The 144,179-nt window shown below is 41.6% G+C and overlaps 1 protein-coding gene and 1 long non-coding RNA gene across 2 annotated transcripts; one reads left to right on the top strand and one right to left on the bottom strand.

Moving 5' to 3' along the window:
* The first annotated feature begins 41,884 nt into the window (after positions 1-41,884).
* Positions 41,885-137,038, top strand: EXPH5 (exophilin 5). Its single transcript, XM_025356449.1, has 7 exons — positions 41,885-42,108; positions 95,456-95,616; positions 98,079-98,241; positions 109,461-109,509; positions 119,321-119,459; positions 129,155-131,118; positions 131,179-137,038. Exons 1-7 carry the CDS (start codon positions 41,921-41,923, stop codon positions 134,554-134,556), a joined length of 6,042 nt encoding a protein of 2,013 aa, XP_025212234.1. The 5' UTR covers positions 41,885-41,920; the 3' UTR covers positions 134,557-137,038.
* LOC112606249 lies at positions 119,982-128,730 on the bottom strand. Its single transcript, XR_003115620.1, has 2 exons — positions 128,672-128,730; positions 119,982-120,345 (listed from the first exon to the last, which is right to left on the bottom strand). It is a non-coding gene; the product is annotated as an uncharacterized LOC112606249 (long non-coding RNA).
* Positions 137,039-144,179: the final 7,141 nt, after the last annotated feature.

The following is a 144,179-nucleotide window of genomic DNA, read 5'->3' as shown; positions in this document are numbered from 1 at the left end:
TCCACAAGGAGCTTGGTCTATAGGTTGAAAACTACATTAAATAATTTAAAAACTACATATTAAGGAATAAGCACAAGGGAACATAGAGGAGGAAAATCTAAATTATACTTGGAGGTTGATTATCAGAATGGGTCGTGATAGAGCGGAATCTTAAAGTAGGAGTTATCCTCCAAACTAACTAACGAAAAGAAGAAAAGACTAAGGAAATGGCAAGTTCAAAACCATGGTAACAGGAAAGAAGGTGGTGAAAGAATTCTACTTCTTGCTATAATGAAGTTGCCTGAACATTCCAACCACTTCGACTTGAAAACAACCAGGGAAGTTGGGAGAGGGAGGATGAATATAGATAGATATAAATATAGGACAGCCTCCAACATAGTGAGATCTATATGAGGGGCTAAGACAAAAGCGAGAAGAGAAGCTCATTGATGTGAGCTCATTATTATATGTGCCATTATTTCCCTTGGGGCATCTGCTGATTTTTCAGCTTTTCAGGAGAGAGACTGAGAAGCTGGGCAGAAGGCTGCTACTAAGAGACAGAGAAACTAGCAGAGCTTCAACAATTTCATAAGGCTGAAGAGACAAAAACTGGAGTTCAGGCTTGCCAAAGCAGTCAGGACTTTAAGGGACCAACATCTCAGACAAAAGGAGAAGTGTGGAGAAGTGATGTTGACACTCAGCAAGAGGATCCCTTATGAATATCTTGCAATACTCCAAGAAACTAAGCAAAAACACAGCTAAAAACTTTCAGCTGTCTGGGGGTAACTCTGAAGATTTCTGAAAGTACCAGCATGCGGAGTTTGAGTGCTACACAGCCAGGAACCATCCAGATGGGGACAAAAGTAGCAAAGGAAAATGACCAACCATAACACAGAACTATTCTAATGGAAAAATACTGCCACCAATGCCTGGCATTTTGATACTCATGATACGAAGACCACATGCCAGAAAATACACCACAGCTGTTACCAGAAGAACCAGATGCTTTTGACACATTGTTTCAATAAGAACCAAACTCCTTGCCCAAGGTCACTTACCTCCTATTTCATGGGGGTGCATCTGGGAAAGGGAATGCATCCACATGTGGATATATGGGTGGATAGGGTATCATATGTGGATCCCTTACTTCAGGGAAATCTGAGAAATGTTATTTTAGCTTTCTAACCTCTATAACATCCAAATGCAAACCAGAAGGGGATTGGCATGGATGTTGAGTGAGCTAAATTCCAGTACATCTCCAAAGCTCCAAACCATTAGAAGGCATAAAAGGGGTTCAAGAAAATCCAATAAAAAAATAGAATGCAGGAAATAAGGGAGGAAAGGTTTATAAGAAGAAGAAAGGTAGGTTTCATTTTCCAGCATCATGGTCAAATACATGCCTAGAATAACCCTCCCACTGAAAACCAATAAAAAATAAGATATATGAAATATTTTTTTCAAAATGTATTTCAAAAGAAAATGAGGGAAATCTCCAAAAGCCAAAAATATATTGAAAGCAGGTATCTAGAAAGATAAGTTAGTACTGATTTCTTTGAAAAAAGAACGCCCTGAGAACATCTATACATACCTGATAACCATCAACTTGCATTTTTATGACAATTTCAGTGGCTAACTCATTTTTAAAAAGTGATAATTACAAACTTTTAGTACTTAACTCCATAGTCTCAAATATATACAGCAAATATTGGGAAGGAAAATTTAATGAATCCATGAACAAAATGGGAATTTTTATTTAACACTACACCCTTTCTAATTTATGGATCACATAGGAAGAATAATAAGTACATACAAGATTTGAACAACACAATTAAGTACCTAAGACATAAATGTATAACATATTCCGTATAACAATTGGACAATACTCATTATTTTCAAGCACAGAGAGAACACATATAGATGCTAAATATATGTCAAGTAAAAAAGTGAATTACAACAAATTCCAAATTATTTAGCATCATATATAACCTCTCCACAATGCAGCTGAATGAGAAATCAATGACGAACTAGAAAAGCTCCACAGGATTGAAAATTTTTAATGCACATTTTTAAAACAATCATGGGCTAAAAAGAAACCAAAATGGAATTACTTAAAAGATGATAAAGAAAACACTTGTATGACTCAGTTATAGAAATATTTAGAGGGACATTTATAGCCTTAAAATGCCTATATTTTAAATAGATAAAGGTAGGAAAATTCATGACCAAAATATCCAACTTAAGTTAAAAAAAAAAAAAGCTAGAAAATGAACAAAATAATAAATCCAAAGACGGTGAAAAGAAGCAAGTAATAAGATGAAATTCAGTTAAACATAAATCAATGCTACATTATATAGAAGGTCAAAATAAAAGTCAATAGTTGGTTAAGCCTTGTATCACAATGTAATATTCTTTATTTCTGAGAATGATTATTGCTTTTGTTGTTGTTGTTGTTGTTTGTTTAGGGTTTATTTTTCCATCCTATTATTTCTAAACTTTCTGTGCCCTTATATTTTTGGTGTGTTTATTAGAAACTACACATAGCTAGAATTTGTTTATCAGTGGGACAATCTCTGTCTTATAACTGGAGAGTTTGGTTCATTTATGTTTACTTAATTATTAATTCACTTATTCCTTGTCTTCTTTTGGAGTTTTATTTTCTTTTGGCCATTTTATTTTTCCCTTCAATAGTTTATGAGCTATACTTTCTATAATTATTCTCTTTCTAGTTAACACTATCCTTACCCTCCTTTTTAAAAATATAAGGATCTTAAAATACCTGAGCCCTAATCATTCACCCCCCGACTTACATGCTATTATTGCCCAGGATGTTCATTTACATATAAAGTTATACATATATAATTATATCAATATATAAAGTTTTTTATATATAGTTATATATGTAAAGTTATATATATATAATTAATTAGACATTAAGTTTTTGTGTGATTAATGTTGGGTTACATTTCTTCATATATTTATCAGTATCTATTCACCACTTCTTCTTACTTCTCAGGCTTATTTCTGGCATCATTTTCTTTGACTTAAAAGACATCTTGCCAGGCGCAGTGGCTCACGCCTATAATCCCAGCACTTTAGGAGGCCAAGGTGGGCAGATCACCTGGTCAGGAGTTCGAGAACAGCCTGGCCAACATGGTGAAACCCCGTCTCTACTAAAACTACAAAAATTAGCCGGGTGTGGGGTGGGCGCCTGTACTCGCAGCTACTCGGGAGGCTGAGGCAGGAGAATGGCTTGAACCTGGGAGGTGGAGGTTGCAGTGACCAGAGATTGTGCCACTGCACTCCAGCCTGGGCGATAAAGCAAGACTCAGTCTCAAAAAAAAAAAAAAAAAGACATCCTTTAGAATTTCTTCTGATTTCTAAACTCTGAGTGGTAAGCTCTCTATTTTGTTTGCCTGAAATAATTTAATTTGTTCTTGAAAAATAGTTTGGTGGATATAGAATTCTAGGTTGAAGGTAATTTTCTCTTATCACATTGAGGATATTATGCCATTGTTTTCTAGCTTTTATTGTTGCTGACATTTTAACAGTCTTCTTTTGTAAGTCATCTGGCTTTTTTCCAGCTGCTTTTAGGATTTTCTAATTTTTTTTCTGTTATTTCACTATCCGGTGTACAGTTGTGGGGAATTTTGGTATGCCCTGCTTTGGGTTAGCCAGCTTTCCTGGATCTGAGGTTTAGTATCTTTAAATAATTCTGGAAAATTGGCTGGGCACAGTGGCTTATGACTGTAGTCCCAGCACTTTGGGAGGTAGAATGATTGCTCAATCCCAGGAGTTCGAGACCAGTCTGAGCAATGTGGAAAGACTCCGCTCCTACAAAAAACATTTTAAAGTAGCTGGGTGTGGTGGTGATGGTAGGATCGGCCCATCTGAAGCATATGCTGTGAAGATGCCGGCTGCAGCGTGGGGTTGCATGGAGCCGGTGGGAACCCTGCCCGCCTGCAGTTGGTTGGGTGGGAACCTCACCCTTCCAGTGCAGTTGCAGCCTGCCAGTCATAGCTGCCCACCTGGGCATCCCTGCTCTCTCAGGGGCCTAGGAAGCTTCCCCTGCCCCCACAGGCTTGGAAGTGCCTGCTCCAGCTGCCTGGCCTCTCCCTGCTCCCGCCACCCACTCCAATTTCAGAACAAAGTTGAGGCCAAGCCCAGGTGCTGTCACGACCCAGCTGGGCATGCACACGCTCTGGGAGTGCTCACATGCCAGCCCCCTGCTGCCTCAGCCCCCTCCGGAATTTGGGCACTGAGGAGCATGGAAGGGAGCCCTAGGCAGTGCCAAGGGAGGCTTGGTGTGGCCCTGTAGGCGCCCCTCCACACAAACAGCCTGGGTGCCATGGAAGACATGATTGATGGTGGCAGGAGGCAGGCAGGCTCCTGGGCAGAAAGGGGTGGGTCCTGGTGAAGCACCACCTTCAAGTCAGGGACAGCCTGAGGCATGGGGGCCAGGCTGTCAGTTCTGGGTGGAGTCTGCAGCCTGGAGTGAGAACTTATAGTGGTTTTTCTAGGCCCGCCCATGGCCACCCGTGGACCAATCAGCATGCACTTCCTCCCTTCTGAAGCCAATTAAAAACCCTACTCAGCCAGACTCACAGAGATGCTGGGCTGACCAGCTGTGAGAAGGAGCTACCCAATTCGTGTCTCCTCGACGGGTGGGACAACCTGCCTGCAGAAGGAAGCTACCCACTCTGGGTCTCCTTCCCACTGAGAGCTGGACACTGGTCAGGACAGCTTGCCAGAGCTGTTGTGTTGCTCAACGAAGTCCCTCTCTGCCTTGCTCACCCTCTAGTTGTCCACCCACCTCATTCTTCCTGGACACAGGACAAGAACTTGGGATGTGCCAAATGGCAGGATGGAAAGAGCTGTATGTAACACAAACGGGGCTGAACACGCCACTGCAACTCACCACTTTGTGGGTGATGAGAAGGAGAGAAGAGCTGTGATCCTTCAGGGAGGCCAGACTTATGGGCTACCCAAGCCAGGGCTGTGACACTCTCTTTGGGGCTCTGTGCTTCCTGGTGTCTCGAAGCTTCCATGTACCACCACGTTCCCCTCATCCGAATGCAGGTTCCCATAGTGGAAGTTATGTGCGGTACCTCTGGTCCAACCACAGCCTTGCATGGAGCCAGCATCTGTGCCAGCTCCTGAACCTGCCTGCCCTACTGCAGCAGCCCGTGTGCCTGGCGGTGCACAGTGGTTGGACTCCATGCTTGCTTGCCCTGGGCAGGAGTGAGACCTCGGCCAGTAGCATGAGCCAAACGCAGCCAGACCAAGTGGGCACAACGAGCCCAGAAGGCGTCAGCAATACTCAGGCAGACGGTGTCGCCCACCACAGAGGTTTCTGGCTGGCTAAGTGAAACCCTCAGGGTCCCATGGCAGCGGTGTACACCTGTGGTCCCAGTTACTCAGGAGGTTGAGGCAGGAGACTCACTTGAGCCTGGGAGATCGAGGCTGCAGTGAGTCGTGTTTGTACCACTGCACTCCAGCCTGGGCCACAGAGCGAGACTCTGTCTCAAAAACATAATGATAACAATTCTAGAAAATTATCAGCCATTATCTTGGAATATTTGTGTTTTTTAAATTTATTATTATATCCTTCGAGAACTCTGGTTACATAGATGCCAGACCTGGCTGTTCTGAAATGTCTTCATCACAATCTCATGCTTCTTTGGTTTTCTGGCTAGGCACAGAATTCTAGGTTGAAAATCACTTTCCTCAGAGATTTGAACGTATTGCTCAAATACATTCAACTCCATAGCATTTTACTTTCTAGTGTTGCCCTTAAGAAATATGATGTCATTTTATTCCCAATCCATTGTACATGATGTATTTCTCTTTATCTCTGTTTATTTACTTACTTATTTTATCCTAATCACCAAATTGGAAACATTCACAACAATGTGCCTTCATATGAATCTTCTGCATCAGTTGTGGTCACCCCCTTTAGTCAAGAAACTGTTGTCTTTCAGTTGCAGAAAATTTTCTTATTTTGTTCCTTTGATCATTTCTTCACCTTCATTTGTATCTGTTCTGTTGTTCTGAAACTTTCATCGTTGAGTTTTGGATTGCAACATATCCTATGTATTTTTTTTTAATCTCTCCAGTTTTCCATCTGTTTGCCCTTTTGTTCTAGCTTGTGAACAATTACTTCAACTTGACATTTCAAACCCCCTCCCTCAACACACACACACACACACCAACCCTCTTCATGAACCCAGATTTCACTCAGTCACCCAGGCTGGAGTGCAGTGGTGTGATCATAGCTCACTGCAACCTCGAACTCCTAGGCTCAAGCAGATCCTCCTGCTTCAGTCTTTCAAGTAGCTAGGACTACAGACATGTACCACCAAGCTCGGCTAATATATACATTTTTGTAGAGATGGGAGTCTTGCATATTGCCCAGGCTGGTCTCCAACTCCTAGTCTCAAGCAATCCTTCTGCCTCAGCCTCCCTAGTCTCTGGGATTATAGGAATGAGTCACCACACCTGGCTTCAACGCTTTATAGAATTGATTTTACATATCATTTTCCTAGGATTCTGTTTCTTCTGTTCTATACATATTTCTTTTTGTAGCCTCTTATTCCTGCTTCTTGGATGTACTTTGAAGATTTTTAAAGAGGATTTAATGTATACATCTATGCATATGTATATTTACATATATAAAACACATGTATATTTTATCCTTCTTCATTACATTTCCCTTTTTTGTCTATGATTGTTAAGATTTCTGTCTTTCTGGGCTGGGCACGAGGGCTCATGCCTGTCATCCCAGCACTTTGGGAGACTGAGGCAGGCAGATCACTTGAGGTCAGGAGTTTGAGACCAGCCTGGTCCCAACATGGTGAAACCCCATCTCTACTAAAAATACAGAAATTAGCACCTGTAACCCAAGCTACTCGAAAGGCTGAGGCAGGAGAAATTGCTTGAGCCCGGGAGACAGAGGTTGCAGTCAGCTGAGATCACGCCACTGCACTCCAGCCTGAGCAACAGAGCAAGACTCTGTCTCAAAAAAAAAAAAAAAAAAAAAAAAAAAAGCTTTGGTTACAAGGTTTTCTCAAATTCAAAGTGTTTAGTGTTCTTTGGCTGTTTCTTCATTTTTAAGAATAAGGCATCGAAAAGCTGATGTGATCCTGTGAGTCTTGGCTGTGATTTTCAACCAGTGGATTTTGCTATAGAGCAGAGTTGCTCAATAGAGGCGCTGTTGATGTTATGAACTAGATAACTCTTCGTTGTGGGAGGCTATCCAGTGCACTGTAAGATGTTTAGCAGTATCCCTGACCCCCACCCCTTAGATGATAGTAGCATCCCTCCTTTATTTGTAACTAAAAAATGTCACTAGGCATTGTCAGATGCCTAGTGGGAAGGAAGACCAAGTCGTCCCTATTGAGAACCACCATTCTAGTGTGATCTGGCTAAGATTTTGTTGGTGCTCCAAACAAGCATTTCAAATTGATCTTTTTTTCTCATGGGGTCAATTTTCACTGCAAAAAATTATCCAGTGGCCTGCCTGGAGGTTATCATCTGGCCACCAGCATTCCCAGAGCAAGCTGGGAGTCTCGCCATTAGGTGTGAGGCTTTACACTTAGTTCCACCATCACCTTGCTCATTTTCTTTTTGTTCTTCTTTTTTGTTTTGAGAGACAGGGTCTTGCTCTGTCATCCAGGCTGGAGTGGAGTGGTATGATCATAACTCACCGCAGCCCGGAACTCCTGGGCTCAAGCAATCCTCCTGCCTTGGTCTCTCTCAAAGTGCTGGGATTACTGGGATGAGCCACTGCATGGGGCCTCCTTGCTCATTTTCATTGCAGCTCATAACCCCACCCTCAGTCATGCCTGGTGCCATTCAGCCCAAAGTCTGGTTCTATACCTGGAGAGCAATACAATTCCAGTCTTATGTCAGGATGGAAAAAAACATCTGATTCTAGCTCTGAAGAGTCAGAGAGTTGACCTAGTGATCTAATTGCTTCTTACATAGGCTTTCAACTAATCTTGTATGAACCTTATTTACATCATGATCTTAGTGATGCCCAGCACCTCCAATGCTAGGCTTTCTGAGGGTGGGGTTAGAAGATTACAGTAAGATGAACTTAGCAGAACTCAGAGAAAAGTAAGTAAGTAAAACTTACTTTTCTCTGGGTTCTGCTAAGTTCATCTACACTAGCTCATTTGCTTTCCAGCTTCCAAAGGTTTTTCTCCCCCCATTTATGTTTTCTGTTTAATTTGTCCTTGTGGATTTTTGCCATGTTAAAGTCCTTACTGTAATCTTAGTGGTGTTTTAGAAGCGAGTAAAGGTAAAAGCATGTATTCAACCCACTCTTCAATAAGAACTCCTTTGCTGCGTGTTTTTGTTTGTTTGTTTGTTTGTTTTTGAGACGGAGTCTCACTCTGTCGCCCAGGCTGGAGTGCAGTGGTGCGATCTCAGCTCACTGCAAGCTCCGCTTCAGGGGTTCACGCCATTCTCTTGCCTCAGCCTCCCGAGTAGCTGGGACTACAGGCGCCTGTCACCACGCCCAGCTAATTTTTTGTATTTTTGGTAGAGACAGGGTTTCACCGTGTTAGCCAGGATGGTCTCGATCTCCTGACCTCGTGATCTGCCCACCTCGGCCTCCCAAAGTGCTGGGATTACAGGCGTGAGCCACCAAGCCCAGCCTGCTGCATGTTTTAATAAGACCCCTTGTAAGTTACTTTCTCTTGACTTTACCCCATTTACCCCCTAAGCAGGGCCATTGGAGAAGAAATTGTGGGCCTGGGATCTTTCTGATTACCTATAATACAGATGATGATGACTTATCAGCTCAATGCTATTGCTGCCGCTAATTTCTCCTACTTGTCTTCCTTTTTGTAAGAGAGAAACCATGCGGCCGGGCGCGGTGGCTCAAGCCTGTAATCCCAGCACTTTGGGAGGCCGAGACGGGCGGATCACCAGGTCAGGAGATCGAGACCATCCTGGCTGACACGGTGAAACCCCGTCTCTACTAAAAAATACAAAAAACTAGCCGGGCGAGGTGGCGGGTGCCTGTAGTCCCAGCTACTCGGGAGGCTGAGGCAGGAGAATGGCATGAACCCGGGAGGCGGAGCTTGCAGTGAGCTGAGATCCGGCCACTGTACTCCAGCTTGGGCGGCAGAGCGAGACTCCGTCTCAAAAAAAAAAAAAAAAAAAAAAAAAGAAACCATGACATTTATCTCACTGAATGTGTTTTATCAGATCAGGCCAGGAAGTCTCTGCTACGTCATAAACAGTGGCCTTTTTAGGAAAAAAGCCCCTATAGAAAAACTAAAGTATGCTCAATTGAGTAACCTACCTTTGAAAGCTTATCTAGATTCGGAGTGTTTCCAGTTCTACATACCGACAGAAGCATCCCATTACTCACTCTGAGTTAAAGTGGATCGCCAATTCCCCACCCAGTGTATCAAAACAAAAGTGACTTAACAAGAGAAGACAAGGAAAGGACAGAGAATAGACTGAAACCACAGAATCCACAGAATCTTACATGTAATTTAAATTGAAGTCTATGTCCTCTCTTGTTTAATGGAGGCAGAGATCTGGAAGTTGAGGTCCTTCCTTCCCAAACTGCTCAAATGAATCTAAAAGAATCAATCATTAAAAAGTGAGAGTTTCTGTTTAGCCAGGCAATAACTTCCCTACTGCTTAAGCACTGGTGTTTACAACATGATTGAACAGGGAGGACCTGGCAAATGAGCTCTCTGTGGGTGTGCATGCCAATATCAATGCTGCACCCAGAAAGCATGCTAGACGGAGTTATGTTGATTCTTGGAGAAGTTTGCCTTTAATAATAATGCCAATTGCACCACAGACACATCATCAACACACAAGCCCCACCTCAAATGAAAAAACTTTTTTTACAAAACAATGAACACATGTTGGCCTGTTTGATTGGGAAAAGCCTACACCCATGATGAAAAATGAGCCTGGTGCTAAGAAGAAATTAGAACAACCATGAGAGAAGAGGCCAAATGTTATTGAGCAGGTCTTTCAAATTGGTGGCCTTGAACCACTGGACACAGGACTTTAAAATTTTATATTTTTATTGCAGTGATAATCTAATGATATAATCATTACATCAAAAATATTTTGAAAATATTCATCAGGCTATTTCTTATTCCCTTCATTTATCATGTTTCACAGTACTCTACTATAATTCATGCTGAGCCCAATGATGCACAGGGAAGAAGATACAAACCAGAAAGAAATTCCACAGAATGAAGAAGAGATGATAGAGGGCAAGTAACCGTAAGAATAGAAAGGGACAGGCCAGGTGCAATGGCTCACGCCTGTCATCTCAGCACTTTGGGAGGTGGGAGAATTGCTTGAGCCCAGGAGTTTGAGACCAGCCTGGGCCACATCGTAAGATCCTGTCTCTACAAAAAAAAATTAAAAATAGAAAAAAAAATAAGAATAAAAAGGAGCATAGAAGCCCTTCTGGAATGGGGAAGAAATGAGGCAAGAAGTCAAAACCAGTGTCTTCCTTCTCCTTGATCACTTAACCCCTCTTTGCCTTCATCCTTCCCTTTCTGTTCAAATTGTTTTTGCCTAAAGCAAATCCTTCTGGAGCTCTTTTAGCAAGGAAATGTGAGTCGTAAATCTTCTCTGTTTTGTCTTAAAATATTTTTATTTTGCCTTATTTTATTTCAACAATTGAATAATTTAGTTGGGGATAGAATTCTAAGTTGACAGTTTTGCAACTTTTACTCCATTGACTCTGAATTTGATAATTTCTGTTGAAAAGTCTATTGTCATTTTAACTAATGTTCTATTTTAGTTTAAATTTTAAAAATCTTTGGGTGTCTTAATATTTTCCTTTCATTTGAGGTGTTCCATCATTAGTTATCCTGACGATTCATGTCTTTCATTAATTTAAGAAAATTCTCAGACATTATCTTTTGAAATACTGCCTCTCCCACTCTTCATTCTCTCCTTTGGAAATTCCTATTAGATAGGCACTGGACATTTTTCTTCTTTCTTCCATATCTCTTAAACTATCTTTCATATTTTCCATTTCTCATGCTTTTGAGAGTCACATTTGTGTATATTTTCTTAGATCTATATTTCAGGTCATGAATTGTCTATTTAAGGATTAGTGTAGCTATATTTTTTAATTTTTAGAAATTTCTTTTTTAAAAAAATAGGACTTTGATCTTATTTTCCTGTAATTCCTATTCTGTCTTATCTCTTGTTTTAAACATACTTATTTTATAGTGCTATAAGCTGAAGTGCTTGGGAGGGAGTATATAACTGCTGTTTGTTGAATCTGATAACTTTAACACATGGTAGATTATTTCCTCCTGTATTTTGTCATTTCACTGGGGATCATTTTTTCTATGTAGCCTTCGGTTTTGAAGTACCCTATAAAGTAGCTTATTTGTTTGTTTATTTATTTATGTATATGGTTTGGCTGTGTCCCCACCCAAATCTCATCTTGAATTACAATACCCATTATCCCCACATGTTGTGGGAGGGACCCAGTGGGAAGTGATTGGATCGTGGGGGCAGTTTCCCCCTTGCTGTTCTCATGATAGTGAGTTCTCACAAGATCTGATGGTTTTATAAGTGCCTGGCATTTTCCCCTGCTAGCACTTCTCCCTCTTGCTGCCCTGTGAAGAAGATTCTTTCCTTTCCCTTTGCCTTGAGCCATGATTGTAAGTTTCCTGAGGCCTCCCAGGCAATGCAGAACTGGAAGTCAATTAAACCTCTTTCCTTTATAAATTACCCGGTCTTGGGCAGTTCTTTATAGCAGCATGAGAACAGAGTAATACATTTATTTTTTAATTTTTTACTTATTTATTGAGACAGAGTCTCACTCTGTCACCCAGGCTGGAGTGCAGTAGTGCAATCTTGGCTCACTGCAACCTCTGCCTCCCAGGTTCAAGTGATTCTCATGCCTCAGCCTCCTGAGTAGCTGGGACTACAGACACACACCACCATGCCTGGCTAATTTTTTTTTTATTTTAGTGCAGACAGGGTTTTGTCATGTTGGCCAGGTTGGTCTCAAACTCTTGGCTTCAAGCAATCCACCTGCCTTAGCCTCCATAGGTGCTGGGATTACAGGCATGAGCCACCATGCCTGGCTTATTTGTTTATTTAATTTTTGCTTCTGGCAGACTGTCAGGTTGAGGTTTACATTAACTTTGTGACTTGGGGAGTTTCTGGACAATACAGGAAACTCCAAATCTGTCCATGGAGTACCTGGGGTTTTAATTTCTTGAAAGAGCTTATGTTGTTTTCTGCCCAAAGACCTAGGCATTGACGTGTTTCCTTTGAGTCTCCCTGGGACAATGGAGAAGAGTTCTAGTTGTTCTTTTACACAGGCACATCTCTCTCAGTGTCCCTGCATAGGCTTAAGACCTATGGTCTTAAACAGCATTGTTAATTTCTAAGTCTAAAATCGCAGGGTCAGCCTGTGTGCTTACCACAAGGCTTTCACATCTTTTTTTCCGTTTCTGGTATGAGGAGTTTCCTTTCTCTATGTAGTTACATATAATTATATTGTATCTCTAAATAGTTACATTGCAGCCAGCATTTTGAGGTTTACAGGAGAAGATTCTGTGTTATCTTAGTCCTCTCTGTTGTTAGAACTACATGTTTAGCATTGAATCTTTAATTTCTTGGCAAGCATCTGTGGTTGCTTTTATGTCTTAATTTTAAAATGACAGTTACCTGTGTTCAAAGTAGTACTGGTGTTTAATTATTTTACCAAAGTCAAACTTATTTCATTGACGTGAAAATTCAAAATTAAAGGCAATTTCACAGGAAAAAAACTTTAGTTTTATAGAAAAGTTAACCCATTGAGACTTCCATTTGCTTGTATGAAAATGATATGATACAGTGGAGTCATGAACTACTTTGATTGTTATAAATCAATGAGAAAAAAATACAAGAAGAAAACGTAATATATGAACGATGGGTTCAATCCAAGTGGAGGCATTAAGTGAGTGAAAGTTTTACAAGTAGGCAAATAGAGATAACTGGTAGAAGAACTGAGTCATCACACAGCAAATACTATAAAAGGCATATTGTCATAAATGAGTAGATGGGTTACATAAATTTCACTTCTGTACACAGAAGTTCAACAGTTCATGACCATTACGTATAGTAGTAAGTATGCAATTTTAAAAATTCTGAAAACAATGTGTTTTATTCATTAGTGTTGCGTCAGGAGGATACAGTATTAAATTAAATATTTCATTAAAGTAAGCGATTGCTGATTTTTAAAAAAAACTAGTTCATTGTTTTCTTTCAACAACACTATACCCTCTATTTCATGACATACTATTGGTAAATAGATTTTTAGGTTATTTAGTTTTTTTTAATTTTTAAGTTTAAAGAAATTGTTGCTCATATAGTTTAATAAAGCTACATGAATCAGAAGTCTGTACCTAATTTTTTGCTTGCACATATTAAGCAACATTTAAATTAAAACAATTCAAGTCATCATTAAAGATCCAAGTAAGAAACAGTAGTATATAAGTATTAAAAGGAAACTTCAGACAAGTTAAATTTGATGGAGTTTAATTGAGAAAAAAAAAAAAAGGAAACAATTTGTGAATAGGGTAGCCTTCAGAATTACAGGAGGTTCAGAGAGACTCCAGGGGTACATCGTAGTCAGAATAAATTTATAGATTAAAAAAAGTAAAGTGATGCACAAAGATTGGAAGTGAGCTACAGAAACAGTGAGATTGGTTACAGTTCGGTATTTGCCATATTTGAACACAGTTTGAACACTCAGCAGTCTATGAATGGTTGAAGTATGGCTGCTGGGATTGACTAACACTCAGCTATTGTTACAGGTGCATACTCCTAAGTTTAATTTTCAATTTTTGTTTGCCTGTTAAGCTAGGTTATGGTTCTCCACAAGGACTCAAATATAGAAGGACGGAGTCCTTCTCAGGCCATATTTAGTTCGCTTCAACATAAGATAAGACTCTAGGGTGGGAGACAGAATCCATGCACTGCAGCCCTGGATTTTCTATTAGGTTGAATGACATGAAATTGTCATATAACCTTTTTCAATTTTACCTACAAAAATTGCAATAATACATAATAGCTATGTAACCTTGAGTAAGAAATTTAACTTCTTTGAGTTTACCCTTTCTCATCTGTAAAATAGAGAAAAATAGTTCTGACCTATTAGAAAATGGTTGTTTATATATTAGAACAGGATTTATTTTACTTATCTAATAGATACAGTTATTTTTTTTCCCCATGAAGATATGTTCCACAGAATCTGGTCTTTTATAAGAAAAAAAATTGCTCCATTTCCCCTGGAGGAGAAGAGGTGTCCTGCTTCCCCCAACCACTGGCAAGAGGCGAGAGGAGAACTAGCTGAAATAATTTTCCCAAGAAGAGTAGAAACTCCACGTCCTCCCCATCCTACCAGAAATCTCAAAGATGACCTTGCCGTGTTTGGAAATTTCCAATTTCCATTCCTATTCTTGACCCAATGTTAGACTAAGAGCTTCCAGCAAGGCCATAAATAACATAAATGAAGCCAAGATGGTTTCATGTTACAACGTGCAAGAAGAGCAAGACATATTTCTACACAGAAAGGCTGTAAAGATCCGGGACACTTTTGTCAAAATCCACATACAGTTGCCCCTTCAACAACAGGGGTTTAAACTGCACTGATCCATTTATATGAGATTATTTTCAACCAAGAACAGACTGAAAATACGGTATTCCTGGGATGGGAAATCCTGATATACGCAGGGTAAACTTTTCATCTACGAGGGTTCTACAGGCTGGACTGCTGAACTTGAGTATGTGGGGATTAGGGATTTGCAGGGGTCCTGGGGCCAGTCCTCTGTGTATACAGAGGGATGGCAGTATTATTTTGGGTTGAAGAGAGTGAAGCTCATGATTGCAGTCACTATCAACAAGGCCAAATTAATTTGCAATAACAATGACTGTTAAACAATTCATCTATTTGTAGGATATTAATTTGGTGGACAAAAGGAAGACAACCAGTCTATACTCAATGAAAAACAAATATGTACAGATAAACAATAAGCCATCAGATTTGATTCCTAAAGAATGGATATAAAATGCAAGAATTTGAGGCAAAAAAAAATCATAGATCTGCATAGATATGTAGACACAGAAGAGCTATACATAAATACATGGACATATATGTATAAAATGTATATAGCCTTTGGCTTAGCAGACAGAGACAAAGAAAACGTTCGCAGACACACAATGATAGGAACAATAAGGATTATCTTACAGCTCATAAAAGCCATGTGAGGTTGACCAGTCATTTTCGGACAGCATCAGTATACATTTATATTAGTGGCCAGAGTGATACCAGATTTAATCTAACATTCCATGTATGAGGATAATCATCTCTCAACCACCAGCCTCAGGCAGCCATAAGAATTAGATAGTACGACATGACATTTCACAAGGGGCTGCTATAGACATGACTCATATTTACCAAAAGAATGACTACTGTTTGGGATGTTACCAATTTTATTTATATGGAGGGAGGGGGAAGGGAATGGGGAAATAATGCAATATAGTTAGTTTTTTAAATTCATGTTTCTTTGTAAGGTTTTTGTATTTGATTCTGGGTAAAACTTGAGTTGTAGAAGCGAGATTTTCAGCTTTTCCAGAAACTCCAGTGAAAACTGGATGTGATTATTTTTTAGGCAGGGACTATGCAATGTGAATCTTTTCTGTTCAGGATTTGTGTGTTTCAAGTGCTAAGTGGAAGCAGACCAAAATATTCTCAGAATATTCTCCTAAGAACACTCTAGGAAAACAAATGTGTCTGGCAGAAATATTTCTTAATGGTTACCAGGACTCTTCCTCCTCAAAAATGCATCACAAATTCCACAAATGAGTATATGGGGGCATACACACCCCCATCCACCTAACTCTAATTCCTAAACAAATGCCTCATTTTTTGTCTATTCAAACGTATCTGAATTTTTTAAAAAATGTTCTCTTGTGATTATTTTATTAGTAACTCTAACAAATATATACACTAAAATAAAAATGAAGTCTCATTATGCCACAGAAACTTACAAGAGGTAAGGAAAGGGATAGAGTGGTGTATACCTTGTGTACACCTAACGGTTTAGACTGTCCTTAAGCATCCCACGTAAGTGGCTTAGGAAGCTTATGCTGCAGCTGACTTTCTTTTTTAATTCACTCAGAATTTTGCCACAAATTCATTCACTTTTTACTAATCAGATATAATTGCAAGCCAGTTTTAACCTGCCTAGAACATCACTGGTGTGCATCTGGCGTTAACAGAAAATACAGAAAGGACATAGCAAGAAAAAAGTCTTGCCTCATGGGCACCTTTGCAAAAGATGACTAAGCTTTTCATGCCCACAAACAGCATCTGCATCTAGTAGGCTAACAAGACAGTAGCCAACAGGTAAATCTTCCACCTCTTTCTGAACCGCTGAAGTACCCTTAGTCATCCTCCTTCCCTTCCCCTTCCTTCCCTCTTCCCTTCACCTCCCGTTGTACCCAGACATGATGTTCCATTAACAAATAATGCTCTTAGAGCATTGAGGGGAAGGCACTGGACAAGGAGAACAAGACTTTGCCTTCTTTCTGATTCACGGTTTTAGTGGAATCTGTTTGTTACCACACTAAGCCCTGTTTATAAAGGAAAACATTGTGCATCATGAAAAATTTGAGGGGTGTAGACTGGATCTTGGGTCTCAGCTCTGTTGCCCAGGCTGGGGTGCAGGGGCTCCCAGTCATAGTTCACAGCAGCCTCGAACTCCTGGGCTCAAACAGTTCCACCCTCCCTCCTTATCCTCTCACTCTCCACAACACACACTGTTAGCTGAGACTACAGGCTCTGGCAGCCACCACACTTGGCTAATTACACCAGATCTTAGCGTTCAGAAACTCCAAAGTAGCTCTTGGTGATAGCCTCAAGCCCTGGGAACTGTCTTAGGATTTCCTATCTCAAAAAGAGAAAATAATTGGGTTTAGTTCAGTTCTTGTCTCTATTTAAGAGGGGCTTGATTAACACTAAAAACCTGAAGATTAAACCTTTTATCCTGGCCCATTTTTTCAGCTGTTCCCTTACATTTTCTACTCCTCTGCCAGGTTGCAAAGTTTTAAAAGACCATGGACTACTATACTGAGCATTACACTGAGTAGCTGCTCATCTAATATTTAAGGAATAGGATGGAATTACGCTGTCCCTAATTCAGGCTCCTGGCTCAGTACACCATCCACTGCTCCGGAATGTGATCACCCTATTGCAGTGTCATGGTGATGTTGACCACAACAAAAAGGAAGCAATCTCTCAGGAGAAACCAGGAGGCTCTTTCTAGTTAGTCAACGCACGGAAGACAAGGTGATTCATGTAATTCCAATGAGGTAATCATGAGACAATAGGATTTGAAATCAAGCAGGAATTATGAGTCATAACAGTCACGTTTTCAATTGGAATATCCAGTTTATTTTACTTCTCAGGTAAATAATGGGCAGCATACCTACGTGTAGACAAAAGCAAAGGGCCCAAATTATTTGCTTTTTGTTTATTTGTTTGTTTTGAGACGGAATCTCACTCCATCGCCCGGGCTGGAATGCGATGGCTCCATCTCAGCTCACTGCAACCTCTGCCACCCTGGTTCAAGGGATTCTCCTGCCTCAGCCTCCCCAGTAGCTGGGATTACAGGCTCCTGCCACCGTGCTTGGCTAATTTTTGTATTTTTAGTAAGGACAGCGTTTCACTATCTTGGCCAGGCTAGTCTTGAACTCCTGACCTTATGATCCACCCGCCTTGGACTCCCAAAGTGCTGGGATTACAAGCGTGAGCCACCACGCCTGGCCTGTTTGTTTGTTTTTTGGGTTTTGTTTTTTGAGACAGGGTCTCACTCTGTCACCCAAGCTGGAGTGCAGCGGCCTGATTTTGGCTCACTGCAACCTCTGCCTCCCAGGTTCAAGCTGTCCTCCCACCTTATCCTCCCAAGTAGCTGGGACCACAGGTGTGCACCACCACGCCTGGTTAATTTTCATATTTTTAGTAGAGATGGGGTTTCGCCATATTGCCCAGACTGGTCTTGAACTCCTGGGCTCAAGGGATCCAACCGTCTTGGTCTCCAAAAGTGCTGGGATTACCGGTGTAAACCGCCAAGCCCGGCTATTTGCTTTTTAAAATTTATGTACTCTTGGGCCGGGAGCGGTTGCTCACGCCTGTAATCCCAGTACTTTGGGAGGCCGAGGCAGGTGGATCATGAGGGCAGGAGATCAAGACCATCCTGGCTAACATGGTGAAACCCCATCTCTACTAAAAAATACAAAAATCTAGCCGGGCGAGGTGGCGGGGACCTGTAGTCCCAGCTACTCGGGAGGCTGAGGCCGGAGAATGGCGTGAACCTGGGAGGCGGAGCTTGCAGTGAGCTGAGATCCGGCCACTGCACTCCAGCCTGGGCGACTGAGCGAGACTCTGTCTCAGAAAACAAAAAACAAAATAAAAACAAAAAACAAAAAAATTAGCCAGGCGTGGTGGCGGGCACCTGTAGTCCCAGCTACTCGGGAGGCTGAGGCAGGAGAATGGCGTGAATCCAGGAGGCGGAGCTTGCAGTGAGCCGAGATCCCGCCACTGCACTCCAGCCTGGGTGACAGAGCGAGACTCTGTCTCAAAAAAAAAAAAAAAAAAAAATTAAATACTCTTTATGCACAAATATATTTTAGTTTTATGACCATGGAAGAAATGTCATTAAGTATTTTCTCTCACTTCATACATATTTTGTATACATTACTAGGAGTTATATTTATTCCCAAATTAAATATTCTCTCAAATAACTTGTCCTAAATTATTGTGAATAGCTATTGGAAGTGAGGATGAGAGAAAAAAGTTTTCCCTTGGGAAAGCCTCTCCTAACACAATCAGCATGACAGTTGCTCTTGAGATAACGTAAATTCTGTTATCTCGTAAGCAATATAATTGACTAGATAGTAGCAACAAGGAAAAACCCGTTTAAATTTTTTAAAAAAGATAAAAAGAAAAAAAAAGAGCTTCAAATCACGGGGAAAAAAACCAAAAAACTTCAGTGTTTTGTTTTTTGTTTTTTGTTTTTGAGGCAGAGTCTCACTCTGTCACCCAGGCTGGAGTGCAGTGGAGTGATCTCGGCTCACTGCAACCTCTGCCTCCTGGGTTCTCTGCCTCAGCTTCCTGAGTAGCAGGGATTACAGATGACCGCCACCACACCTGGCTGATTTTTTGTATTTTTATTAGAGACGGGGTTTCACTATCTTGTCCAGGATGGTCTTGAACTCCTGACCTTGTGATCCACCCGCCTTGACCTCCCAAAATGCTGGGATTATAGATGTGAATCACCGCACCTGGGCTTAGTTTTTTTTTTTTTTTAAAAGAAAAGCTTAAAACCTTATTAATATGGCACTGTGATTGATAAGCAAAGCATTTTGCCTGGACTTTGGTAAGAAAGAAATAGGGCACTTGTCCATTTCAGTCCTTTTCAACCTTTTTATGTAGAGAGTAGCACAACTAAGTTTTCTCTACTAGCTAATATCTTTAGCAATTTTGGCTTCCCACAAGGTGTCTTCCACACAAGGGATGTCCAGGATATAGTTGACGCATGAATAAGTGAATGAAGTAATGCATTTCTCAACTTCGACATGCTGGGCTAAGGGGAGGCCCTTCACATAAACTTCTTGAACTGCCTTGACACTATCCTTAATACTTCTTTCAGGAGCACCTTCTTCTCATGCCACTTGTTGACCTGGAGAGTTACCAAATAACCAATACTTGTATATACATCTCTATAAGTGTGGCCCAGACTAGACTACTGGGTGGTACTCTGGCCATTTTTTTCAGAGCTTCCTGCTCTGTAATGATCTGAGTAGAGTAAGAATAGAGCATAAAACATAATTTCTTCCCCCATTATTAACGGCTATAATGTCTTTTACCAATTTTAATTTAGTCATCACATAGTGACTGATTGATACGCATTATAAGCGGAAACTTAAAAATCATGACTCATCAGTACAAGTAGGCTCTACATGTTCTGCCTGTTCAGTACAATAATAATTCATTTGGCGTGTCTCACTGAGCATTAACACAATAATGAAATCTGACTGTATAACAGCTTCTTAAATTTTACTACTTATATAAGTAAACTGTGTATGATCATCTTAATCTTCTTGTTATTTGTGTCCTTTTTTTAAAAGTTTGTTTTGCTTTGTTTTGAGACAGGATCTCGCTGTGTCACCTAGCCTTGACCTCCCAAACTTAAGCGATCCTCCTGTCACAGCCTCATGAGTAGCTGGGACTACAGGCACACACCATCATGCCCAGCTAATTTTTAAAAATTTCTTGTAGAGACAGGGTCTCCCTGTGTTGCCTAGGCTGGTCTTAAACTCTCAGGCTCAACGGATCCTCCTGCCTCAGACTTCCAAAGTGCTGGGATTACAGGCGTGAGCCACCACGTCCAACCTAAAAGTACTTCTCAATCTAGAAGTATAAAGGTTTTTGAAGTTTAATCTGATAATAACTTATACAAGAATGAATAGCTTGACTTCTCTGAAATAGAAACTCACAAACACTTCTGACTTCTCTAAAATATGAACTCACCTGCTGCTATGTGACCCTGGGGTTGGGAACACCTGCTTTAAAGGTTCATTGGACATCTCCAATGCTTCTAATCAGGGCACAGCGTGAAACTGCTTCTTTGTCAATGGATGCAGGGATACTGAGAAACCTAATGCAGCATTAATACTCACATAAGGCCAGGCACAGTGGCTCATGCCTGTAATCCTAGCACTCTGGGAGGCTGAAGTGGGCAGATTGCCTGAGCCCAGTAGTTCGAGACCAGCCTGGGCAACATGGCGAAACCCCGTCTCTACTAAAAATACAAAAAATTAGCCAAGCGTGGTGGCGTGCACCTGTAATCCCAGCTACTCAGGAGGGCACTAGAATCACCTGAACCCGAGAGGCGGAGGTTGCAGTGAGCCGAGATCGCGCTACTGCACTTCAGCCTGGGTGACAGAGCGAGACTGTCTCCAAAAAATAAAAGTTAAAAAAAAAAACAAAAAAAAAACAAAAACAACTCACATGAGTATCACTGAGGAGTTAGTAACAGGATAGTTTTATGTCTGGCTGTGGTTGCCTGAGAAGAACCTGCCATGCTATTTAACACCAAACACTACAACATAAAATATTTAAAGGAAAAAAATTTGCATTTAATTCTTCCTTGCCAGACACATGTAACTTTGGTTCAGTAGCATTTAATAATGATAAGTTAATACATTTTATTGCTTTTGCATATTGGGGAGGTAAATCCACACTGACAGTCAAAAGAACTGTGTCCCAGTTTTGCCACTTACTGGCAGTTGTCCTTAGATGAATTATCTAAACACTGTGACTCTGTTTCCTCATCTGTTTGTGTGTGTGTGTGTCTGTGTGTGTGTGTGTGTGTGTGTGTGTGTGTGTTTTGAGACAGAGTCTTGCTCTGTCACCCAGGCTGGAGTACAATGGCGCCATCTTGGCTCACTGCAACCTCTGCCTCCCATGTTCAAGAGGTTCTCCTGCCTCAGCCTCCCTAGTAACTGGGATTACAGGCGCACACCACCACGCCCAGCTAATTTTTGCATTTTTAGTAGAGACGGGATTTCACCATATTGGCCAGACTGGTCTCGAACTCCTGACCTCAAGTGATCCATCCGCCTCGGCCTCCCAAAGTGCTGAGATTCCAGGCATGAGCCACCATGCCTGGCCTAACTGAAGCTTAGTAAATGTTGATTCCTTCTTTTAAATTTCAAAATGTTTGGACAAGCTCCCGTAAAATAGAAACAAAGAGTTAAATTTTGCTTCCACAAAGTCAAAAGTCTTATTAATAAATTTATTGAGTTTATGTATCACATTGTAAAAGAACTTAGGAAGATTAAAACAACATTGGTTAGTTCTCATTCTAGATCCACAAAATGTTAGTGAAAATAAACAGAGTAGTCTGTGATTTTTAACAAAAATTCAGTAGAGGCTCAATACAATGCAGTGAAAAATAAGCACAGGTTTTGGAGTTTGGGAGACCTAGGGTCACATCCTAATTCTGCCACTTCATAGTTTTGTGACCTTGCACAAGATTATATCGTTAAAGCTCATTTTCTTTATGGACAGGAAGGGGAGAATACCAGATTTCAATGAATCTAATAATCCATATATTTTAAGACTCATTGTTCTTTCATGTACAAGTAAAAAAACACTGCCATTAAGACACAATGCTTTCTTGTAATGTAGAATTTTCATTTCATACTTATTGAAAGAGCTCTTTCAATACATTTAGACAGGTTTTAATCATATGTCACCCTAATGCAGAGATAAAAATAAAAATCTCAGCAAAATAAATTACTTAATGTATTCCTCAAATACAACATAGTAAGACTCTTTTCTTTTATTTTAAAACAGAGTCTCGCTCTGTCGCCCAAGCTGGAGTGCAGTGGCGCCATCTCAGTTCACTGCAACCTCTGCCTCCTGGGTTCAAGCGGTTCTCCTGTCTCAGCCTCCCCAGGTAGCTGGGACTACAGGCGCATGCCCCCATGCCTGGCTAATTTTTGTATTTTTAGTAGAAACGGAGTTTCACCATGTTGGCCAGGCTGGTCTCGAACTCCTGACCTCAGGTGATCTGCCTGGTAAGACTTTTCTGAATTGCTGTTGACTCACGGTCACCGATGTACCCACTTTTCTATATAATATTGGCTTCTATGCCATCAATAACATTTATGATGCTTAGTTCCTACAAGACAACCCTACAATTGCCTCCAAGATTTTCCTCCAAGCCATACTTCGATGCTGCTACTTTCATGCCACAAAAAGTGACAACCAAATTTGCTGATGAGCGGGCAGTGACAATCAGCGTATAGCTGCTGTCTTGTGGACAGTGACTATGGGACATTATATGATCAGTCTTAGTTTCAGAGACATTCAGTGGTGGGAAAATGTGCTTCTTAGAGCTGTGAAATGTGGGTAATAATCTTCACAGAATATCTGCGGAGATTAATAAGAAAATACATTAAAAGGATTAATAATATAATAAATAAATTGTAGCTATTATATTACAGGAAAGTGGGAGAATGCAGCACTTTTGATCTGTGACTCCTCACCATGTTCCTGGGATGGGCATAAATACTGAATTAAATTATTCAAAATCCTGGGTAGTCTGCTGTCCTGTTTGAGGCTTGGCATTTTGCACATGATGGATTTTTCAAGTCCGAAGCAAACATTGTCAAATAGAATATTCATTTTAGTTTCTTATCCCCTCCCTCCAAAGAAAAAAAAAAAAATGAAACAAAATGTTGTGGCTATTGTGGTAATCCATGTCTTATAAAAGCATGGCGTGATCACCAGAGTATGACACTCTTTTCCTTTCTTCCCCTCCAATTCTGCGTTCTCCTGGGTACTTCCTGTCCACCACCACCATAGGGTCTGCAGATCCATTCCAAATAGCTACATTTAGAAAGGCAGGTCAGGCAAATGTTTGGCAGAGAAGTGTATCAATAAAAATATCAAAATCACTTTCAAGGGTAAATAAAAAATAGCTATAAGAATTACCTGGAATTTTATTATTTTACTCAGTTCTTCAATGAGGTCTGAAAATCAGCTTATCTAAAAAAGGGGCCGTGGCGGCTCACCTCCCTAATCCTAGCACTTTGTGAGGCCAAGGGCGGATTGCTTGAGTCCAGGAGTTCAAGACCAGTCTAGACAACATGGCAAAGCACCTTCTCTAAAAATAAAAATAATAATAATAATTCGCTGGGCATGGTGGCACATGCCTGCCTGTAGTTCCAGCTTCTTGGGGGGCCAAGGTGGGAGAATCACTTGAGCCCCGGAGATTGAGGCTGTGGTGAGCCTTGACTGTGCCACTGCACTCCAGCCTGGGTGACAGAGCAAGACCTTATCTAAAAAATCAATTAATTAATCAACTTAAAAAATTAAAAAGGAAGAAAATGGAGAGAAATAACCTTTTCTGCAGGGGAGCTTTTCTGCAGGGGAGTCTGCAGAAAAAAAACAGGCTGAGCCTCTTTTTTACCCTAGCTGCTCATGAGCCCACAGGCAATAGGTCCCCTTTATCTAAGAAAGCACTTTCTGCAACTGCGGTCCGAAAATATAAAATGGAAACTTCGAGAAATAAACAATTCCTAAGTGTTAAATTGCACACTTTTCTGAGTAGCGTGATGAAATCTCACACCATCCTGCTCCATCCCACGCAGGATATGGATCCTCCCTTTGTCCAGTATATCCATCCTGTCTATATTCCCTGCACCTTAGTCACTTACCAGCTATCTTGATTATCAGAATGACGGTTGAGGTCTCACAGTGCTCGTGTTCAAGTCACCCTTGTTTTATTTCATAATGGCCCCAAAGTGCAACAGTAGTTATGCTGGAAATTCAGACATGCCAAAGAGAAGTTGTAAAGTGCTTCCTTTAAGTGAAAGGGTGAGAGTTCTCAACTTAATAAGGAAAGAAAAAAATTCATCCAATGAGAGGGGTTGCTAAGATCAATGATAAAAACGAATCTTCTATCAGTGAAATTTTGAGGGAGAAAATAGAAATGTGTGCTAGTCTTGCTCTTACACCTCAGACGGCAAAAGTTATGGCCACAGTGCATAATAAATGCTGAATTAAGATGGAAAGGGCATTACATCTGTGGGTGGAAGACATAAACAGAAACATGTTCCAGTTGATAGCAAAGGGAATGGGATGGGAGGTAGGGAATGACCAGGGTCACATATCAGGCTGATCAGGCAGAACAATATCAAATAGAACAAAGTTGCTCAACCTTACACTATTGACCTTTTGGACTGAATGATTCCTTATCTTCAGGGGCCATCCTGAGCATTGAAGGAGGTTTAGCAGGATCTCTGTTTTCTAAGAACTAGATGCCTGTAGTTACCCACCCCCTCTACCACCAATCCCTCCCCACCCCACCCCTGGAGTTGTGACAATCAAAAATGTCTAGGTCATGACCGAATGTCCCTACTGGGGTGGGTGTGAAGAGAAACTGCCCCTGCTTAAGAGCCACATACATAAGATAGTATCAGCAAAGTTCATGTATCGTTGTGAGATACCAAGATCTCAAAAGGAGTTTGAGTATAGAGGACTAATTCAGGCAGGAATAATTCTCAAGGACGGTGGTTGCTGGAATCAGCCTTCAGCCCTGGGCTTGCTCCCTCTTCTTTCTTTCTCTTCTTTTTCCCTTCCTCTTTCTCCTCCTTTCTCTCTCTTCTTCCTCCCTCTCCTCCTCTTTCCTCTCTTTCTCCTCCCTCTCCTTTTCCTCCTTTTCTCCTCCCCCTTCTCCGTTCCCCCCACCCCCTCACAGGGAGAATTTGACTTTGTCTTTTGTTTTGTTTTGTTTTTTGAGACAGGATCTTGCTCTGTCACCCAGACATGATCATGGCTCACTGTAACCTCCAATTCCTAGGCTCATGTGATCCTCCTGCCTCAGCCTCCCAACTAGCTGGGTTTACAGGTGCAAGGCACCGCACTGGGCCCGAGGATGTGACTTTGTCTTGTGGAGAGCAGCTCTCTAAGAGAGAAGTCTTTGCAATCTCTGCTTGAGCAATTTTCTTTTTTTTTTTTTTTTTTTTTTTTTTTTGAGACGGAGTTTCGCTCTGTGGCCCAGGCTGGAGTGCAGTGGCGCGGTCTCGGCTCACTGCAAGCTCCGCCTCCCGGGTTCACGCCATTCTCCTGCCTCAGCCTCCTGAGTAGCTGGGATTACAGGCGCCCGCCACCGCGCGCCCGGCTAATTTTTTGTATTTTTAGTAGAGACGGGGTTTCACCGTGGTCTCCATCTCCTGACCTTGTGATCTGCCCTCCTCGGCCTCCCAAAGTGCTGGGATTACAGGCATGAGCCACCACGCCCGGCCTTGCTTGAGTAATTTTCTACACCACCAAATAGGTATTAGCCCAATTCCCTTAGCTTCTGGGAAGGAGCTGCAGAGAGGCATGGAAAACTTCCTTCCTATACTCAGCAAATACACATTCAACAACACATGGAGGAACATTTAGGGAGAGCTAAGTTTAATAGTTGTGGGTGGCTATTTAAAAATAGAGACAGGTTCTCACTCTGTTGCTCAGGCTGGAGCACAGTGGTGCGATCATAGCTCACTGTTACCTCGAACTCCTGGTTTCAAGCGATCCTCCCTCCTAAGCTTCCCAAAGCACTGGAACTGCAGTTCCAGTGGTGGAACTGGAATGGTGGCTCATGCCTGTAATCCCAGCACTTTGGAAGGGCAAGGCAGGCAGATCGCTAGAGCCCAGGAGTTCGAGACCAGCCTGGGTAACATGGTGAAATCCTGTCTCTACTAAAAATACAAAACTTAGCCTGGTGTGGTGGCACATGCCTGTAATCCCAGCACTAGGGAGGCTGAGGCAGGAGAATTGCTTGAACCGGGGAGGCAGAGGTTGCAGTGAGCTGAGATCACACCACTGCACTCCAGCCTGGGCGACAGAGCGAGGCTCCAACAAAAAAAAAAAAAAAAAAAAAATCAGTTGTATATTTAAAGCTTCTTCTATTTCCAGAATATTCACTTGTCCTGAATGTCCATTTTGAGAATTTGGTAATCACAAAAACACCTTTATTTTGTACTATACTATTGTGAGGTAATGAGCCTCAAATCTTTAGGAAAGTAAAATTTGAAAACCAAAAAACTTGTGTCTACAAACCTTCTCATGCATATGCATTGTCAGACAGTACTTGTTGAAAATGCAGATTCCTGGTACTACTAATGAGTTTGATTCAGTAGGTCTGGGTGGACCCAGGAATTTGCATTTTTAACAAGCAACCCAGGTGATTCTGATCCTCAGATAATCTTTTGAGAAATACTAGTGTTCAAAGGATATACAATGTAAGGATATACTGAGATTAGTTAGAAATGTATGATTTAGTCTAAGAGAAGGCATTTGGCAGGTACTTGGGCCCTTGTTTGATGCAACTCCGGGTGGAGGTTTGAAAGATTAGTGAAGGGGAGGGATTCCTGCATGTATAAATCACTGTGTGAGGAAAGTGGATAATTGCTTGGCGTTTAGGCAATTATACATGCAGATTAGAAGAGCACATATATATAAGCCAGACAAAACAAAGACAATGGTTAGTACGTCGTAGAGCCACCATGCCAGTCACATCATCATTTCCAACCACCCAGATGTAAGTACCAGCAATGACATGGTTTCTAATTGTTTGATGCTCTGATAGTTATGTATTGATGCAAGAATGTTTTGTTTGGAGGATATTTTTACCTTGAATGAGGAAAAATTATGATGAATTCTTTTCTAGTTGACTCCATATGCATCACACACTAAAAATAATAAGACGTTTAATAAACATAGGCCTAAGTCAGTTTGAAAAATAATTCTTATTCTCGATGTTAATATTGCGTACTCCCAGTATTGTATTCTAGAATTATTTCTGTCTTTCAGCTACTTCAGCTTTTCAAGGCATGAGTGAAAAGCAGAAAGAGAAACGAAGCTCTTCTTCTCTTTTTCTAACAGATACTAGCTAGTGATATTTTTCATTCGTGATTTTTATGTGTATGTTGTATCAGTCTATTGCCTGGAACAGCTGATGTACTTCTGTTTGTTCTCGGATTCATATTTCAAAAGATTTCCTGAGATAGAGGTTCTTAGACCTCCTACTTCTCTTGAGTCTTGGTTTGAGGACTCAGGTGGTCACAATGAAAAGTCCATCGTTTAAGATCTTTGTAGTCTGAGAAGGTAAATGGAAATGTTTTCAATGGTTTACAAATTTTAAAAAATCTGTAAGTGGTATGACAAAATGGAACCTGGACCAGAGTGTAATTAAGATACGGTTCCTTGGTTCCTGCTTTAGAGTTTTTGCTTAGCTAGTGGGAAAAGGTATGTAAACAAAAAGTGCCATAAAGAGTTCTAGGTGCTATGAAAAAAGCCTGTATGAGGAGAGGAGGCTTGAGGGAAGGTGTCGTCAGGCAGGGGTGAATCATAAGGGGAAGGGTTGGGAAAAGCTTCTTGCACAAAGTGAGACTTGAGCCGAGTCCTCAGTATGAACCTGTCTTTAAAGGGCTTATTATAAAATCAAGGAGTTTGCAAGCTCATTAGAGAACCCAAATTTAAAATCCATTTTTTTAAAAAAGGTGAGTAAGTTGATATTAAATTGTGTAGGGCTGGTTACTAGGTGAAAAACTTTCGGAAAAGTAAGGCAGGGGGGTTGGAGCAGGTACAGAGGGCTTTGTAAGGGAAGTAAAGCTGAGTCAAGCCTTAGAATGGGTGAGAAAGAGACAAGTGGAGTGGAGATTGGGGAGCAGAAGGTGGGGAAAGAGTCTGAGCCAAGACAGGGCCCATGAGGAGGAAACCAGCTGTCTGAGCAAGCATGCCTGACAGGGACTGGTGTGGGAGGTTTAACAGGGTCATACCATGACTGGCTTTAGAGCCAGGCAGTTTGGAGATGTGATGTAGAAAGGTGTTGGTGAGGCTGGGCGCAGTGGCTCACACCTGCAGTTCCAGTGCTTTGGGAAGCTTAGGAGGGAGGATCGCTTGAAACCAGGAGTTCGAGGTAACAGTGAGCTATGATCGCACGACTGTGCTCCAGCCTGAGCAACAGAGTGAGAACCTGTCTCTATTTTTTAAAAAAGAAGAAGATGATGATGGTGAGATCTCACAAATTCCTGATTAGGGAAGTCATATAGCAGAACATAGGCTGAAAGAAATATTTCCGAAAAACAAGTCTGCTTTCCATTTCAAACAATGGACTAAAAAGGGCTGAGACTGGAGGCTGGAGGCCAGCACAGAGGCTGCTGCAATCCTGCCTCACAGAATTGGCAGGGAGGTTCTGCAGTCCTGCCTCTGCTGCTGAATTATTACATTTGTATTTCTCATCATCCTTTTCAGAATGATTCCTCATATATGCCCACTATACAGTAGGCATGGCAAGCACATTAAGCATCAGAGTAGCTTTTCAAAGGATGCAGAGTTAGCAATGAGTTGAGTACATCCCACAACCTAGGTTCTCTGAATCCAAATTGCTCTAACGCAAAGTTTCTTGGCCTCAGCACTGTTGACATTTTGGACCACATAATTCTTTGCTGGGCATAGGAGGGGGGCTGTCCTGTACAACGTAGGATGTTTAGCAGCATCTCTGCCCTCTACCCTATAGATGCTGGTACCACTTCTCTTCCCACAGGTAACAGTGAAAAATGTCTCCAGACATTGGCAAATGACCCCAAGGGACAAAATCAGCCTCAGTTGAGAACAACTACTCTATTATATCAAAAGTATAATTTTTATAAGAATCACATCTCCTATGTTGGACCTAGGCAGCTATTTTCCATGGCTTTCACTTGTAACCCCAAGCCAGCACTGCTCAGACACTCAGTCTTTGGAGGATGAGAAGAGCCCCAGCAGCAGGGTCACTGCTTTTGTGATCAATTCTTTCTGGAAATGATGGCTAAAATCCAATAGCAGAGAAAGGGTCTGCACCTTGAGGCACCCTTTCAAGGTGCTGCACCATCACACCCCGTTTCTACCTAGAACTTTGGGGATCATTGGTTTGATACTCTTGTCCCAGAATTTTTTTTCTATTGGCTAAGAACGCATCCCAATCCCAGTGATCTTGTTCTTAGAGAATCACTCCTGTCCACTCATCTCTTTTTTTTTTTTTGAGGCGGAGTCTCACTCTGTCACCCAGGCTGGAGTGCAGTGGCCGGATCTCAGCTCACTGCAAGCTCCGCCTCCCGGGTTTACGCCATTCTCCTGCCTCAGCCTCCCGAGTAGCTGGGACTACAGGCGCCTGCCACCTTGCCCAGCTAGTTTTTTTGTATTTTTTAGTAGAGATGGGGGTTTCACCGTGTTAGCCAGGATGGTCTCGATCTGCTGACCTCGTGATCCACCCACCTTGGCCTCCCAAAGTGCTGGGATTAGAGGCTTGAGCCACCGCGCCCAGCCTTCCACTCACCTCTTACTTCTCTTTCTTACTCTCAGTCCCTTCTAAGTTAATCCCATCCGATTCATCTCCACCCAACCAAGCCTATTTCTCTATTTACCTATTTTATGGTGACTGAAACACTTATTAATTTTACTAAAATTTCCTGTACACTTACAGACCTTAATGTGAGTGTTTCTTTCCCGTTTAACCTAAAACTGATTTCATCCTCATAACCTGAATTTCCTTCTTGACCACAGGTAGTAGCCACTTCTTGTGTTGCCTTCTTCCCTTTGACCCTGGGGTCTCAGGACCCTCAGGCATTGGCATTCTCCTTGGCCTTAACACCCACTTCCATACCACTTTTCTGCCCGTCTTAGTGTCATATTCATTAAACGTCATCTCCACATTCCCCTTGACATCCCGTCCTGTCATCTATAAACCAGAACACTTACTTACAGAAAAGGAGTAAGGCTCAGGCCTCCTAACTGTGAACATCTTCTCTCTGAGTTCTAATTTGCAATAATAATACACATAAAACAAATGCAGACATTACCAAGAGGCTGAGTAGGGTAATGAGGGTAGGATGAAATAAAAGGAAATAAAGTTTTCTTTTAATTGGTAAAAATACTCAGCCTTCCTCCCCCGCCCCAGCCCCCGCCGCCGCCTTTCTTTTGAGACAGGGTCTTGCTGTGTAACCCAGGCTGGAATGCAGTGGCACAATCTTGGCTCACTGCAGCCTTTGACTGCCTGGGCTCCAGTGATCCTCCCACCTCAGCCACCTGAGTAGCTGGGACTACAGGCACACACTGCCACGCCCAGCTAATTTTTTTTTTTTTTTTTTCTGTAGAGATGGGGTTTCACCATGGTGCCCAGGCTGGTCTCAAACTCCTGGGCTCAAGTAATTCTCCCACCTCGGCCTCTCAAAGATTACAGGCGTGAACCACTGCACCCGGCCTATTCAGCCCTTCCTTCAATTAAATGTAGCAAAACCAACTGCCTGCCCTTAAAAAATATGAAGCAGGTCTACTACCATCAGATCTTCTTTTCTGACCTGACCACTAGATCCATTTCTAACAAATATCAACTCGTGAGTAACAGCCTGTTCTACTTCCTCATCATTCCAGAATCCCAGCCATCTTTTCCTGGAGATCTCTGAAATCTGTTTGCTCCTCCTGGAAACACCTTTCTCTCCTCCAGGTCAATCCATAAGGAAGTCTTGCACCTTAGCATTGTTAGGTAGTTATTAGGAGCTGCTCTCTGCCTACAGGTGGAGGCCATATGCATTCCAGCATTCAGAGTCACGTGGAGCAAATGGGCTGTCCCGTACAGAACAGAGTCATGTGGAGCAAATGGGCTCTCCCACACAGAACAGAGGGGTTGTATCTTGCCAGTGTTTACAGCCTCTTTGGCTTAATGCTGTCCTACTAAATTTAACTTCACATTTTGAGAAGCTTGAGTTAATAACAGCATTACCCTTAATGCACTGAGTTTATATTTGGACTATCCCCTAGCTTACTGCAGCGAGGATGGGGAGGTTCACAATGTTATCAACATGGATAAAAGTAGTGAAATATGATTTAAAAAAAATTTTTTTAAGAAACAGATTCTCACTATGTTGCTCAGGCTGGCCTCCAACTCCTGGCCTCAAGCAATTCTCCTGCCTCAGTCTCCTGAGTCGCTAGGATTACAGATATAAGCCACCATGCCTGCTGTGAAATATGATTTAAAAATTGTTTTTATTAAAGTGACGTTCACGTAACATAAAATTAATCATTTTACAATGAACAAACCAATGGCATTTAGCACATTCACAGTGTTGTACAACTAGCACCTCTATCTAGTTCCAAAATATTTTCAGCAATCCAAAAGGCAACCCTATTGTAGTAGTCTGTTCTCACACTGCTATAAAGAACTACCCGAGACTGGGTAATTTATAAAGGAAAGAGGTTTAACTGACTCACCGTTCCACATGGCTGGGGAGGCCTCAGGAAACTCACAGTCATGGCAGAAGACAAAGCGAAAAGAGAGGTGTTTTTCACATGGTGGCAGGAGAGAGAAGAGCAAGCAGGGGAAATGCCAGGCGCTTTTAAAACCATCACATCTTGCGAGAATTCACTCACTATCACGAGAACAGTATGGAGGAAATCTCCCCCGTGATCCAATCACCTCCCACCGGGTCTTGCCCTTAATACGTGGGGATTATGGGGATTACGATTCGCGACAAGATTTGGGTTGGGACACAGAGCCACACTATATCACCTGTATCTATTGAAATATGATTTTTAAACCAACCTGATAAAGTATTATGATTTGCATAGTATTTGCAGTAAGGATTGGGTTTCTATTTTCCTTTCTCATCCTACTGACCCCTTATAATCTGCTTTATGTTAAAGACAGTTTTAGATGGGTGCAATGATGGCTCATGCCAGTAGTCCCAGTCACTTGGGGGCTAGCATGGCAGACTCGCTTGAGCCCCTGGAGTCAAGGCTGCAGTGAGCTGCGATCTGGCCACTGTACTGCAGCCTGGAAAGCAGAATGAGACCTCATCTCCAAAAAAAAAGGCAGTTTTAGTGGGAGTCCCAGGCGGACAGTGAGTTACATGGGAGAAACCCCTCTGGCCCAAGTTATTTGCCTTTCTGGAAAATTGCTGGATAACATAAATCTACATTGGATACACCCCTCAAAAAGAGAGGTGTAGGAGATGGGGGCAAATAACCACTGAAAGCTATCAAGGAAGGAATTTGGAGGAAATTAAACTGAAAAGAGAAATTAGAATAGAGAGGTAAAGAACAGCTGTAGAACAGTCTCTGGCACACAGCAGGTGCCTAATAAATATCTGTTGAATGATGGAATGAACAAAAATAACCCTAAATGAAGTAGTGAAAATAACCCAGAATAAATGAATGGATGGCTGCATTGGAAATGGATGCAGGATACAGTAGTGTTTCAAGGGAACAATTTGATAAGCCATGAGGGGAAGCACATTAAATTGTTCCCATGTCATTGCAGTTGGACCAGTCTTAAAAGCAAATAGGAGGCCGGGCGCGGTGGCTCAAGCCTGTAATCCCAGCACTTTGGGAGGCCGAGACGGGCGGATCACGAGGTCAGGAGATCGAGACCATCCTGGCTAACACGGTGAAACCCCATCTCTACTAAAAAATACAAAAAACTAGCCGGGCGAAGTGGCGGGCGCCTGTGGTCCCAGCTACTCGGGAGTCTGAGGCAGGAGAATGGCGTAAACCCGGGAGGCGGAGCTTGCAGTGAGCTGAGATCTGGCCACTGCACTCCAGCCTGGGCGACAGAGCCAGACTCAGTCTCAAAAAAAAAAAAAAAAAAAAAAAAAAAAAAGCAAAAAGGAAAGAGATGTAAAGAGTCTATCATTTCAGGGCAGGCACGGTGGCTCTTGCCTATTATCATAGTATTTTGGGAGGCTGAGGTGGGTGGATTGCTTCACCCAGGAGTTCGAGACCAGCCTGGCCAACATGGTGAAACCCATTCTCTACAAAAAATATGAAAATTAGCCGAGCCTGGTGGCTCACACCTGTAGACCCAGTTACTCAGGAGTCTGAGGTGGGAGGATAGCTTGAGCCCAAGAAGTGGAGGTTGCAGTGAGCTGAAATTGCACCACTGCACTCCAGCCTGGATGACAGAGTCAGACCCTGTAGAAAAAAATAGAAATGAAAAAAGAAAGAAAGGAAAGGAAAGAAGGAAGGAAGGAAGGAGGGAGAGAGAGAGAAGGAAAGAAGGAAAGAAGGAAAGAAGAAAGAAAGAAAGAAAGAAAGAAAGAAAGAAAGAAAGAAAGAAAGAAAGAAAGAAAGAAAGAAAGAAAGAAAGAAAGAAAGAAAGAAAGAAAGAAAGAAAGGAAGGAAGGAAGGAAGGAAGGAAGGAAGGAAGGAAGGAAAAGAAAAGAGAGAGAAAAGAAAGAAAGAAAAGGAGTCTATCATTTCATATTCAAATATTTACAATATAGGGGAAATGATCAAAGTTTTCATAGATTTTACTATTTGTCATATTTAAATACTTAACTTTGAAACTACACCTTGAAAGGAAAAATATTGATTGGATTCCAGTACTTAAGGTTTTAACAAAAAGGCCAGAAGTAGAAGGGCATCTATTATTACATAAATTGTTGTTTACAAGCTTGGATTGTACCTAGTGTGGTTGTAAATTTATGTGACCATTTCTTAGTCAGTCTTGGAAATACTATTTCTATTTGTATTTCTTTATATGTTAAGTGCATTTTCTCTCCTCTGACTATTAACTGAAGTATGCTATTAATTTGAAAGTTTATCTAGTCAGCTCCTTAATCAGGAGAATGTCTAATATGATACATACCATCATGTGACTATGGGTATTAAAACATAGAGTTAATTAAAGTGCTGGCATATTTTGATCTACACAATAATTAGTTTAATAGGATTTAGCAAGACCCAGATATTACTCTATTCCAAGAGGGTTGACATTTCTGCTCAATTAGTACTCAAGTTAGACATTCTAACTCAGGACCACAAGCATATATGGCAAATTTCACTCCAGTGGGAATATTCTATTACCCGCAGGAAGTCCCTGTATGGTGAACAATTCTTGTTGATCCATGGGCTCTGCTGCAGGACTTAGCCTGCTTCTTAAGGCATGGCAACAACTTCTTTGTGTTCTTTCAACAGCTTGTATTTAGAAACTTATGTGTCATTATCCTGTTTGAAGGCATTGAATAACATTGTACTTGTCATTGAACTTGTCACTTGACAATAAACACCTGACCATGTGAGACAACAAAGATAACCAGGAAAACAATTGTGTGTGGTGGAAAAAGGGATGGCTAGAATCCTAAAATCTGTGTGGTTAATGTATTGTTTGAAATGTGCCCCATATATGAGAACAAATGACAAGTACAGGAAATGAAGAACCAAAAAGTACTTAAAATACATCTAAATTAAAATTAAGGTTAATTTCTGAAGGCCTTCATTAGTTAGTTAACTCAGTTAGCTCTGCTTAAAGTCTTCCACCCAGACACTAGTAGGTCCTGATAATGAATTTAAAAACAAGAAATGAAATTATCAAATTCTATTTAGTGGAAATTTGCCTTTTTAAATCACAATACAAGTTTTGAAGAACTATCATCCCCATACTGTGCCAGTCACATTAAACTGTTAACAATTTTGTTTCTAGTTTAAAACCCAGGTACTTGAATCAAAATGAGAACAAAATCCAAATATATTAATAAACATTTCAAAATGCACGGAGAGAAAAAGAAACTTCAGATTTAGTTGGAGCCACCATTTGATTAGATGTGAGTGGTATATTAAGTAATTGCAATGATCCATCTAATAAAAGGTTGCAAAGAGACTGCAGCATACCAGTATTTAGGCTGTTGATGGAGAAAGGAAAACTTAACTTTCAATCTCACTCCTTTCATTCCAAGTGGACATTTCTTTGAAGTTTAGAAGATGCTGAGTTCAGTCTCCCATATTTGAATTTTCTTCCACTCTCTGTCCCCTTTTCTCCCATCTCCATGCAATATAGAAGGGAAAGTATAGGAAAGGGCCCTCTCTTCTCACCTTCCTTGTAGATCCCAAGTTACCCGGATTGCAATCTCCTGGACTTAAAGAGTAAAATCAAGTTCAATGGATTAGTATTACGGAAGCAAACAAATGTAGGTCTTTGCTTATGAAGAAGTGAGTTACTGAAAACTTTTTAAAATCTACTGAGAGCAGGCATGGCGTTCCTTCTCTCGAGTCACAGTAGTTATTCAAGGCTGCACGCCATCAGCATTGTCAGTGCTCTCACTTACCCTGCTTTCTTTACTGAAGAGAAGCCTCCCCAACAACCAAAAAAACAGGTTTCTTTCCCAGGTGTCACTTGATGTCTGCACAAGGATTGTTATTGAAAGGGCACTTCTTCTAAACAGAAAGGCAACCACATGGAAGTACGTAGAATTGCTATAAGGAAAAATCTTCAAACAGTGAATACCATAAAATGCCGGAACTGGTTATTGAGGTAACATAAAAACAGTCAACAATCTTATTTCTGTAAAGCAAAAGTTCTCAAAGAACCTTCAGAACTGAAGGTTCTTTTTTTAAATCCAGTTAGGTTGTGAAATCTACAGAGGTCTTTCATAATAATATTAAAAGCCTTCATCAAAATATGCACACTGTGATAACAACTGTGCTATGAGTAAGCATTTGTATATATGTGTATACACAATTGTGATTTATAACTATAGCTTTATACACACACACACACGAGAAAGAACTTTAGAATGATATTCAAATATGGAAGCAGTCCTTGAATTAGGATGGTTGGATTACAAAATATCTTTTGTTTTTCTTTTAGCACGTTGGTGTCATCATGCTACATTTTCAATTTAAAACAATTTAATCCTTATGTCATATGCAATGTGAGGTGAGTTCTGCCCAGAGAAAAGAGTTCCTCTAGTTTGGAGGCAGGGAGAGAAGAGATGACATCTGGAAATTTATTTTATTATCCCAGAAGTCAGCCAGGTGTGAGGAAGAAACTGGGCAGAATCCCACTGATCACCTAGCTGGGAAGATCTCTCTTTTTCTCTCTCCATCTCTCTTTTTCCAGAGGGCTTACCATATGCTACACACTTCCCAGACACTAGCACATTTAATTGCACAACGTTATGAGGTGGAAGGAGGTGAGATGGCTACCCAAGGTCACACATCTAATAAATAGTGTAGCCAGAACTTGAACCAAGGACTACCGACTCCAAGCCCACGTCCTTTGGATGGAATCTAACCTCCCTTGCTTGGCCTAGCTCCCTTATGTTATCAGGCCCACACTTACTTCTCCAACCTCGTTTTTTATGTCCCTCTTCCAGGCCTTTACCATGGTCCAGAGACATTAGCCTAGAGCCTGCAAATCTCTCTCCTGCCTCAGTATCTTGGCACTTGCCTCTGCTTGGAAAGCCCTTCTCCTGTGTCTTAGCAAAGCTGGATCCTTGACACGCTTCAGGTCACCGCTTATGTGTCACCTCAGGGTAGCCTTCCCAACCACCCCATGTAAGAGTATCCCCTCCTCTTCAAACTTACTCGCCACCGTATCACTCTGTTAATTTCCTTCATAGCATTTATCACACTTGGTAAATCTTTTTATTTGTTTACTAATGTATTATCTGTCTCTTTCCAAGGGAGTGCAAACTCCCTGAAGACAGAGACCTGTTTACCTTGATGCCTCTGTGTTTCCAGCACCCGGCACAGGGCCTGAGATATAGCAGGTTAAACAAACACTGCATGCCCATAACCACTAAGCCCATTATCTGGGGCAAGGAGCCCTGTGGAGTATTTCTTAGATGAAGATGAAATAAGTTCAAAAGAACTTAGAAATAGCACGCACATCTACTTTCTACCCACATTTTATTCAACCAATTTGAGGACATTTGTACCCGTAAGTTCTTCACATGTCTGGCTTCTTACCCTTCAGGTTTTAGCTCATATGAGATCTCATCATGCGGGTCAGTCTCCAGACTGACCACTCTGGCTGGAGCCCTCCCTGCATCCCTCCCATCCTCCACCCTGTTTACTTGGTTCACAGCACTTATCACACTCTAAATTTATGTTTATTTATTTATTTATTTATTTATTTATTTACTTCTATCCATTAGAAGGTAATGTTTTGAGCGCATGAACATCTTGTCTACACAGTTCCTAGAACATGTCCCAACAGATAGTAGACATTCCATAAATATTTGTTGAATGAAGCCACACATGGCCACTAATTTGTACTCCCTTTTTAGTTCTAATAATTTTTTTTTTTAACAGATTTCTTTGGTCTTTTTCCTAAGTAGATAATTATCACCTATGATCAATTTTCTCTTTTCTAAGAGTTACATCACATTGTTTTTTTTTCTTCCCTATTGTATCAACTAGAACTACCAGAACAATGTTAGACAATATAGGGAATAGCAGGTGTCTTTGATTATTGTTACTTCATAGACTCACCATTAATTGTAATACTGGTGTTGTCTGGGACAGATATTCCTTGCCACATCAAGGAAAAATCCTTTCTAAAGAATTACCAAGTAATTTTAAATTTAGCTCAATTTAGTTTAGTCCTAACGAAAAGCAACCTTGAATTTTATCAGAGAACTTTTGATAATAATGTGTTATTACTTTGATCTAATAATAAAGCAAACTATGTTAATATTTAAATCACCTGAGGTCAGGAGTTCAAGATCAGGCTGTAAAACACATGGTAAAACACATTCTTTAATAAAAATACAAAAATTAGCTGGGTGTGGTGGTGTGCGCCTGTAATCCCAACTAATTGGGAGGCTGAGGAAGGAGAATCGTTTGAACCCCAGAGGCAGAGGTTGCAGTGAGCTGAGATTGAGCCACAGCACTCCAGCCTGGCCAACAGAGTGAGACTCCATCTCAAGAAAAATAAAAATAAAAATAAAAAATCAGACATTCAAGCAAGTGATGTGATCAGCGTATCTCTTGGCTTGGTGATTGTTAAGGAAGGAAAAAACTAAGCCCTCTGGTGGGGATTTGGCCAACAGACTAGAGAGGGTAGGAGACTATGGGAGATTTCTAAAGATTATTGCTTTCTATCCAGCTGTGACTATTAAAAACCAAACTGATGAGTATCTTTTTAGCTGAGAGCCTGGGCAAAAGGTTGCCAGGATTACAGATACTAAGATTGAAAATGGCTGCTTGCCACTGGCTAAATAAGCCCATAAAACAAACCTTTGGAGAATTCTTTTAATTGTAAGAGCATTGTGTTTAAAACTCCACAAAAACAATTCTGTATGGTTTCCAGGCCAGTCCCCAATGCCTTGTAAATTTCTCCATATAAAAGTTTCTCAATGGTATGCCCCATTGTGCCACAACCCAGGGCTGAAGCATGTTTCGGTGCTGATGTCTGATGAGGTTGGACATTCAAAGTTCTCAACTCAGCTTCTGCTCCTCATCCTTCCTTTGCTATCTCAGGGTTTTGGCAACCATTTTTAAGCAGATAACTTCCCAATCTACTTCTCCATCCCTGTTTCAAGAATTCGAGTCCCACATTTCTCATTTTAAATTGCCATGTGGATGAATTGTAGATACCTCAAACTGCTTGTGTCAAAAACTGAAAAACTGATTTCTGGACAAACCTTGTGTTTCTCATACTATCAAATAGACTAGTCTCCTTTTAGACACCTCTCTTGAGATCTTGCGTCATCTTTGTGTCTCTTTCTTAATCCTCTTGTTTAATGAGTTACCAAATCCAGCCAATATTTTTGGAATTCCACCCTTTTTCTACTCTCACTTATATTGCCTTTGATTGGGTCCTCTTTCCCTTTCTCCTGCATCAGCATTCCAACACAATGGTTTCCTTGATGCCATCTTCACTCTACTCTTCTTATCTATTGCTATCAGAGTAATATGCCCAAAGTTCTTTTTTTTTTTCTTTTTTTTGAGACAGAGTCTTACTCTGTTGCCCAGGCTGGAGTGCATTGGTGCAATCTCAGCTCACTGCAACCTCTTCCTCCCGAGTTCAAGCGATTCTCCTGCCTCAGCATCCCGAGTAGCTGGGACTACAGGCGTGCATGCCGGGCTAATTTTTTGTATTTTCAGTAGAGGCGGGGTTTCACTATGTTAGCCAGGATGGTCTCGATCTCCTGACCTTGTGATCTGCCTGCCTCTGCCTCCCAAAGTGCTGGGACTACAGATGTGAGCCACCGCGCCCGGCCCTGAGTTCAATTTTAACTGCATCATTGTCACCCTCAAAACCTGTATTAGCTCCTCAGTGCTTACACAATGAAGTCTAGAATTGCATGGCATTCATAGTCAGAGCTCAGCCTGACTACATTTCAGCTCACTGTGCTCTGAGCACTAGCACAGTGTTTCTAAACCGCCTTCTCATTACTGTCCCCACAATGAACCTTTTTAGAACTTTTTTCACAATCACCTCCCTTGTGCAACGTTAATACTACAGATACACTGTATATCTGTGTATTATGTGTAGATTTGTGCTTTCTACATAAAAAGAGGAAGATTTTACCCCTGTGGAGACTACGTGCTCTGCCAAAACAGATCATGTACCAATCCCAGAACATGCTCCAGTATTTTCTAGCTTCCAAGCTTTTGTTCAGTCTGGTCATTAGAGAGGTTGAGGGAATATGCGAAAATTCCTAGACTGTACTTCTGCTATTCAGCATGCTAATCCCCTTGCCTAGAATAGACTCACACATCTCCTCCCACCACCCCCTATTTCTTCCTCTTGAAATCTGACTCTTCATGCAGCAACCTAAATACTGTATCCTCTCTCCATCCACTCAGTTGCCACTTACTTTTCTGTGTGCTCATGGAATTTTCTTTATTCCTCTGTTATGTTCTTTGTTACATAGTCATCTTTCTATTTGTGTTTCTCTCCCACTGGATTACAAACTTTCTAAAGACAAGAACTGTGTTGTTCACAGTGTATGATGCCCTCATGTAATAGGCACCAGGATATGTTGGTTGAAATCAGTTCACTGATATACTGGAAACAGTGTAAAATCCCACCAGTGACCATATGGAGAAGTCCCACGTGTATGCTAAATAAATGAACACACTAGAAAAATTGGACGCCATATACAAGACATACTCCCAAAACATGATCACTAATACAGACACTGTTTATAAAGGAGTTCTGTGTTGTGTACACCATAGGTGAACAAAATTGGTTCCTGGTTCACACAAATAACAGACACCCACAGAAAGTTGTCTGAATGGCTAGCTGCCTAGGCATGTTTTAAATAATGATGATCAAGTGGGGTTAACCCAGAGACCAAAACACAAGTGGCAATTTTCGATATCATGTTCTTGTAAAGATACAGAATTTTAATTGGGTTTATGTGCCATGAAAAGAAATGATACATGCAGATGTACATTTTATATGTTAGTAATCATCACCGTCTTCAAAATGACCAAATTAAGGCTATGGGACAGAAAAGTCAATCTGACAGAGTTATTTTTGTGTAGGAAGTGAAGCCAAGATAAAAACATGTTTTCTGTAAAAGCCTTGATAATTTTAAAAAATGTATATATGTGAATATCTTTATAAATTTCCATTATTCTTCATCGTATTGTGGAACAACTGACTTTCTAGGAAAGCTATTTCCGTGGCTTCACAGGATTACCATTTGCTTTCACCAGAGGATTAGGTATTTTTAAATGGCATGTGTATTACTTCTCTGAGTTTATTAAGATGGTAATAAAACCTTACAGAAAACTTCTAACAGGTGTTTTCTACCGTCCTTTGCTTCTGGGCTGTCTTCTCCTAAAATACCATAAACTGTTTTGTTTGTTTGTTTCTAAAGTCTGAGAATGACTTTTGTGGGACAGTGGAGGTGGGGGGTGTCTACGGGATGAGAAGCTTAGCAAATAACTCGTTTCCAAGGATACATAATTTCCGCCCTTCAGCCAGGTTCATCCACAGTCAGTAGTGTAATTGAGTTTAGTTCTTCCTGGTCTTTCAAACGAAGTAACCCTTTTGCCAGTTACAAACCCTACTTGCAATTCTATTTTCTATGGGCTTTAAATTATTGAAGGGGAGGATTAGTCATGAATCTCCTTCTTTTTCACTCCTTTGCTAGTCAAGCTCAAGTTCTGCGAGCAAACAGCAACGGCAAAAGCAAACACTTTGGCGCCAACACTTAGCCTTGCCTCACTTTAGAGGCAGAATTATATAGGCTTGTTTGCTTAACAACTCAGATAGGGGGCGGGGAGGGTGACGGGAGGGAACGAGGGAGGGGGCGGGGAGGGTGACGGGAGGGAACGAGGGAGGGATCGAAGGAGGGGACGAGGGAGGGGACGAGGGAGGGGACGAGGGAGGGCCCGCCCCCCTTGGAACAGGATTGGTTCCCTCACTCCCTTTAGACGTTCACTTTGCATCTCGGTTGGACAGGTTGAGAGAAACATGTCATTAAGGTGTTGTCAATATGAGCCCTTTAGGTGTGGGCGTTCCCTAGGTTTGTGGTTTTAGACTTTCAAAGGGACGGACTTATTATTGGCTGTGGGATCAAGTTAGTGAAACTGGTCTTGTATATGTTGAAAAATGCCTTCCTAACAGGAGGCGCCAAGGAGCTTAAGTGTAACTCACACACAGTAAAGAAAATGACGAAAGTTCCTCCGGGGTTTGATTTCAGTTTCTTAAATGACGAAGAGGCCAGGAAGATCCTTCAGGTGCTGGAAAGAAATGAGGAGCTACGGAGGGCCGAGAAGGACAGGATCAGGTACAGAGCAAATTCATTTCTCTTGTGCTGGGCCTTGGGATCCGCGGGGAAGGCGCGGAGCTCGCGCGTGGCACCTGCCCGGGGGTGCTCTGGGCGGCTGCTGCGGAGGCTGCGGAGGCTGCGGGTCGGGAAGAGAAAACCGCGCCGAGTTGCCCTCTAAAGGACTTTGGGATGACTAGTTGGTACCCTCTCCATCCATCGCATACCAGACGGGCTCGGCTGCGGGTCTGGGGTCGCGCAGGGTGGGGGGTCCGTGCGCTGCGGGGGCCGCGCAGCCACACTGTGGTGTGCCGGGTGTCTGCTGGGCCATCGCGGGGCGTGGGCCGTTCCAGGCAATGAAATGTGGCGGGGGCGCGATCTGGAGCGGAATCCTGGCTGCTGCTCACTCCGCGGCCCGCGCGCACCCACGTGCTCCCACGGGTCCGACAGAACTTCTACCCTCGCCTAACACAGTTTTCCCTCGGCACCAGAGGCGAATCTCCCCACCCCACGGGGGCAGTCAGCGAAGCCTGGGAGAGCCGGCACCTCACGGGAGGCGAAAGGTCCCCACCCCAAGGGTAGGAACTCGAGGAATTTGTCAAATAGAGACTTATGTGGGCGAATGGGACTTGGACACACGGGGTTGGCTGGAATGGTTGGGTCTCCTTGTGCGTGGTGCCGTGGGGAGGGAGATTCTGCGAAATTTCATCCTTGACCTTACTATGCACTGTTGTAGGTGAGGGATTGATTGGTTACTAAAGAATGAAATCCAGAGACACAGATAATGACCTGGGATGTAAATTAACCAGTTTTTCTGCTGGGGAGTGTAAAGGGACTCTCGCCAATGTTGGAATATACCCATCTAAGTCCTTCTCTAAATAACTGTGGAAGGGAATTCAGGACATCACTCTCAGGTCACACTGTGTGCCATTGATTGGAATTTAGCAAGTCGTTTTGTTTTATGATCAACTGCTTGCTAATGTGAGTTCCAGGTTCCCAATTATTTCTAGATATCCCCACCTGCCTGTCCCCCACAGCTGACAAAAGAAACCCTCCAAGGACCCTCTTCAAATTGGAAAATCTAGTTAGTCTTTGTAGAAATAACTAGAATATACTAAGCCCCATGCCCTAACTTCACCCTTCTCCCCTAAACATGACTCTTTGGGGGATGAAGGAATATTTGAAGTTGGTGAATGTGGATTTCATACCATCAATCTCTGCCTTGAGAAAAAGTGGCTTTATCATTCCCCTCCCCTGAACAGTGTAGAAAGTGTGCCTTCATGAGAACAGTATGCCGCACCACACACACCCACGTGCATGTACCTACTCATGTGCACATGCACCGCACACAGGCACACCCAACTCTCGGAAGAAGAACTTCTGAACTGCACGGAATTTCAATGCATACTCCAAAGGCACTAAGAAACTGCGGTTATTCTCAGTGTGTCTTATTGGAAGTGTTTCTTGTCTCTGAAGAGGATGGGGCTTCTTAAGTGATCCATTGTGTATTGGGGGAAATTGAGGGGAGAATTAGAAAATAAGGAGAGAAGCTTTCATTTAAGATGTTATCTTGGCTTTTTATTTTTGACCTGATGCTTGCCTTTGTTGTGTTTTCTCTATTGCAACTCATGACGCCCACTTCGGTTGACTTTAGAGGGAACTGGATCTCCACATAGATCTATTCAAAGCACATGTATCTACACAAAGCCATTGGGCTGGGCATTAGAAGGAAGGTCAAAACACACTTTCTAATTTCATGGCACTCGTATCCTAATGGAAGCATCAACAGAAAAAGCCATAATGCTAAGACAAAATCAATACTGTATTATACTAATTATTAAAAATATTTAATTGCCCAAACAATTTGAAAAATGTCACCATTAAAATACAAAAATCATTTAAGGAAAGTAGATGTGTGGAGCAAATACCCAAGGCAATGATTTCTAGTACTGTCTTTTCCTTTGATTAATTCCCCCCTTCCACTATCAAATACCCATGTCTGGCTTGCGGTCTCCATGGGATTGTTCTGCTTACCCACTTCAGGCTCACATGTATTAATTTCAGTAGCAGATATTGGCATTCAGAAAGTTCCTGAGACAACATGTCAACTTGGCTGCCTCTTCTGCTCATTTTCTTGATATGTGTGATCATATTTTCCAAATCAAAAATCAGGACACATGACTTACAACTCAAGAGTATAATTTCATTCTGTTCTGGCTTGGCATATAGGAACAACAACAAAAAAGAAATGCTTCGACAGGCCTGTCTGAGAGACTCAGGCAAGCCTTTTTACTATATTGAGAAAGAGCTTCGAGACCTCTTGACTAGAACAATAAGGGTCCAAATGGGGAAGTTTAGAAAGTTAGCAGGTTGGGGAATGGCTGATGAGTTCATTCATATCTATGATAGGCTTGAGGTATCTACAAGACAATTAAGAAGAAATACAGGTACCCTATAGTTAGCAATATAGAACTACAGTGTTGGGGCTGGGCCCGGTGGCTCATGCCTGTAATCCCAGTGCTTTGGGAGACTGAGGCAAAAGGATCGCTTGAGGCCAAGAGTTTGAGACCAGCCTGGCCAACACAGCCAGACCCTGTCTCTACAACAAAAATTAAAAATAAATTTAGCCTGACATTACTGCACATACTTGTAGTCCTAGCTACTCAGGAGGCTGAGGTGGGAGGATCCCTTGAGCCCAAGAGTTCAAGGCTACAGTGAGCTATGATCGTTCCCCTCCAACCAGAGTGACACAGTGGAGACTCTGTCTTTAAAAATAAAATAAATAAAATAATTTAAAAAAAAAAAAAAAAAACTACAGTGTCATGCAGGGCCAGAGATATTCTGAGATGGATGTGAGAGTAGTTGAGTTCATCATGCAGAAGGCAGCAGCCCCACCCACAGAGAAATCCCTGAACACATAGAACTTTTTCCTGATCTGCCTCATCTGTACCAGACCTCTATGGCTCCAACTTACCAGGAAAGTATTTGCATTAAATATAATAGTTAATGTTCTAATATATAGTTTATTCAAATTTTTAAGAAAAACATCAAGATTCAAACTGATAAATAGGCAAAAGATAGAAATAAATCATTCACACCAGAAGATATCCAAACAGTAAACATAACAGATGGGAAAATGTCCACCCTCACAGTAATAAATGAAAATTGAAGTAACCTTGAGATACCATGCTGCCCCTTTAAAAGTAACAGAAAAAAAAAAGTCTGTGAGGGTTAGAATAAATTGATAGATTCTTCACATTGTTAGTGACATTGTAAGTTGGTTACAAGCCTTTTGGTGAGCATTATGGCAATATCTAACAAGATATGCCTTATGCTTGACCCAATTGTCCAATTCTTGGATATTTCTCATTAGTAGGAGATTAAGCTGGAGGAGATGGCCACACCAATATATATTAAGTGCTGCCTTTTTATGTAATAATAGTAATTATTGTGGTAATAATGACAGCTAACATTTATTAGGCCCTTACTGTATACTAGACACTGTACTAAACATGTTATACAGATTTAATTAATCCTCCCAATAACCTCATTAGGTATACACTTTAATTCTCATTTCACAAGAAGGAAACAATTTAAAAAGATTGAGTATTTTGTCCAACTTAAGCAGCAAAGCCAGAATTTAAAATCCAGATCTATCTCAAAACTACTTTACTCATCAAGATTGAATAATCCTCACAACCATTTCTTGGGGTATTATTAATGGCTTTTTAAAGAAGGAAAACTGAAAATTAGCAACGTTAAGGAACTTGCCTAAGGTCACACAGCTCATAAATGTCAGAGATAGAATTTGAACCTAAATGTATCTGGCATCAGAACCAGATGTTACAGTGCCTGGTGTAATCAAGTTTTTAAATGGCATGTCTAGATTTAGATCATTTTTTGCTCCGTGGCAAGATTGCAGCCCGGGAGGGTTTTCCAGAATTTAGTTATTTCTGATTGATTTACAGTAATATCCTTGAGCTGTGGCACAGTTCTGAACGGGACTGTATATGTCAAAGTCATGAAGTGGTCTATAGCTGGTGGCAGCTGCCACATCAGGCAGACATTAAAAGCCAGATACACAAGCCTCCTGCCTCCCCTACACATTCTGCCTGCCCTCTCCTCTCCCAGCCTGTGAAATCTGCCTCTGGCTAAGGGGCAGAGTTTCTAGAGACATTGGATGTCTACTGATTGGGCTTTTACTGTGTGCCGGACACTGGGTTGGCCCTGAGAATACAGTGGAAAATAAAACACAGATTCTGCCCCAAATGACATCAGTCTACGAAAGGTTTCCATTGGCGATAGAAAGTGTCAGATGAAGTGTTCATAGAACTGTAGCTCATCCTTAAGCAGTCCTATGTGGCCTGGAAAAGGGACAACAAGAACAATGCCTGGAAGTCACAAGTGTGCTCAAGAGGCTTGAGCAAGTTCTAATACATAACAAGGTATCAGATTAACACACCGCAGATCTCTGAGCTGTCTGCACTTTCCAGTGGCATCCAATTTAGTTAATTCCTTTAAACTGAGGGAGAACTTTCTCTCAGATACATTCTCCTGTCTAGTTACTCCCATGGATTGGTCCCCATAGGCAACACACACAGAACTACTATAATAGTATCGTTCCATATCCCAATGCCAAGGAGCAGGGTTTTTTTTTAAGCTTAGTGATATTATCACTCTTTTAGCTCATACAGTCTTTCATATTTTTTTATCCTCATCCTCAACCTGATAAAGCAAATACTATTATCTTCTTTTTCAAAAGCTAATAAAACAACTGTAATAACAGCTAACATTTGTTGAGTACTGACCCATGCAAGCTCTTTGTGTGCACTATCTCATTTAATTCTTACAACAACTGATGAGTTCAGGGATATCTTTATCTCCATTCGACAGAAGAAGCTTAGAGAGGATAAAGGGAGTGTCCAATCTGGGAACTCCATCTGTACATAATCACTGTGCCGTGCTGCCTCCTACAGTACCAAAAAGTTGAAGCAACTTTCCTCACCTGGCACATCTAGCTCGTAACAGAACCAAGACTGGCATCTATCCACTTTAAAACTCTTGCTGTTTTATCTCCACTCACCATAAAAATAAAAAACACACAATTCTATGTAGTCAAATGCCCAGCTAAAAGTTGGAGATGTTATTACTAAGGAAAATGGCATAATGGATATGGGAGGATAACTAGTACTATCTGCTTATATAGAAAAATTGCTGGCAACCATTTATGTTAAAAAATGCATATATGCGTTCTGTAAGGACGGACTTTATACTGTTAAAATGATTATCTTTGGGGAATGACATTTAAAGGGACTTTAACCCTTTTACTACTGTTTTCTTTTTGAGTTATCATATGTTATTTAATATAGGCCAGGCACTGTGGCCTATAATCCCAGCACTTTGGGAGGCCAAGATGGGTGGATGGACTGAGGTCAGAATTCAAGACTAGCCTAACCAACACGGTGAAACCCCATCTCTACTAAAAATACAAAAATTAGCCTGGCGTGGTGGCTGGCACCTGTAAGCCCAGCTACCTCGGAGGCTGAGACAGGAGAATCGCTTGAACTCGGGAGGTGGAGGTTGCGGTGAGCCAAGACTGCGCCGTTGTACTCCAGCTTGGGTAACGAGCAAAACTCTGTCTCAAAATAAATAAATAAATAGAACTGTTTCTTTGGATAATAAATATGGAATGTTTGACTATTTTTTACTTTCATACATTTTTTTTATGAAGGTAAAATAGTTTTTAAAAATGTCTTTTAAAAAATAAATAACTTTTACTGGTAAATTTCTTTTTTAAAATGTCTAAATGTTTTTCTGCCCTTGTCCTTTTCTTTACAATGTTAACGTGTGAACAGGTAAGTTGGTATATGGTAAGTTGTACATCAACCTTGATTCCTTGTGGTCAAGGATTATTTCAGGGATGGAGAGCCTCACACACTTAGGTACTCAATACCTAGTCAAATGGAACTTAACTTACTGCTATAGGAAATACAAATTAAGGGAAAGAAAGATCTGAGGCAACCAGGTGAAGGGCGAAAGAAGGTCAGGTGAAGGTTAGTCAGAAAATACTTTCATTCCTCATTAGCACAGATGGTCTTAAACCTGAGAACCACATGAAGGTCAAAAGGAGGTCAGGTTAAGTTTAGTAAGAAAATGCTCTCCTTCCCGGTTAGCATAGCAGTGTCTTAAAACCGAGAAGAAGGTGGCTAAGAACTAAGGAGGGCTAGCTAAGGCATGATCTGTCATAAACATGGGTGGATTCTCTCCTTCACCTGCATTCAGGTCGGTTTTTCTGTAGTGAGTTATTCCCCAGGCTGTGAGATTTGAGAGCTATAGGCTCATCGCCCTCTCCTTCTCAGGATGTTTCTTTGTTGACATTGCCAATGGCCCTATTAAAAGGCCATACTTCAAATATTAACAGATCACAGGAGCCAGCTTCCTCATTCCATGGTGTGTTAGGCTTTCTAGATGAAACAGGAAATGGGAGATGACAGTGACCAAATTCCCTGCACCCCAACATAGAGTTGTGTTTTTTTATATTGATCAGGCTTGCCTTGGTTTTAACTTTGAGACGATGCATTTAACAGCAATTGAGGGAGGAAAGGGGGTGGGGGAGGGAGTAACTTATCCTGGCAACCACTATTTTGTTCTCCATCATTACAGTTTTATTTTTTAAAGAACGTTATATAAATGGAAGCACAGAATACGTAACCTTTTGAGAATGGCTTCTTTAACTCAGTAAAATGAGGGTCACACAGGTTGTTGTATGTATAAATGATTCATTCTCGTCAGGCAAGTTCGCTCACGCCTGTAATCCCAGCACTTCGGGAGGCCGAGGTAGGAGGTTTCGCCATGCTGGCCAGGTCGAGACTAGCCTGGCCAACATGGCAAAACTCTGTCTCTACTAAAAATACAAAAATTAGCCAGGCATGGTGGCGCACATCTGTGGTCCCAGCTACTCGGGAAGCTGAGGCAAGAGAATCACTTCAGCCCAGGAGGTGGAGGTTGCAGTGAACCGAGATTGTGCCACTGCACTCCAGTCTGGGTGACAGAGCAAGACTTCATCTCAAAATCAGTAAATGAACAAATAAATAAATAATTCATTCCTTTAGATTGCTGAGTAGTATTTAGTATTTCATTACATAGATTACTACAGTTCGTTTATCCTTTCACCCACCGAAGAACACTTGTATTGTTTACACATTTTAATGATAATGAATAATGCTGCTATCAACATCCATGTGCAGGCTTTTGTGTGAACATGATTTTTATTAGTAGTGGAACTGCTGGATCATATTCTTGAATTTGCAAGAAACTGCCAAACTCTTTTCTCCACAGCTGTGCCATTCTGCATTCCTACCAACAGTATATGAGTTCCAATCTCTGTCTTTGTCATTCAGGCTACTACAACAAAATACCTTAGACAAGGTAATTTATAAACAGCAGAAATCTATTGCTCATAGTTCTAGACCCTGGGAAATCCAAGATCAAGGCACTGGTAGATTCTGTGTTTGGTGAAGTCCCCCTCCTCATAGAGGGTGCCTTCTCTGTGTCCTCACATGGTAGAAGGGGCAAAAAGGCTTTTTCTCAGGCCTCGTGTAAAAGGGCACTGATCCAGTCATGAGAGAGGAGCCCTTTCAACCTAATCACCTCCCAAAGGCCCCATCCCTTACTACCATCACCTTGAGGGGTAGGGTTCAACATGTGAATTTTGGGGGGACACATACTTTCAGACAAGAGCACAGTAGTTCTTCAGTCTTGCCAGCATTTGGTATTTTCAATTTTTTTTTATTTTAACCATTCTAATAGGTATCTCCTCATGGATCTCCTCATGTTTCAATTTGCATTTCCCTAGTGACTAATGATGGTAAACATCTTTTTAAGTGCTTACTTGCCTTCCATATATTCTCTTTGGTGAAGTATCTGTTAAAGTCTTTTGAACAGTTTTTAATTGGGTTATTTGTTTTCTGATTGATGAATTTTGAGAATTCTTTGTATGTTCTAGACACAGGTCTCCTGTTGAACACCAAGTTTGTAAACATTTTCTTCCCATCTGTAGCTTGTCTGAACTTTCTTCCTGTGTCTTTGCAGAGTACAAGTTACCCAGTTTGATGAAATCCAACGTATCAAAATTTTTTCTTTTATGAATCATGCTTTTCGTAGCATTCTAAGAATACTCTGCCTCAGCCCAGATTACAGACATTTTCTCCGATGATTTCTTTTTGAAGTTTTATGGTCTTATGTCTTACACTGACACATTTTGAAATAAGATTTATGTAGAGTGTGAGGCTTAGATTGAGGCTTATTTTTGCATATTAATGCCCAATTATCCCAACACCATTGTTGAAAGACTGTCCTTCATTAAATTGCCTTTGCACCTTTGTAAAAAATTTGCTATATTTTTGGAGTCCATTTCCGGACTCTGCTCTTTTCCATTGATCTCTATGTCTTTTCCTTCGCAAATACTTATGGTATCTTGATTACTGTGGCTTTATAGTAGGTCTTAACATCAAGCAGTATGCTTCCTCCATTTTTTTTGTTTTTTTGTTTTGTTTTGTTTTGTTTTTGTTTTTGTTTTTTTGAGACAGGGTCTCTCTTTTTCACCCAAGCTGGAGTGCAGTGGCACAATCTCGGCTCAATGCAACCTCTACCTCCTGGGTTCAAACTATTCTCATGCCTCAACCTCCTGAGTAGTTGGGATTACAGGCGTGTGCCACCACACCTAGCTAATTTTTTTATTTTTATTTTTAGTAGAGACAAGGTTTCGCCATGTTGGCCAGGCTGGTGTCAAACTCCTGACCTCAGGTGATCTGCCCATCTTGGCCTCCCAAAGTGCTGGGATTACAGGCGTGAGCCACTGTGCCCAGTCAGAATGAATTATTTACACATACAACAACCATGTGACTCTCAAAGGTGTTTTACTGAGTTAAAGAAGCCATTCAATTTATTCTTTGTTTTTAAAACTATTTTGTCTATATCGTTCCTTTGCTTTTCCATATAAATTTTTACATTTAAATTTAAAATTGTTCATTGCTAGTATAGAGAAACGCAATTGATGTTTGGTATTGATCTTGTACCCTACCACTTAGCTAAGCTTACTTATTGGCTCTAGGATGTTCTTTTTTGGGGGGGAGTTTTTTTTGGTGATTCTCTACATGGCCAATCATGTTACCTGTAAATGGAGATGGTTTTATTTCTTCCTTTCCAATACATATGCCTTTTATTTCTTTTTCTTGCCTAATATTGACTGGGACTTCAAGCATGATGTTGAACAGGAGTATTGAGATTGTGCTTCCTTGCTTTGTTGCTGAGCACTGTCTTTCACTATGAATTATGATGTTAGCTATGATTTTTTTTGTAGATGACTGTTTTATTTTTTTGTTGTTGTTAATTTTTTTTTTTTTTTTTAATAGAGACGGGGTTTTGCTATGTTGGCCATACTGGTCTCCATCTCCTGGGCTCAAGTGATCCACCCGCCTCGGCCTCCCAAAGTGTTGGGATTACAGGCATGAGCCACCATGCCCAGCCTGTAGATGACTTTTATCTGGTTCTGTTTCTTGCTTGCTGAGAGTTTTTATCATGAACGTATCTTTAATTTTATTAAATGCTTTTTCTACATCAACTTATATGACCATGTGGCTTTTTCTTCTATAGACTATTGATATACTTATTTATTTTATTATTATTTTTTTGAGACAGAGTCTCACTCTGTCACCCAGGCTGGAGTGCAGTGGCACAATCTCGGCTCATTGCACTTGGGTTCACGCCATTCTCCTGCCTCAGCCTCCCAAGTAGTTGGGACTACAGGCGCCCGCCACCACACCCGGCTAATTTTTTGTATTTTTAGTAGAGACGGGGTTTCACCGTGTTAGCCAGGATGGTTTCCATCTCCTGACCTCGTGATCTGCCCACCTCAGCCTCCCAAAGTGCTGGGATCACAAGTGTGAGCCACTGCGCCCGACGATATACTTATTAACAGTAATTGATTTTAGAATATCAAACCAGCCTTACTGTTGTGGGTTGAACTGTCCTCCAAAAAATTAAAAAAAAAAAAGGAAAAAAAGCTATGTTAGAGTCCTAATTGCCAATACCTCAGAATGTGATCTTACTTAGAAATAGCATCTTTACAGAGATAATCAAGTTAAAATGAGGTGATTAGGATGGGCCCTATTCTAATATGAATGATGTACTTATACAAAGTGGAAAATTTGGACGCAAAGACAGACAAGCATGCAGGGAGAATGCTTTGTGCAGACAGGAGTTAGGCTGCCACAAGGCAAGGAACTACTTCAGAAGCTAGGAGAGAAGCCTGGAACAGACCCTTCCTTAGTGCCCCCAGAGGGAGCATGGCCCTGCCAGCACCTTGATCAACGTGATTTCACGTTGTGAAATGTGTCGTGCAAGTCGCTCAATGTGCCGTACTTTATTATGGTAGCCCGAGAAAACGAATCCACTTGTATTCTCAAGAAAATCCCACTTGGTCATCATGTGCTATTGTTTTTATATGATTTCACTACATTTGCTAATATTGAGGGTTTTTAAAAATCTGGGTTCATGAGAGATACTGATATATAGTTTTCCGGGTTTTCATCCTTTTTCTTTTTTTTTTTTTTCTTTGGAACAGGGTCTCATTCTGTCACCCAGGCTGGAGTGCAGTGGCGTGATCTCAGCCCACTGCAACCTCCACCTTCCAGGCCTGAGTAATCCTCCCACCCCAGCCTCCCTAAGTAACTGGGACTACAGGCATGTGCCACCACACCCAGCTAACTATTTTGTATTTTTAGTGGAGACAGGGTTTTACCATGTTGCCTAGGCTGATCTTGAACTCTTGGGTTCAAGCGATCCCCCTGCCTCAACCTCCCAAAGTGTAATCCCAAAGTGCTGGGATTACAGCCATAAGCCACCATTCTCAGCCTGTATACTATTTTGTGTGGTTTTGGTGTCAGTAATTCTAGCCTTATAAAATGACTTAGGAAATGTTTTCTTCTATTTTCTGGAAGAGATTATATAGCCTTGGCATTGCTTCTTCCTTAAACGTTTGGTAAAATGAAACAATGAAACCATCTGGAATGGAAAGTTTCTTTTTTGAAAGGTTTTAAACTATGAATTCAATTTCTTTGACAGATATAGAGCTTTTTCAGCTATTTCATCATGAGTGAGTTTGACAGTGTGTGTTTTTTGAGAAATTGATCTATTCTAAGTTGTCAGGTTTATATGCATAAAGTTATTTATAATATTCATTTATTATCCTCTTAATGTCTGAAGATTATGTAGGAATAGCCCCTCTTTCATTCCTGATATTGATAATTTGTGCCCTTTTCCTATTTTTCTTTTTTAGTCACAATAAAAGTTTATCAAATTTATTGATCTTTTCAAAGGACCTGCTTTTTGTCTTACTTTGATTTTTCTTTATTGTTTTTCTGTTTCAATTTAATTGTTTTCTGCTCTGATACCATTGCCTGCTTTATGTTTATTTTGCTATTTTTTTCTCATTTCTTACGGTGAAAACTTAGATTATTGATTGAAGACCTTTCTTCTCTTCTAGTATAAGCATTTTTTGGTTTTTACATTATTTTAATTTTAATTAACAAATAATAATTGTACATATTCATGAAGTATATGGTGATCTTTTGATACGTATAATAGATGGTGATTAGATCTGGATAACTAGCATATTCATAATCTCAAACATTTATCATTTTCTTGTGTTGGGGGCATTCAATATCCTCTCTTCTAGCTATTTGAAACTATATATATGTATGTGTATATATATACATATATACATATATATATATATATATATTTTTTTTTAAGATAGAATCTTGCTCTGTTGCCCAGGCTGGAGTGCAGTGGCACAATCTGGGCTCACTGCAACCTCCACCTCCTGACCTCAAGCAATCCTTCTACCTCAGCCTCCCTAGTAGCTGGGACTACAGGCACTCACCACCACGCCTGGCTAATTGTTCTATTTTTTGTAAAGACAAGGTTTCGCCATGTTGCCTAGGCTCTCAAACTCCTGAGCTCAAGTGATCTACCTGCCTCAGCCTCCCAAAGTGCTGGGATGACAGGCATGAGCTACCATGCCCAGCCATATTAATGTTTTTAAATACCTATAGTAATCCTACAGTGCTATAGAACAGTAAAACTTATTCCTCCTGTCTAGCTGGAATTTTATATCCTTCAACAAATCTCTCCCTCTCCTTCCTTTCCCCATTCGCAGCCTCTAATATCTTCTGTTCTACTTTTTACTTCTATGACGTCAACTCTTTTTAGCCTCCACTTATGAGTGAGAACGTGTGGTGTTTAACTTTGTGTTCTTGGTTTATTTCACTTAACACGTATACATGTATATACACACATATGTATATATTATATACATATATACACGTATATATCTATGTACACCTATATAATAATATATACATATGTATATATAATATATACATATGTGTGTATATTATATGTATATATTATATATACACAGATATGTTATATATATATAATTTTTTGAGACAGTCTCACTCTGTCATCCAGGCAGGAGTGTTGTGGTGAGATCTCAGCTCACTGCAACCTCCACCTCCTGGGTTCAAGCAATTCTCATGCCTCAGCCTCCTGGGTAGCTGGGATTACAGGTGTATGCCACCACGCCCATCTAATTTTTATATTTTTGGTAGAGATGGGATTTCACCATGTTGGCCACGATGGTCTTGAACTCCTGACCTCAGGTGGCCTTGGCCTCCCAAAGTGCTGGAATTATAGGCATGAGCCACCACGCCCTGCCTGCTTCTTGTATTTTGAAGCTTTGTTGTTAAGTGCATTTACATTTAGGATTGATATGTCTTCTTGGTGAATTGACACTCTTATCATTATGTAATGTCCCTCTTTATACCTTGTAATATGCTTTGCTTTGAGGTCTACTTTGTCTGGTATTAGTATAACTATTCCATCTTTCTTTTGATTAGCATTTGCATTAAACACTTTTTCTCATCATTTTTACTTTTAACATACCTATATTACTATATATACCTATATTACTTATTTGAATTTAACTTATGGTAGGCTGCATTTAGTTGGGTCATTTTAAAAATTCATTCTGAGTGGGGCCCAGTGGATCATGCCTGTATTTCCAGCACTCTGGGAGGCTGAGGCAGGCTGATCACTTGAGGTCAGGAGTTCAAGACCAGCCTGGGGAACATGGTGAAACCCCGTCTCCACCAAAAAATACAAAAATTAGCCAGGCATGGTATCAGGAGCCTGTATCCCCAGCTGTCGGGAGGCTGAGGCAAGAGAATTGCTTCAACCCAGGAGGCGGAGGTTGCAGTGAGCCAAGATCATGCCACCATACTCCAGCCTGGTCAACAGAGCCAGACTCCATTTAAAAAAAAAAAAAATTATTCTGATAATTTCCACCTGTTTCATGTGTTTATTTGAATCACTTTTATTTAATGTAATTATTGATATGTTTGGGGTTAAATCTACCATTTTATTTGTTTTCTGTTTGTTTCCTCTTTTTCCATTATACTCTCTCTCCCTTTTCTGCCTTCTTTTTGGTTATTTGCAACATTTTCAATATTCTATTTTAATATACGTATTGTAATTTTTATTATCTAAACTTCTCTCTTTTTTGTGGTTATGCTAGGGATACGTACATATCTCTTCATAGGCTACTTAGAATCACTATTTTACCCTTTAAGTGAAATGTAGAAGACTTACCACCACATAAGCCACTTTCCCTCTCTGCTTTATATTGTAGTTGTTTTATGTGTTAGAACTACATACATTGAAAAATCCCATCAAATAATGTTACAATTTTTGCTTTTAATCATCAAACATATTTTAAAGAACTCAAGAAGAGAGCAGTCTATTATATTTACTCAGTTTTACCATTTCTATTGCTCTTTTTCCATTCCAGATGATCCAAGTTTCCTTCTGGTATAATTTCCCCTCCATCTGAAGAACTTCCTTTAGCAATTATTTTATACCAAGTCTGCCGGCAATAAAGTCTCTATTTTCCTTTATCTGACAATATATTTTTTTCATCTTCATTCCTGAACAATATTTTCATCGAATGTAGAATCTAGGGTTGATGGCTCTTTTCTTTTAGCACTGTGTGGCATTGCTTTCATGTGTTCCTCTATCTGCGCAATTTTCCCAGTACTTTCTGGTTCCCTGGAGCTCCCCCTTTCAGTCATCTGTCCTCTACTGGAAGGGCAGAAAGAGAAAAAAAGCAAAAGACCTTTGCCACATCCCCTTGGGACCACAGCTACTCTAATTTGAAGGGAAGATTCCCTTCCCTGAGAGTTTTAGTGTGTATGGGCCCCAGCTACTACTGCTGTTGCTGCCAGAAAACCCTTTTCCTCCTCCTCAAGCCTGAACTAGAGAGCTTTTCCTGGAACTCTCTCCATTCGCACCAATGCTCTCCTTCTGGGTTTTGCACTACCCTGAGTCCAAATCAGGGTATAGTGGAGGAGAGGGAAAAAAGTAAATTCACAGCAGGTTCAGTGGTGTTTTGCATTCTTTCACAATTTGCCTACTACTATTTACTTATCAGATATCTGTTCTGTGCCTTGTGACCAGGTTCTATGGCTACATCTGCTAGGAGAGACAGGGTGAAAGCACTTACTCTATCTTACCTGGAAGCAGAACTCCCCATATTCACTTTTTTTTTTTTTTACTTCCAAACTAATTGTATAAGGCCAACATTACCCTCATACCAAAACCAGACAAAGACACAGTGAAGAAAGAAAACTATAAGCCAATAACTAATAAATATCAATGCAAAAATAACAAAATACTAGCAAACTGAATTCAACAACACGTTAGAATGGTCATTCATTATGATCAGGTGGGATACTTCCCTGGGATGCAAAGATAGTTCAACACATGCAAGTTAATAAACATGATGTATCACATTAGTAGAATCAAGGGCATCGACCATATGATCATTTAAATAGATGTCAAAAAAGCATTCATTAAAATTCAACATCCTTTCATGATTAAAAAAAAAAAACAGAACTCTCAACAAACTGCATGTAGAAGGAGCATACCTCAAAACAATCAAAGCAATATAGGACAGACCCACAGCTAGCATCATACTGAGTGGGAGAAAACTGAAAGCCTTTCCTCTAAGATCTAGAACAAGACAAGGATACCCCTTTCACTACTTTTAGTTCAACAGAATACTGGAAGTCCGAGCTAGAGCAAGTAGGCAAGAGAAAGAAAGAAAGGACATCCAAATTGGAAAGAAAGAAATCATTGTTCTTGTTTTCAGACAATACGATCTTATATTTAACACAAAAAACCTAAAGACTTTGCAAAAAAAACTGTTAGAACTGATAAATGAATTCAGTCAAGTTACAGGACACAAAATCACCATACAAAAATCATTTCTATATGCCAACATTAAACAATCTTAAAAGAATCTCATTTACAATAACTAGAAATAAAGGAATTTTTACTTAACCAAAGAACTGAAAGATCTCTACAATGAAAACCATAAAACGCTGATGCTAGAAAGTGAAGAGGACATAAACAAATGGAAAGGCTACCCATGCTCATGGATTGGAAGAATTAATATTGTTTAAATATCCATACTACCCAAAGTGATCTATAGAATCAATGCAATCCCTATTAAAATATCAATGAAATTCTTCACAGAAATAGAAAAACAACCCTAAAATGTAGATGGAACCACAAAAGACCCAGAATAGACAAATCAATCCTGAGCAAAAAGAGCGAAGCTGACTTCAAAATATACTACAAAGGAGCGGTAACTAAAATAACATGATACTGGCATGAAAACAGACACGTAGACCAATGGAACAGAATAGAAAACTCGGAAATAAATCCACATTGGCCAGGCGCGGTGGCTCACGCCTGTAATCCCAACACTTTGGGAGGCCAAGACGGGCGGATCACGAGGTCAGGAGATCAAGGGTGAAACTCCGTCTCTACGAAAAACACAAAATATTAGCTGGGCGTGGTGGTGGGTGCCTGTAGTCCCAGCTACTGGGAGGCTGAAGCAGGAGAATGGCGTGAACCCGGGAGGCGGAGCTTGCAGTGAGCTGAGATCCGGCCACTGCACTCCAGCCTGGGTGACAGAGCGAGATTCTGTCTCAAAAAAAAAAGAGAGAGAGAGAGAGAGAGAGAAAGAAAGAAATGCACATTTACAGCCAACTCATTTTCAACAAAGGTGCCGAGAATATACAATGGGGAAAGGACCCCTCTTCAATGAATGGTGCTGGGAAAACTGAATATCCATATGCGGAAGAATGAAAGTAGACCCCTCTCTCTCACTATATACAAAAATCAAATCTGGCCGGGCGCGGTGGCTCAAGCCTGTAATCCCAGCACTTTGGGAGGCCGAGAGGGGCGAATCACGAGGTCAGGAGATCGAGACCATCCTGGCTTACATGGTGAAACCCCGTCTCTACTAAAAAATACAAAAAAAAAAACTAGCTGGGCGTGGTGGCAGGTGCCTGTAATCCCAGCTACTCGGGAGGCTGAGGCAGGAGAATGGCGTGAACCCGGGAGGCGGAGCTTGCAGTGAGCTGAGATCCGGCCATTGCACTCCAGCGTGGGCGACAGAGCAAGACTCCGTCTCAAAAAAAAAAAAAAAATCAAATCAAAGTGGATTACAGACTTTAAGACTTCAAACTATGAAACTACTAGAAGAAAACATAGGAGAGATGCTCCAGGACATTGGTCTGGGCAAATATTTGAGTAACACGTCAAAAGGACAGGCAACCAAAGCAAAAATTGACAAATGTGATTATATCAAACTAAAAAGCTTCTCCACAGCAAAGAAACAATCAACATCATGAAGAGACAACCTACAGAATGGGAGAAAATATCTGCAAACTATTCATCCAACAGGGATTAATAACCAGAATATGTAAGGAATTCAAGCAACTCAATAGCAAAAAAAAAAAAAAAAATCAAATTTTAAAATGGACAAAAGATCTGAATAGACACTTCTCCAAAAAGTACATACAAGTGGCCAATAGGTATATGAAAAAATGCTAAACGTCACTAATCATCAGGGAAATGCAAATCAAAACTGCAATGAAATATCATTTCACCCGTTAAAATGGCTATTATCAAAAAGACAGAAAATAACAAGATGGTGATGAGAATGTAAATTAGTACAACCACTATGGATAACAGTTTGGAGGTTCCTCAAAAAACTACGAATAGCACTACCATATGATCCAGCAATCCCATTGCTAGGTATATATTCAAAAGAAAAGAAATCAGTGTATCAAAGAGATCTCTACACTTCCATGTTTATTGCAGCACTATTCACAATAGCCAAGATACAGATCAACCTACGTGTTCATGAATGGATGAATGGATGAGGAAAATGCAGTGTATATATACATAATGGAATATTATTCAGCCATATAAAAGGAGTTAAATCCTATAATTTGCAACAACATAGATGGAACTGGAAGATATTATATTAAGTGAAATAAACCTAGTACAGAAATACAAATATCACATATTCTTACTCATATATGAGAGCTAAAAGAATTAGTCATATGGAGGTATTGAATAGAAGGATGATTACAAGAAGCTGGGAAAGGTAGTGGGGAAGGGAGGATGAAGAGGACTGGGCTACAAAATACAGTTAAATACAAAAAACTTGGCACAAAAATACAGTAAAATAGAAAGAATAATATCTAGTGTTAACTAGAGTTAATAATTTCTTGTACATTTCAAAATAATGAGAAGTAAAGATCTGGAATGTTTCCAACACAAAGAAATGATGAATGCTTGAGGCGATGGATATCTTACTCATATTTGATACACATTATATTCTTATATTAAATATCACATGTATCCCATAAATATGTACAACTACTATATATCCATAAAAATTAGAAACAAATTCAAAAAAGAATGAAAAATAAAATTTTATTGAAGTTAAATTAATATAACATAAAACTATCCACTTTAAAGCTAACAATTCTTTGGCATTTTGTACATTAACAATGTTATACAATCACCCCCTCTATCTAGTACCAAAACATTTTCATCACCCAAAAATAGAACCCATTAAACAATTACTCTTCATTCCCACCTCCCCTCAACTGCTAGCAACCATGGATTTACCTATCCTGGATATTTCATGTAAATGGAATTATATAATTTTTATCTGTCTTCTTTTACCTAGCATTAATGTTTTTGAGGTTCATCCACCTTATAACATGTATCAATACTTTATTCCTTTTCTTGATTGAATAATAGTCTATTGTATGCATATGCCACAATTTATTTATCTATTCATCCATTGATAGACATTTGAGTTGTTTCCATATTTTGGTTGTGGTGAATAATGCTGCTATGAACAATGGTCTTAGAAGTATTTGTTTGACACCTGTTCTCAGTTCTTCAGCGTATAGAGCTAGGAATGGAATTACTGGAACATATGGTAATTCTATGTTTAACTTTTTGAGGAACTGTCAAACTGTTATCCCCACATCATTTTATTGTATTTTATTTTATTGATTGATTGATTGATATGGAGTCTCACTCTGTCACCCAGACTGGAGTGCAGTGGCATGATCTCGGCTCACTGCAACCTCTGCCTCCCATGTTCAAACAATTCTCCTGTCTCAGCCTCCCGAGTAGCTGGAACTACAGGCATGTGCCACCACACCTGGCTAATTTTTGTATTTTTAGTAGAAATGGGTTTTTGCCATGTTGGTCAGGCTGTTCTTGAACTCCTGACCTAAAGTGATCTGTCCGCCTCGGCCTCCCAAAGTGCTGGCATTACAGGCGTGAGCCACTGCGCCCGGCCTTCCCCCACATCATTTTTAACACAGTTGTGGTCTTATGTATTTTTGTTATTTATGAACATCATAACATAAAAATAACCCCTTCATATTAAAGACTCCGAGTCAACATAACTTTTGTGGTTGTATGCTATTCTACTGAATATATTCTATAATTTAGTTAACATTCCAAAATTTTAGTCACTTTAGTGTTTTCTTATTCTATTTGTTTCTTATTGCTACATTAAGTAACACTGGCAAGCCTTTATGCTTACATTCTTAATTCAATTTAAATTATCTCAAGGGAAAATTCCAAAAAGTAGCATAGATGTTTTCTAAGTTCTCATTACATGTTACCAAACTGCTTTCCAAAGTGTTCTACCAAATTGCACCTTCACTGGCAGTGCACGAAGGCCTTTGTTTTAACGTATCTTTCTATCCCTGGATGGTGGTATTACTTTTTAAAAATCTTTGCCAATTTTGTGGAAAAAAAATTATGCTTCATTTAATTTCTAATGCTGTGACTATAATGAACTTAAACTGTTTTCATATGTTTACTATTCACATTTCTTGATTTGTGAATTGTCTCTTCACATCACTGCCCATTTATATATCAAGATCTGTATCCAGAATGCTTCTGCTCACAAATAATATAAAATCTAACCATGACTTTAACAAATTGGGGGTACATTTTTCTGACATAACAGTACATCTGGAAGTAGGCAGCTGCTAGCTGGTTTAGTGGTTTAAGGATGTCAGGATGGTGTCTTTGTAACGCAGAATGGCTGCAACTGCTCCAGACATCACATTCATATTCAAGGCAGAAAGGAAAAGGAAAGAGTGGAAACAACTGCTTTTTTTGGGTATATATCCAAGAGAAGAGTCCTTTTTATCATGGAAGCAAAGGCCTTCTCTGATGCCTTTGAGTGGATTTCTACTTTATATTTCCTTGACCAGAACCATGTCATATGGCCATCCTTAGCTGCAAGGAAATTAGGAAAGCAAGAAATGGGATTGAAATATTAGAGTCTGACCAATCATGATCCATCCCCTGGGACTGAACACTCTGATGTTGACAACAAAATCAGAAAGGAGGGGACTTGAGGGAAATGCTAGAAGGCAGTCAACACTGTAACATGGCTTGGAGTGGTTTGAGTCTTATTGATTTATATATTTCACTAGACATTAAAGAAACTGACTTTTGTCCCATGTATTTCCCAGGTTTCAATTTGCAGGTAACTTCTCTTTATCTGAACACAGATTTTTTCTCAGTTTTATGTAACCAAATGTACCTCTTCTCTTTTTAAATTTCCTTTTTTTTTTTTTTTTTTGAGACGGTCTTGCTCTGTCACCCAGGTTGCAGTGCAGTGGTTCAACGTGCCCTGTAACTCCTAGACTCAAGTGATCTCCCGCCTCAACCTCCTGAGTAGCTGGGACTATGAACGTGCACCACCACACTCAGCTAATTTTTTAAAAATCTTTTTGTAAAGACAAGGTCTCACTATGTTGCCTACATTGGTCTCAAACTCCTGGTCTCAAGTGATCCTTCTGCCTCACCTTTTGTTTTTAAGATGAGAATACTTTTCTCAACTAGAGATTAGAGTAATATTCACTTCTAGTCTTAATTTTTAAATGTAATTTAAAAATTTACCTGACATGTATTTTGTCTATAAGGTAGGATTATATAAATTTATTTTTTTCAAATAGTTGGCAAATTGTCATAGTACCATTGATTTCCATCTCCTTCTGAGGCCCTTGATAATTCCCTTTAGAGAAAAGACTGTAGCAACCAAATAACAACCACAAATAGTTGATGAAGTGAAATGCTATAGCACAAGGTTGTGTAAAATCTAAGAAGGAAATCATAGGGGAAAACACAGCTTTTGTACAGAGAAGTGTGATTGTTGTTATACCTCTACCACGTACATAGTTAATTACTTCTGTTTCAGTTTTTTTCCTCTTCCCATTTTCTACGTCAGATGGCAAACCCAACCAAGGGTAGACCATTCATCATGAGGTCTCCATCAAGTGGCCTGATTGCCATTTAGATCTGGTTGTTTTGCTGGTCAAATCAGTACCCTGGTAGGGTGGTATACTCTTCTTTCTTTCTTCCTTTCTTCCTTTCTTCCTTCCTTCCTTCCTTCCTTTCTTTTTCTTTCTTTCTTTTTCTTTCTTTCTCTTTCTTTCTGTCTTTCTTTCTCTCTCTCTTTCTTTTTCTTTTTTTCAAAATTTTTTTGGGACAAGTTCTCTCTGTATTATTCAGACTGGTCTCAAACTCCTGGGCTCAAGCAATCCTCCTTCCTCGTCCTCCCAGACTGCTAGGATTACAGACATGAGCAGCCCATTTTTTAAGTTATAATAAAATTAATTTACTTCAAAAATTACTTAATCACAAAGATAAATGACTAACAGAATTACTAGACAAGGGCCTGGGGGCGGTGGCTCATGCCTGTCATCCCAGCACTTTGGGAGGCCGAGGCGAGTGGATCACCTGAGTTCAGGAGTTCAAGACCAGCCTGGCCAACATGGTGAAATCCCGTCTCTACTAAAAATACAAAAATTATCTGGGCATAGCAGCGGGTGCCTGTAACCCCAGCTATTCAGGAGGCTGAGGCAGGAGAATCACTTAAACCCGGGAGGCGAAAGTTGCAGTGAGCTGAGATCACGCCATTGCACTGCAACCTGGGCAACAAGGAGTGAAACTCTGTCTCAAAATAAATAAGTCAATAAATAAAAATAAAAATTGCTAGATAAGAAAGCAAACAAAATAAGAACTTCACATGTTGTGAATCTAATGTTTCCACTCACAGGGGCACTGGTAAGGATCCTTAGGAGATCATTATCTTCACATCAGTCAGGATCCAACTAGGAAAACAGAAAGTAGTGCGCTGACTTGGTTCCACAGAGATAAAAAGAAGCAGAGAAACCAATCAGGGGACAGTGAGTAAACATGTGGAGTACTTTGCCGCTTTAAAACTGCTTGGCAGGATCAAAGGGTTCTTCTGCCCCTGGAGCTATCTAGGCAACTGTAAAGAATCACTTTTTACTTTTAGTTGCTTTGGTTTTGTTTCACTGCCCACGTGGTGTGGGTTATGCATAAACACAAATGCGGTCGTGCCCACAAGCTGGTTAGATCCTGGCCTGGTGAATGGCTTCTTTGAACCCCACTGTAGTTGGTCACATTGGCTCTACTTGAGCAGTTATGTTCAATGCCTGTTGTAAACATTGCTGTCAGGTATTTTATGTGTGGTTCCCTTCTTCAGACGTCAAAAAGGTATATGAAAATAACTTTTGGGATTGTACGTATTTGAGGGGAGGTCTCAGTTGCTGACTGAATTACTACATTTGCACTCGAGCTTGCCCTTGGGAGCTCCCCTTCAGCATTACCAGGGGCCAAGTGAGAGCTCTGTTTGCTCAAAGTTGTCCTCTAAGTAGTGGGTATTAAGGGCTTCATGCCTCAGAGTAGAAAAAGCAGGGGGATTCTGACAATGGCCTTCTCCATGGGGAGTATATCAGGGAGGGTCTGTACCCCTCTCTGCACTCTCTGGTCTATTTCTCAGTGTCTCTTCCTCCTTAAGGACATCAGTTTCTCCCCTATTCTCAGCAACCCCCCTCCTCACCCCACCAAAATTCATTCTTAGTTGTAGGTTATGGTATAGCACTGGCTCCACAGTAGGTAACTGGAAAGGCCAATAAATTAGGTCATGTCTATCCGGTTGTGTAATTGCTTTGCCTCTGCCATCCAGGCAAGTCTTTAAAAGGTTTATGAGTAACACGCTCTCTCCAGGGTAGCTGTCTCCACCTTCAAAGCCACACCAGGCCTCACCCTCAGCCAGCTCTACCCAGCTCTTTGTACTCCCAGTTCCACTGAGCTCAGGCTCCAGCTTCTTCCTTAGACTTCCTTTCGTTTTCCCCATGTGTCAACTTATAACACCTTATCCTGGGCCTTCCAGAGCCTTAAGGAGAGTTCACAGTCACAAAACAATATAGAAATGTAAATTTTTTCTTAAAAACAACTTGCACGTGTCTAAAACCCACCTCACAAATATTGTAAATGCCACAACTTCCAAAAAGTTCTCCAAAACAACAATGACAGTTTTATCATTAAAGTGATAATATCTTTTAGTGGCTCATGGCAGTGATCTCAACACTTTGGGAGGTCAAGGTAGGAGGATCACTTGAAGCCAGGAGTTCAAGACCAGCCTGAGCAACGCAGTGAGACCCCATCTCTGCAGAATAATTTAAAAATTAGCCAGGCATGGTGGCACATGCCTATAGTCCCAGCTATTTGAGAGGCTGAGGTGGGAGAATCGCTTGAGCACGGGAGTTTGAAATTGCAGTGAGCTGACCACGCCACTGCACTGCAGCCTGGGCAACAGAGTGAGATCTTATCTCTAAAAAATAAAAAAATAGTCTGGGCACAGTGGCTCACACCTGTAATCTCAGCACTTTAGGTGGCCGAAGCAGGAAACTCACTTCAGGTCAGGAGTTTGAGAGCAGCCTGGCCAACATAATGAAACCCCATCTCTACTAAAAATACAAAACTTAGCCGGGCATAGTGGCCTGTGCCTGTGATCCCAGCTACTCGGGATGCTGAGGCAGGAGAATCGCTTGAACCCAGGAAGCAGAGGTTGCAGTGAGCCAAGACTGCACCACTGCACTCCAGCCTGGGAGACAGAGTGAGACTCCATCTTAAGAAAAATGAAAATAAAAAATGCTATTCTGTTCTCAGCTTACCTGAACTTCATCTCTGAGGTGCTGCAGACACTCACAGGTGGCAGTCTCCTAAAGCTGGAAGATCCCACACCTCCAAGGGCCTGGGCCATTTCGGGAGGCAGGCCACGCCCCGGTTACTCTCTTGGCTGAGACCTGCTTTCCTTTCTGGAAGGTAGACAGTCATCTGGAGGTTTTGACTGTAGGTCAACCATCAGCATTAAGCATTGGGAGTAGCGCAATTTTGCCTTTTTTCATGGAGCTGCCAGATATGATAAACTCCTCCATTTGCAGCATTGAGGCAGCTGTCTTTGGAACCTGTCACTGTCCCAAGACCCTCCTGCCAGTGCCTCACAGCATCAGGAGTCAGAGGTCTAGGGACCTCCGTGTTCCTCTACAAAGTGACAGCCCCATAGATTGTTTTTCCATGTCATGATTCACTGACACTTCTGTTCAACAGCACTAATTTACTTAGCGGATATATTTGAGATCCTACTGTGAACCTGGTACCGGAGATATATAAATGTTCTCTGTAACCTTTCAGTACCGTGAAGGAGGTGGGTTTAAAAACACTACTTGCAGGCCAGGCGCAGTGGCTCACACCTATAATCCCAGCATTTTGGGAGGCCGAAGTGGGTGGATCACGAGGTCAGGAGTTTGAGACTAGCGTGGACAACGTGGTGAAACCCCCGTCTCTACTCAAAATACAAAAATTAGCCAGGCATAGTGGCATGTGCCTGCAATCCCAGCTACTCGGGAGGCTGAAGCAGGAGAATCACTTGAACCCAGGAGACGGAGGTTGCAGTGAGCGAGATCACACCATTGCACTCCAGCTTGGGTGACAGAGAGAGGCTCCGTCTCCAAAAAATAAAAAATAAGAAAATAATAAATAAATAAATAAATAAAAACAGTACATCCACTATAACGTGACGAACGATAAGATAGTCACACAGAGGGCCGCAGAGGTCATTTAACCTCATGGGAAGTCTCAGAGAAGACTTGCTGGAGGAGGTGATGCCTGAACTGAGTCTTGAAGGAGATGAGAGGTGAATAAATGTGAAGTGAACAGCACGTGGAGTGAACAACATTAGGCAAGCCACAAAGATGTGAAAGACTACAGGGAGATGCAGACACCATCAGCAGTGAATGTCACCAGAATGCAACGTGAGAGGCAGCCACAAACAAGAGAGTGAGCTGGGGTGGCAGGGTGGAACGTGGACCCGTGTGCCGAGCCAAGGCCCCTGAGCTTAACAAAACTGGAGGGGAAGAGGAGCCACTGAAATGTTTAGAGCCACTGAATAACAAGGTCAAATTAGGTGGATAGCTATGGGTGGCAAGTGAAGCCTGGATTAGGGGAGAATTGTGTTTAGGGGCCTCCATTAGGGACGAAGAGAAGGCAAGTGATTTAAGAAATACTGGGAAAGTCGAATTAGCAGGGCATGATGGCTGACTGGCCACAGGAGGAAGGAGAAAGGAGAGTTCATATGAACTCAGGTTTCCAGCTTTGACGAGTTTATGGCATTTGACCTACTGCTGAAACGAGTGGGTCCAAATGGATTCTATACTTTGTGATTCCAGGGTAAGGTAATATATCTGAATAATAAAGGACATCAATTCTTCAATCAACTCTGAAATATTTAAAGCCATATCTCTTGTTATACATTATTTCTCAGCGATTGAGGTCGAATTTTAGGCCTGTGACCAAGATTGGGGGTTGAGGGGAGGTGTGGACAGATTTCAAAGCAGAATTCTGGCCAAGGGAGCTTGGAACTTGTGCCTCGGCTCCAGATGGCCCGGTGAAGGACTTCTGGGAGAGAAGCTGAGAGCAGCCAACTGACAGTAGAGGAGGGAACCAATTGGTTCTCAGGAACCACCACACCAGTCAGCCATGGTGAGCAGCCTGCGAGGCAGCAGGTGCCTAGCACGCCAGAGGAACCCGCGTGCGCAGTCATTTCCTCCCCTGCAGCTTTGGACTTCAGTCAGGAGCTTTATCTCTCCTATTCTAAGCAAAAATGGTTAAGGCCAACTGATTATTGAGACCCCCTCCCCCCGCTCAAAAAAAAGTAACACACTTTATTTCAGTAACTGCTTCTCCTCCCTGAAGCAGCGACAAGCTGGCTTTCAACGGCGCTCTCCCCTTTGGTATGGGGTCAGCAGAAGGGTGTTTCGTCTTCAGCGAGTGGGAAACCCCCTGTCCTCAGTGTGTTCTGCCCACCGGGATGGGGCACTGTGGATTTTGGTTTTGAAGCTTGTCCAGAGTCACTCAAGAGAGACAAAGCCGCCATTCTACTGTGTGCTACCCAACATCCACCAGGTAAGCTGCTGAGCAACAGGATGAAGCCCCTGGAAGATTGCTTGGCTTTGGTATTCCAGAATTTGCTTAAATGTGTGGAACACACACCCCTGAGTTTAAAGCAGTGAGGCTGAGAAGAATATCTTCAGCAGGCACAAGGATAAAGGAAAGAGATACCCGTTTCCAGTTTATCATGATGTTTGTTTGCTTAACTAAGTCCCATTTAACATTTGGGGGATCGAGATTTGTGATGTTTTCATTTTTCTTGGAGAAATACTTGACGAATATTTTGAAGGCCTAATATTTATGTGGGCTATGAAATCTGCTACGGTAAATGCAAAGTGTGGGACTCAAGAAATGTATAATCTGTTTGGGAGGACAGAACACAAGAATTCAAACGAGAATATAAGGCTACGCATGACTAAGTACTTAATGGGCGGCATGGACAGCAGTGAGGTAGGGTTTTGGAGAAGAGAAAGATGGATGGGAGCTAACATTATTAGGCAAAACTTCAAAGAGGCTGGCCTTGAAGTGGCAGGTGGATAAGTGGGAGATAGATAAAGGAGAATGACTCCCAATTATGGCTTAATACTTCCATTAAACCAATTCTACATAACATATTTATTGAGCTATAATCAGGAATTGGAATACGTAAATCTTCAATTCAGAAACACTGTTCATATCAATATTGGAAATTAAAGTCCTCAAGAAGAAGGCTGATGTTTATTTACTCTGAGTAACCGCAGGCTTGTCAGATTTCGTCCCACCTGACTTCTTTCTCTTCCCCTCCTTAGCAATCTGTTCACCATCAGTAACTTCTACTAAAGGTTCACTAATTTTTAACAACCTTGCACATAGAGTGAGATTTAAGTTAATTGTTTTTGTTTTAAAATTCTGTAAATGTCAAATAGAAGAGAAGCACGAAATCATTTCTGATAAAAATAGAAGTTAAATCTGTGTTAAAGGGTTTTGTGGTCCCTTTCTCCCTAGCTGTGGCTCTCGGCTGAATAGGTTGCATCAGGGAGTGATCATGCAGTGTGTTGGTGCTGTCTGTGTTGAGTGACTGGCAAAAGACCACAAAAGGAAATCTTTAGTTTTCCCTCCAAGTCTCATTCTTTACGTGGGAGCATAGGAAGCCTCCAGAAGACTTGCATGATCCTAGTATTGAGTCTTCTTCTATGCCTCTATCAAGGAAAATGAGAGAATTTCAGAGCAGCTGGAATTATTTATTTATTTATTTTGGAGATGGGGTTTTGCCATGTTGCCCAGGCTATTCTTGAACTCCTGGGCTCAGGCAAGCCTCCCACCTCGGCCTCCCAAAGTGCTAGAATTATAGGCATGAGCCACCATGCTCAGCCTGAAATTCTTATTTATAAGCCAGTGACACAAGACTGTAATAAAACTATTAATAGATAATAATCGACCTCATCATTTGGTCATTTTCTCTTGATGCAAGGCCAGCAAATAAAAACTTTGTATCCACTTAAAACAAACAAAACAAAAACAAAGCTTCCTTCACTCAAAAGGTCACTCAGAAGGAAAGTCTGCCATGAAAGCCTTCACCCATTGATTCCCACCCACCCCCTTCCATGCACACCTTACCTACTTTCCATATTATTCACTCATTCACCAGGGAATGAGCATCACTCTTGATGAACAATAATGGATTCAGACCCAGCCTTAGTGGAGTTTATTCCCCAGCAAGTCTAGTTCTGATTGTCTTTTAAGGCCTGCCTTCGTGAATGCTTTCCCAGCCCTTAGCTAGAATTAATCTTACCCTTCTTCATAACGCTAAAGCAAGAATCTTGATTTTCTATTAATATTATATTATCAACCATGTCCTGTGTTATATCATAGCTACTTTGTACATATCTTTTTCCACCAATAGATCTTGAATTTCCTAGTGTCTTCACATCATCCTTACACATTTAAAGCTCATTATGGTTGAACAGGATCTTTTTTCCTCACTCGAAAAAGCATTTTTCAACCCTTTAGCTAAGTGCCAGCACAAGTTAGACTGTGTGACAAAAATATGTAGAAAGGGCATTGTAAACAAAAGAAAAAGTTGGAAAATTGCCCAGAGAGCATGGCAAAGTGCTTGGAATGGTTGGCACCCAGGGTTTAAATGACGGAGTAATGGGAAACAAGTCCAGATAGGTAAGCATGGGGCTGGTGATAAAGAACTGAGCTTTACAGATGAGGAAGATGAGACACATAGATGTTATTTGATCAGCCCAAATAATGAAGGAATTAGAACCCCTCACCTGATTATCCTCACCATCCAGGCCCAGCACCCTCATGTAAGCTCGGACAGTAATTTTATGCTACCATGCCAATCCAGGGCAATTGGCTGGGAAAAGATGAAGGTAGTGACAGTGAGTGTCTATGACACTAATGTCTGTGTGGTTGGGCCACATTATTCCTCTCTTTGTAGTGATCATGCAACTTGAAGAAAGGCAAGAACAATAGGAAGCAAACAACCGAGAAGCTTAGGTGTATTGAAGACAACATTCAGCACTGATCTGTGGCATGCTGTAGTGGCCAGTCTGAGTCCCAGGTTAGTGTGATATAGACCTGGCCTATAAATTACACTCTGAAGCAAATGCCAAGAGTTGCCAATTTTGCCATTTGCTTGTCTCTTTACCTTGAATTTCATAGAACCAATATTTTAAATGGTACCTGGGCCAAAATAATCAGCAAAGGTGTTGAGCAGATAAGTTATCAAAAACTACAGGCCGGGCGTAGTGGCTTGTGCTTGTAATCCCGGCATTTTGGGAGGCTGAGGTGGATGGATCACTTGAGGTCAGGAGATCGAGATCAGCCTGGCCAACATGGTGAAACCCTGTCTCTACTAAAAATACAAAAAAGTTAGCTGGACATGGTGGTAGGTGCCTGTGATCCCAGCTACTCGGGAGGCCGAGGCAGAATAGCTTCAACTGGGGAGGTGGAGGTTGCAGTGAGCCAAGATCTCACCACTGCACTCCAGCCTGGGTGAGACAGAGTGGGGAAAAAAAAAAAAAAAAGCTACCCATATCCTATAAACAAAATTAATGTTCAACCTCTCTAGTAATCAAAGAAATAGGAAAAAAGAAAAAAAAAAGAAAAATTTTTTTGGCCTATCAAAAAGAATAGACATAACTAATATTGGGAAAGACATGGGGAAATGGACATTCATACACGGGAAAATTTGATACAACCTCTCTCCGGGGTAATTCGGTGTGATATATTTCATAAGTCATTAAAACATGTTCATCCTTTGGCCTGGCAATTCCACATCAAGGAAATTAATTCTACGGAATTAATCAGGGATGGGCACAATGCTAGTTTTGAACTGGGTTTATTTCAACATTATGACTCTAAAAACTTAGAAATAACTCCAATGAGAGGGAAGTAGGATCATAGGTTGCAGGATAGATATGCAGTGGTAGAATATTGACACAGCACAGCATTCTTAATGTAATGCTAAGTGGCAAACAGACTACACAACAGCATGCATAGGGTAAAAGCATTTTTTGAAAATGCAGGCATACATAACTGGCATGTGAAGCAAGTAGGAATCATGGAATATAACCAGAAAGCATCTTTAGTTTTGCCTCCTACTATCCCTTTATTTCTTTTTTATTTGTTTAGACAGAGTCTTGCTCTGTCACCCAGGCTGGAGCATAGTGGCGCCATCTCAGCTCACTGCAACCTCTGCCTCCTGGGTTCAAGCGATTCTCCTGCCTCAGCCTCCTGAGTAGCTGCGATTATAGATGCACACCACCATGCCCAGCTAATTTTTTTGTATTTTTAGTAGAGACAGGGTTTCACCATATTGGCCAGGCCTATCTCAAACTCCTGACCTCAAGTGATCCACCCGCCTCAGCCCAAAGTTCTAGGATTACAGGTGTGAGCCACCGTGTGCAGCCGTCTCCTACTATCCCTTTGAATGCCACTGCATAAAAACAAAGGCAGTCCCTTGACTTTTCCGGTCACTTTTAGACACAAACACAGTCACAATTCAATGATAATTAGAACATCTGGTCCTAGATTAATCCCAGTTTTATTCAGAGGAGCAGCCCCTCACACAGCTACCGCTTGCTGCAGAGCAACGCCTAGGACAGTGAAGAGGATTTGATCCTTTTCCCTTTCCCTATCAGCCTCTGCCTCTCCAGCCTTTCAATAGTTTTTGTGTGTTTGTGTGTGTTTTTGTTTTTGTTTTTGTTTTTTTTCTGTTCCAGGGTTGAAGCGGAGGGTGGCTGGGAGGCAGGTTTGAGTTTGAATGGAAGGCACATGCAGAAAAGCTGTTGCTTGACTAGAATGGTTGTGAGGTGGCATCACACTCTCTGGGTAGGGCAGATGTTTAAATCTGCCTCTTCTCTTGTGTGCTCATCTGGGGTTTGCTGAGATGGCCCGTGGGCCGGCACTGTTCCCCAGTAGCTCTTTCCTTGCAGATGATGTGCTCTCCCCTGCTCTGTGCTAGGAATCCAGGGATTCACCCACAACCTCTTTCTACTCAGGTTTCTTCACCCCTGGAGCCAACTCTAGCAGACATGAACTAAGAGAACCCCATGCCTCCTCAGCCTCTCCTGGGGCCCACATTTTCTCCATGGACACACTCACACCGTGGTTGCCTGAGAAACCCTGGAAATGAGGACTGATTGACAGCTGAGCTATGCACTTCATTCTGCAGTCAAAGCAACCAGCAGGCCCCAGTTTCTCCAACTCAGACTTCTCAGGCAGGAGGCAGATACCAGTTTACCTCTTCTCCAAACCACAAGGGACATAATTAAGCTCTTCCAGTCGTACCGTTTAAGGTCCCTGGCTCTAGAGAAAGCCTCCTCACAAATCCTCTCTCTGTCTTCACTCTTCCAAGTCAATGCATGTAAGGGGACTTAAAACCCTAGCTAGAGAGATATGGCTTTTGTTTGGTTTTAAAAATCCCACAAAGCAAGTTCTCCTGATTGGTCTTCTCACAGCTCCCTTAGATGTCTTGAATCTCTTGCTTTCATGCTTTAGCTAAAACTGAGAGAGTCCTAGTCCTGTTACCACTGCTTTAAAATACGTGGATGAACATATGTACACACACAGCAGTATATCTGACTGTGGTAAATAAATGAGTGATTTCTTTTATTCAAGTTTTTGTTTGTTTGTTTATTTGTTTGTTTGTTTTAATGGAGACAGGATCTCGCCATGTTGCCCAGGCTGGCCTTGAACTCCTGGGCTCACTTGATTCTCCTGCCTCGGCCTCCCAAAGTGTTGGGATTACAGGTGTGAGCCACCATGCCCGGCCTCTTCAAGTTTTTTCTTTAATTTCCAAGTCTTTTGCATTGAATGTAATTTTACTTTCTTTTTTTCTTTCTGTTTTTGAAACAGAGTCTTGCTCTGCCACCAAGGCTGGAGTGCAGTGGTGCGATCTCAGCTCACTGCAACCTCTCCCTCCCAGATTCAAGCAATTCTCCCACCTCAGCCTCCCTAGTAGCTGGGACTACAGATATGCACCACCATACCCAGCTAATTTGTGTGTGTGTGTGTGTGTGTGTGTGTGTGTGTGTATATATATATATATATATATTTTTTTTTTTTTTTTTTTTTTTAGTAGAGAACGGGTTTCTCCATGTTGGCTAGGCTGGTCTCAAACTCCTGACCTCAAGTGATCCACCACCTCGACCTCCTAAAGTGCTGTGATTGCAGGCATAAGCCACCCAGCCCAGCCTGATGTAATTTTACTTTCATAATTCCAAAAAAAAATCAACAGGGAAAAAATTGTATAATGTCAAAACAAAGTCAGTTTTATTGACATTTGAAATTTCCTGTCCTGATCAATGCTGGAGAATTCCTCTATGAACAAATTCCTACATGCTGCTTATGGCTGGATGTTTTCATTATGTTCTTTCAGGTGACAAGGAACATAGAGCAGTTTCCTCAAGGGATGGGTGGCACTTTATTGTCAGGATCTAATGGAGAAGTAAGGAAACACAGGAAACGGCCTCAGCCCTGCACGGCCAGTCCTCAGGAACTGGAATGTTGATCAGAATACTGCAGCACTCTGGTGCCAATCAATCAACCAGGCTGGTAACCACAGGCTTGTGGCCCGGCTTCTCTGTGCTGCTTCTCCCTACTCACTTCCATTGCCAGGGCTGATTTCCTTCTTGCAAGTTTCCTCTCTGCCCCAAAGCTTCTTCCTGTTCAAGACTCTAGTGCCTCATGGTTTCTATTCATGGTACTGCTCAATACCTTCTCGCTACGTGTCTCTCAGCCATGTCACTTTGGTTTCTCTTTCTTGTCGTTATGATTTTAAGACATGCCAAGAGGAAAGACGTTATTAAGTTGTTAATCACTCTCCAAAATAGAGCAAATAGAATTTTCTGGGCAGCATTCTTCCTCATGTTTAGCTTTTGGGTCAAGCATGAATCTCTGGTTCAGGTGATTCGGGCAGGAATGCAAAAAATGTTGGATCCCATGAGGCAAAGCACAGGAACCACCCATGGCTGCTTTTACTACAAGTGGGACAGACTCCCAACACGTCATGGGATACCTGTATGCTAGAAAAGTGGTCCACATCTTTCAGACAGATCTACCACCGTGCTTAATTCATTACTTTGGTGGCTTGATTGAGTGCTATTTTTGGGTGTTGGCAAAGAGAATAGAGATGCCAGAATGATTTAAAACAAAACAAAACAAGACGGAGGGAATCAGATATCCAGATTTCTTTTTCTATGCCAATAACATCAAAGGGATTCAAAGCTAAATAGATGATGTATTTTTAAATCTAAGGTCATTATTAATAAATAATAGGCTACACCCATATATATACACCAAATAAACAGTTCTTTTCTTCTATAAAGCACACCTGGCACTACTGCTTCTTTGCGTTGACATGTCTTTTCATTTTTGTGAAATAAGTTGTTTACAGACTGAGTTCAATTATTTTGTACCTATTCTTGATGCACTGAGACACATTTATTTAAAGTACACAATGTCCACCAATGTCAGTTGTATTATCATTTATATTATGTAACAAAGCTTCTTTTAGGCCTTTTCTCCAAAGACTCATTGAGATTTCATGATAAATTATTTAATACATGATAGGGAATGATCACAAACTTTATTATTGAGATTGAGAAAGAGGAATTTAGATACTAGAATTTGAAAGTTAAAATGATAGTGAATAATAAGAATATATAACAATGACGTTACCAGAAAAATATCTTTTACACAAAATCAAACTTCCATAAATAAGTTACATAATTTGGAGTAGTCACATGCATTTGTACTGCTAGCAGTATTTCATTTTACCCCCAAGTACAGATTTTGTTACAGAATTATTCCAGGAGTGGTTCTCAGGAGTATGTCTTGGTAAATAAATGTAACTACATCTACAGACAAAACGAGGTCTTCTGGATGAGATAATACCATAGGAAAACAATATGTGTGTTTTGAATCACCGAGGCAGAATAATCATTCTAATGATAACATTTAGTGCAAGGATTCAAGAGGAAACGCTCAAAGTTAAAGCCCTTTGGCGTGTAATTCTGCAGTAATTTCTGATGAGGTGGCGTGGTTTGTCAGGTCAGTTGGTTTATCAGTAGATGGATAAAAAGGGTTTAAATGCCACACTCATCTTTGTAAGGCGGGGTTTATTTGCCAGAGAGGACTTGGAAAAGGCAGCAACCATGTGGAAAAGGGTTATTTCAAAAGTTAACTCTTTTTGAAAATAAGTACACTGCAATCCAAACCAATGAGCTTTAACCGATGTCAGCGACAAGCTTCCTTTGACCCAGTGAGTGAATCCTGAAGCAGATGTGGTTTGCGAGTCATGGACTCTCCGAACCTCCACTATCCCTAATGGGAACCAAGAGCTGTAGATTCATGGTGCTGACATTTAGGAAACCTCCAGGCATTTCCTCTGAATTCTGCATCTTAACACAAAGACTGAATAGCTATTTGAGATCTATCGTTCTTTCGTCTGATTTGCATATTTGACCAGTGTGTGTGGGTGGGGTGGGAAGGAGGATAGTGAGAGTCTCATATTGCAACATTAAATTCCTTAAAGTTAAAGCAAGGTCCAGAATGTTGGATTTGAGTTGGTTTCCCAACACCCTTAAAACTGCATGATACAAAGGGTGAATTCAGTTGAATGCAATAATAGTGGATTTTAATTACAGTATGAGAAGTGAAAGTAATGTCATCTTGTCACCTTTTTGCTTAGACACAGAAGGAATCTATAGGAGCATCACTTTCCTTCAACTTTATGAAATAGCGTAGGCTGCTCTTTCTGTCTTCTATTCCTGGCAAGACAGATTCCAAGAATAAGAATTAAATTGCCTGAATATGAGGGGGAAAAAAACATGCTCTGCATTCTTATTAATGAAAATGAAGGAGAGATGCATATTCATGTGTACCATTCTATCTTGTTACCTAACTCTACATAACTAGCAGTGCAGAGGATGTGGTCAGAATTTAAGATGTAGTTGTCTTTGGAAAGAAGCCATGAACAATATAATGAACAAATTCAAGACGTTGAGATCATACACTCTGTCTATGGATGAAAACCTTCATGGTTCTAACCTGCCTTGCAGCTGTGCTAGCATACCAGACTTGCGAGAGGCATTTATGTCCCCATTCTGCAGCTCTGAACAGCTTCCTTGCACTTTCAGAATCCTGACACTCAACTTGCCATTAACCCTTGCCCTACAAGTCTCAGTGGAAGATGTCTGAGCATCTTTATAAAGGGGAATAAGAGGGATGTAAAAGCTAGTTTTTCATTCTCTAGTATTCATTTTTTTCAGTTATTCAACAAATATTTCTTCCCTGCTTGCTGTGTGTTCAGGAAATCGACACTTGACTTGGGGAGCTGATAATACAGTGATGAGACAACCAACACACACACAAAAAAGTACAGACACTTAACAGAGGAGGTTTATTCTAGGCATGGGTTGAATAAATCAGGCTCCTGGAAATAACTGTTCTTACTCAATGATTATCGTCATGCTGGTGGGGTGAGGGGGGTCTGAGCTGGGTAGAAGCTTAATTCTTTCACTCACCACTTTACAACCTCTGGCAAGTGTCTTCACCTTTCATGGTTTCAGCTCCTTTTACTGTAAAATGAGTATAATACCTACTTCATCAGATTCCTGTGGTAGTTAAATGAAATAATCTAGGTGGAAGCGCCCAGCATCGTAGCTGTCACATAAAGTGTGTTTACCAATGTAAACTTTCCGTCTCAGGAAACAATATACATTTACAGTGTGCAGGTTCCCATCACCTTCAGCAGCAGCATGAAGGTACTGGAAATGATACCAAATATTGCCTTCATTTTCCATAAAGTTATTGTCAGTTGGGATCCGGAATCATGTGTCCTTTTCTGGTCGTTTCATTTTAATCACGTAATGGATCCAGACAGGAACAGCAGAAAGTTCAAAGGAAGTGAAAGACAGTAGATGCAAGAGGACAATATACCAGACTGGGACTTCCCAGGCTGAAATACAGAGGCCCAAGGGAGACAGAGTTAGAAACTATGAGATCTGACCTAAACACGGACTTGTTTACCACATTCTTAAATAGTGGAGCATACTATTTTGCAACCATAGCAAAAGTGTACTTAGAATCACAAAAAGTGGGAAGTCTGGTGCAGAGGCGTGTGCCTGTAGTCCCAGCTACTTGGGAGGCTGAGGCAGGAGGATAGCCTGAGCTTGGAGGTTCAAGGTCAGCCAGGGCAACAGAGGCACTGTCTCTAAAAAAAAAATTTTTTTTAAGTGGGGGCTGGGCACAGTGGCTCACACCCATAATCCAAGCACTCTGAGAGTCTGAGGCAGGGGGATCACTTGAGGTCAGGAGTTCAAGACCAGCCTGGACAACATGATGAAACCCCATCTCTATTAAAAATACAAAAATTAGCTGGATGTGGTGGTGGGCACCTGTAATAACAGCTACTCAGGAGGCCAAAGCAGGTGAATTGCTTGAGTCTGGGAGGCAGAGGTTGCAGTGAGCTGAGATTATGCCACTGTACCCCAGCCTGGGTGACAGAGTGAGACTCCATCTTAAAAAATAAAAAAATTATAAGTGAGAAGGCATCCTTGATAGCCTCTAGTTCAACCCCCTAATTTTGTGGGTGAAGAAATGCAGGTCCAGGGAAAAGAGAGTTTCCAAAACTCATATTCATTCACTAGTTCACCAAGGGCTGAGTCCCTACCCTATGTCCGACATCTTTCCAGAAAACAAGGCAGGCAAGGTCCTCATGCTTGTAGATTATATTTTAATGGGGTACAAGAGATATAATCAATAAGAAAGTAAATAAGTGAAGAAGATAATTTCAAAAGAAGATTAACAAGATTAAGAAAAGTAAACAAGGGCCAGGCGCAGCAGCTCATGCCTATAATCCCAGCACTTTGGGAGTCTGAGGAGAATGAATCACTTGAGGTCAGGAGTTCAAGACCAGCCTGGCCAACATGACAAAACCCCATCTCCACTAAAATTACAAAATAATTAGCCTGACATGGTGGCAGGCACCTGTAATCCCAGCTATGCTAGGGAGGCTGAGACACGAGAATTTCCTGAACCCTGGAGGCGGAGGTTGCAGTGAGCCGAGATCTTGATTTAGTTTTCTTTTCTTAATCTTGTTAATCTTCTTTTGAGTTTTCTTCACTTATTTACTTTCTTATTGATTATATCTCGTGTACCCCATTAAAATATAATCTACAAGCATGTCTTGTTTTCTGGAAACACTCCAGCCTGGGCGACAGAGCAAGACTCCATCTTAAAACAAGCAAACAAACAAACAAACAAAAGAAAAGTAAAGTAAACCAAGTAACTTGATAGAAAGCAGCTGAATATGAGAGAAGGAATAATCTATTTTGGAGAGCTGGGGGGCCTCTCTAAAGATGTGACATTTTAGCTAAGGCCTAAATGGTACAAAGCCATAGCCATGTCACAAACTAGAGCATTTCAGGTAGAGGGAACAAGTCTGAAGCCCAGTGGGAGCCAGCTTGGCCTGTTAGAGGGAAAAAGGAAGCCAAATGCTGAGTGGAGAGGAAAGAGGAGTGATTAAAAAAAAAAAAAAAAAAAAAGTGGTAGAAAAGGCAGAAGGTCAGACACTATGTAGCCTTGAAGACCACAGAGTTTAACATTGTATTCTAAGCGTGATGAGAAGCTGCTGGAGGGATTTAAGCAGGGGATGGCATGACATATCTTACATTTACAAAAACTCATGTTCAATAACATTGATGGGGGCCAGGCCTGATGGCTCATGCCTGTAATCCCAGCACTTTGGGAGGCCAAGGCAGGCAGATCACTTGAGGCCAGGAGTTCGAGACCAGCCTGGTCAACATGGCAAAACCCCATCTCTAATAAAAATATAAAATTAGCTGGGCTTGGTTGTACATGCCTACTGTAATCCCAGCTACTCGGGAGGCTGAGGGAGGAGAATCGCTTGAACCTGGGAGGCAGAGGTTGCAGTGAGCCAAGATTGTGCCACTGCATTCCAGTCTAGGTGACAGAGCAAGACTCCATCTCAAAACAAACAAACAAAAACAAAACAAAACAAAAATAAAATTGATGGGATGCCACTGATTTGTACTGACCTTCTCCCGTACTGGGTCCCAGGAGATCAAACCAAAATGGAAACACTCTTAAGTGCCACATGATCAAACTGAAACTTAAAAAACAAAAACAGGCAAATCCCCAAATAGTCCAGATTTTCCAAAAAAAAAACACCAGCAGATTCAAAACTAATCACAAAGGGCCCAGCCAACGCCCACATGATAAGGAAGGTTTCCCTGCTTTAACCCTTACAAGGAAAGTAACCTGAAGTAGCCTGATGTTAATCAGTCCACTTTTTTGTATTATGCTGTTGTATTGTTCCTGTTCAAGCTGTCTTGTAAAAACCCATCGTTCTTCCAGGCAAGATGCTACTCAATTCATGAATCACTAATAAATGCCAATTAGATCTTTAAAACTCATTTTGTTGAAATTTTGTTCTTTGGCCATCGCTCTTGCTCCTGCACGGAGCCTGGATGGAAGGGGAGCCACAGTGGAAGCAGGGAGACAGATAGGGGCTTGTATTAGTCCGTTCTCACGCTGCTGTGAAGGCATACCTGAGACTGGGTGATTTATAAAGGAAAGAGATTTGATTGACTCACAGTTACGCATGGCTGGGGAGGCCTCAGGAAACTTACAAATATAGCGGAAGGGAAAGCAAACACATCCTTTTTCACATGGCGGCAGGAGAGAGAAGTGCCGAGTGAAGTGGGGTAAACCCCTTATAAAACCATAAGGTCTCCTGAGAACTCATTCACTATCATGAGAACAGCATAGGGGAACTGCCCCCATGATCTAATCACCTCCCACGAGGTCCCTCCCCCAATACGTGGGGATTAGAATTCAGAATACAATTCAAGATGAGATTTTGGGTGGGGACACAACCAAACCATATCAGGGCTCCTGCAGACATCCAGGTGAAAGATGGTGGTGGCTTGGGCCAGGGAGGTAGCTATGGAGATACTTGCTAGACTGCAGGCTCCAGAAAGGTGAGAATCTTTGTCTCTTTGGACACTAATGTATTCCAAGCTGCTCGAACAGTGTATGATATATAGTAAATGCTCAATAAATTTTAGTTGAATCAATAGATGGTTGTTTTCTGAAATTAGAGTCCAGGTTTAAGATAAATAAAAGTATAAGCTGTTCACGTATGCTCGAATAGTATGCCTTATTCAGATGTGGAATAGTATGTGTTTTTAGACATTTTAATAAAGTACATGCAATATTCTTGCAGTCGTGTGGCCCAAACCGTGGCATCAGACAATGCATTCAGTGCAGTGTGAGAGTTAGTCTGGTGACGACAGGCAGTGAGCCTTGCCCAGTGCACTCCTCTTATCTTGAGCTTGCCATCTAAGCTGTGTTTGTGAACATCTGCACTGCAGTTTGTTTTCTCATGATCATGCGTTGATCTAAGTACAACATAGAAAACTGGGAGTAGATCTGTTGGGCCTTTGCCAAATAGCTGATGTTTTTGAGTTTCTTTACAGGATAAGGAAACCTGAGGATGATTCCCTCTCTTTTTTGTGGGGGGAGACAGGGTCTCACTCTGTCACCCAAGGCTGGAGTGCAGTGGCATAATCTTGGCTCACTGCAACCTCTGCCTCTTGGCTTCAAGTGATTCTCCTGCCTCAGCCAGCCAAATACCAGGGACTACAGAAGCGTGCTACCACACCTGGCTAATTCTTTTGTATCTTTAGTAGATACGGGGTTTCACCATGTTGGCCAAGCTGGTGTCAAACTCCTGACATCAAGTGATCCACCCACCTTGGCCTCCCTAAGTGCTGGGATTACAGGCCTGAGCCACTGTGCCCAGCCATGATTCTCTTTACTACCATAGACCTCATTTGTGTTGGGAGTGGTGATACATAATTCCCGCCCTCCAACCCCATTATCCCTCCTCCATCTTTACCACCCATCCTGCATATTTCACAGGTCACAATGACAGTGTTTCATTTGTTCCAGGCACAGCTGTACGGGCCTTACATACATTAACTCCAGTAATCCTCACACAAGCTCCAGGAGATATTACTCTTATCCCCACTTTACAAATGTGCAAACTGAGGCATAGAGAGGTTAAAATCACACCCAGTTAATAAAGATCAGGGTCGCTGGGCATGGTGGCTCACATCTGTAATCCCAGCACTTTGGGAGGCTGAGGTGGGAGGACCACTTGAGGCCAGGAGTTCAAGACCAGCCTGGCCAACATGGCAAAACACCATCTCTACAAAAATTAACTGGGCATGGTGGTGCATGCCTGTAATCCCAGCTACTCAGGAGGCTGAGGCAGGAGAATCACTTGAACCCAGGAGGCAGAGGTTGCAGTGAGCTGAGATCATGCCACTGCATTCCAGCCTGTGCAACAGAGTGAGACCCTGTCTCAAAAAAAAAAAAAAAAAAAAAAAAAGTCAAGAGCCACATTCATCCCAGGAAGTCTGATTTCAATTTAGCCTCTCAGTATTTTAATTTCTTCACTGGTAAAATAGGGATATTATCTATCTTCACAAGGGTTCTTGTGAAGTTTAAATTAGTTAATATGGGTAACATGCCTGGCCCAGGGCAAGCACTGTGTAACTATTAGCTATGATTAGCTTTCCAGTATATTCCTATGGAAAAATTGCTTTTTACATACACGATTTTAATTTATGTATAGGATCACATCTTGCACTTATGTCAGATATCAACTGAACTGCTTCGGCCGGGCGCGGTGGCTCAAGCCTGTAATCCCAGCACTTTGGGAGGCCGAGACGGGTGGATCACGAGGTCAGGAGATCGAGACCATCCTGGCTAACACGGTGAAACCCCGTCTCTACTAAAATAAAATACAAAAAACTAGCCGGGCAAGGTGGCGGGCGCCTGTAGTCCCAGCTACTCGGGAGGCTGAGGCAGGAGAATGGCACGAACCCGGGAGGCGGAGCTTGCAGTGAGCTGAGATCCGGCCACTGCACTCCAGCCTGGGCGACAGAGCGAGACTCCTTCTCAAAAAAAAAAAAAAAAAAAAAAAGAAAAAACTGAACTGCTTCACAATGATGGCAAAGTAAGTTGGTAGAACTCATTCATTATCCCCTAGATGGAGCAAATATATATTGATCGACCATGAGTCTGGGACCATGCTAGACCCTGGGGATACCAAAACAAATGAGACACAGCACCTGTCCTCAAGGAGCTGACGGCCTGGTGACACAACCAAATAGGCACATGACAAGTAATTAAATGTGATTTGGTAAATACAGAAGTGACAGTGGGTGATTTCCGAGCTGGCTCAGGTAAAAGGTATAAATTCAAAAAGGGATCACGTAAACCTAGGAAGACAGAAGAGCTCTGATGAGCTACAAGAGGGACTGTCACTTAAACCCTAAGTCTGACCTCAGGGTGGACAGCTAGTCCTTTCTACAGCGCCTTCTTGAGGGTGACTGTTGGTCAAGGGCGACTATTGGTGAGAGACCAATCACTGTGCTCTGAACCAGAACGGAATTACACATCCTTATTGCTACTTAGATAACTTATCTTTTCTTTCTGTTGTGAGTTTCTAGATGTTTTGTAAAAAGAAACATCCAAAAGATTGCAATGGTCAATTTATTGTATTTTTTATTTTTTTTTTTAGATACGGTCTCACTCTGTCGCCCAAGCTGGAGTGCAGTGGCACAATCTCAGCTCACTGCAACCTCTGCCTCCCCAGTTCAAGCAATTTTCCTGCCTCAGCCTCCCCAGGTAGCTGGGATTACAGGCACCCGCCATTACACTGGCTAATTTTTTTTTGTATGTTTTATAGAGACGGGGTTTCACCATGTTAGCCAGGCTGATTTCAAACTCCTGTCCTCAAGTGATCTGCCCACCTCGGCCTCCCAAAGTGCTGGGATTACAGGCATGAGCCACTGCACCTGGCCTTTTTTGTTCTTTTCTTTCACCCAGGCTGGAGTGCAGTGGCACGATCTCAGCTCACTGCAGCCTTGACCTCCTGAGCTCAGATTCTCCCACCTCAGCCTCTTGAATAGCAGGGATTACAGGCACGCACTAGCATGCCCAGCTAGTTTTGTTCATTTGTTTGGGGTTTTTTGTAGAGACAGAGTCTCATTACGTTGCTGGTCTCAAACTGCTGGGCTCAAGCTATCCTTCCGCCTTGGCTTCCCAAAGGCGCTGGAATTACAGACATGAGCTACCATACAATGGTCAATTTTTTAAATACAGAAAATACTGCTTTTTATGCTAGAGTAGGCAGTCTCTATTACAGCCATCCATGGAGCTGAAGTGGGCTTTATTATCCAGCTTGGTTTAAAAGCTGGTACCATTATTTTGTTGCCTCTCTTTGAGTCCTAAAGGCTGCTGCTGTTATACTGTTGTTGCTGCTTGCTTGCTTTATAAAGTTGACCACTTTTCCTTATCTGAGCTTCCCTTCCTTCAGACTTCCGTGTATGATTTAACTTTACCCTTATGAAAAGAACAATATACTTGCTTGCTTTTTTTCAATATACTTGCTTGCTTTTTCTAATTCTTGCCCCTCCCTGAGTCTTGGCCATGGGCTGAACCAAAGAACAGGCTCTGATGTCAGGGACAAAGGCTCTCAAATAACAATCTTTTCAGAAGATCAACAGGGAGAGAGACCAGGCCCCGGATGATGAAGCTGCTGGTGCAGCCACTGAGCCACAAGGCTTTCTCTTCCTTCACTCTGCCTCTTTCTGACAGGGACTGCACAACAGTTGTTCTAAAGCTTTCCCTGGAGGGTGAGTGGTAAGAAACCTGTTACCTGGAAGTATCACCTTTCTGAAGTAGGAGAACAGAAAGCCACACTCTCCCCAGGTGGTGAGTCTCTTGGGGCTTCAGGGTTTTGAAAAGGCTCTTGCTTGGACATCCTGATCCATCCTTCATGATGACACTGGCCCGATGTTTAAGCTCTGACTCGGGATACAGTTCCTGCCCCTTCCTCTCCATTTGTGCTTTTCTGTGTGTCGTGGTTGCTGGGCAATAGGACAAAATTATGTTTGGATTCCTGCGTGGGAGGAAAACTTTAAAACTGCTTTGATCTGCAAATCAAGGGACAAATTCACTTTCACAGGATTCGGTGTCATTGGAAACTTTATTCTGGGGTTGGCTGATGGCTGAACTTGTAGGAGATCAAGGGACTATTTGGCAAGACGTCCTTGAAGGTTGGAGTGGAGGGTTGATAGAGATTGGGGTGCTTAGCTGCCTGGAAGGAGAACAAGGTGTAACAAGATGGTCAGGTCAGCGAAGATCAGCGAAGATGTGAAAGAAAAAAAAATGTGTGTACAGAAGCAAGGGAGTAAGAAAAGTGAAAGAGAAATGTCAGAGATGTCAGAGAGGAGATAAAAACAGAAGTGAGAACATCAAAAAGAGGAATGGATGCCCTTGGCAAGGGGAGCTGATAAAGGGAACTATTTTGAGAAACATTTGAGATTTTTCTGACAAGAAAATGGAAGCTATTCCTGGCTTAGGGAATTGTTTGTTTTCAAAACTTGCATAACTGCTCTCTCTTCAATCATATCTGAATTCTCGTTACTGCCTGTTTAATTGGCAAAAGTCACTGTAAGTTTATATCAATTGCATTGTTTATTAGTGGGATTAATAGTGCCCACAGACAATGAGATACACGGTTAGGAGAACATGGGTTTTAGACTCAGAGGCGTGTGGGTTCACGTCTCAGTTCGGCAGCTCCAGCAGAACTGCCACGTTCTCTCTGTAAATGAGGACGGTGCTGGAGCAGTGTTAGGGTGAGAACTGGCAATAAGGACTGCAAAATCCAGCAGGTGGCAAGAGCTCAATTCATATCGTCGGTTATTATTTTTTATTGGTATTATTTCACCAGAAGACAGGGTGTTTGGCCAGATTATATCTGGAGACCTCTTTCGGCTTTATGAGATTTCTCAATGATTTGGATGTGATGTAGGAATGTTGAGGTTTTTCTGATCATAGATTTTAGACTGGGAGATATCTTCAAGATAACCTCATCTGTATGCATGTTTTTTTCAATTTATACATAACGAACCGCCCCAAAATTTATTTTTATTTTTATTTATTTGTTTTTTTGAGACGAACTCTCACTCTGTTCCCCAGGCTGGAGTGCAGTTGCACAGTCTTGGCTCACTGCAACCTCACCTCCCGGGTTCAAGCAATTCTCCTGCCTCAGCCTCCCGAGGAGCTGGGATTACAAGAGTGCAACACCACGCCCGGCTAATTTCTGTATTTTTAGTAGAGACAGGGTTTCTCCATGTTAGCTAGGTTGGTCTCAAACTCCTGGCCTCAAGTCATCCGCCTGTCTCGGCCTCCCAAAGTAGTGCTGGTATTTCAGGTGTGAGCCACCGCTCCCAGTCTCACCCCAAAATTTAAAGGCTTAAAACTACTTCTGTTTATTAGCTTAGCATTCTATGGGCTAGCCATTTGGGCTGGACTCAGCTAGGTGGGTTGCCCGGGATCACACATTGGGCACCACTATGACAGCCTGGCTGGGTCTGGATGGTCTAAGATGCCTTCACCCACATGTTGGGTAGTTAGCAATGGCTCTCTGCTAGGCCTCTTTCTGTGCACGGTCTCATCCTCAAGGAGACCAACCCAAGCTTCCTTATACAGAAGTCTCAAGGTCTCAAGAGGAAGAGAGCAGAAGCTGTAAGATACATTGAGGCCGGGATTCAGAAATCTCAGTTTCACTTCCACCATGTTCTATTGGTTTTAGCAAGTGCGAGTCTGGCCCAGATTCCAGGAGGAGGTGAAGGGAGGTGCCTCTTAACAGCAGTTGTCCTGGGTCAGTCTCACTTCAAAGGCCAGAACTCTTTCTGTTTTGCTTCCTTGGTAATAGTAAACACAATGCCATCACTGACTACCCGAACCTTGAATTTTCTGACTGTTGACTGTACCTGTTCATCCACTTTCCTGACAACGACTAAGAAAGAGGTTAAAGAGACCTTGCCTCAGCCGGGTGCAGTGGCTCACGCCTGTAATCCCAGCACTTTGGGAGGCCGAGGTGGGTGGATCACGAGGTCAGGAGATCGAGACCATCCTGGCTAACACGGTGAAACCCCGTCTCTACTAAAAATACAAAAATTAACCAGGCGAGGTGGCGGGCACCTGTAGTTTCATCTACTCAGGAGGCTGAGGCAGGAGAATGGCGTGAACCCGGGAGGCGGAGCTTGCAGTGAGCTGAGATCCCGCCACTGCACTCCAGCCTGGGCGACAGAGCAAGACTCCATTGCCAAGGAGTGTACCTCCAGGAATGATAGGAATTGTAGAGGAATTATTTGTAAACAATCTACCCATCATTTATTCCTCTTTGACAAGTGGGTAAGAAAAACCAAGAAAGTTAAATATTTGGCCAAGATCACCCAGCTAGAACCTGACACTACTCCTGGGCTCTGTCTCCTCCCATCTGATAGTAACTCAAGAATGGGCCAGGGAGGGTTTCATTAACAAGGAGCAGACAAGTGGGGCCAATGAATTACTTACAAACGACGACTGGGAGATAAACGGACAGCTATCATTTACTGAGCATGTTCTAAATGGTTAGTACACAATTAATTTGTCATGGAGAAAAGATGGGCACAAACCCTTGCTCAGAATAAAGACAAACAAAAGTGACAAGCAAATGTCAGCAAGGACTAAGCTGGGAAAGACAGAGAGGAGGGGGAGGTGGGTGTCAAAACTCAAGGCTGGAAATAAAGGAAAAATAAGTTTAACTCAGGAATAGGAATATAAGAGGAGTGGCGTATTCATGAGGTGCTAAGGTGAAATCCAAGGCAGCATTTCGCAGACAGATTCATGTGAATGAAGAAAGGACATTTTGACTTGGAGCAGAGGGCTGGGCCTCTGGCCCAGCAAGAAAAGACCTGATTTAATTTAATCAAGTTGATCAGCCTCAGGGTAAAACAAATTAGAAGTGTAGACAACAGTTCCTTGTGATATGTTGAGTCAAGCTGGACTAATTAAGCAGGCAAGCTGTGTATTAGTAATTTCCCTGTATGTATGTCATTCTCAACCCTGAGGTTCTCATTGGCATAAAGTGGACTGTCCGTCCCAATTGGCACTGAATATATAACAAGCCCACATGGAAGAGGAAGAGCCTTGTGCAGGCTGGTTGTGAAGTTGGTTGTATTCTGTTTACAAACAAATGTTATCTTTGTCAAACTGGGACTAGCGGGAATAGAAAGTACGGTCCTCAAGATTCACGTCACCGCATTTCCACTTTATGTTTAGATTTTTTTCTTACTTGCTAATGTCTAGCTTATTTGATGGTTTTTTAAAGTAAATGAACGAATCTAGACCGCTGATTTTATAATTGTTGTGCTCCTTTTAGTACCAGAAGCTCAGTAAACCATTGTAAATGTACAAACTATACTTCCTGGGGATCTTGGGTGTGTAGGGTTAAGAAGATGAATTACAGGTACCCAGAGAGTTTGAGTTTAGACTTTTGTGTCATATTTTCTCTTCCTGGGTCATCCTTACATCAAAGGCCAAAACTATTTCTGTGTTGCTTCCTTGGTAATAGTAAACATGATGCCATTATCGACTACCGGAACCTTGAATATCCTGGCTGACGACTGTACCTGTTAATCACTTTCCTGACAGCCATCCCTAGAGTCATCCTTGAAATATTTCTGCTTTAAAAATATTTGAATTTCTTCAAAATCTTGCCCCCTTCATGTATCTGCATGCCACTACTGTCTGAATTTCATTTCTCACTATCTTCAGGAAACAAATACTAGCATAAACGTATCCATGGATTATTTATATTTTACTTCCAACAGCCCTAACCAGAGTAGGGTTTGTATAGCTCAACATTCAAAATTTAATCAAAATGAAAGTCAATCTCATCACAATAAGACGATGATCAAAAACAGGAAAAAAAAGTCAAAAACTTTATTTAAAACACATAAGAAAAATGAGCTTTTTAAAATTAAACATTTCTTATTCCAATAAAGAACTCTGAGACACTGAGTTGTTTTTTTTTTAAAGATGGAGTCTCACTCTGTCACCCAGGCTAGAGTGCAGTGGCGCAGTCTCGGCTCACTGCAACCTCCCTCTCCTGTGTTTAAGTGTTTATCCTGCCTCAGCCTCAGCCTCCTGAGTAGCTGGGATTACAGGCGCCCACCACCAAGCCTGGCTAATTTTGTATTTTTAGTAGAGACGGGGTTTCACCATGTTGACCAGGCTGGTCTTGAACTCCTGACCTCAGTGATCCACCTGCCTCAGCCTCCCAAAGTGCTGGGAGTACAGGCATGAGCCACCACACCCAGCTAAGACACTGATTTATAAATTGACAAAATATACAATTGCCAAATCACAAAGTATAATTACTAAACAGACCTAAAGGAAGAGTTCAAGCCTTCCTATTATCAAAGAAATGTAACATTTTATTAAACAAAGAAAAGAAAGATTCTTAAAAAGAAAAATAATTACTAACAATTATAAATAGTACCACCAAAATATTAAATTAGAAAAATAAAAATACTTGAAATAATACCTTATCTTCTAAGGATGCCTAGTGGCAGACTTGTACATTGCTGGCATAAATGATATTGGTGTAGCTAGTATGGTAGTATGTATAAAGAATGACAAAAAGGGCTGGGGTCTGTTGTTCATGCCTGTAATCCCAGCACTTTGGGATGCCAAGGTGGGAGGATCAATTGAGGCCAAGAGTGAGAGACCAGCCTGGGCAACAGAGTGAGAGCTCTATCTCTACAAAAAACTAAAATATTAGCTGGGCATAGCAGCGTGCAACTGTAGTCCTAGTTCTCAAGAGGTTGAGGCAAGAGAGTCATTTGAGCCCAGGAGTTTGAGGCTGCAGTGAGCTGTGATGGCACCACTGCACTCCAGCCTGGATAACAGAGTGAGACCCTGTCTCTAGAAAAAATAAAATTTAACTTTAAAAAAAAAATCACAGAAATGTTTTGACTCTTTGGCCCAGTCATTCTACTTTCATGTCTGACAGACACTATAAAAATAGAAAATGCACAATGATATTTATTACAGCAATATTTATAAAGAAAATTTTCAATGTCCTGGATGAGGAGAATAATAAATGAAGGATGGAAAACATACTAGCTTGAATATTATGCAAATACTTAATGATTGCTCTGAAGATGAGTGATGTTCAAGGTGTTATTTAAGTTTCGGTAATGTTAAGTTTTTGCAGTGTTAACTTTTGGGTTTTTAAACATTATATATGCATGATATCTGTAAGTGGCATCTTCTTTTTTTTTTTTTTTGAAACAGAGTCTTATTCTGTCATCCAGGCTGGAGTGCAGTGGTGCCATCTCAGCTCACTGCAAGCTCCACCTCCTGGGTTCACGCCATTCTCCTGCCTCAGCCTCCCAAGTAGCTGGGACTACAGGTGCCTGCCACACATCCAGCTAATTTTTTTCTTTTTTTTTTCTTTTTTTATTTTTAGTAGAGACGGGCTTTCACCGTGTTAGCCAGGCTGGTCTCGATCTCCTGACCTCGTGATCCACCCGCTTCGGCCTCCCAAAGTGCTGGGATTACAGGCGTGAGCCACCGTGCCTGGCTTGTGAGTGGCATCTTCTATGCACTTCTGTAAATCAGAAGTCTAGGAATCTTCTTTGATGTGTGTCTACCCCTACTCCCCAAAACGCCATTACTTGGGGGTCACTTTTCACCTTAAGTCACCCTGAACACTTTCCACTTTTCTCCAGCTTCCCCACTACCATCCTGGTCTGAGCAAGCACCTCTTTCTTTTAGATCCTACAAGTATCCCGACTGGTCTCCTGCCCTCCACTGGAATCTACTCTCTACCTGCAGCTAGGATGATCTTTCAAAAATGCAAATCCAATGTGTCTTGCCCCTGCTGAGCCATCAATCATTGTTCCATGACCAAACACCAAACCGCAGAACCTTACCCCTAATGCTATGTTCTCTAACAGCTGCCTGTCTTTCTGTTTACTTGGGCTTCCTCTCTGTCCCCGCACTCCAGCTACACAGGCCTTACTTCAGTTCCTTACTTCTTCTCTGGGTGCACTTGTTGCTCTACAGAGGCTACCCCTCTGCCTGGAAAGCTCTCTCCCAGACCCTTCTGCCATGACCCTTTGGCCTCATCCTTTGTCCTTCATTCTTCCAGCCCGATGTCATCTCAGGGAAATCTTCACTGGTGGTGCCTCAGCCCAGGTCCTTGTTATATGCTCTCTCAGCAGCTATTTACTGGTTTTTGTTTTGTTTTGTTTTGTTTTTTCAAGGCAGAGTCTCGCTGTGTCACCCAGGCTGGAGTGCAGTGGTACGATCTTGGCTCACTGCATCCTCCACCTCCCGAGTTCAAGCGATTCTCCTGCCTCAGCCTCCTGAGTAGCTGAGACTACAGGCGTGTGCCACCACACCCAGCTCACTTTTTGTATTTTTAGTAAAGATGGGGTTTCACTGTGTTAGCCAGGATGGTCTCGATCTTCTAACCTCATGATCTGCCTGCCTTGGCCTCCCAATGTACTGGGATTACAGGTGTAAGCCACTGTGCCCAGCCTATTTACTATTTTTTTAGACCAGGTCTCACTCTTTTGCCCAGGCTGAGTGCAGTGGTGTGATCCTAGGTCACTGAGCCTCCAACTCCTGGGTTCAAGGGATCATCCTGCCTCTGCCTCCTGAACAGCTGGGACTACAGGAGCACACCACTACACCTGGCTAATTTTTAAATTTTTTGTAGAAATGGGTTTTCGCTATGTTGGCCAGGCTGGTCTCTCACTCCTGGCCTCAAGTGATCCTCCCACCTTATTTCCCAAAGCACTGGGATTACAGACAAGAGCAACCACACCCACCCCTATTTACTTTTTTATTGTTTCCCCCTGACACACACCCCCACTCCAGCAGAATTTAAATCTCATGAAGGCAGGGACTTGTTCACTGTTCTTTCCCCAGGGTTCAAATGTGTGTTGAGTGAGTAAGTCATATTTACCACTATTTGTTACCTTATGTCAATATTGTTATTGGATTCATATCTGTCTCTCCCACTAGACTGTAATCTGTCTAGGGTGGGAGCTCACCACTGTATGCCACCATTGTATGCCAGCATTTGCACCATAGGAGGCCTTCCACAAACCTATATTGAATATTATATATATATCTCAGCATCCCAAGTAGCTGGGACCACAGGTGCAAGCAACCACACCTGGCTAACTTTTAAACTTTTTGTAGAGACAGGGTCTCACCATGTTGCCTAGGCTGCTCTTGAATTCCTGGACTCAAGCAATCCTCCTCCCTTGGCCTCCCAAAGTGCTGGGATTACTGGTGTGAGCTACCGCGCCCAGCCTGGATATATTTTATCTCAATTGTGTGAGAAATGCAGCAGACAAATCACACCGAAAGAATAATATTGACTGTGTTCAGATTATGACAATATTACTGATTTCTTTCTGTCTCCAGAAAAAAAAAATTTATGGAAAAGTGAAAACACAAATAAAAATTCACAATTAAACAAAAAGAAGAAATAGCTCCATATATTGTAGATATTGTATAATAAAAAAATAAAACGAAAAATAATAAGCTAAAAATAGAAATGATACCTATAATTAATCTACTCTAAAACATCAGGTGTTTTCAACTTTTTTTTTTCAGTGTGCCCAAAAGGCGAATCATTTTTACATAGCTATAATCATAGATAAATGTTGTATTTTCATTTTCCTGCTTCATGTTATGTCATGTGCATTTTCCCAGGATTCTATGTTGTCTACATAATTATTGTTAACAACTCAGTTGCTCAGTTAAATTAATGTTCTTGGGGTGGGATTATTGCTGTAAGATAAATTTCCTGGTGTGGATTTCAAAGTGTATGAGTACTTTCAGGGAAATACAGATTTCTGGCTTCACTGGCCAGAAGACAGAAAAGAGGCAGGCAGTGGTGGATATGTACACAACCGTGGAAGGAAAGCTTGAGGTACGATTAAGTGAACTGTGATTACTTTTAAAAGAGAGTCAGGGCTCGGCATGGTGGCTCACACTTGTAATCTCAACAGTTTGAGAGGCTGAAGCGGTAGGATCGCTTGAGGCCAGGAGTTCAAGGCAAGCCTGGGCAACAGAGTGAGATTCTGTCTCTACAAAAATTAGTCAGGGACGGTGGTCCCAGCTAAGGAAGGAGACCGCTACTACTCCTGCTGCCCTCCTCCCCGCACCTTGCCTAGTTCACAAGACAGGAGGAAAGAGAGAAAGCAAAAAGTTAGAAAGAAACAAAAGTAAGATAAATAGCCAGACAACCTTGGCACAACCATCCGGCCCTAGGAGTTAAAAAAAAGTGATAATAATAACATCAACCCTGACCTAAACTACTTGTGTTATCTGTAAATTCCAGACACTGTATGAAAAAAACATTGTAAAACTTTTTGTTCTGTTAGCTGATGCATGTAGCCCCCAGTCACGTTTCCCACGCTTGCTCGATTTATCACGACCCTTTCACGTGGACCCCTTAAAGTTGTAAGCCTTTAAAAAGGCCAAGAATTTCTTTTTCGGGGAGCTCGGCTCTTAAGACGCCAGTCTGCCGACACTCCCGGCCGAATAAAAACCTCTTCTTTCTTTAATCCGGTGTCTGAGGAGTTTTGTCTGCAGCTTGTCCTGCTACACAGCTACTGGGGAGGTTGAGGCCAGAGGATCACTTGAGCATAGGAGGTCAAGGCTTCAGTGATCTATAATCGCACCACTGCACTCCAGCCTGGGCAACAGAGTGAGACGTTGTCTCTAGAAATAAATGCAGAAATAAAGAAAATGTGTAAAAAGACAGTCAATATTACACCAAGCCCGTATGGGGGAAAATGTTGTTTATATGAAACATTTCTAAGTCAAGTAGCTTGACTGTCTCCTGAAATGAGACCGATGTTTTCAGAAACAGAGAAAGGTGGTGCCAGCTTTTGGGGAACTGACAATTAGGGAGGGCTCCAAGGAAGGGGAGATCGTGTACAAATGTGGGTCATTAGTAAGTGAGGTGTTCATAAGTTAGAGGCAGCCAGTATTGGTTAGAAGCAGATACTTAGGATCTCTTAGTCTGCTCTGTTAGTAAATGAAGTAGCGATAGAGACAGGAGTACCAGGCATCAGAGGGAGGAAATGGCAAAAAATTTGCATTGAGGCACCAATGCAAATTCTGTAAGTTGAACATGTTGATTGCTGTCTAGTGCTTTGCAAAATGCAAGTCTGGGCAGGGTGACCTCTGGCTCCTTTCTTGAATATTTTATAAAATAGCAGTATCATAGCCCCAAGCAGGAGCCTGAGTTGCAGCCATCTCAGTTCATTGCCTTTTAACTCCAGATTTGCCACTTCGCAAATATCTTGCTCTTCAGCTCCTTAGCAATACAAAGACCCTAACACTGTGCTGTACAGCAGACCCTGGATAAAGGATAACAGCTGCTGAGCCACACGGAATACTTTTCAAAGCAGCAGAATCTCCCAGGGTTGGAACCCAACAACTTGCCTAACTTTTTCATTAGTGCTATCTAAAAGCAACCACTCTATAAGCTTTGTCATCATGTTCTTCAGACTCCACTTTCTGTTCATTTTGCCTCCGTCCAGGAACATCTCCCTCTGAATTAGGGACCTCTCATTTCCAAACAGTTCTAGAGTCTTCCTTAAATAGAGCAAAATGATCTACTTTGAAAAAAGTATTAATAAATCACAACAACTGGTGATTTAATTAAGAACTTAAAGCAGCATTTTCATTTGAAAGAGAATTGGGCAGGAAAGGGGAGGAGAGAAGAAAAAAAAGTAATAGGATTTCAGGCCACATGTTCTGACAATATGGGGCAGACATATTTGTGCGCCACGTGGCTTTTCTGTCCATCTCAAATTACCCCACTACCTTTGCATTAGACCTGTGCTCACTCATGGGCTTTTGTGTTTTTGTGTGTAAAGAACTTCATTATCTAAGACCATTATATTTGGCAGGGTGCGGTGGCTCACGCCTGTAATCTCAGCACTTTGGGAGGCAGAGGCAGGGGTGATCATTTGTGGTCAGGAGTTCAAGACCAGCCTGGTCAACATGGCAAAACCCCGTCTCTACTAAAAATACAGAAATTAGCCAGGCGTGGTGGCGGGCGCCTGTAATCCCAGCTACTCAGGAGGATGAGGCAGGAGAATCACTTGAACCCGGGAGGCAGAGGTTGCAGTGAGCCAAGATTACACCACTGCGCTCCAGCCTGGGTGACAGAGAGAGACTCTGTCTCAAAAAATAATAATCATAATAACAAGAGTGTTACATTCAATAATTTCTTTTCTGCATGTTAGCTTTTATCTTTGACCACTGGATGGACAAGCAAGTATCCTATTTGTTACATTCACTGTTGAATCCATTGCCTACCTGGGGCCTCATAAACACTAAATTGATTAACATTGCTCAATAAACATTTAATGAATTAACAAGTGAATGAATGAGTAATCAAAATGAGAATATTCTAGTTTCTGCATGTCATTAGAACATCTATCATTCAATCGCATTATTAGGTCAGGTTTTAGCACATTGCTTAATCCAGGTTGTCCTCATCAGCCTGATGATTAGTTTAACTACTGGCAAAAACTTTTACTTTGCCATCATATTTACAAAGAATACTAAAAAAGAAAAAAAAAGAGAATATACCTAAAATACATTCAGTGTTGAAAGGGAAATTCTGATTAGAGCCATTTTTATTCTAGACTCATAGATTATGCTGCTCCTCCATTAGGTAAAGTTTAGCCCATCACATGAATTGGCATTAGATGTGAATGAATTTAAAGAGTGCATTGAGGCTGGACCAGGTGGCTCACTCCTGTAATCCCAGCACTTTGGGAGGCTGAGGCATGCAGATCACTTGAGCTCAGGAGTTCGAGACCAGCCTGGGCAACATGGTGAAACCTTATGTCTACTAAAAATAGAAAAAATTAGCTGGTCATGGTGGTATGCGTCTGTGGTCTCAGCTACTTGGGAAGCTGAGGTGAGAGGATCACTTGAGCCCAGGAGGTGGAGGTTGCAGTGAGATGAGGTTGTGCCACTGTACTCCAGCCTGGTGACAGAGTGAGACCCCCATCTCAAAAAAAAAGTACATTGATTTAAGGATGAGCTTGATGTTAAGAAAATAAATAAAGACTGCGCTAATGTTTTTATTTTATTTCAGCAAACTTCAGAAGACAAAGAGGGATATCAGATGGCTTCAGGGAGTGACTGGTGAATGGTTTGAAGAAATTCAAAGAAAAAAGTTTTGCAACGAAACAGATGTTAGCCAGATGTTAAAACAACCACTTACATACAGGCTAAGGAAGGAGATGGCAAAAAATGGTAAGAAAAAGACTTTAGATTTAAAGTTGGTTTCTTTTTTTCTGTGGCATAGTATTGTAGATAATGGCCCAGTGGATCTCCAATGTAACCAATCCATGTTTAGAAATATTTTAAAGTCGTAAGCCACAAAAGTTTATAATACAATATACACTTAAAAAAAAGTGAACTGAAATTTTACTGTGATAATGTCTTGGGGTTTTTTGGTTTTTGTTTTTGTTTTTTTGAATCGGACAAGATAGCATAGTGGGTAGGAATATAGACTGTGATGTCAACAGAGGCCTGGATTCAAATCTACTCTGTCTCTATTCATGTGAGTCTGTTCAAGTCATTTACTCTCTGTAAACCTCAGTTTCCTCATCTTTAAATGGATACAATGATACCTACACCTCATAAGGTGGTTATGAGAATTAAGTAAAATTATGTGTATAGTGTATTAAGCTGGGCGGGGGCAGTGGCTCACAATTGCAATCCCAGCACTTTGGGAGGCTGAGGCAGGAGGTGGCAGGTGCCTGGAGTTTGAGACCAGCCCGGGCAACATGGGGAAACCTCATTTCTACAGAAAAATACAAAAATTAGCTGGACGTAGTGGTGCCCACCTATAGCCCCAGCTACTCTGGAGGCTGAGGCGGGAGGATTAGTTAAGCCTAGGAGGCAGAGGTTGCAGTGAGCTGAGATCATGCCACTGCACTCCGGCCTAGGCAACAGAGTAAGACTGCACCTCAAAAAATAAATAAATAAATAATAAAATACTAAGCTGGAACAGGGTAAGCACTTAAATAAATGGGATGACTATGATGAAGGGGGAGGAAGAAAAAGCGGAGGGGTGGAGGAAAGGAGAATCAGAGATCAGAGAAGGGAGGGAAGGTGGTGGAGGAGCTGCCACACTTCTGGAACTTTGGTAAACTCCATGAATGAGTTCTAATAAATGCCTTCTATATAGAAAAAAAGAAAACTTGCTTTCACAGGGCTATTGCGAAGATAACCAAAGTGTACTAGAAACTATAAAATACTGAAATAAAGTATCTTTTTACTGGCGCAGAGTCACATTGACTACTTTTTTGCATGTTATTAACATTAGTAACATCATGAAATATGTAAAAATAATTCTAAACTTCTATATTGATAATATCTTGCAACTCTCATAATAAACATATCTGTGTAAAAAGACTCACAGTTCAGATTTTTTAGATCACCCCCATACATACCCTCTTGACTTTTCACTTGTCCTAAATTCTCCTAATATTTATAAAGTCAGCATGTCCAAAATCATTATCATATCATGGATTTTTAAAAATTTTATCTATTTATTTATTTATTTATTTTGAGATGGAGTCTCACGCTGTCACCCAGGCTGGAGTGTAGTGGCGCCATCTTGGCTCATTGCAACCTCCACCTCCCAGGTTCAAGCGATTCTCCTGCCTCAGCTTCCTGAGTGGCTGGGATTACAGGTGTGCGCCACAATGCCTGGCTAATTTTTTTGTATTTTTAGTAGAGATAGGGTTTCTCCATGTTGGCCAGGCTGGTCTTGAACTCTTGACCTCAGGTGATCCGCCCATCTCAGCCTCCCAAAGTACTGGGATTACAGGTGTGAGCCACTGTGCCTGGCCAATATTATGGATTTTGTATATGTTGATGTTGCCTTTGAATTTTTAATACCCATATATTATCTATACATATATATTTTACATAAACATATATGTAATGGTTGAATATCCATTATCTGACATGTTTGGGACCAGAAGTATTTCTGATTTCAGATCTTTTTGGATTTTGAAATATTTGCATTATATAAACTGAAAAGTTGAGCATCCCAAATCCAAAAATCCCTAATCTGAAAGGCTCCAGTGAGCATTTTCTTTCAGCATCATGTTGGTGCTCAAATTTTTTTGGATTTTGGAGGAATTTTGGATTTCAAGTTTTTTGGGTTTAGGATGCTCACCCTGTATATGTTACATGCAAACACATATATAAACCATGATGTAGCAAATACATATCCACAGAGATAGATTTTTGGAAACGAATGAAGAACAATCTAAATGACTTAATTTCCTTTTCCTCTACTTTCTTCAGTATAAGAAGTTATGTAGTATGTATCTATCACCATTGTGATAAGGTACTGAAATAAAAACTTCTGAAGGACAGCATGGTTAAGCAGCATGAGAATTGAATGGGGTCCCTGACTTCCTAGCTTGGGTGAGAGGAAAACACTGTACAGAATTTGATTCACAGTACACGTGGAAACGTTCCCTGCTATTTGAGTTTTCTGTACACGGCAGAACCATCAGAGGCGCAGGAGAGAGGTGGTTCTGACTCCCTTAGTCCCTGAGGTCTTCATGTGAGGTTGCCTGCCCTGTTTCTAGTCTGCATAGAGGGAGAAAGTGACGTAAGAGCAGAGGCTTCATTCTTTCAAGTATATTTACTTGGAAATAATTGATGTAAAATTTTTACAATTTTTTTTTTAGATCCAATAGAATTACCTACATCAAGATCTAAAAATGTAACTAATCAAAAAAAGCCAACACCTTTTTCTTCCCGGATGAGCTTCAGGTCGTCATTTGCTTCCCTGTTCTCATTCAGGAAATCTGGAAAGGAGACTTCAAAGCTTCCATCGCTGGGACACAAAGGGTGAGTTAAACTCAGGTCATGTTACGGCCCATTTGTTTTTTTTTTTTTTTTTTTTTTTTTTTTTTTGAGACGGAGTCTCGCTCTGTCGCCCAGGCTGGAGTGCTGTGGCCGGATCTCAGCTCACTGCAAGCTCCGCCTCCCGGGTTTACGCCATTCTCCTGCCTCAGCCTCCGGAGTAGCTGGGACCACAGGCGCCCGCCACCTCGCCCGGCTAGAATTTGTTATCCGATATCAGAGGCCAGCAGCCTGTTTTGTGTTCAAAGTGTTTAATGTTTGTTCTTAGAATTTCAATTCAATTGGTATTCATAACAAAGGAAATGGGGCTTAGCTTGCATAGTGACGAAGTTCTTAGGAAACCTTGAAATTTGGCTCACCTGAAATCCAACTTCTAACAAACTACAGCGTGCATTGGTGGTGCATTTGGTGAGTGATGGGTTAAATATTGGGAAATAGTGATTGCCAGTTTTTCCACTGCTCCAAGAGTCTGGCCTATGCCCTGGCCAGGAAGATATATTTAAATAAAAACTATTCCTTCTTTGCAGAGTATGTGTCCTGGTCACGTCCTGGTCATAAGGAGAGTTGGGGTATAAAGACTAGGTGAGCGAAAATGTGAGATGAACAAAGAGACTAGAGAAAAACAGAATTCTAACACAGAGGGAGGAAATGTGATTACTGTTACTAGAAATACTGTTCCCATGTGTTTGCTCAGAATGTATAAGGTGAGGGAAGAGAAGCTTTTGGAGCAGCGGAAACTTAGTTCCAGATGGTTCCCAGTTTAGAACTGTGCAAATCAGTTCACTTGACTCAGTATGTTGTTGGATTACTTTGTGAAAAACAAGCAAGGCTATGCTTAAGTGCAATCGAGCTGACTGCTAAATATTTTCGGCATGTCTTCCTGGTTGCAAAGCTTCCCACCCTCTTAAGGTGTTGGCTTGGCACGTGATGTGTTCCGTGTGCCGTCAAACCACACGGTGTGTTGCAGCACTAAATAAAAGGTGTTGGAGGTCACTGTCGCTGAGGAACAAGAGGCAGCAAGCAGCTGGTGGGTCGTGTGATGAGGCTGCTGGATTTAGCAGACCACTGTCCTCCCCTCTTGGGTGAATGGAGGGTTTTTCACTTCCAGCTTTCACCCGAGGCTGCTTTTGTCTGATGAAAAAAAGAGCTGACCACAATGTAGATTTATGTGACTGTAGCTACCAGAGTCACTAGCAAGGAAATACTCTTCAAATAGGTGAGTCGTTTCTCTTTGTAAAAATTTTTGAGAGACTAGTGATTCTCGCATTTGGGGGATTTAAAATTGAGAAAATGTTTCTTACACAGTAAATATTTCTTTGAGGGAGAAAAAAATATTTCCACTGCACGGTATAGCTAGGATTTGTGATATCATTTGTATCTTAGGTGATTTTCTTTAAGGCAGAATGTTGTATAGCTGAACCATCTAATATTAGTAAACCGGGAAAAGTTGAGGAACCTGTTAATTCTATGGGCAAGTTATTTCCAAGCTCATATTGCAAATTATTGCAAAGGTGGATCAAAGAAGATATAGATCTATAATCTTCATTTTGGGTATCATGTTTTTTGGCCATAGACCAAACTGGAAAACATTAAAACTCTTGCAACATTCTGTTTAGCAAATGTTCTTCTTAGATATCGAAATACTTGCAGCTGTCTTTTAACAGGGAGAATTGAAACATAGACACAACATGCAGAAATAAAATAAATATGATCATTTAAGTATATTTATGTGTGTTTAGTAGTTTTCAGAATTTGTCATCTTCAAATACATTTTACTTTCAAAACATAAATGGAATATTTAACATTTATTTTATTATTATTGATATTGATAAGTATTTATTATTTCTGCTGGTGCAGAATATAATTAAAGGCACTGGATTTTGCTCCTAAGAGGTTTCAGAAGATGAAATATAAAAGCATGTTGTTTTTATTTTTATTTTTTTTTTTTTGAGACGGAGTCTTGCTCTGTCGCCCGGGCTGGAGTGCAGTGGCCGGATCTCAGCTCACTGCAAGCTCCGCCTCCCGGGTTTACGCCATTCTCCTGCCTCAGCCTCCTGAGTAGCTGGGACTACAGGCGCCCGCCACCTCGCCCGGGTAGTTTTTTTTTGTATTTTTTAGTAGAGACGGGGTTTCACCGTGTTAGCCAGGATGGTCTCGATGTCCTGACCTCGTGATCCGCCCGTCTCGGCCTCCCAAAGTGCTGGGATTACAGGCTTGAGCCACCGCGCCCGGCCTGTTTTTATTTTTAAATTTGAATGTGACCTAAATATTTGGATATGAATCCTATATGTGGGAGAACAAGTGTTTATTAAAGGGGGCATTGTATTGTGAGGAGGTGATATAAATCAGGTCATATATTATGAAGGGCTCTATAATCTCAGGTAGAACCTAACTTTCTTTAGCAGTGTTGATCTGAAATAGAAAATCAATCTGCAAAATGGACTGTGATTCAGGAGCTCCTCCTTACCTACAAGCACCCTGGGAGGGACTGACAAATGGCCCAGGGACACACAGTCATCCTCTGCAGGCAGCAGTCAGGTTTCTACTTGCTGAAGCCATCAAGGGCTTGACTGGCACACTCAGTGCTCTGGAAAACAAATCAGTAAAGCAATTTAGAGGATCTTTTGCAAATCAGAGAAAAAGAATCAACACAAGGTGAAAGATAGCCTTCTGATCAGCATTTTAAAACGTGCTTATCAGAGACTTTTTTTTTCTCTTTTTTAAGCTTTAGTTCTAACTGAGAAATGCACTGGGTAATAGGTAGCCCTCCCCAGAAGAACATGGACTTCATCATTTCACCAGATTCACTTGTTCCCTTTAAGGCCTAGCCAATAATAGTATATGATATCGTCAAGCTCTGATTTCCTAATATCAGAGATAAAAAGCCATAGGAACACAGTGACCTGGTGAATTTGTAAAAAATGTAAAAAGAAAGGCCTGTCACGGCGGCTTATGCCTGTAATCCCGGCACTTAGGGAGGGCAAGGCGGAAGGATCACTTGAGCCCAGGAATTTTGAGACCAGCTTGAGCAACATGCTGAAACCCCATCTCTACCAAAAAGATAAATTATCTGGGCATGGTGGCACAAGCCTGTAGTTCCAGCAACTTGGGAAGGTGAGGTAGGAGGATCACTTGAGCCTGGGAGGTGGAGGGTACAGTGAGCCATAATCATGCCGCTGCACTCCTGCCTGCGTGACAGAGTAAAACTCTGTTTCCAAAAAAAAAAGCAAAAAGATTGACCACTTCTGCCTCAAATACAATTTGCTCCTCTTCTCAAATATATACACTTCCCAAATTATCCCATTATGATTTTAATCCTATTCATAAATGATTGACCCCACTCCAACCCCAGGAAAAAAGAAAAATACTTTCCATTTCTGTTTTAATGTATACATTCCTAGCCAATAAATCCAAGAAAAGTATACATATATACATGTAGCTTTCCCTCAACATCTTCCTGCAAGTCATGTTTCCACGGGTCTTGTTCTGGGGTATCTAGTGCATGTAACATGTGCTCAGCCCCTACCATAGAATTTCAGTAACTTTGTCATCTCACAAATGCCTTCCACAGGGCATCCAGTGGTGTAGGTCATCAGCTTATACATGCAGTCTTCTTAGCTGCCAAGCAGAATCTATAGTTGTTCCTTTCTTGTTCCAGACCCCCAATTATTCCAGTGATGCCCTCCCTACTACGAATAAGTGATGTGCATTGCCCTTCGGATGCAAAGAGCTTTGGGGGATCCACCTGGCTACTCTCAGGCATGTCCAAATTTTCCTGACCCATAGGGTGTACACAGCTCAGACAGTCCAGCTGCAACCTCTAGGTTACATAAGTAAAAAGGTCAAATTCTATTTTGGAAAACTAAAAGGGCAGATCATTTTTTTTTCCTGGTCTCTCTGTCTCTTGATCTCTCTCTCTGTTACCCCCCTTCTCTCCGCCTCCCTCTCTCCTCCTTCCAAATGCCCTACTGTGTACTCTTGCTTGTTGCTAGTTGAGTGCCTATGTCTGAGTTGGAAGACACAGGAATCTAAGACACCTAGATTGCAGGAGAAGTCAGAGAAAGCAAGCTCCTTCTTTGGAAATGCTCCTTCTGTGATTCCAGGCATGGTGTCCACAGATAAATGGCAGCATTGTGGTGGCAAGAGGGAGAAACAAGACAAGGGGAGTGGTTTTGAGTTTTATCCCGGGTGGCTTATGGTTCCCAGCTGGTCTGATCGATCATTATTAGAATCTCATCAGCAATTGTTAAATGAAGACAGACAATCAGACTCCAACCTGGTGCTTTTGAAGTAAGGCACAGGGAGCTTTACTTATTTATTTTTAATTCTCCAGAATATTTGGGTACTCATTCAAGTTCAGGAAGTGCTGCAGCTTAGCTTCCTCTCACTCTGGTAAGGGCTGTCAGAATTTTTGGCATGGGGGTTAAAAGCCAGGTAATAGCTTCCCTTTCATGTATTTATCAAGCTTCTGTCCCCCTCTGGATCAGACCCTATGTTAAGTGCTGGAAATCAAACAGTGAAATGAAAGCAAAGTCCCCGCCTGGAGGATTTTATATTCTAGTGGGGAACACCATATTGCTGCATAGGTCAGGCAGGTAGCACGCCACAGAACTTTAGGATGTGCCACTTGCATCATGACCGTCATGGATTTGTACATGTCTTATGGCAATTTCCAGCAAATGACAGGAAGGGGTCTTGAGAAAAGGGTGCCCTTTAGAATTCACACAGGGATGCCATGTGGCCTAGCTGCCTAAGTAACAGCTGGGTACAGTGACAATGACAGTAGAAGGTGGTGAGTGCTATGGTGGTGCATGATGTTCCTGCCAGGAAACAATGTAGAAGCACTTAACTCAGACTAGAGGATCAAGATCCCTTCCTGGAAGAGGAGAGCTAATTTTTGAAAAACAAATAAGACTAAGCCAGGCAATTAAGAATCCAGACACTGCACTTGGCAAAAGAAATGACATAAACCAAAGTGCGGAGAGTGGAGAAGGCAGGAATTCATCTCGTCACTGAGGTTCAGTGACCCAGTACAAGGTGAGGGCTGATAAGAGATGGGGGAGGAGAGGTTGGCAGACGCCACAACACAGGGGCCTTATATGTGCACTGCCCCTAAGGAGCTTGGACTCATTCCTGCGGGCAGTGGGGAGAGCCATTAATACTTTTAAAATAATACCACTCTTCTCCTTGTTTTATCCATATGACGGATAAAATCACCCAAAGCCAGCTCATCTGGACAAACACTAACCTTTTGGCATATTTCCATGTGTGTACATGCATCCATTGACAGTTTTTAAACAGAGAAGTGACATAATTGAGTCTTCATTTTAGAGAGATTACTGTAGCTCAGTGGTTTTCAACCAAGCATGATTTTGTCACCCAAAGGAATTTTGGCAATGTTTGAAAACATTTTTGGGTCAGATGTGGTGGCTGCCTCTAATCTCAGCGCTTTGGGAGGCTGAGGCAGGAGGCTCACTTGAGGCCAGGAGTTTGAAATTAGCCTGGTCAACATAGTCAGGCTGCATCTCTACAAAACATTAAAAAATTAGCCAGGCATGGTGGCACACACCTGTAGTCCTAGCTACTTAGGAGGCTGAGACAGCAGGATTGCTTAAGCCCAGAAGGTCAAGCTTCAGTGAACTGTGATTGTGCTGCTGCACTCCAGCCTGGGCAACAGAGCAAGACCCTATCTCAATAAAAAGAAAATATTTTTGTTTTCCACAACTGAAGAGGGCAGGCTGCAATTGGGATCCAGTGGGTAGAGGCCAGGGATGCTGCTAAACATCCTACAATGCTCACAACAGATCACCACAACAAAGAAACGTCAACAGTGTAGAGACTGAGAAACTTTCTTCTAGCCATATGCAAAGAATAGATTTGAGGGGGCAAAATTAGGGTCAGGGAGACCAAGTAGAGATTGCTGAGATAATGGTGGCCTAAACTAAGGTAGAGACAAGAAGGAAAACAAAAGAATGGGCAGATTTATACAAGATTTAGAATGCAGGCCAGGTGAGGTGGCTCACGTCTATAATCCCAGCACTTTGGGAAGCCGAGGCAGGTGGATCATGAGGTCAGGAGTTCACGACTAGTCTGGCCAACATGGTGAAAACCCGTCTCTACTAAAAATTAGACAAATTAGCCAGGTGTGGTGGCGAGTGCCTGTAATCCCAGATACTTGGGAGGCTGAGGCGGGAGAATCGCTCGAACCCGGGAGGCAGAGGTTGCAGTGAGCTGAGATCGCACCACTGCACTCCAGCCTGAACGACAGAGCGAGACTCCATCTCAAAAAAAAAAAAAAAAAAAAAGAATGTAGACTCATGAGAACCTAAGAAATGAATGTGGTGGGTAAGGAAGAGAGAGAAGTGATGAACTGTCCACTCTGACTGAGGAAACTCCCTATGGCAGAACGGATCTAGGAAGGTGAGTTATGAGGCTGGAAAGTATGCAGGAACTAGATCATACAGGGCTTTATGAATGCAGAAAAAAATTTCAACTTTCACCTGAGAGCAAATGGAAGTCTGCAGGGAAGTGGCATGGTTCAGTTTATAGGGATCACTCTGAATAAAGCGTAGAGGATTGGTTGGATTGGGACAAAAACCTGGACACAAAGGACAGTTAAGAGGCTATTACAGCAAAAAAGCCAAAAGATGATAAATGTCTTAACTAGGGTAAAGTCAGGGAGATGTTAGAGATGTGGATGGGTTTGAGAGGGATTTCTGAGTTTGAATCAACAGGATTTGTTGATTAGGTGGATAGGAAGGACTGCAATGGAAGGAGGACATAGATTCTGTTTTGGACAAGTAGGATCTCAATGGCCTGTGGTTATCCAGGTGGAGGTCCTCCTCAGTGGGTAAAGTGTGCCCCACCAACACTTGGGGGGAAATCACCCAGGGTTCCAGTTAGAAAAGGATATTCTTGAGCCCCACCCTACTCTATTGAGTGAGAATTTCTGAATGGTATCTGTAAAGGTGTGGAAATGAGAGAATATTTAATGAAGGTGGAATTAATTTGACAAGTCTAGAGTACAGGTACCTGTGGAAGAGTGGAATGTGAGCAGATGAGACTTGAAGGGTACTGGATTATCCAGCAGTGTTTGCCAGATTAAAGAAAAGCCTTATGTCATGTTAAGATTTTGATTTTTAAAATTGTCTTAATTTTTTGTATTTTTAGTAGAGACAGAGATTCACCATGTTGGCCAGGCTGGTCTCAAACACCTGACCTCAAATGATCTGCCCACCTCAGCTGGGATTACAGGCGTGAGCCACTGCGCCTGGCCTCATGTTAAGATTTTGCGAGACGGGTGGATCACGAGGTGAGGAGATCGAGACCATCCTGGCTAACCCGGTGAAACCCCGTCTCTACTAAAAAAAATACAAAAAACTAGCCGGGCGAGGTGGCGGGCCCCTGTAGTCCCAGCTACTCGGGAGGCCGAGGCAGGAGAATGGCGTAAACCTGGGAGGTGGAGCTTGCAGTGAGCTGAGATCCGGCCACTGCACTCCAGCCTGGGTGACAGAGCGAGACTCCGTCTCAAAAAAAAAAAAAAAAAAAGATTTTGGATAGGCCGAGCGCGGTGGCTCACGCCTGTAATCCCAGCACTTTGGGAGGCCGAGACAGGCGGATCACGAGGTCAGGAGTTGGAGACCATCCTGGCTAACACTGTGAAACCCCGTCTCTACTAAAAAATACAAAAAAAATTAGCCGGGCGTGGTGGCGGGCGCCTGTAGTCCCAGCTACTCGGAAGGCTGAGGCAGGAGAATGGCGGAAACCCGGGAGGCGGAGCTTGCAGTGAGCCGAGATCACGCCATTGCACTCCAGTCTGGGCGACAGAGTGAGACTCTGTCTCAAAAAAAAAAAACAAGAAAAAAAAAAGATTTTGGATAATACTTTATTGTAAGATTTTTAGGCAGGGGATTGATAAGACCAAATTTGCATTTTAGACAGATCTTTCTATTGGTGGTGTGAAGGATGGAGAGGAGTCCAGAAGAAAAACTGTGAAAGTTGACGCTCAGGCAGAATGACTGGAGATGGAGAAGTGGGGATATATGTGAAATATCTCAGATACAGCATCAATAGGACTTGTGGGTAGATGCAGAAGACGAGGTAACTTAGTATCCCTTGAAATGACCAAGTCCAGGGGGCTTTTACCAGCATAGTTTTAATGATACCACTGTTGCTTTTATTGACTCTCCAAGTGGAAACTCTTCACATCAGAAACATAAATTAACTTGTGGGAAGGCCTGGGAGTGGGTGCAGAGACTCTGGGCCCCGAAAACTGCTGAGTCCTATACTCTTCTCCGCAAGTCCATAGGAGCACACGCAACCATGGCACTCTTAGGCAAGCATGTGTCCTTCCACTCGCTGCACGCCCTCACACTTGGTGGTAGCATCCCAACTGTGCTCCAGGCACCCTGTGGTCCTTTAGCTGCATCTCCCTCACACCTGCCATTCTCAGAAACCTGCTCCTGCTGCCCTCACTCCAAATCAGAAGGGGTGCCTGGTGAGCTGGTGAGTGTCAGACTGTGGGGAAGCACCGTAAGGGCTGTAGCCCAGCAGGATTCCGGAAAGAACCTTCACAGTCTGGCATGTAGTCCTGGCTCCAGGCATATTGGATTACTTGCCAGTCCCTGACCTCCCTTGCAGTGCCCCCATCTCCAAGCTTTTGCTCAGGCTATTCTTTAGCCTCTTGTACCGCTTCCACTGCCATCTTCCTATTGCCTTCCCTGTTTGTCCCAGGAAGTGCTTGCTGGCTGGCCCCTCTGCATTTCCCATGCATTTTACTTACACCTCTTCATCGTCCTTATCAAGTCTTGACTTAGGGTTTGGCTCTTTACATATCTGCTGTTTCCTAAAAGCTCTCAGAGAACAGGGTCCCTATCTAAGCCATATTTGTTTCCTCCAAAGAGCTCAACATAGTATGCAGAGTGTAGGAGGAAAACAGGCTCAATAAATGAGTATGGAAAAGAAGAATAAAAATAAAAGCAGTATTTAACTCCTAGATATTATTAGTAGATCCAGTATTTCAGAGTTATATGGAAAAATCCATAGTTTTCATTTCAATTTCTGCAAGACTCTGAGCTGAACTATAAAATGCATGTGGTTATCTTAAGGATATAAAATTATTTCGTCTCCCAGGTTTTATGTTCAACTTTTATGAACCATGAAGCAGCTAGAAGTTTGAATGGACAACTGTGCCTTGCCACTTTTAACTGATCTGGACCTAGAGACCCAGTTTCTTTAACTCTTGATCCCCATTACTGTTCTGTCAGTGGAGGAAAGGGCCTGATTTCATACAGAGCACTCAGTCATTATAGTCTATTAAATCTTTTTTTTTTTTTTTAAGACAGAGTTTTGCTCTTTTCGCCCAGGCTGGAGTGCAATGGCGCAATCTCAGCTCACTGCAACCTCCGCATCCCGGGTTCAAGCAATTCTCCTGCCTCAGCCTCCTGTGTAGCTGGGATTACAGGCACCTGCCACTACACCTGGCTAATTTTGTATTTTTAGTAGAGACAGGGTTTCTCCACGTTGGTCAGGCTGGTCTCGAACTCCTGGCCTCAAGTGATCCACCCACCTCGGCCTCCCAAAGTGCTGGATTATAGGCAGGAGCCACCACACCTAGACAGTCTATTAAATCTTGAATTCAGACAGAGAACCTCTTGGCATCAGACTATAGATTTAAAAGATTATGCCAGACGCAGTGGCTCATGCCTGTAATCCCAGCACTTTGGGAGGCTGAGGTAGGAGGATGACCTGAGCCCAGGAGGTCGAGGCCACAGTGTACTGAGATCACACAACTGCACTCCAGCCTGGGTGTCAGAGTGAGATCCTATCTCAAATAAATAAATAAATAAAAGATTAAAATTTATCTCAGTTCTGGGCCTAGGTCTTAAATTTGTCACCTTCTCATTGAATTTGAGAAAGCAACACAAATATTAAAAGAATACTTGTTCACAATGAGAACACCTGGACACAGGAAGGGGAACATCACACACCAGGGCCTGTCGTGGGGTAGGGGAAGCTGGGAGGGATAGCATTAGGAGATATACCTAATGTAAATGATGAGTTAATGGGTGCAGCACACGAACATGGCACATGTATACATATGTAACAAACCTGCACGTTGTGCACGTGTACCCTAGAACTTAAAGTATAACCAAAAAAAGAAAAAAAAAAGAATACTTGTTCACTTCCAGAATGGTTTCCTAGTAAGTCAGGCATCTTTATAGAAATCAACATCAATGTTCGTTGTTGTGGTGGTGGTTTTTTTCTCTTTTTTAGAAACAAAATTATCTTATGTACTGTTAAATCTGGTCATTACTTAATTGCTCTTTAAAATAAAAATGCAAAGAAACAGAAAATTTGTTTCCCATTAGGAAAAAAAGTCAGCATGCTGTGCTGGGTAAGAAAGAAGGCTCTGACCAGGCACCATGGCTCATACCTCCAATCCCAGCACTTTGGGAGGCCGAGGCGGGCGGATCACCTGAAGTCAGGAGTTCGAGACCAGCCTGGCCAACATGATAAAACCCCATCTCTACTAAAAATACAAAAATTAGCCAGGCATGGTAGTGGGTGCCTGTAATCCCAGCCACTTGGGAGGCTGAGGCAGGAGAATTGCTTGAACCCAGGAGGCGAAGGTTGCAGTGAGCCGAGATTGTGCCACTGCACTCCAGCCTGGGCGACAAAGAGCAAAACTACGTCTCAAAAAAGAAAAGGAAAGAAAGAGGGCTCTGGATCCAGACAGCCTTTGCCCAACTCCTAGCTCAGCAACTAACTGTGTATTCTGACTTCTCTGCACCTCCATCTTCTCATCTGTAAAATGGGAGTAGCCATAATGTCCATCTCAGGAGAGTGAAGTATCTAAATGAATTAACATGCACAAAGATCGAGCCTGACACAGAATAAACAGTGCAACAAACATAGCTATTATATTTTATGTGTTATGTTGTGCTCAAATGCAAATCCACTAATACGTAATTTTTTCTAGGCTACCTGAGGGACAAAGATGTAAAGCGTTGATTCTATGCAATCATAGAAAATGGTTTCTATTTTTCTTCAATAATGCACTAACGAAGAAACATCTTTCTACGGTGAATTAGAAATAGATCTTCTCAAGATATCAAAATCTAATGGCAAATGTGCTGTTGATTTTTCCTCCTGGTAAAAGTTAGGCTCTTCTTCAAAGAAATCATTTCAAATTATTTCCACAGATGCGACGGCCACGCAGGACCTCCCGTGCCTGTGAGGGGAGCTGCTGTGGTAAGTAACCAGATAACTACAGGTTACCCTAAGAAATTCAGAATTTATGTCATCCCAGGGTGGCTACCTATTTAAGTAGTATTCCCCTCGGCTCAGTTTTAAATTTATTTTAGAAGCTTGGATTTCTCCTCAAGAGTTCAAATTTTCCGAATTATATTTGGCTTCCAGTTGACTTTGGTACTGGAATTCGCCAGGAAGGAGTGAGGCCATCATGTTTCCACTCACGCCATCAGTGGCATCTCTGATATTTTTCCACGTGTTGCTCCCGTACAGCCCTGAGGGGTTGGGCAGAGGAGGCGGCCAGAGGAGGAGCCACAGCCACGTTTGCCAGCCAGGATGGGTCTGGACCAGACCCTTTCTGAGTGTGGTTATCATTTGTACTCAAAGAGGAAACCACTCATAGGTGAGATGCAGGAGCAAGTTTGCATGAGGGTTGACCCAGCGAGACGCTTCCTCAGAGGCTAAAATTTAAATTTGTCACTGTGTTCAGATGCTGATAAGATAAAGAAGCTTAAGAGTTCTGTTTCTGCTTTTTCATGGTCATAACTTTTGGTCTACACATGCCTGTGTCTTCCTGTGTAACTTGTATGGTTTGGAGCTAAAAGAAATGGAGAGTTTTGGAAGGCACCTTTAGGAAGGTTTTGAAAGTGTGCAGGAGGAAAGCAAACATATTTATCAGTGGATCAAAGCCTTAGTACCAGGACCTCCCTTTTTCTTTCTCTCTGTCTCTCTTTCTGCTCTCTCTCTGTCTCCCTCTCTCTTTGCAAAAAGCATGAGGTAAAATTCTGGTGAGGAGGAGTGCATTAAACAGAGGTTTTTGTTTTTGTGTTTTTGAGACAGTTTCTTACTCTGTCACCCAGACTGGAGTGCAGTGGTACGATCTTGGCTCACTGTAACCTCTACCTCCAGGGTTCAAGCAATTCCCCTGCCTTAGCCTCCCAATTAGCTGGGATTGCAGGGCCACACCACCATGCCCAGCTATATTTTTAGTAGAGACAGCATTTCACCATATTGGCCAGGCTGGTCTTGAACTCCTGGCCTCAAGTGATCCTCCTGCCTCAACCTCCCAAAGTGCTGGGATTACAGACGTGAGTCACTGCGCCCGTCTGGAAACAGAGGTTCTTTACACTACTTCTTTCTGGATAACACTGATCCCTATTTTTCTCCTGTATGTGCCTCAGCCCTAACCATGACACCAGCATTAAAAATTGCTACACTCTAATGGAGAACTTGCTGTCCTCCAGGCACTTGACGTAGATCATTTCATTTAATCCCCAGAGAAACTCTATAAAATAGGTACTATTATTCTCCCCCATTTAAAGATGAGGAAATTGAGGTTTAAAGAGTTAAAGATCACACTCCAGGTCACCCTGGTAATAGACTCAGGATTAGAAAGCCTGGGTTTCTGAAACTCCACAGCGGGAAGTCAGTAATGCCAGCAGCTCCTCAGCTCTGATGCCCTGTTTGCACATGGACCCCAGTTGCTCCCCACCTGCAGAGACTCTGCTTTAACTGAGCAGTGGACTGAAGTGGCATGACCCCCCCATCCAGCTCTGCCCTCTGAGAGGACAGAGCCCTGCCCCAGGATGCTTCTGTACAGGATGCTTCTGTACTCTCGGTTCTCCTAGGGCAAGTATTCAGATTGACCATCCTCTGCCGTTTGAGAGCCATGGGGTCTGAAGCAAAAAAGGCATGTAAAAAGAAAGGCAAACGCCTGGAGGAAGTGGAGCTAATTTGAAGTTTTGGTGATTTGAAAATCCAGTCTAGGGATTAATAGACATCTTACTTTGACAGTCCTGATTCCCACTTGCACGTAACCATTTCACTGCTTGGAGCATGTCAATCTAAAAGGCAAGAGCTAGGCGAATAAGTGAAATGGAACCCAGTGATTGTTGCTCCCCATGAATAGCTATTATGAAAAGGAAGAGAGAGGCTGAGAAGAGTGGCTCATGCCTATAATCCCAACACTTTGGGAGGCCAGGGTGGGAGGATTGCTTGAAGCCAGGAGTTTGAGATCAGCTTGGGCAACATAGTGAGACCCTGTCTCTACAAAAAAAAAAAAAAGCTTTTAATTAGCTAGGTGTGGTGGCACACACTTGTAGTACCAGCTAATCAGGAAGCTGAGGTGGAAGGATCACTTGAGCCCAGGAGTTGGAGGCTGCAGTGAGCTACGATTGCATCACTGTACTACAGCCTGGGCAACAGAGAGAGACCCTGTCTAAGGAAGAAAGAAAGAAGGAAAGAAGGAAAGAAAGAAAGAGAAAGAAAGGAAGGAAGAAAGAAAGAAAGAAAGAAAGAAAGAAAGAAAGAAAGAAAGAAAGAAAGAAAGAAAGAAAAGAGGGAGGGAGGGAAGGAAGGAAGGAAAGAGAGAAAATAATAAAAGGAAAAAATAATAAAAGAAAAAAAATAAAAAAAATAATAAAAAATAATAAAAAGAAAAAATAATAAAAATAATAAAAGATAAAAAAATCTCTAAATTTTTTAAGTACTATCTAAAATAAGGCTTCTGCATGACATGTAGATTTCTCTTACTTACTCAAGGAAGTTCTAGCCCCTCAACCCCACAGAGAGCCAGAAATTGACCACTGATGCCATAGCAATTCTCCCCAAGATGTGAGGTGATGAGCGTCTCATCACTTGGTTGGCAGCCTGGCAGGAGTGGTACAAGCAGATTCCACCATTTCATGGGAAGTTGTACTATATTATTAGATGATCTTCCACTTAAAAAAGAAGCTGCTACTTAAACATTTGCATAAGCTTAAAAGAAGCAAAAGAAACACAGAAATTTCAGAAAACATAGAAATTTTAGAGCTAGAGAAACACTTAGGGATCATCTAGCCCAGGGTTTCTCTCAACCTCAGCACCACTGACATTTTGGACTCCTGTGTATTGCAGGATGTTTAGGAGCACGCCTGGGCCACTTGACTACTCCTTATCCCTGAACAAACTCTGGCTACTGTCCAGTGATACTGCCAGCTCTGTACCCTTAGGAACACACCTCCAATGTGGCACTTCTTACACTGGGCTCTTTGTCCAGACTGGTGTGAGCTCCTCAGGCAGGGCCTGTGTATTAGTTTGAATTTATGCTGCTGATAAAGAGATATCCGAGACTGGGTAATTTAAAGAAAAAGGGGCTTAATGGACTCATAGTCCCATGTGGCTGAGGAGGCCTCACAATCATGGCGGAAGGTGAAAGTCACATCTTACATGGTGGCAGACAAGAGAGAACGAGAGCCAAGCTAAAGGGGAAGCCCCTTATAAAACCATCAGATCTCGTGAGACTTATCCACTACCACGAGAACAGTATGGGGGAAACCGCCCCTGTGATTCAGTCATCTCCCCCTGGGTCCCTCCCACAACACGTGGGAATTATAGGAGCTACAATTCAAGACGAGATTTGGTTGGTGACACAGCCAAACCATATCAGCCTGTGTATCCCCACTGCCTGGCACAAACTGAGCACTCAGTAACTGAAAGAAGAAATGAATGAGTGGTTTTAAGCTGCAGCTACATTGGTGGATATGACCTGTGCAGGAAAACAGACATGGAACAAATTCAGGAACACCTTGAAAAATTAATTTGTTGATTTTACCAAGGCATTTGATAGTATCAGTGAGTTTAGGCTTCAGCCCTGACAGCTGTTCCACAGGTTTGGCTGCCCTAAGAAGTTCTCAGGTACTCTAAGGCTACTCTATGACAGAGGTTTGTTTGTCTAGTCAGGTCAGAATGGCAGACAATATCAGTAGAGTGAATTGGAGTTGTGTAAAAGGCCTCATTTTGTTCAGCCTATTTTATGTACCATGTAACTGAGATCCTGAAAGCCAGCATTTTGCAACTGGCCTCTCATCCTGTGGGATACTTTTCTACCTCATTGGGCTGCCAGCATCAACAGGAGTCCTCCAGGAAATTCTCTATAACCACCAAAGAATAGTAGCAGCAACAGTAAGGATTATTAAGTGCTAGACCTCATTCTAAATGCATCACAGCTATTAATATTAATTCACCCAATTCTTACAGCAACCCTATGCAATGGGTATTGTTACTGTTGCTGTTATTTTCCTTTCACCAAGAAAGAAACGAAGGTACGATGGGATTAGATAACTTGCCCAAAGTCGTATAAATATTAATGGGCAGAGCCAGGATTGGAACCTATGTAGGCTCGTGTGCTTAACCACTATGCTGTCCTGCCTCCAACATGCTTTTCTGAAGCCTAATATTACAAATCTTCAGTGTCTCAATTTCTGTAATAATAAATACTAGTCATCTTATATAATTAGTTTTCTTTATTTTTTGAGATGGAGTCTCACTCTGTCACCCAGGCTGGAGTGCAGTGGCACAATCTTAGCTTGCTGCAACATCTGCCCCCAGGGCTTAAGCGATCCTCCCACTTCAGCCTCCCAAGTAGCTGAGACCATAGACATGTGCCATCAAGCCTGCTAAGTTTTTGTATTTTTGGTAGAGACAGAGTTTCACCATGTTGCCCAGGATGGTCTTGAACTCTGGAACTCAAGCGATCTGCCCGCCTTGGCCTCCCAAAATGCTGAGATTACAGGCGTGAGCCACCACACCCAGCCTTATATAGTTAGTTTTCTACCTTGGTATATCATAAATCAGTTCATAACTATGTGCAAAGTATCATGCCATATACAATGAAAGGCATGGAATGTCTCAGACAAGGTTCCTTTCTTCAGAGAGTTTACCATCTAACTGAAGATATATACATTAGTGAAATAACAGCAAAAACAAAAAAAACAAAAAAAAAAAACATAATGGAAAGAAGAGGGCTTGGGATCAGATCATATGGGTATGAGTAGCCAGTGCCACCATATAGATTACTAATGTGACTTCAGTAAGGCACTTACATGAGATACAGTTTCCTCATCTGAAAAAATGGGAATGATAATTCCTAGTTAATTCACAAATTTGTTATAAGGATTCAGTGAGAGGGGATAGTTTTAAATATATTAAAAATAAATGAGTAATTTTGTTCAAATACAAGAAAGTTGGAGGCTGGGCTTGGTGGCTCATGCCTGTAATCCCAGCACTTTAGGATGCCAAGGTAAGAGAGGGTTGCTTGAGCCCAGGAATTTGAGACCAGCCTGGGCAACACAGCAACCCCATTTCTACAAAACATTAAAAAATTAGTCAGGCGTGGTAGCACACATGTGCAGCCCCAGCTACTCAAGAGGCTGAAGTGGGAGGATTGCTTGAGCGGGGAGTTCGGGGTTACAGTGAGCTGTGATTGCACCGCTGCACTCCACCCTGGGTGATGGAGCAAGTCCCTGTCTAAAAAAAAAAAAAATTGGAAAGGATTTTGACACAGTTGTGCTACAAAGAAGTGTTTGAACCTCCTCATCCTCTAGGCCAGGGATGGGAAATAGGCTTCACCTTTTATGACAACTCCAAAGCGTGGAGCATTATTTTGAGGGGGCTTCTGAGTCCAAAACTGAGCCCTGAGGAGGATCAGTCAGTGTCTGCTCTGGGCCCTGGAGAGATGTACTTCTCTTCTAGGTCATAAGAAACTTCAGGAGCCTCCCAGCAGCTCTATGGTCTGTGTTTGGCTTCAAAGAATGCCTGCTACAGGGATGTAATGCACTAATAAGCCAAGAGCTGCAAAACTTGATCGTGTGTAGAATGAGGTATTTCAGCATTGGCTCTGGAATCTGACAGACTGGAAATGAACCTCCTCCCCACACCAGTGTGACCAAAGGCAAATGACCTGACCTCTTGAAACCTCAGTTTTCTCAAAGTAGGGATAATAAGAATACCAACTCCACAGGGTAGTTAAAACTAAATGAACTGAAGTAACTCACATAAAGCCCTTAACACATTGCCTAGAATAATCAATGTTCAGTTGCTGCTGCTAACAACAATAATAATATCTCACACATAGCTTAAATAAAAATTAGGTGTCTATAGGGTAGTGATAGTTTTCAATCTTTATGTCTGATACCTACTATTGACTAACAGTTCCTTTTGTTTTTTTTTAATCACTAACGTCACCCTTGCAGAGTTACAGTTGAGTGTAAATGAAACCTCAGTATTTTCTCTTGTTAGCTGTATAATTTACATCTCTGTGTGTTGAAAGCATCCTGAACATGTTGTTTGAGTAGGGTAGGTCTTGAAGTAGAGGGTCTGGGCGAAATAAAACCAGAGGAAATTACACTCAGGGTCTCTAGAAGGTAGTAATTCTTCCCAACCTAGAGAGGGTCATCTCTTCACATGACCCCTCAGTTCATGTACTTTTCATTTCACTGTAAATTATCATTACAAAGGCATGTGATCCTGGGGGCCACAAGGAATGTACTGGTCTACATACACAGAGAATAGATTGTTTGGGTGTTAAATGGTCGAGAATGCCTGCTGTTCTCTTAATCAGATATATCTACTTTGCACCAACTACCAAAACTGAAGATTTGAGAAGAATGGATTTATAAGATCTGTAATGAATTGTTATATCACTAACAACAATTAGTGATGTAGGGTAACCTCTGAGTTGGACAGACAAAAGGGAACAATTTGATGTAGGGTAAAAAGAATTAACTTTAACTGATCTGATTTCTCAAATGATTAGTTTGAGGTTTTATTACCTCCAATCAGTATCCCATTATAATTGTGTTTTGCTTTTAACATTTGTTTACTTCTGAATTTTATGTAAGTATGCTAAATCATATTCAGTGACCAATAAGTTATCATGGGAGCACTCCTTTCTTATTAATAAATCTCCTTTGTGAGTGGTCAACCGTGGCTTGCTCATAGAACTGAAAACCATAGGTCAATGAAATTTGGGCAGGTTTCTGTAGGAAATAACTGACCTAGACCTTGAGAAAGAAAACAAGCAGGAGTGAAAATACAAGGTCGTGAGAAATGTAGGAGTTAAGAGAACCGGCACTGTGGAATCGGACAGACCTGTTATGGAGAAATTAAGAAGTTGGAGCTTTGGAAAGGATGGGCGTGTGGTCTTAGGCTTGAAAGATGAGATGAAATGATGAAATGTAGTGGTGAAGGTCAAATAGAAAGGGAAATTTTGAGGTGGGGGAGAGGGATTCAAGAGGCAAGGACTGGGTAGCAGAGTGAGCTGAAAATAAAGACTGTAAAGGGAAGTGGGTGAGTGTAGGATGAGTTAAAGTGCAGTCATGAGTGACAGAGCCAGTTTGACAAAGGAAATGCAAATGGAGTTTTGGCACAAGAAAGTGAAGGCTTGGGAGTGGATAATGTTCGCAAGGTTCTGAAGACAAAAGCTTGAAAGTAGGGCAGTGATTAGATTTTATGAAATTAAGATGAACATTTGTTAGTAAAAATAATAATAATAATAATAATAGCTGGGTGAGGTGGCTTACGCCTGTAATCCCAGCACTTTGCAGGGCTGAGGCAGGAGGATTGCCTGAGGTCAGGAGTTCAAGACCAGTCTGGCCAATATGGTGAAACCCCATCTCTACTAAAAATACAAAAAAATTAGCCAGGTGTAGTGGCGGGCGCCTGTAATCCAGCTACTCGGGAGGCTGAGGCAGGGGAATTGCTTGAACCAGGGAGGTGGAGGTTGCAGTGAGCCGAGATTGCACCACTGCACTCCAGCCTGGGCGACAGAGCTAGACTCCACCTCGAAAAAAATAAATAAAATAAAAAATAATAATAAAGGAAAACAAATTTAGTTCTATATCATTCTCCTAAATCCTTTCACTGAAAACTAGCAATAGGGTTTTTTTTTAAGCCATTTATTATTTATACAGTCATACCCTTGAGTGCCTTCGTTTCAGAACTACCAAATCAGCTCCTTATGGCCGTCTGAGGGATTCTACCATTCTAGATAGGCAGTCCACAACCTTTTTGGCACCAGGGACCCACTTCATGGAAAACAACTTTTCCACGGAAAGGGCTGGTGGATGGTTTGGGAATGAAACTTCCACCTCTGATCATCAGGCCTTAGATTCTCATAAGGAGAGCACAACCTACATCCTTCGCATGCGCAGTTCATAGTAGGGTTCGCCCTCCTGTGAGAATCTAAGGCCTAATCCCGGGGCTAAGCTGACTGGAAGCGGAGCTCAGGAGGTAATGCTCGCCCCTTACCCCACACTGTGCAGCCTGATTCCTAACAGGCCACAGATCAGTACCAGTCTGCGGCCCAGGGGTCAGGGACCTCTATTCTAGATGACCTCTAATGGAAACACATTTTTCCCCCTAAATCCTCAGGTTCACAATTTATTTTTATTTTTTATTTATTTTATGTTATTTCATATTTTTTTTTGAGACAGAGTCTCCCTCTGTCTCTCAGCTTGGAGTACAGTGGTGTCATCTTAGCTCACTACAACCTCCACCTGCCCGGTTCAAGCGATTCTCCTGCCTCAGCCTCCCAGGTAGCTGGGATTACAGGCATCTGCCACCACATCCAGCTAATTTTTGTATTTTTGTTTTCTTGTGGGTTTTTTTTTTTTTTTTGAGATGGAGTCTTGCTCTGTTGCCCAGGCTGGTGTGCAGTGGCGTGATTTTAGCTCACTACAACTTCCGCCTTCCAAGTTCAAGTGATTCTCCTGGCCCAGCTTCCAGAGTAGCTGGGATTATAGGCACTGGCCACCACATCCAGCTAATTTTTGTATTTTTAGTAGAGACAGGGGTTTCACCATGTTGGCCAGGCTGGTTTTGAACTCCTGGCCTCAAGTGATCTGCCCACCTTGGCCTCTCAAAGTGCTGGGATTATAGGCATGAGCCACCACACGCGGCCAAGTTCACAAATCTTAAGGTCCACTAAGAGTTCTAGCTAACAGAGTCTTGAAAAAAACATACATCGTTAGGAAATCCAAAATCCAAGCCATTGGAGCCATGGAGACAGCACTCCAAACTCGAGAGGGGTCAATTTCTTTCCTCTCTGCAAGTAACCCCCACTAAGATCTATGTAATGCTGTTACCGCACCCCACCACTTACCCAAAGTTAGCCTTTGGTTGGAAGGTTTCCTTAGTATTGTTCCTTCCGTGGTGGCCAGGAAGATGTTACCAGAAAAAGGTCTGGATCCAGAACCCCAAGAGAGGGTTCTTGGATCTCGCACAAGAAGGAATTCAGGTCGAGTCTGTAAAGTGAAAGCAAGTTTATTAAGAAAGTAAAGGAATAAAAGAATGGCTATCTCATAGAGCAGCCCCGAGGGCTGCTGGTTGCCCATTTTTATGATTATTTCTTGATGGTATTATGCTAAACAAGGGGTGGCTTATTCATTCCTCCCCTTTTTAGCCCATATAGGGTAACTTCCTGACATTGCCATGCCATTTGAAACTGTCATGGCGCTGGCGGGAGTGTAGCAGTGAGGACAACAGGAGAGGTCCCTCTTGTTGCCATCTTGGTATTTGGTGGGTTTTAGCCGGCTTCTTTAGTGCAACCTGTTTTATCAGCAAGATCTTTATGACCTGTACCTTGGGCCGACCTCCAGTCTCATCCTGTGACTTAGAACGCCTTAACCGGCTGGGAATGCAGCCCAGTAGGTCTCAGCCTCGTTTTACCCAGCCCCTATTCGAAATGGAGTTGCCCTGATTCAAACGCCTCTGACAGTGCTGTGTCAAGTTTGTAGGAAACTTTGGCAGAGAGAGGCTCAGTACCGTGCCTGAAGTCTCATCATTGAAAGAATTAATGTAGGTATAGAGAAGTTGCAGGTCAGTTACAAATGGCAAAAACAACACATTGTAAATTGAGAAATAAATATTAGAAAAATGGATTTATAGTCCTCAGACTAATATTTTTAAGCTTGGGACAGTTTTGTGGGAGCGTGTGAGTATTTTGACTGGTGAAGGCTCAGAAATAATATAGTGTTCTCTACTTTAAAATTAGCAGACAAAAATATACAGTTCACCTCTGGAAAATCAACTAGTTGACAGTGCATTTGTCCCAAAGCCAGCAGTCATGAGGGAGGAGAGTGGCATGCCTCCGCCGTGGGACGCTTCACTGCTGGAGAATGAGTTTTTCCAAGGTAAGTTCATGCATTAAATTGCCTTTGCAACTACTGGTACTAAAGGAAGTAAACAATAACTAGTTTGTATTATACTACTCAAAACATATCAAACTCTGTACTTTAATTTTTACGTCCTCCTGTTTAGCTTATTTGAAGAGGATGCTGACATGTTATTAACACAAGTATTAAGAACTTATGATTAAATATAATCTGAGCAAATATTCTCAAATCAAGGACAGATAAATATATGGAGTAGTAATGATGTTTAATATTTAACCACAGGGGTCAGAGTTCGAGACCCCATCTCTACTGAAAATAATACAAAAATTAGCTAGGCATGGTGGCATGCACCTGTAATCTCAGCTACTCGGGAGACTGAGGCAGGAGAATTGCTTGAACCTGGGAGGCAGAAGTTGCAGTGAGTTGAGATCGTGCCACTGCATTCCAGCCTGGGTGAGAGAGCAAGACTCCATCTTGGAAAAAAAAAAAATTAACCTCAGGTAAAAAGGAAATACGTCTTTAGGAAATACATCTACAAAGTTTGCTGTTTAATAGACTTTTATTGTTCCAGATTAGGACCGAAATACACTCTGATAAAATCTAATTCATTAGACAATTAACCTTGTATGATGATAAAAACTGAAACAGGTTCCAAAAGCAGTGGCATTCCAAATGCACGTGTACCTTATCACTATCTGATCATAGTTCACTTTTACAAAGGTTATTCTGTATAAGCCCGACCATTTGAAAAGGTAACTCTGAACTCACCACCAGCTTCACCTTGAGGAACTACATTTAGTTTGCAAAGGCAGTACCATCGCCTGGCCCCTATCATGTGGTACAGCAGTCGGGAAGACAGTCAGCTGGACAGTCAACATAGGGGCTTTCTTCAGTCAGATGCTTCCTGGCAGAGAACAGAGGAAAATCTTTGTTCCAAAAGAAGGTTTTTTTGGAAGAGGAGAGCTACTGTTTGTGGAATGAAAAAAGTAATAATAATGTGGCCTTTCTGAAAATAATATAGAGAAGCAGAACAGGAATTGTTCTGATGTCAGGAGTGGTGAGTAAATAGCATTGTTAATCTGGGATTCTAAGTGGCTTTAATTTAAAATCCTGTCATGGGAATGTTAAGAGTGGTTACCTCTAGGTAGAATTCCTGGCGATTTACCTATATTGTTATACTTTTCTGTATTTTCTGTTGTAAATACATTCTGCTTTTGTAGTCAGCCAAGACTTTAAGGGGAAAGAAAAACATAAACAGCTTGAAAGGGAGAATGGACATCAAAGAGATTTTCATTATAATTTGTTTTAAAGATAGATTTTTATTCATTATGCAGTTTTGTTTTGTTTTGTTTTGTTTTGTTTGCCCCACCTTATACCTCAGCATTGCTTATTTTATTGTGGCTATAGGGAACAAATTATTTCAGGTCCTAGGGAAAAATAAATATTTTTCACTAAAACATTGACAGATTTATTCCCTAAAGAATTCCTTAATTACATATCCTTAACATTCAAGATCAGTTTTTCTTTTGGTTGTACAAACTTAATAACACCAACTTGCAAATAAAATAGGATAGGGAAAAATCCAGAACAGATTTTTTTTTTTTTTAATTTATTTATTATTATTATACTTTAAGTTGTAGGGTACATGTGCATAACGTGCAGGTTTGTTACATATGTATACTTGTGCCATGTTGGTGTGCTGCACCCATCAACTCGTCATTTACATCAGGTATAACTCCCAATGCAATCCCTCCCCCCTCCCCCCTCCCCATGATAGGCCCCGGTGTGTGATGTTCCCCTTCCTGAATCCAAGTGATCTCATTGTTCAGTTCCCACCTATGAGTGAGAACATGCGGTGTTTGGTTTTCTGTTCTTGTGATAGTTTGCTAAGAATGATGGTTTCCAGCTGCATCCATGTCCCTACAAAGGACGCAAACTCATCCTTTTTTATGGCTGCATAGTATTCCATGGTGTATATGTGCCACATTTTCTTAATCCAATCTGTCACTGATGGACATTTGGGTTGATTCCAAGTCTTTGCTATTGTGAATAGTGCTGCAATAAACATACGTGTGCATGTGTCTTTATAGCAGCATAATTTATAATCCTTTGGGTATATCCCCAGTAATGGGATGGCTGGGTCATATGGTACATCTAGTTCTAGATCCTTGAGGAATCGCCATACTGTTTTCCATAATGGTTGAACTAGTTTACAATCCCACCAACAGTGTAAAAGTGTTCCTATTTCTCCACATCCTCTCCAGCACCTGTTGTTTCCTGACTTTTTAATGATCGCCATTCTAACTGGTGTGAGATGGTATCTCATTGTGGTTTTGATTTGCATTTCTCTGATGGCCAGTGATGATGAGCATTTTTTCATATGTCTGTTGGCTGTATGAATGTCTTCTTTTGAGAAATGTCTGTTCATATCCTTTGCCCACTTTTTGATGGGGTTGTTTGTTTTTTTCTTGTAAATTTGTTTGAGTTCTTTGTAGGTTCTGGATATTAGCCCTTTGTCAGATGAGTAGATTGCAAAAATTTTCTCCCATTCTGTAGGTTGCCTGTTCACTCTGATGGTAGTTTCTTTTGCTGTGCAGAAGCTCTTTAGTTTAATGAGATCCCATTTGTCAATTTTAGCTTTTGCTGCCGTTGCTTTTGGTGTTTTAGACATGAAGTCTTTGCCCATGCCTATGTCCTGAATGGTACTACCTAGGTTTTCCTCTAGGATTTTTATGGTATTAGGTCTAACATTTAAGTCTCTAATCCATCTTGAATTAATTTTCGTATAAGGAGTAAGGAAAGGATCCAGTTTCAGCTTTCTACTTATGGCTAGCCAATTTTACCAGCACCATTTATTAAATAGGGAATCCTTTCCCCATTTCTTGTTTCTCTCAGGTTTGTCAAAGATCAGATGGCTGTAGATGTGTGGTATTATTTCTGAGGACTCTGTTCTGTTCCATTGGTCTATATCTCTGTTTTGGTACCAGTACCATGCTGTTTTCGTTACTGTAGCCTTGTAGTACAGTTTGAAGTCAGGTAGCGTGATGCCTCCAGCTTTGTTCTTTTGACTTAGGATTGTCTTAGAGATGCGGGCTCTTTTTTGGTTCCATATGAACTTTAAAGCAGTTTTTTCCAATTCTGTGAAGAAACTCATTGGTAGCTTGATGGGGATGGCATTGAATCTATAAATTACCTTGGGCAGTATGGCCATTTTCACGATATTGATTCTTCCTATCCATGAGCATGGTATGTTCTTCCATTTGTTTGTGTCCTCTTTTATTTCACTGAGCAGTGGTTTGTAGTTCTCCTTGAAGAGGTCCTTTACATCCCTTGTAAGTTGGATTCCTAGGTATTTTATTCTCTTTGAAGCAATTGTGAATGGAAGTTCATTCATGATTTGGCTCTCTGTTTGTCTGTTATTGGTGTATAAGAGTGCTTGTGATTTTTGCACATTAATTTTGTATCCTGAGACTTTGCTGAAGTTGCTTATCAGCTTAAGGAGATTTTGGGCTGAGACAATGGGGTTTTCTAAATATACAATCATGTCATCTGCAAACAGGGACAATTTGACTTCTTCTTTTCCTAACTGGATACCCCTGATTTCTTTCTCTTGCCTAATTGCCCTAGCCAGAACTTCCAACACTATGTTGAATAGGAGTGGTGAGAGAGGGCATCCCTGTCTTGTGCCAGTTTTCAAAGGAAATTTTTCCAGTTTTTGCCCATTCAGTATGATATTGGCTGTGGGTTTGTCATAAATAGCTCTTATTATTTTGAGGTACGTTCCATCAATACCGAATTTATTGAGCGTTTTTAGCATGAAGGGCTGTTGAATTTTGTCAAAAGCCTTTTCTGCATCTATTGAGATAATCATGTGGTTCTTGTCTTTGGTTCTGTTTATATGCTGGATTATGTTTATTGATTTGCGAATGTTGAACCAGCCTTGCATCCCAGGGATGAAGCCCACTTGATCATGGTGGATAAGCTTTTTGATGTGTTGTTGAATCCGGTTTGCCAGTATTTTATTGAGGATTTTTGCATCGATGTTCATCAGGGATATTGGTCTAAAATTCTCTTTTTTTGTTGTGTCTCTGCCAGGCTTTGGTATCAGGATGATGTTGGCCTCATAAAATGAGTTAGGGAGGATTCCCTCTTTTTCTATTGATTGGAATAGTTTCAGAAGGAATGGTACCAACTCCTCCTTATACCTCTGGTAGAATTCAGCTGTGAATCCATCTGGTCCTGGACTTTTTTTGGTTGGTAGGCTATTAATTATTGCCTCAATTTCAGAGCCTACTATTGGTCTATTCAGGGATTCAACTTCTTCCTGGTTTAGTCTTGGAAGAGTGTAAGTGTCCAGGAAATTATCCATTTCTTCTAGGTTTTCCAGTTTATTTGCGTAGAGGTGTTTATAGTATTCTCTGATGGTAGTTTGTATTTCTGTGGGGTCGGTGGTGATATCCCCTTTATCATTTTTAATTGCGTCGATTTGATTCTTCTCTCTTTTCTTCTTTATTAGTCTTGCTAGTGGTCTGTCAATTTTGTTGATCTTTTCAAAAAACCAACTCCTGGATTCATTGATTTTTTGGAGGGTTTTTTGTGTCTCTATCTCCTTCAGTTCAGCTCTGATCTTAGTTATTTCTTGCCTTCTGCTAGCTTTGGAATGTGTTTGCTCTTGCTTCTCTAGTTCTTTTAATTGCGATGTTAGAGTGTCAATTTTTGATCTTTCCTGCTTTCTCTTGTGGGCATTTAGTGCTATAAATTTCCCTCTACACACTGCTTTAAATGTGTCCCAGAGATTCTGGTATGTTGTATCTTTGTTCTCATTGGTTTCAAAGAACATCTTTATTTCTGCCTTCATTTCGTTATGTACCCAGTAGTCATTCAGGAGCAGGTTGTTCAGTTACCATGTAGTTGAGCAGTTTTGATTGAGTTTCTTAGTCCTGAGTTCTAGTTTGATTGCACTGTGGTCTGAGAGACAGTTTGTTATAATTTCTGTTCTTGTACATTTGCTGAGGAGTGCTTTACTTCCAATTATGTGGTCAATTTTGGAGTAAGTACGATGTGGTGCTGAGAAGAATGTATATTCTGTTGATTTGGGGTGGAGAGTTCTATAGATGTCTATTAGGTCTGCTTGCTGCAGAGATGAGTTCAATTCCTGGATATCCTTGTTCACTTTCTGTCTTGTTGATCTGTCTAATGTTGACAGTGGAGTGTTGAAGTCTCCCATTATTATTGTATGGGAGTCTAAGTCTCTTTGTAAGTCTCTAAGGACTTGCTTTATGAATCTGGGTGCTCCTGTATTGGGTGCATATATATTTAGGAGAGTTAGCTCTTCCTGTTGAATTGATCCCTTTACCATTATGTAATGGCCTTCTTTGTCTCTTTTGATCTTTGATGGTTTAAAGTCTGTTTTATCAGAGACTAGGATTGCAACCCCCGCTTTTTTTTGTTCTCCATTTGCTTGGTAAATCTTCCTCCATCCCTTTATTTTGAGCCTATGTATGTCTCTGCGTGTGAGATGGGTCTCCTGAATACAGCAGACTGATGGGTCTTGACTCTTTATCCAGTTTGCCAGTCTGTGTCTTTTCATTGGAGCATTTAGTCCATTTACATTTAAGGTTAAGATTGTTATGTGTGAACTTGATCCTGCCATTATGATATTAACTGGTTATTTTGCTCGTTAGTTGATGCAGTTTCTTCCTAGCCTCGATGGTCTTTACATTTTGGCATGTTTTTGCAATGGCTGGTACCGGTTGTTCCTTTCCATGTTGAGTGCTTCCTTCAGGGTCTCTTGTAAGGCAGGCCTAGTGGTGACAAAATCTCTAAGCATTTGCTTATCTGTAAAGGATTTTATTTCTCCTTCACTTATGAAACTTAGTTTGGCTGGATATGAAATTCTGGGTTGAAAATTCTTTTCTTTAAGAATGTTGAATATTGGCCCCCACTCTCTTCTGGCTTGTAGAGTTTCTGCCGAGAGATCTGCTGTGAGTCTGATGGGCTTCCCTTTGTGGGTAACCCGACCTTTCTCTCTGGCTGCCCTTCAGATTTTTTCCTTCATTTCAACTTTGGTGAATCTGGCAATTATGTGTCTTGGAGTTGCTCTTCTCGAGGAGTATCTTTGTGGCGTTCTCTGTATTTCCTGGATTTGAATGTTGGCCTGCCCTACTAGGTTGGGGAAGTTCTCCTGGATGATATCCTGAAGAGTGTTTTCCAACTTGGTTCCATTTTCCCCCTCACTTTCAGGCACCCCAATCAGACGTAGATTTGGTCTTTTTACATAATCCCATACTTCTTGCAGGCTTTGTTCATTTCTTTTTCTTCTTTTTTCTTTTGGTTTCTCTTCTCGCTTCATTTCATTCATTTGATCCTCAATCGCTGATACTCTTTCTTCCAGTTGATCGAGTCGGTTACTGAAGCTTGTGCATTTGTCACGTATTTCTCGTGTCATGGTTTTCATCTCTTTCATTTCGTTTATGACCTTCTCTGCATTAATTACTCTAGCCGTCAATTCTTCCACTTTTTTTTCAAGATTTTTAGTTTCTTTGCGCTGGGTACGTAATTCCTCCTTTAGCTCTGAGAAATTTGATGGACTGAAGCCTTCTTCTCTCATCTCGTCAAAGTCATTCTCCGTCCAGCTTTGATCCGTTGCTGGCGATGAGCTGCGCTCCTTTGCCGGGGGAGATGTGCTCTTATTTTTTGAATTTCCAGCTTTTCTGCCCTGCTTTTTCCCCATCTTTGTGGTTTTATCTGCCTCTGGTCTTTGATGATGGTGATGTACTGATGGGGTTTTGGTGTAGGTGTCCTTCCTGTTTGATAGTTTTCCTTCTAACAGTCAGGACCCTCAGCTGTAGGTCTGTTGGAGATTGCTTGAGGTCCACTCCAGACCCTGTTTGCCTGGGTATCAGCAGCAGAGGCTGCAGAAGATAGAATATTTCTGAACAGCGAGTGTACCTGTCTGATTCTTGCTTTGGAAGCTTCCTCTCAGGGGTGTACTCCACCCTGTGAGGTGTGGGGTGTCAGACTGCCCCTAGTGGGGGATGTCTCCCAGTTAGGCTACTCAGGGGTCAGGGACCCACTTGAGCAGGCAGTCTGTCCCTTCTCAGATCTCAACCTCCGTGTTGGGAGATCCACTGCTCTCTTCAAAGCTGTCAGACAGAGTCGTTTGCGTCTGCAGAGCTTTCTGCTGCTTTGTTGTTGTTGTTGTTGTTGTTGTTGTGTAGCTGTGCCCTGTCCCCAGAGGTGGAGTCTACAGAGACAGGCAGGTTTCCTTGAGCTGCTGTGAGCTCCACCCAGTTGGAGCTTCCCAGCAGCTTTGTTTACCTACTTAAGCCTCAGCAATGGCGGGCGCCCCTCCCCCAGCCTCGCTGCTGCCTTGCCGGTAGATCACAGACTGCTGTGCTAGCAATGAGGGAGGCTCCGTGGGCGTGGGACCCTCCCGGCCAGGTGTGGGATATGATCTCCTGGTGTGCCTGTTTGCTTAAAGCGCAATATTGGGGTGGGAGTTACCCGATTTTCCAGGTGTTGTGTGTCTCAGTTCCCCTGGCTAGGAAAAGGGATTCCCTTCCCCCTTGCGCTTCCCAGGTGAGGCGATGCCTCGCCCTGCTTCAGCTCTCGCTGGTCGGGCTGCAGCAGCTGACCAGCACCGATCGTCCGGCACTCCCCAGTGAGATGAACCCAGTACCTCAGTTGAAAATGCAGAAATCACCGGTCTTCTGTGTCGCTCGTGCTGGGAGTTGGAGACTGGAGCTGTTCCTATTCGGCCATCTTCAGAACAGATTTTTTTTAAATCCCTTTGGCATCTGCCCTAACATAATTGGCATGTTGTATGTACATTTCACCTATGTGTTCTCAGACACTTACATTTCCTGTCATTATACAGTTGAAATAAAATTTTTAATTTCTTCGTATTTATTGAACATGAATATACTAAACTATATCTATTATAGAGTAGGTCTTAGAGAGTCTACAAACCTCAAAAGATTATGATTCTATTCAAAGTCTAATGGGTTTTTATTGAGGAAAACATGTCAAGTACAATTAAATTGATACAATTCAAAGAAAAGCCAACTGTGTCACCAAAAGGTAACACAGGCTTGTCTGAGATCACAGAGGCTGTGGTCCTAGAGAGCAAGAGCCCTGGGTCTGGGCTTGGTCTAGGTCTTCAGTTATCATAAGGAGGCCCCTGGGCACTGACTTTGACATCACCCCCAACTTTGCTCCTGAGAGAAAAGTAATCATTATTTGACAACAGCAGCTTTTTAAAACTATGAGCTCATCTCACAGTAAAATCATCTGTATGGTTCATAAAGAGCAAAATATGAAAAGTGAGGGTTTTTTTCCTGGGTTTTTTTTTTGTTTTTTTTTTTTTTTGAGACAGAGTCTCGCTCTGTCGCCCAGGCTAGAGTGCAGTGGCACCATCTCGGTTCACTGCAAGCTCTGCCTCCCAGGTTCACACCATTCTCCTGCCTCAGCAGGAGAATTCTCAGCCTCCCAAGTAGCTGGGACTACAGGCGCCTGCCACCACACCCGGCTAATTTTTTGTATTTTTAGTAGAGACGGGGTTTCACCGTGTTAGCCAGGATGGTCTCGATCTCCTGACCTCGTGATCTGCCTGCTTTGGCCTCCCAAAGGGCTGGGATTACAGGCGTCAGCCACTGTGCCCGGCTAAAAAGTGAGCTTTTATGGCACAGAGGTTGCATTGCACAGTGGTCGTATGCATGGACACAGAGGTTGCATTGCACAGTGGTTGTATGCATGGACACAGAGGCTGCATTGCACAGTGGTCGTATGCATGGACACAGAGGTTGCATTGCACAGTGGTCTTATGCATGGACTCAGGAAACAGACGGTCTAGGTTCAAATCCCAGCGCTGTGTGATCTTAGGAATTTGCTTAATCTCTTCTTGCTTCCGTTTCCTCATTGTAGAATAATAATAGTAATAGGACCAACCTTCTAAGGTGGTGTGAGGATTTAATGAGTTAATATATTAAGTGTTTAGGACTCTGCCTGACACACAGAAAGTGCTGTTTTATAGGAGTGTTAACAGGTATTAATTTTTCCAGAAAAAAAAAATCTACCATTGGTATATCATTTAATAATATTATCTGGCACTTTTAATTATATATATTGCTCGAATCCCCCATCCACCTAAGTATGTTCATAAATTAGGTGCTAAGCTTTTGGTGGTAATACTGTTTTACAGTACAACCTAGAAATCATATGCTACTTACAGAGGCTCATTTCTATTATGATCCCAGGAGGTATACACAGCTGGAAATATTGTAGCAACCTAGTGACATGAAAGAAATGAAAAGACAAGGCTTAACAACACTAACAATTGTCTAGTTATTCAATGTCTGCATTATTAGTTCCCTTTTATTACTAGCCCATATCTTAGAAAAACTCAGTACGCTTTAGATGCACTAAAAAAAACCATGATTAAAATTCATTGTTACAAGAATATAGTTCTATTTCCTTAGGGCGTTATGGAAAGTTCACTTTGAAAAAACAGGAAATAAATTTTCACTATAGTCTTGTAAAAGTCAGACTATCTTAAAAATGTAATCAAAATTCATGTTATAACATTTATGATAATATGATAAAAAATAAAATTATAAATGATTATGTTTCCTGAAAAGGAGCCTTCAATAACTCAAATTATTATTAAACTGTAAAAACATATACAAAAAAGTTGATTCACATTCTCTTTTCAGTTTTAGATGACTTGGATAGCAAATTGGCTCAGGAACAGTCTGCAAGCTCAGTGAATACCAGAACACCCCTCAACTATGGATCAAGGACACAGTTCAGTCACTGTTATTCCAGTGGTAGCAGACATGGTAATATCACAGAAAGGCACAAAAAACACTATAATGAAACTTCCAATATGTCTATCTATGACATCCTAAGACCAGGAACTCCTAGGGAAGGTTTTAAAACCTTTTCTCCTAGGACAAGGACAATTTATGATATGTACAGGACAAGGGAGCCCAGAGTCTTTAAAGAAGATTATGTGCAAAAGAATACTTTTGGAAGTACTTCGCTGTGTTTTGACAGCAGACAACGGTCGGCCTTACCAGCCACAGGGCATTTCACAGCAAGAAGCTTACATTTTCCAGCCACAACTCAGAGCAAGAGTGGGTTTATACCACCAAGGCACCAGCAGAGTCCAAAGAGAACTCCTTTATCATCCATCATATGGAACAGATCGGATTCCTCTAGAGATAGGGAGAACCAGGAAGAGTTCCTGAGGGCACCATCACCAATGGAAATTGATCCTGCTGACAAGTATGTGTATCCCAGGGGTTTTCAGGAGAATAGGAGATATGAATCGTACCATTCACAGAATGTTTACCAACGTGTTAGTTTAAATGTTCCCATGGAGAATGCAATGAGTCCTGACACTTTTGAGAACTCAGAGAATATGCCATTCTACCATCAAAGCAACCCATTTGCCAGGTCTTTCTTCAGCAATACCTTTGGACGAAGCGGAGAACAGAGGAGATTTGGACAAAGTCCTTTTTGGAGCCAACAGAAAGGACATTCTTTCTGGTCTGACTTTCATCAAAGCAGGAAATCATTCAGTTCTTCTGACAGAGACTTTGAAATGATTTCCATGGAAGCAAATAGTGCATCAGCCATTCATGGCCATAGTATTTCTTCTGAACACTGGGAATCATTTTCTTCTGGTTATGGAACAGATGTTTCCAGAGTCCAAGAAGAGCCACATCCCTGGCAGTTTGATTTTCAGACATCCACACTGGAGAGCATGGCGGTATCACATGGTAATGAGACCAAATCAACTCCTCATTTTGGCACACCAAATGTTTGCTCCATGACTGGTTCAAGCTATCACGTCAAATCCGGTGAGTTGGTAAGCCAACAGGACAGTTCTCCTGTAGAAGTACATATAAACAAAGAAGCTTCCTCATTTGGAATTGCTCAGCCTCTAGCATCCTCATTCAAAACTTCCTTTCCCCAGACTTCTGATGACAGAAGGAATCCTCAGAGTCCCAACTTGCAGAATCCCACAGTCACTTTGCAGAAAATTATTCCTAATAAGCCTGCCTCTCATCCAATGAGAAGCCATACAGAAGTCACTGTGACCAACAGCAATTCAATTGACTCTCTGCCTCTTGCCAAAAGCCAGCCCAATATCTTGGTCACAGAAGTGAATAATGAGAAAGACTTAAATGAATCTATTTCAGAAGAAGACAAACAGCTAAGCAAGATGGACCAGACAAACAAGGTAGGTGAAGTACCCCAACCTGTTTCACAGAGAGGGATCTCAAACTCTTTACCTGATTTTCAAAATCCTTTCTCCCAGGACTCAGCCAAGAGCAACAGATTTGGTTTTAGTGCATCTACCACAATAAGTTCAAAAAAGTCACCCAGAGTCTTTTCCAGGAAAGATACCTCCAAAATGTACACACCACACAAAGATAAATCCAATGACATTAAACAAGATAAGAGGTTTACTGAGAACAGAAAACTTGGCTCAACGGCTTCCCTTCCTTTCATTCAGGAACACAGAACACCACCATCTTTCCCCAGGACAGACCAAGGTTGTCACCAGGAATTAACTGTAAGTAATGAAGATATTTCAAGCATTATTACAACCAACCACTGGAGCTCTGCACCAACTGATATTCAAAATGCACAGTCTCCAGAAAAGCCTGTTATTTTAGATACTGAGGGAGAACAATGTGCCACAATTCATTCTACCAACTGCGGCAAGTTGACTGCTGGCCACAAGACCTTGTGTGATTCTTTAGATCTGTCATCAGCTGCACTACCAGATTCCTCACCATCAAATAATTCTTCCCTTGATGCTCCTGTGGTTCCATCTACTACAGTGTTCTCCAGGAGAAGTCCTTCAGACAAAGATCCATCGCTAGGAGAAAGAGAAGAAAAAGACAATGCTGGGAAGAACCAAAAGAATCCGTTTATTTTAAGCCACTCAGAAAACCAAGAGAGAAATGATAGTCATGTGCCTACACATGATGAAGTGGTTGATGTCAAATGCCATTCACACTCTCCTTTTAGGAATGAAAGAGGAAAAGGAAAAATAAGGCATCATATATCCTGTATTGAGAAGTTAAGCAAAACAGAAAGTATATCAGTACCCACCAGTGATCACAGGAGCCTCATTGAAGCAAATCAAAGCAATTCCAAAGTTTCTGAGCTTGACACAATTTATTGTACCTTGCCAAGAAAATCAAGCAGTTTTCTCGTACATGGCAGGCAGTCAGGAAGTAAAATAATGGCTGCCTCATTGAGGAATGGGCCACCTCCCTTCCAAATCAAAAATAATGTGGAAGATGCAATGGGGAACCATACATTAAACAAATTTAGTCCCAGTTCTCCTGAGTCAGCAAATGAATGTCCCAAAGTCGTTTCAGATGCAGCCCTGGAGGCACCTGAAGCCACAGAGAGAATGACAAATGTAAAAAGCAGCGGATCTACTTCCATTAGAAAAGGACCTCTTCCATTCCTCATTAACAGGGCTATGTCGTCTCCCTCAGGGGAGTCACATGCCTCAACTGGAAGAGAAGAAAGAAAAAAGCCATTGACCTCAGGCACAGATGCTTCTGAGCTAATGCCAAGGGCTTGGGAGAGAATCATTAGCCCTGTGGAAAGTGACTCATCTGTTAGAGATTGTTCTTTAACCAAACGACACCACCGAAAGGAAAACTTCCAAGAATGCACTGAGAAAGAGGGTAAAATGGCTGCCTCCAGGAGAAGTGTACTTGCCCTTTCAAATGAAGACCCTTTACCTTTTTGTTCAGACTTGTCAGGAAAAGAACGTGGGAAAACATTACATAAAGTTAAGACAACTAGTACATTTTCTGTTTCTGGTGATGACGACAATGTAAAATGTCTGGAAGTGGTCTCAATATATTATACTCTACCGAGGAAACCCAGCAAAAAATTCTGTAACCTCCTTCAACAGTATACACAAAATACTAATTCACTTACAGAATCACCTCAAGTGGAGACTGAAACATTTCCTAATGCTTTAGAAAAAGACGAACAGAATTATTTTACACGAGAGCATTCAGGAACACCGTCATGTGAAAATCTAAAGATGTCAGTCAACTCTGATCAGACGCTCACCTCTGAAAATATGACTGCCTTCCGATTATCAAATAGGGGGCCCCTAGTGCCTACATTACAGGAAATGGCTTCTGTTGAGGCAGCTGTTTCTCTTCCTGAAGAGGAATCTAAAGCTAGAGAGATTTTTTCAGATAATTTAGCTAAAGCACCTCTAGGTGATTCAGAAAACAAGAAAGAAAGAGGTAAAAAACTGCAAAGTGAAACCCTGCATACTTTATTGATGCTTCAGAGAAAAAATGTTTCCGAAGAAAAATCTGAAAATTGTCAACAATCCATTAATTCAAGTAACAGTGGTCCCTCTAGTCTTCCAGCTCTTTCAGAAGTTAATATTGGAAATTCCCAAGCCAGAAGAAATTCTTGGGAGTGTACAGGGAGTGGTAGAACCATTCCTTTTACTGGAAGTGGGAAGTGTCCTCAGAAAGATCACACATCCACAGCTGTAGGTGATGGCTCCAGTGGATCACAGCCTAGGGAAGGCAGAGGGGACATCGGAACCAACTGCCAAAAAATGACTAATAAAACACTTTCTCACTCAGAGAGTCAAGTCTTTGCTCTTACTCCAGCATTGCATAAACTACAGCTTGGTGAGGAGACTCAGTCGGATGAACTAAATTTAGAGAGTCTGCAGTCTGAACCCAGAGAATTACCTCAAAGAAGTCAGGAGGCAAATATGACAGAGAGCAGGAAGGCTGAAGATGAAATGCAGAAATCAGCTTGGGATCAACCTTCACTTCCTGAAGGAAACAATAAAAATAAAACCAACTCTGATGACCTAGTAAAGGGGGAAAATAGATCTTCAGTTAAACACAGATTGGCAGTCATGTCTAAAGCAAACAGAAAATTCCCAGCTAAAGATGTAAGCCCCAGAAGACATGTAGCTACTATCTTCCCGCAAAGTGGAAACAGATCTGGCTTTGACCATTTATCTCTTGGCACAGTGGAGTGCAACCCACTGTTCCCTGAGCCTACTCCAAAATCTGCAGAGTCCATAGGCGAAAGCAGGTTGAGTGAGGATGGAAAGCATGTGAAGAAATCTGAGAACCCTATCCCCATTACTGTACTACCCAACAGAGAACCTTCTACACACGTCAGCAACCAGAAGTCTAACAGCATTTCACAACGACATCAGAACGAGTTTAAAAATGTCTCAGAATCACCATCAAAGCATGAGATTTCTAAAGATGTCACAGTAGCTGAGAATTTAGAAAGAGAATCAGGAGCCCCATCCCCCATCACATTCACCAGCCTCAGGGAAGCAGAATTCTCTGACGATCAGAGGAGGCTGAGCCCTCCTTTTCCACTGGAGCCTGCACAGAAATCTAGAGTAAGCATCCCACTGGCCAGTTTGCTGCAGCAACAAAGGAGTGCTTCATCTCTGGAGTGGGAACCTGAGCCACACCTCTATCGTTCAAAGAGTTTAAAAAGCATTAATGTGCATGGCGATCTACTACGAAAAAGTCATCCTCCAAAAGTCAGAGAGCGCCATTTTTCTGAAAGCACGTCTATTGACAATGCCCTGAGTCGACTGACACTTGGGAATGAATTCTCTGTCAACAATGGGTACAGTCGAAGATTCAGATCTTTTTCTGAACTCCCCTCCTACGATGGAAATGAAAGTTGGGCTTATCGCAGCGGTACAAAAACAGGTCCCAGGTCTGCAACATCTATATACAGACCTATCGACTATGGGATCTTTGGGAAAGAACAACAATTAGCTTTCTTAGAGAACGTAAAGAGGTCACTTACACAAGGAAGATTATGGAAACCAAGTTTTCTTAAGAACCCTGGCTTCCTAAAAGATGATTTGAGGAACCCTCCCAACCCCTCAGAGTCGTTAAGCTCAAATTCTCCCAGTAGTCAGATGCCAGAAGATGGCTTATCTCCAAGTGAACCGCTTAATATCTATGAGGATGACCCAGTGGACTCAGATTTTGACACAGACACAACCACAGATGATGAATACTACCTGGATGAAAATGACAAAGAGTCAGAACTGTGAGGCTTTTTCATTAAAATGCTTTACCTTTTTCACCAAAAGCTTATAATGGAACTGAGGTGTATGTGTGCATGTGCATGGGAGGATAAAAGATCTAGTCTGGGCAGTGTCTGCTCTGAAATGTCCCACATCTCCTTTTTTTCCTCCACACCCTATATAGATACTTCCTGAATGTTAGAACAATGAATTCTTGTTTTGGGATAGTCTCTGCTATTTTCTCTCTCTGTAAATGTTCTTAGCCTGCCTTTCCACCACTCCCACTTAATCCCTAATTCACTGTCTGATTTGGGCTTTCTGCTTTACTTCCCTCCTAACATTTTTCATCTTTAATTGTGATTTACAACCCTAATATCCCAGGCACACATACAAAACTTACTAATTACCCCGCAGAACTGTGAAACTCTGTATGGCTTCTTCCGGTCCACACCCTATACTCATGACATTAAATAAAAGGTAGGGATGATAACAGTGGGGTAAATATTATCATCCTGTTTGACTCATGAACATTTATGAAGTTTAAGGTGATGATCTTCTCTTTCAAACAAAGATAAAGGAATTTTTTTTTTTTTAACCTGAGAAACTGCAAAAAGGAAAAAAAAAAAAAGATAAAGGAATTTTCTAAATACATCCTGTTACATCTGTAGTGGAGCCTGGGAGGCACATGGTCAAAGCACATGTTGAGGTTATAGATGAAGACCTGAATCCCTACTCTAGTAAGCCAATAGAAGGTTAGCACTCCTAGAAATTCCTCTGAAACTGTGGGGCACTGGCTGGATTATTAAGGGCTTTTAGTCAAGCCAAGGACTTAGGCCAGGCAACCTGGCCATACAGAGAGTTGCCTGGTCACAGAATTTCTGCTTATGAAGAGAACATAGCTGAGGAGCAGAGAGAGGAAACAGGCATCCCTTCATGGGACCAACTTGTCTTTACTGCAGCTCTCTCAGCAACTGGCTTTTTCTATTTCCTCAGAACTATCCATTTTCACATTTTCTTTTGTTGTTGTTCTTGTTTTGTTTTTTTTTGTTTTGTTTTTGTTTTTTGGAGATGGAGACTTGCTCTGTTACCCAGGCTGGAGTGCAGTGGCATGATCTCGGCTCACTGCAACCTCCACCTCCTGGGTTCAAGCGATTCTCCTGCCTCAGCCTCCAGGGTAGCTGGGATCACAGGCACACCCAGGCGCATGCCACCACGCCCAGCTAATATTTTTGTATTTTAGTAGAGATGGGGTTTCACTGTGTTGCCCAGGCTGGTCTCGAACTCCTGAGCTCAGGCAATCTGCCTGCCTCAGCCTCCCAAAGTGCTAGGATTATAGATGTGAACCACCATGCCCAGGTTTGGTTTTTGTGTTTGTTTGTTTATTTTTTGAGATGGAATCTTGTTCTTGTTGCTCAGGCTAGAGTGCAATGGTATGATCTCAGCTCACTGCAACCTCCTCCTCCCAAGTTCAAGCAATTATCCTGCTTCAGCCTCCTGAGTAGCTGGGACTACAGGCACCTGCCACCACACCTGGCTAATTTTTTTTTTTTTTTTTTTTTTTTTTGGTAATTTTAGTAGAGATGGAGTTTCACCGTGTTGACCAGGCTGGTCTCAAATCCTGACCTCAGGTGATCTGCCCACCTCGGCCTCCCAGAATGCTGGGATTATGGCCATGAGCCACCATGCCTGGCCCACATTTTCTTTAATTGCAAGGTAGACCACTTCTTTTCAGGTGGGACATTTTAGTCCCAAATACCAAGTGGGAACCTTGGCCCAGTCCCTCAAATGCCATCAAGTCAGATCTGATACCCTGGAATTCAGTCTTCACTGCAGGATCATTTACCAAACCCTTGGGAAATTCTAAGGCAGGGCTCCTAAGGGCCTGTCACTATGATTCTCTCAATAATTTATCTAGAGTAAACCACTTATGATACCCACTGATATTTTGACTTTCCTAACTCTTTAGTTGCCACGCAGAACCTTGGGGAATTTTTCTTCTAATTCAGGATGAAGACCAATAGATGGCAGTGAAGATAATCTGCTTTAACTACAGAGAGCATGCATTCCTGGATCTCAATACTATGATAGTCAATATGAATGGATTTTATCTTGTTTGGTTTATATTTGCTTCGTGACCTAATCTAATTTTCCATTTTTTATACCTAGTCTGTTTCTTCATTATAAACTAAGAATAATGATAGGTGTTGGTGAAGTGTATAGAGATCTGGAACTGATAGAGATTTAAGAAAGAACTATATTATTATTATCCTTCTAACCATTCCCTTACCTAGACACAAAATGCCTGGGTTAGTTTACATGGTTCCCATGCAACTCAAAGCTAATGAGCATGAGGTAACTGACATGAAAGCTATTCCCTAAATCTGTCAACTATTTTAAACTTCAAGGTCTGACCAATCCTGAGCTCAAAAAGCTCAAAAATCAAATATTGTGAACTTTTCAATGCAAATTTGTATGGCAAAGAATAAATAACACTTTATTTCTTGTTTAATATATGTTTGTAAATTCTGCCTTTCCTCTTTTTCTATTTATCTGATTATTATTATTATTTTCTTTGAAATGGAGTCTCATTCTGTCACCCAGGCTGGGGTGCAATGGTATGATCTCGGCTCACTGCAACCTCCACCTCCTGGGTTCAAGTGATTCTCCTGCCTCAGCCTCCCGAGTAGCTGGGATTACAGGCGCCCACCATCGCGCCTGGCTAATTTTTGCATTTTTAGTAGAGACAGGGTTTCGCCATGTTGGCCGGGCTGGTTTCGAACTCCTGACCTCAGGTGATCTGCCCGACTCAGCCTCCCAAGCTGCTGGGATTACAGGCATGAGCCACCTTGCCCAGCCTATTTATCTGATTATGTAAATAAAATGTTTATAAACCATGACCTACATTTTCTATGCAATTTTAAGATACTCAGAGTTAATATTTTAATATTGAGTTTCTTGATTTTTTTAATGATCAGCTTTCAAATTATATTTCAGTATATACTCTGAGTCTACGTGTATGCTACAAAAGGTGAAATGAAGTTAGCTTATTTTCCAGTGAGTTTAGGCTATATTAAGAGTTAGGTTAGTTAGGTAAGGGTGAAACTGCTTTGGGGCCCAGACTGCACTGGAATCTACTATTTAAATTTAAAGGTAATTGATGGCCAGTGTTCAGTTGCAGTGCATTTGCATGTTGGTCTGGCTCAAGTATCAGAAAAACACAAAATTCATGAAAATAGCACCTTTTATAATTTTATGCTTTTATAAAGCACTTCGTTAAAGAAGTATAGCAAATTTCTATGTATTTTAACATATAAGTCGCTGCATTTTAATGTTCATTTTTGGTATAGCTGTGGTAACTTATAATAGTCATTTTTATATTCATAACTTGTTTTCTGAAAGATATAATCATTATTAAAAGATACATTCATGTAAATGGAGTAAATCATGGGGGAATCAATCCTAATAAGTACCTTATAAATTATAAACTTATTTATATACTAGATTTCTATAACCATAAATTTTATACTGTAAAGTCCATTTAAAATAGGGTTTAATTAGGTTATTTTAATTTTTAGAGACTCCCCTCTAAATAATTTACTCTTACATTGTAAATAGATTGATGCCAACAAAATTCCTAGAGACTCCCCTCTAAATAATTTACTCTTACATTGTAAATACATTGATGCCAACAAAATTCCAATTGCTACTAACAAAGGTTTGGTTGGTGATAAGCTAATAAAAGCTACTTTGTGTAGGAGGTAAATATGTGTACCGGAGGGGGTAAAAATCCACTTAGGTTATGGCAAAGATGGGAATCAAACTGGAAAACTCATAGCTCCATAAAATTAATATTCTTTGTTAAGTGCCAGAGGGTTTAAGAGAACTTCTTGCTAAGAGTTTATTGATAATAATAATGCTTCAGAATATCCCATTTAAATGTACAGTGTAAATATGTAAAATATTTTACTTCCCAGGCAAGTTTGTGAATGTATTGCCACTTAGTGGCTCTTTGTGACTGGTGATTCTGTATATCTGAAACAAATAAGCTGCAAGCACTTTTGTTAAAACTTTGTCAAATAATCCTATTATGTACTTGTTCTCAGACCTGTTCTCTGGGTATGAAATGTGTTACAAGACAAGGTGCAAATTTAAAACAATGCCTGTATTGAAATAAATGATTTAAACAGATGCACTATTTGATTTAGTTTTTATTCACATCCTCAAATGAGTATTAATTTTTTTTTTTTTCCCGAGATGGAGTCTCGCTCTGTCACCCAGGCTGGAGTGCAGTGGCCTGATCTTGGCTCACTGCAACCTCCGCCTCCCGAGTTCGAGCAATTCTCCTGCCTAAACTTCCTGAGTAGCTGAGATTACAGACATGCACCACCATTCCCAGCTAATTTTTGGATTTTTAGTAGAGATGGGGTTTCACCATGTTGGTCAGGCTGGTCTTGAACTCCTGACCTTGTGATCCACCCACCTTGGCCTCCCAAAGTGCTGGGATTACAGGCATGAGCCACCACACCTGGCCCAAATGATTATTTTTAAGTGTGAAAGTTTCAGTAAAAATATAAAAGGTGGGGGACTTGAGGGAGGCATAAGTTTTCAAACCAGTCTTTCTTATGGCTATTGAATGAGATCTGCCATATAGGAGGTTTTAAAAAAACAGTGGCTTGCTTCTTTCTTGTTTGTACCCAAAAAGTAACAACCAACAGCAGAAAATCAATGTGCCTTGTTGCATAATACGAGAGGAATGAAGAAAGTCTGACGTTTCTTTCTGGAGATTCTCACATTTATAAAGGAAGAGGGGCCGGGTGTTATGGCTCACACCTGTAATCCCAGCACTTTGGGAGACCGAGGTGGGTGAATCACCTGAGCTCAGGAGTTTGAGAACAGCCTAGCCTGGCCAACATGGTGAAACCCCGCCTCTACTAAAATACAAAAATTAGCCGGGCATGGTGGCATGCACCTGTAATCCCAGCTACTCAGAGGCCGAGGCAGGAGAATCACTTGAACCTGTATGGCGGAGGTTGCAGTGAGCCAAGATCGCGTGGCTGCACTCCAGCCTAGGCAACAGAACAAGACTCTGTCTCAGGAAGAGGGAGCTACGTGGAGTTGGGTCATCCACTGTCCAGTAGCACTGATGAAAGATAAGCAGGTCTCTCTAGTTGATATAAGTCATGCCATGTGAATTCCTCCCGAGCAAATTAATACATTTGTACTAATCTTTTACCTTTTCTGGAAAAGCAACCCAAAACCCTTTTTCTAAAGGACAGGAGAGTGTCATCATCTTGAATATGGACAGCATTTTATTCAAAAAATTTTTGCTGTCTTTTATTAAAATTTAAAATACAGTGGATCAGCTAGGACTTTTAGTGATAGACAATAGAATCCTCTCTAGCTGGTTCAAATAGAAAAACATCTATTGGAGGCTGGGCGCAGTGGCTCATGCCTGTAATCCCAGCACTTTCAGAGGCCAACGCAGGCAGATCACTCGAGGTTAGGAGTTCAAGACCAGGGACTGGCCAACACAGCAAAACCCCATCTCTACTAAAAATACAAAAATTAACCAGGTGTGGTAGTGGGTACCTGTAGTCCCAGCTACTGGGGAAGTTGAGGTATGAGAATGGCTTGAAACCAGGAGGCAGAGGCTGTGGTGAGCAGAGATCACGCCACTGCACTCCAGCCTGGATGACAGAGTGAGACTCCATCTCAAAAAAAAAAAAAAAGCAAGAAAGAAAAGGAAAAGTTCTATTAAATTGTAAATTTTGCTCACAAACTCATTAATAGAGATAAGGAGATAGATTTTGAGCTGAAATTCCAGGAACAATTCTAAAATCCATGCCACAGAATTGGACCTGCCAAGGGAGCTGCTGTCTCTGTTATGACCAGGAAGACGCCGAATCAGGACATCGAGTGGGCCAATGTCCTGAATCACCACCTTCATTTGGTCCAGAAATTGCTCCTATAGAAATAAAAACACCAGTATGTATAGACGTGCATGTAGGATTTTTATTGCTACAAGGTTTGTTGTGGCAAAACCTGGAAACAAAGTTAATACCTGATTGAGAAATGACTGACATAGAACACTTACATATGTAATATTGTAAAACGATTGAAAATTCCTCTCTGACTTTAGAAACTGTCTAATTTTCAATGTCACTAAGTTGACTTAGAAGAATTTCCATGAGGTACTGTTGAGGGAGAAAAGTAAAATTCCATGTTTGTAAAGCATTTACCAAGAAACCTGCATATGCATGTGTACACATGGAGGGACACACTGGTTATTAACATTGGTTGTTTTGTAGACAGGTGTTGGGGGAGAGGACATTCAAGAACAGGAGAAAAGAGAGAGAAGTTTCTTTCCTCCAAAGAAGAAACTGTAAATATACACACATATATGAATATATATAGAAATATATAAATAAATGAGAATAGTTATTATTCATGTACTTAAGTGCAATGATTTATCGGGGGTATACAGATTGAAAACTAAGCATAAGTTTTTAAAGGATTTCTGTACAGGAGAGTATTTAATAAATTACTTTTCTTTCTTAAAAAAAGTGATCATCGGCTAGGCACAGAGGCTCATGCCCGTAATCCCAGCATTTTGGAAGCCCAAGGCAGGTGGATCACTCGAGGTCAGGAGTTCGAGACCAGCCTAGCCAACATGGTGAAAACCCATCTCTACTAAAAATAAAAAATTACGTGGCATCATGGCGCACGCCTATAGTCCCAGCTACTCGGGAGAGGCTGAGGCACGAGAATTGCTTGAACTCAGAAGGCGTTAAACCCAGGAGGCGGAGGTTGCAGTGAGCTGAGATTGTGCCACTGCACTCTAGCCTGGGTAACAGGGTGAGACTCTGTCTCAAAAAAAAAAAAAAAAAAAAAAAATTGATGATCATACTCGATTCTACAAAACATTGTGTTTTAATAATATAAATGCTAGCACTAAGTTTCCCTCTAGGCCCATGTTCTTTTCCCCAATCATCCTTTCTAGATTATGTCATCTTTCCGGTCTGGGAATTACAATTCCATTCTAGATATGTTTTGGAGAGATGTGGTAGTACTAATATGATTGCCCAGTAGATCCTTTTTCTTTGCTCTGGAAACTGACATTCCCTCCCTTCAGGCCATATGTTGACTGTGGAAGAATCAATGTTCTTATTCAACCCTAAGAATCTGGGCACAATTGACTGTTTCAAGGTGGAATGTTTTGAAGGAAATTGGTTCTGGATGGAAGTTAATATTTAAACCAATTGTCTCACCATCTAAAATGTACCCTATAGACTGTAATACATGGAAGGGCAGGGACTGAGTTTATATCCCTAGCACCTTGCATAATGCATGACATAAAGTCATGATATAAAGTGTGTGTTGAATAAATATTGTTGATATTATTAAAGTTTTGTGCATTTTATGGGATCTAATCTTGTCTAACCCTATGTAAGTTTTTTTATTCATTAGTGACATTGAAAATTAGACAATTTCCACAAAAATTAGCCAGGCTTGGTGGTTTGCACCTGTAGGCCCAGCTACTCAGGAGGCTGAGGCAGGAGAATCGCTTGAACCTGGGAGACAGAAGTTCAATGAGCCGAGATCGCACCATTGTACTCCAGCCTGCGTGACAGAGCGACAGTCTGTCAAAATACAATAAATGAATAAATAAAAATTAAAGAAAGAAAATCACACAATTTCTAAAGTGAAAGAGGAATTTATTATAAAGATGCAAGGATGTCTCAGAAACCAGAAACAGAGACGCTGCTCATGAACTGTACCAGACTCTAGTGCACCACACATAATCCAGAGAGTTTTCCGTATTTCTCTTCTGTTTCCAGAATACGAGGGAAAAAAGTAGCAAAGGTTATAATGCTTCTGTTGGAGAGCAGTCAGTATGTTAAAAATCTCCTAACCTTGATTTTAAACTCTCAGGGAAAGGGGATTAGTTCAGCATGAGTCAGTTTCCAAACGAGGAGCCAATGAACTGTAGCCATAGTTAAAGTTATGCTGTTACAAAGCCTCACTGTTAACCAGGTAGACTGTGGAGTAAAGAAAGAGGAGTTACCAGAAAAGGTGGAAATGTTATAAACTGAGTCGACAATAATTAGCTGTGAATTTTATGTGACATTAATGTAAAGATTCCAGGGGCCAGTGCAATTCACAGAAGTGTATTGAATCTAGACCTTCCAGAGTTACACACTGACTGTAATTCTATGTGTTTGAGATTAGAGTTCAATATGGAGATGAATGTGAAAGGGAATGAAAAACTTCTCGGAGTGTATCATTTACTTCAAAGTTTTATACATGATGTTCCTCCTATCCAGAATGCTCTCCTCCTTCTCTTTATGTGGCTGATTCCTATTTGACCTTCAAGGTTCGGCATAGATGTCATCTCTTTCAGAAGCCTCTCTTGGTTCTCCCAAGACTAGGCTAGCTGGCCTTCATATGTAGTGTATAAGTACACTGTACTATATTGGAAAAGGCTGTCTGCCGTGGCACTTGAACTTCTCTGATCATTCTTGCTTGGTATGCCAGGCTTTCTGCATGGACCTTGAACTTCTCTGGTCATTCTTGCTGGTCTGCCACTCTAATGTCCAGCTCTTTATCAGGCCATTTCTCTGGGCAGTGTTTGTAGCAAGCAACTTTGAGGGATGAGATAACATCTCCCCACCCACAAAGAGCAGGCTGAATTCCGTGTAGCCTAAAAGAGGCAAATTCCTTTAGCTCAGTGCTCCTGTCCTGTAATGCAGCCCACTTCAGGCATCCATCAGAATCTGTGTGCATTGTCCCCACAAGGCTTGGGAGGCTTAGGAACAAAACGCAAACCGACATAAAGCTCTGGCTACTGCTTTTGCAGTGAATAATAAAGTTCTTTGATACAGGAGTGTTGTATCTTTTGACAGCATCCATGAAACAGTAACAGGCCAACTTGTTAGTTTTTAAGTGGGATAAAATCCTAGACCATGCAGTTCTCGAGGCCCATATTTTAACACCTATAGGTTATTTACATTGCCTCTTTGCCTTTCTTCTCCACTAAACTACAGGCACTTTGAAGTCAAAATACAATATCTAAAATACGGTAGGCATTTAATAAATATGTGTTGAATGAATGAAATTTGATTAATAATAAAGAGTCTGGTCAAGGCACTGGTTGCTCTGAAGAGATACACTCTTTGGAGACAGGTTAAGATGAGAAAGAAAACAGGTTGGTGCAGGCTTAGTATTGCTAAACACGAGTGTGTTCAGATACAATTATATGGCTTCCCTGACGTGTTCTCAAAAAAAAAAAAAAACCCACTGGGTGTTAATGCAAGTGTTATGTAATTTATTAGGCCATGTTTACTATCATCCAGTACCAGCAAACCTCAGATTATTTCTCTGGAAACTGTTTTAAGTCAGATTTTGAAAGAGTATGAGCAAAATGTGTTCCATACAATTTTTTTAAGTGATAGCTGGAACAGAGCAAAGCTATTTAAAGCAAGCAGACACCCCCACAAAATAAAATTTATCAATGAAAGTAATACCGAGTGATGTTACACTTTAGCCCTAAAATTTACCAGCAACTGACTACTAGTTCCTGAAAATCTTCCCAAAGTACAAAGAACACCATCCACAACCACTGCTTAGCATTACTAAAATAGGTCAAGAGA

Source organism: Theropithecus gelada, chromosome 14 (assembly GCF_003255815.1).
Source record: "Theropithecus gelada isolate Dixy chromosome 14, Tgel_1.0, whole genome shotgun sequence".
Taxonomy (NCBI): Eukaryota; Metazoa; Chordata; class Mammalia; order Primates; family Cercopithecidae; genus Theropithecus; species Theropithecus gelada.
This window is presented reverse-complemented; position numbering and strand designations above follow the sequence as displayed.

Bases quoted from the DNA above. Each gene is read 5' to 3' on its own strand.
- EXPH5 (XM_025356449.1), top strand. From the start codon at position 41,921: ATGTTGAAAAATGCCTTCCTAACAGGAGGCGCCAAGGAGCTTAAGTGT. The intron at 109,510-119,320 runs GTAAGTAACCAG...CTTTAAAATTAG, and splicing joins CTGTGAGGGGAGCTGCTGTG to CAGACAAAAATATACAGTTC. The intron at 131,119-131,178 runs GTTATTTTAGAT...AACTGCGGCAAG, and splicing joins CACAGTCTCCAGAAAAGCCT to TTGACTGCTGGCCACAAGAC.